General features: G+C 57.1%; 3 protein-coding genes and 1 pseudogene across 7 annotated transcripts; 2 read left to right on the top strand and 2 right to left on the bottom strand.

Annotated features, from left to right (window-relative positions):
- Positions 1 to 23,699: 23,699 nt before the first annotated feature.
- On the bottom strand, positions 23,700 to 73,978 carry Slc37a1 (solute carrier family 37 member 1). The gene is made up of 20 exons (XM_042687368.1): positions 73,920 to 73,978; positions 68,259 to 68,452; positions 62,187 to 62,268; positions 58,010 to 58,142; positions 57,375 to 57,453; positions 54,188 to 54,323; positions 52,430 to 52,506; positions 51,271 to 51,437; positions 47,073 to 47,110; positions 44,729 to 44,809; positions 41,212 to 41,343; positions 39,165 to 39,255; positions 36,713 to 36,775; positions 36,306 to 36,391; positions 34,936 to 34,984; positions 34,111 to 34,184; positions 33,467 to 33,545; positions 27,408 to 27,505; positions 25,867 to 25,931; positions 23,700 to 24,582 (listed from the first exon to the last, which is right to left on the bottom strand). Exons 2-20 carry the CDS (start codon positions 68,312 to 68,314, stop codon positions 24,567 to 24,569), a joined length of 1,602 nt encoding a protein of 533 aa, XP_042543302.1. The 5' UTR covers positions 68,315 to 68,452; positions 73,920 to 73,978; the 3' UTR covers positions 23,700 to 24,566.
- Positions 73,979 to 85,231: 11,253 nt separating this feature from the next.
- Rsph1 (radial spoke head component 1) lies at positions 85,232 to 104,910 on the top strand. Of its 2 annotated transcripts, XM_042687305.1 has the most exons (9): positions 85,232 to 85,356; positions 87,026 to 87,139; positions 87,218 to 87,323; positions 92,469 to 92,559; positions 93,527 to 93,662; positions 97,657 to 97,728; positions 100,835 to 100,994; positions 102,495 to 102,629; positions 104,819 to 104,910. In XM_042687305.1, the coding sequence occupies exons 1-9, from the start codon at positions 85,303 to 85,305 to the stop codon at positions 104,866 to 104,868; spliced, it is 918 nt and encodes a 305-aa protein (XP_042543239.1). In that variant the 5' UTR covers positions 85,232 to 85,302; the 3' UTR covers positions 104,869 to 104,910. The 2 variants fall into 2 exon arrangements, with proteins under 2 accessions (XP_042543239.1, XP_042543240.1); XM_042687306.1 differs by lacking the exon at positions 87,026 to 87,139.
- Positions 104,911 to 106,229: 1,319 nt separating this feature from the next.
- On the bottom strand, positions 106,230 to 135,695 carry Ubash3a (ubiquitin associated and SH3 domain containing A). 4 transcript variants are annotated; one of them, XM_042687380.1, is made up of 14 exons: positions 135,557 to 135,695; positions 131,806 to 131,859; positions 130,876 to 131,062; positions 129,845 to 130,043; positions 127,875 to 128,044; positions 126,802 to 127,010; positions 121,766 to 121,892; positions 120,256 to 120,355; positions 115,927 to 116,049; positions 114,690 to 114,782; positions 111,653 to 111,797; positions 110,138 to 110,244; positions 109,200 to 109,309; positions 106,230 to 106,790 (listed from the first exon to the last, which is right to left on the bottom strand). In XM_042687380.1, the coding sequence occupies exons 1-14, from the start codon at positions 135,667 to 135,669 to the stop codon at positions 106,653 to 106,655; spliced, it is 1,875 nt and encodes a 624-aa protein (XP_042543314.1). In that variant the 5' UTR covers positions 135,670 to 135,695; the 3' UTR covers positions 106,230 to 106,652. The 4 variants fall into 4 exon arrangements, with proteins under 4 accessions (XP_042543314.1, XP_042543313.1, XP_042543316.1 ...); XM_042687379.1 differs by lacking the exons at positions 131,806 to 131,859; positions 135,557 to 135,695 and having other exon boundaries at positions 130,876 to 131,362; XM_042687382.1 differs by lacking the exons at positions 109,200 to 109,309; positions 110,138 to 110,244 and having other exon boundaries at positions 106,637 to 106,790.
- On the top strand, positions 107,679 to 107,781 carry LOC122114318 (annotated as a pseudogene).
- Positions 135,696 to 138,658: the final 2,963 nt, after the last annotated feature.

Genomic DNA, 138,658 nt, shown 5'->3' with positions numbered 1-138,658 from the left:
GTGGTTTGATTTACACACAATCATGCTGTTTTTACAGCTTCAGTAACTGCAAATCATTATCAGCTGTAAACTTCCAACAGAAAGGCAAAGTCCCATCCAGGCCAGGGGATGAGCCAGCCAAGCCCGTCACTGTCTGAGGCCCTGGCTCCTGGGCCCGGTCTCCTCAGTCCTGAAGCGGGTCCCCAGGGGCTAGGCATTGAGCTTAACCCAATATGCTGCTGTTGTAAACAGAGCACGCGCCTCCCCGTGTACTCAGCTGTGGCCAGGTCTCTTGACACTGGTGGGTCTCAAACTCCACATCCTTCTGTCTCAGCCTCCTGAGTGGTGGGATTACAGGGCCGTACCACCCCTCCCCCCAGCTAAGCCAGTCACCGTTCTGGCTGGGTTATTTGGTTTTGGGTGATCCCTAAGAGTTGAACTCAGGACTTTGGGCTTACTAGGTAGATGCTCTGCCATTTGAACCACAGCCTTAGCCTGTTTTTGCTTTAGTTACCTTTGAGATAGAATCTTACATTTTTACCCGAGCTGGCCTGGACCTTGATCTTCCTATTTATAGTTCCCAGAATACTAGGCTGATAGCTTCACATCGCCATACTTGGTTGGGTTCAGGTCTCCCTAATTTTTTGCCCAGGCTGGCCTCAAGCTGAGATGCTCTCAATCTGCCTCCTGAGTAGCTGGGATTACAGTTATGGACCGCAGAGCCCAGCTTGTGTCACTGTTCTTTAGAACTGGTCTCAGAAACGAGGTTTGTAGGTGCAAATGCACCTTACACGCTTTGCTTGCTGGGTGGAAGTACAGCTAACATTTTGACTTTGCAGCGTGTCTCCCCTAAGGGGTTAAACCAATTCATTATTCCCCCATGATCATCACACACCAGACGCCTTGGACTCCACAAAATAAGATGGACTAATTCTACATATTTTTTCGACTTCAAAAAGGAAAAATCTTGTTTTGATTTTTTTAAATCTCCATCCACAAATGAGCCAATATTTGCCTCACGTTTCTTGGGGATCCACTGGGGATCCCCCAGTGGATGCTGCCTTTGCCAAGGGTTCTGTTTTAAAACCTTTTTCTTATTGATTTTTTACAACCTTTTTTTTTAATATAGAAAAGCTAGCACTTTCATATGCTTCACACGTCCTTCCTGGCTGTTGTCTTTTAATTTGTGGCTGTTTTGCTCATAAGGTGGTTTTGCACATTTAACTCTTCAAAACCACCCCCTTTCCCTGAAGCTGTGCTAGATTTCTTGTCGGCTTGGAAAGAGATGTCACTTAGAAAATTAAAATAAAAGAAAGTGACTCCCTTTTCAAAGACCAAGCTCGTCTGATGACAGGGCTCCTCCGCTGAAGGGAGAGCCCAGATCAGGACAGACGTTAATTAATCCAAGGACCTCGGCGGGGGGTGGGCAAAGGCAGGTGCCTTTTGGGACACCGCTGTTTGCCCTTTGGCGTCCGTTCTCACTCTGCGCGTTTGGGGGTGTGATCTTTGTCAGGCTGTGCACGTGGTCCACGCTGAGCCGGACAGAGGGGAGCTGAGGGGCTGGAAGTGTGAATGGCGGTTCTTGCAGAGGCAGGACTCTACATTAATCCCCCTCCCAGAAGAGGGAACAAGGTGGAGTGTGGAGTGGGAAGCAGCTTGGACAAGGCAGCACGCGCTTTCTCAGGAGTGACAGGACAGATTGGAGCTGATGCAGGGCTCAGGGCCCTTTGGTGAGGAGTCCAGCAGGCGATGGTTGCAGGGTAGAGTTAGGTGCTAATGGGGTCATCCTTAGCTGGACACGCTTCCTGTGGGCAGCACTGGGCATGGCTAGATCAGGAGCCCTCCCTCCCTCCCTCCCTCCCTCCTTCCTTCCTTCCTTCCTTCCTTCCTTCCTTCCTTCCTTCCTTCCTTCCTTCCTTCCTTCCTTCCTCACTTCAGAAGCTTCACTTCCCAGCTGTTTCTCCTCAGTGCCAACTCTGAAGACCTGCTCTGCCCTATCTCCACTTGTCACCACTAGGGTGACACAGCCAGACCCTGCCCTCCCCTCAGACGGTGCAGGACTTCCAGCTGCCTCCGTGTTGACCCCTGGCCTCTACTGCCCAGTCCTCCGTGCCTCATCTGATGTCCAGAAACATCAGCTCTCCGTGGCCATCTCCCTCACTTGGCATATCAGCACGTTCAGGAGGCCATCCTCCATCCCCTACCTCGCTCTTCACTCCCTAAGTCGTCTACGTGCCAAGCTCTCCCCTGGCTCCCGGAGGGCGTTGAGCTCCTCCCGGCATCCGCGCCCCTGGTCCCCGAGGATGCGTGCACTGTGGCTGGACACTCACACTTGCGCCAGTCCTCGGGTTTCGCGTGCTAGGCGGGGTGATGGCGGTCCTGAGTGTGGTGGTCACTGGGGAGGTAGGGGAGCCCAGGCGGGCAGCGCAAGGCCAGGATACTGGGCCAGGACTCCGGCTCTCCATCAGTGACTTAGCGGCCAGCCAGAAAGATTTCAAACTCCTGACTGGCAACGTGATCCTAACTCTCTCTGGACCATTGGACCTACGGCCACCATTGTGGACAGAAGGACAAGGAGCAGTGGAAGCCAGGGCAGAGAGGCTCCCAGTGTGCCGTGTGGGGGAGGGAGAGGGCGCGGATCTTGGGAGGAGCCATCTGGAGAAAGACCCTCAGCCCTGCCTGCCCCAGACTCAGCTTACCCAGAAGCCACTTCTGTAACGGTCTCGTCTCCTCCTTTCACCAAACGGCCTCCCATCAGAAACCCAACCTCCAGCTGTGGTCCTTCACTGTGGGCCTCTCTGGTGGGAACTGGGAATGGGAGTCTCTGTCTGAAGCTTGGCTCTCAGTGCCCCCCCCCCCCACCCCGGGCCAGCCGGCGGCGCCCGGGGGCTGCTGGGCTCTGAGTCTGTCCCTTGCCTGGAGTCCCCGGCGCTGGACAAGAGCTGAGGATGACTTCACCTCCCAAAGGAGACTTGGGCCCTAATTCTTATGCAGATACACACCACACTGCACAGTTAGATCTCCTGTCATTCAACCCAGCTGCAGGCATCTGAGCGAGGGTGGCAGTGTGGCCTTCCCGTGGTGACGTCCATGCTGCCCTGGAGTGCTTTGAAAATGTTCTGAGGGGCGGGGAAGGTGGCTCAGGGGTAGAGCGCTTGCCTCGCAGGCATGAGGCCCTGGGTTCGATTCCTCAGTACCACATAAGCAGAACAATTTGGAAGTGGTGCTGTGGCTCAAGTTGTAGAGCGCTCGTCTTGAGCTGAAGAGCTGAGGGACAGCGCCCAGGACCAGAGTTCAAGCCCCATGACTGACAAAAAAAAAAAAAATCTGATTGCAGTCCTCCAATGCTGGTAGCTCCCACCTGTAATCCTAGCTACTCAGGAGGCTGAGATCTAAGGATTGAGTTTCCAAGTCAGCCTAGCCAGAAATGTCTACAAGAGTCTATCTGCAATTAATGAGCAAAATACTAGATTGGAGGTGTGGCTTAAGTGGCAGAGCACCAGCCATGAGCAAGAAAGCTGAGCAAGAGCATGAGGCCTGAGTTCAAGCCCTGATGTGGGGGCTGGTTGCTAGGTTTAGGGCCAGGGGTTGTGTTTTTCTGAGAGCAAGAAGCTCTGACCATGCTTCTTGTCACCTGTGGTCAGTTTTTAGGTATCACCTGTCCACAGGAGTGGGGGCCCCGTGACCCCAGCCCCAGGGGTTCATGCAGGAGAAAGGTCACAGCTGCTGATCTCCTGAGCAGGGGGGGCTTGCTCCTGCTGTCCATTTCTTCTTCCCACAAAAACGGAGACACTTTAGTACCTCTCCCAGCGAGGTGGGTGAGATTGTATTTTGCACATAATAGGTTGATAGCTGGTTTCTCTTGGTTGGTACTAACTCATTGCTTCCTGCTAGGCAGGTGTGTGTTGCTTGAGCCACATTTCCCCGTGGTCAAGGAGGTGGCTTCCTGCGGAATAGGGCATGGATGGTGGCCCGGAAGGCCCGGCAGCTGGCTCTGTGCCACTGGAGAGCTGGGGAAAGAGGCAGAAAGCAGCCAGAGGCAGCGGGGAGGCCTAGCAGCATTGAGGCTCTGTGCTGGGTGTAAGGAAGCCACCCGGGGCTGTGAGCCAGGAAGGGGCTGACCAACTTGGGTAGAGGAGGCATGTGCACCCCCAGAGCGTCCGCTGGGTCTGGCCGCTGAGAGGCCAACCCAGTTCCCACGTGCTGGGTAAAGCGGAAGGAATGGCCTAACCTTCCTATGCCTCAGCTTCCTTCTCTGTAAAAGGGGGCCATCGGGCCCTGGCCAGGACTAAGGTTGGCAGAACAGTCGTCCACCCACACAGCGATGGTTTTGTGCACACGCCGACTCTTCCTCTCCCTGTTCTCTCTCGGAGCTGGGAGCTGAGTGCAGCAGCCCTGGGCCCAGTGCTGTCCCCCATGCCCAGCCCTGTCCCCCAGACCCAGCGTGTGCCCAGTGCTGTCCCCTGTGCCCAGTCCTGTCCCCCGTGCCCAGCCCTGTCCCCCGTGCCCAGCCCTGTCCCCCAGGCCCAGCCCTGTCCCCCAGGCCCAGCATGCGCCCAGTGCTGTCCCCTGTGCCCAGTCCTGTCCCCCATGCCCAGCGCTGTCCCCCAGGCCCAGCCCTGTCCCCCAGGCCCAGCCCTGTCCCCCATGCCTAGCGCTGTCCCCCGTGCCCAGTGCTGTCCCCCAGGCCCAGCGTGCGCCCAGTGCTGTCCCCCAGGCCCAGCGTGCGCCCAGCACCGTCCCCCGCGCCCAGCGCCGTCCCCCGTGCCCAGCTTGCGCCCAGCGCCATCCCCCGTGCCCAGCTTGTGCCCAGCGCCGTCCCCCACACACAGCGCCGTCCCCCACGCCCAGCCCTGGGCCCCGCTCCCAGCACCGTCCCCCGAGCCCAGCACCGTCCCCCGCGCGCAGCGCCGTCCCCCGCGCCCAGCCCTGGCCCCCATGCCCAGCCCTGTCCCCCGCGCCCAGCGCCGTCCCCCGCGCCCAACCCTGTCCCCCGTGCCCAGCGCCGTCCCCCGCGCCCAGCCCTGTCCCCCGCGCCCAACCCTGTCCCCCGTGCCCAGCGCCGTCCCCCGCGCCCAGCCCTGTCCCCCGCGCCCAGCCCTGTCCCCTGTGCCCAGCGCCGTCCCCCGCGCACAGCGCCGTCCTCCGTGCCCAGCGCCGTCCCCCGTGCCCAGCGCCGTCCCCCGCGCCCAGCCCTATCCCCCGTGCCCAGCCCTGTCCCCCGTGCCCAGCCCTGTCCCCCAGCCCAGCGCCGTCCCCCGCGCCCAGCGCCGTCCCCCGCGCCCAGCCCTGTCCCCCGCGCCCAGCGCCGTCCCCCGCGCCCAGCCCTGTCCCCCGCGCCCAGCGCCGTCCCACGCGCCCAGCCCTGTCCCCCGCGCCCAGCGCCGTCCCCCGCGCCCAGCGCCGTCCCCCGCGCCCAGCCCTGTCCCCCGCGCCCAGCGCCGTCCCCCGCGCCCAGCCCTGTCCCCCGCGCCCAGCGCCGTCCCCCGTGCCCAGCCCTGTCCCCCGCGCCCAACCCTGTCCCCCGCGCCCAGCGCCGTCCCCCGCGCCTAGCCCTGTCCCCCAGGCCCAGCGCCGTCCCCCGCGCCCAGCCCTGTCCCCCGCGCCCAGCGCCGTCCCCCACGCCCAGCCCTGTCCCCCGCGCCCAGCGCCGTCCCCCGCGCCCAGCGCCGTCCCCCGCGCCCAGCCCTGTCCCCCGCGCCCAGCGCCGTCCCCCGCGCCCAGCGCCGTCCCCCGCGCCCAGCCCTGTCCCCCGCGCCCAGCGCCGTCCCCCGCGCCCAGCCCTGACACCCGCGCCCAGCCCTGTCCCCCGCGCCCAGCGCCATCCCCCGCGCCCAGCCCTGTCCCCCGTGCCCAGCGCCGTCCCCCGCGCCCAGCCCTGTCCCCCGTGCCCAGCGCCGTCCCCCGTGCCCAGCGCCGTCCCCCGCGCCCAGCCCTGTCCCCCGCGCCCAGCGCCGTCCCCCGCGCCCAGCCCTGTCCCCCGCGCCCAGCCCTGTCCCCCGCGCCCAGCGCCGTCCCCCACGCCCAGCCCTGTCCCCCGCGCCCAGCCCTGTTCCCCGCGCCCAGCCCTGTCTCCCGCGCCCAGCGCCGTCCCCCGCGCCCAGCGCCGTCCTCCGTGCCCAGCCCTGTTCCCCGCGCCCAGCGCCGTCCCCCGTCCCCCGCGCCCAGCGCCGTCCCCCGCGCCCAGCCCTGTCCCCCGCGCCCAACCCTGTCCCCCGCGCCCAGCCCTGTCCCCCGCGCCCAGCCCTGGGCCCCGCGCCCAGCCCCGGGCCCCGTGCCCAGCCCCGTCCCCCGTGCCCAGCGCCGTCCCCCGCGCCCAGCGCCGTCCCCCGCGCCCAGCGCCGTCCCCCGCGCCCAGCGCAGTCCCCCGTGCCCAGCTCCGTCCCCCGCGCCCAGCGCCGTCCCCCGCGCCCAGCGCCGTCCCCCGCGCCCAGCCTTGTCCCCCGCGCCCAGCGCCGTCCCCCGCGCCCAGCCCTGTCCCCCGCGCCCAGCCCTGTCCCCCGCGCCCAGCGCCGTCCCCCGCGCCAGCCCTGTCCCCCGCGCCCAACCGTGTCCCCCGCGCCCAGCCCTGTCCCCCGCGCCCAGCCCTGGGCCCCGCGCCCAGCCCTGGGCCCCGTGCCCAGCGCCGTCCCCCGTGCCCGGCGCCGTCCCCCATGCCCAGCCCCGTCCCCCATGCCCAGCACCGTCCCCCGCGCCCGGTGCCGTCCCCCGTGCCCAGCGCCATCCCCCGTGCCCAGCTCTGTCCCCCGCGCCCAGCGCCGTCCCCCGCGCCCAGCCCTGTCCCCCGCGCCCAGCGCCGTCCCCTGCGCCCAGCGCCGTCCCCCGCGCCCAGCCCTGTCCCCCGCGCCCAGCCCTGTCCCCCGCGCCCAGCGCCGTCCCCCGCGCCCAGTCCTGTCCCCCGCGCCCAGCCCTGTCCCCCGTGCCCAGCCCTGTCCCCCGCGCCCAGCGCCGTCCCCCGTGCCCAGCCCTGTCCCCCGCGCCCAGCGTGTGCCCAGCGCCGTCCCCCGTGCCCAGCGCTGTCCCCGTGCCCAGCCCTGTCCCCCGTGCCCAGCTCTGTCCCCCGCGCCCAGCATGCGCCCAGCGCTGTCCCTGTACCCAGCGTGTGCCCAGCACTGTTGCCACGGCATCTGCACACGCCTGTGCTTGGGAGCGGAGGCTTCAGGGTGGCTGAGGCCGCTTCGGAGCAAGTGAACTCTAAAAGGAAGCATCTGCTCCCAGGTCGGGGGAGTGGTAGCAATCCTCTCCCTCCGAAGAGAATTCCCAGCACCGGTCTCCAGCAGCCTTGAGGAGCTGGTTATTAAAGGGATTGCTGCGTTACAGGGCCCCAGGTCCTTCCCGCACCCCCATCCTGGGAGGGGGGCAGGATCCGATAACCACAGGCTGGGCACTGCTCTGCATGGGGCCTGGGTCCAAGAGTCTTTGAAGAGCTGTCTCCCTGGTGACCAGCGCCCACGCCTTCTTGACATTTGTGCAGGAGTGGCTCCGTCACCATGCTCATAAAACACAGGGAGGGGCGTGGCTTTAAACCATAAGCCACCCACCCCCTTGAACTCAGGAGAGGAGCAGATCCAACCAAAGACCATCATAGGGCACACCGGCTCCCAGCCACATAATGAAGAGGGTGCAGCAAATCAGGACATCTGGCTGCTGCGTGCAGCAAAGTTTGGCATTTTGGAGGAAATACATTTGAGCTATTCTTCTGGGAGGCTCTCCGGGAACGTTTCAACCTGTTACTGATGATAAAAGCAATCCCCCAAATTTCTTTGGCATATTAGGCTGCCGAAGTGAGAGAATCTCAGCTCTGATATATTCAAGCAAGGCAATGTTTGACTTACTACGATAAAGTTCAAGGGTTAATCTAGTTTGAGATTCAAAAAGGCTCAGGGACTCGACTTTGTCGGTCTGTCTGTCTATCCCTCCCCATCTTCACCATGAATTTACTCCATGTGGCCAATATCTGCGTTAGTTGGCTGCCCAGACTCAGGTCCTCTGAAGAAACAAGGAACTTCCTGAGAACTTGGGGAGCAATGTTTGGGGGGAGACCGCATGTTGGCTCCCACACGGGACATGTCTGAGGGGTACGGACTGAGGATGGATCAGCTCCTAAGCCAGTACCATCTCCCTGAGTCAGGCTTCTTTGCTAATTATATATTTTAAATAAAAACTTTCTTTTAGAACTGTTTTTGCTAAGCCAAAACCCGTGACATCTCCCAGACATTTCCTGCCACTTTCCCCTACGATTCACGTCTTACAACAGTAGCATTCGTTTGTTTAATTAATGAACCCACATGGCTGTGTATGTATTATCCAGAACTCTTGGTTTTCCTCGTCCTCCTTCTGTCCCAGGATCCCAGGTGACATTTCTCATTCCATCTCCCGAGGCCTTCTCTTTGCCAGCCTTGTCTCCTTTTGGATGACGTTGGTGTTTTTCTGGGGGATGGTTAGCTGTGTGGTGGGGCATCCCTTACTTGGGATCTTCTGGCTGTTTCAGAGTTAGGGTGGGGCACCTTTGGAGGGGTGCTCACGAGATGCCCCACTGTGGGCCTGGCCTTGGCCGGAGGCTGAGGTGGAATCTGTTGGATTTCTCCAGGGCCGAGTGACTCTTTTCCTTTCTCTTTACCTTCTGTCCCCCCTGCAAGGCAGGGACCGCTCAGCCCACGGGGAGGAGGGGCGAGGGCTCTCCTCTGTGGCTTAACTTATTCCGCTGTTGATTGGTGCGAGTTCTCAGCTGGGGTCCTGTGCCTCTCTGACGCACCTCCATAGTGTGGCTCCTTTTTTCTTCCTGTCGCCTCTTTTCCCTTCCCTTCCCTTTTTCCTTTCCCTCCCCTTCCCTCTCTCCCTCCTTTCCTCTCCTTTTCTCTTTCCTCTTTCCTCCCCTCCCATCCTCTCTTTTTTTTTTTTTGCACATTTACCTTTGGTACAAGATATTCCTGATTGATCACTTACATTCTTGCACTGTCTAGACGTGTCATTTCTCCAAAGACTCAAGTTCCTTTTATTGGAGAAAGGCAAGAAAACCACTGGGGCTGGTGGGTGTGCTATTGCTTCCAGGCCCTCTTAGTTGGCAGTAAGAAAAACTATGTGCATATGCCCCCACATGCCAAGCACCTACCTGATGAACCCGGTGAAGTACCTGGGCCAGGCTCCACCCCTAGTTGGGCGCTCACACCATCCCTGCCCAGACTCCACCCCTAGTTGGGCGCTCACACCATCCCTGCCCAGGCTCCACCCCTAGCCGGGCGCTCACACCGTCCCTGCCCAGGCTCCACCCCTAGCCGGGCGCTCACACCGTCCCTGCCCAGGCTCCACCCCTAGTTGGGCGCTCACACCATCCCTGCCCAGGCTCCACCCCTAGCCGGGCGCTCACACCGTCCCTGCCCAGGCTCCACCCCTAGCCGGGCGCTCACGCCGTCCCTGCCCAGGCTCCACCCCTAGCCGGGCGCTCACGCCGTCCCTGCCCAGGCTCCACCCCTAGCCGGGCGCTCACGCCGTCCCTGCCCAGGCTCCACCCCTAGCCGGGCGCTCACGCCGTCCCTGCCCAGGCTCCACCCCTAGCCGGGCGCTCACGCCGTCCCTGCCCAGGCTCCACCCCTAGCCGGGCGCTCACACCGTCCCTGCCCAGGCTCCACCCCTAGCCGGGCGCTCACACCGTCCCTGCTCACTGTCTACCCAGGGCAGGGCTGTGCCTGAGCACTGGGGGTTCCTCCACACTGCCCACTTTGGCTGTCCCACACTACAAGCTCTAGCTGTGGCCTGGAGCTTCCCTGCCAGTGCTATGAGTATTTGTCTTAGAAGTAGCCCAGGGCCAATCATTGGCACATGTGTCAGGTCCTGCCCCTGCGTGTCCAGAGCTGGAGGAAACCCCTTGGCCATTTGTGGTCCTGTCCTCCTCTGAATGTGGCTCGAACCACGGCACTGCCTCAGGCCTGTGTCCTTTCCCCAGCCAAGAAAGGTTGCCTCCTATCAGAATTCAGGAGGAAGAGAAGAGCTTTGTGCTCTGATGGCTCTGGGAGGGAGGTGTGGGCCACTAGAGATGGCTTCCTTCGGTGTGTACGCACGTGTGTGTGTGTGTGTGTGTGTGTGTGTGTGTGCACTTAAGCTGCAAAATCCTACTCATGAGCCCTTTTAGCACCTGTGAGAACGTGTTGGAATCTCTCTTCTGGCGCTGGTCAGCAATCCTCCTACAGAGCACACAGCCTGCAAGGCTTACTTCAAGAGAATCCAGTGATGAGTGAGGGAAGCGCAGTCTTTCCGTGTTGAGAGGTGCTCATTCTCAGAGGGCATGGTGTGCTGGGCCAGTCTGCACATACGTTGTGCATTATCAGCCCAGGGTGGGTGGTTCCCCATTGTCCCGAACCTGTCTCATTTCTCTGGGTAAGACAATTTGAAGATCTCTTCTGGCTGTTCTGTTTATACCATGAGAGATGTCCTAGTCATAAGCATGGGTTTAATATCATTATATGCACAGTAAAAAATAATATCCGCCCACACTCCCAGCAAATGTAGTTACTCATCCTGCTCGCCAGCCTGGCTTGATCTCTGGCCTCCCATTTCCTTTCCAACTTTAAGAAAGAAAGATAAGGATGCAGGAAATGGCATTGCAGTGGAAAGGCAACCTCTCTGGAAAATTAGGCAAGGCTTCTTTAGGAAAACCCACTAGCAGGGTCCTGCGCGGCGGTGGGGCTGGCTTGTCCATGTGGCAGCGCCAGCGGTGGGTAGATTGTGGGCTGTGTGTCACCGGGGCTGATCTAGGAATTTGGCTGTGCTTAAAACCTCTCTACTGACCGACAGACACGCAGCTCTACAGGCAGCGCATTATCGAATCATTGCGTGAAATCTGCTTAGGAAGGAAAAGAGCTATTTGGCTCTTACATAAAGGACACGAAAATCAGGGAGCATGTTCAGAGCTCTCCACAGTCTCTGCTTTAACTGAACAGGAATAAGCAATGCAGCTACAACCACTTCCAGCCCCCCTGCCTCTCCTACCCCATGGGTGTAAAAATGTCCATGAGAGGCGCGTGCCCCTCAGCAGGGCGCGGTGTGGCTCTGCCAGCTCTCTCTGCAGGAAGAAGCCGGGGAGCGGCTAATGATAGAAGCCACTGAAAGGAAGGGCCGATGTGGATGGGAGGGTGCTGAGCGGCTACATACCTGGAGGAGGCTCGGTTTGGGGCAGGTAAGGGTCCACAGGCGGATGGACACATACTTTGTGTGCATCCATTTGAGGACTTACTTTGTGACAGGTACAGTTCTGGCTTTCAGGGGCCCAACGTTCCTGCTTGGATAAAGTGTGGTGAAGACCATCTGGCTGGGAGGGGTCAGTAAGGCCCTCCGGGAGGCACCATCCGGCCCAGGCCTGAGCGCTGAGCCAGCCCTGTGGGGCAGAGCATGCTAGTGGAGGATGGCGATCCCTCCTGGCAACTGCGCTGCTCACCACACCCAGCACAGCGGCCCACAGCGGGCCTGTTGCGGGCTCCCAGGCCTCCGCACAGCTCTCCAGTCCCCAGGCCCAGGGATTGCCTGCCAGGACACACACAAAGGCTTTTTATCCCTTGGCTGGAGCCAGAGGGTAAAGGCTCCAACCCCTGCCCTGGGGGCTGCCTCAGCTGCTGGCCAGTCTTGGCTCCAGGCAGCTTCTTCCACGGGACCGGTGGTTTTGAGGTCGTTGAAAGCGCTCAGCCCTGACGCCCGTGGCTCCGGCGGCCCCAGCTGCACTGTGAACGGCTCTAGCTTGCCACCCCATTTTGAGGGCTTCCCTCTTACACTGCCCACATCTTTTGTTTTTTGTCAGTCATGAGGCTTGAACTCTGGGCCTGGGTGCTGTTCCTCAGCTCTTCAGCTCAAGGCAAGTGCTCTACCACTTGAGCCACAGCACCACTTCTGGTTTTCTGGTGGTTCATTGGAGATTAGAGTCTCACAGGCTTTCCTGCCCGGGCTGGCTTTAAACCGTGATCCTCAGATCACCCTCAGCCTCCTGAGTAGCTAGGGTGACAGGCGGGAGCCACCGGCACTCTGCTCACTGCTCACATCTTTACAACCATCTTTTTCCAAGTGCCACCATGAGAAGTGTCCTAGTTCTAGGCTGCTGTCCCGGTGCAGCCTGCCTGGCAAAGCCATAGGTGTGTCAGGGCTGGGGAGTGTCCCCAGGCCGGCTCGGGGTGCAGTTGGTCCTCTCTGAGGAGTGCGGGCGTGAGTGACGGCTCTGCCGAGGAGCATGGAGGTGGCAAACGCAGGCCCTGTGCATCCCAGTGGCTCAGAGCCTCACCAGTGCCAGTGGGGAAGGAGGAGCCCAGGGAGAGGCAGACCAGTGTTGCCATGGTGATGGGTGATTGATAAGAGGCTGTATGCATGGGAAAAGAAAAAATTAAAACCACTGGCCATGCCTATGAGAGGCAGAGCAGCAGCTTGAAGGAGCCGCTTAGTCCCTGGGAAGATTTTACTGAGACCAAGGTTGCGACGATCAGACAGCTCAGGGTGAGCACGGTGCCGGGTCCTGGTGCTGTGGTGGTTTCCTGGCTAGAGTGATGCCAACCAGGCTGGCAGGGCTGGAGGCCACGGCTGGAGCGGGTGGGCCAAGCCAGCCCTTCTGCAAAGGGTGGGACAGGGCCAGACAGTTCCACGGTGGAGAGCGCCCCAGCTCAATGTCAGTCGGGGTGCCGAGGGGCCCCTTCCCACGCGTGGGGGTCGTGGTGCTGCTGGGAGGAGCTGCAGAGGGCATGCTCCCATGTCAGGGGCCGTGCCCGAGGGCTGTCCATCTACTTGTAGTTCACCCTTTCCTAGAGACCATGGCTTGGGAGCCGATGTCCTGCCACGTGCCATCTGCCCCGCTGTCTGTGTGTTGGGAATCACAAGCCTGTGCTTCGCATGGACCCCCGGGCTGGGTTCTACGGCGCTCTGCTTACTTTCCACCAGAGGAGCAAACTAAATCCAAATGCTCAGCACCAGAGTGGGTAAAATGAAGGAGAGAGAAGGCGCCGAGTGTCGGCATGGCACAGGACACGCAGGCATGCACGGGCCCGGGCAGGCAGGGAGATCACCACACCAAGCTTGCAGGGCTGCTTACTGGCGTGCGCCGGGCAGGCAGCCATGCTACACCTCAGTCTCTCCCCCTGTTAGACGCCCAACCAAGATATGAGCGATATATTCACTACAGCAAAACTTACTTATTTCTGGGTTGCTACTAGGACTTGAACTCAGGGTCTCATAAGCTTGCTTGCTCAGGATTGGTGCTCTACTACTTGAGCCCTGCCTCCAGTCTGGCATTTTGGTGGCTAAGTAGAGATGGACCCTTGAGGACTTTTTCTGCCCAGGCAGGCTTTTGGGACACAACACTAGTCCCTTCCTTGGTATGCTCTTGGACTGTAAAAACTCATTAAACTGCTGGGCGCTGGTGACTCACGCCTGTAATCCTAGCTGCTCAGGAGGCTGAGATCTGAGGATCGTGGTTTGAAAGCCAGTCCCCGGGCAGGAAAGTCCATGAGACTCTCATCTCCAGTAAATCACTGAGAAAGCTGGAAGTGGGGCTGTTAGCCTTGAGCGAAAGGAGTTAGGGACAGTGCTCAGGCCCAGAGTTCAAGGCCCGGGACTGGAAAAAAAAAATCATTGAACTGGATCCTTTCGACTTCTCCATTTAACTCCATGCAGATTAAAGGTAATGAAGAGTTGTAATGAGGAGCGTGGAGGTGGCGAGCGGAGGCTCCGGAGCCGCCTGCCCTCGGCCGCAGCAGGGCGTGGGAAGAGGAGGGCGCTCTCCCGGCCCTGCAGGCACTGAGCACCTCCCTCTGCAGGTGCTGACAGGCGTGCTGGTTAGGAAAGGCCGCCTCCACCAGCTCCAGCCTCCGGTGAGCTCCGGGATATTTGAATTCCTTCTGTCCTCTGACTTCTGCTCCTAGGCTCTGCTTCTAAAACTAGTAGTGTGGATTGTTTCATACAATCCGAAGCCATTCAGGGCCTCGTGAAGAACTGAGGTGTGCCTGCCAGAGAGGCAGAAGCCCACTGGGAAGGAAGGTCCCGCAGCCTGGCAGCTGTGGCCCCGCCAGAGGAGGTGACAGAGTGCTGGGAGCCGTGGGAGTGGGTCATGCATCTAACCCCGCCCCCCACCTGGCTTTCAGGACCTGCGTGAGGCCTGCATGTGCCTGCTGTGTGTGGAGCAGAGCGCAGGGGAGGGAGACAGGTCCTCAGCCTAACAAGTCAGAAGCCCATGGGACAGCTTCCTATAGTGCAGAAGAGGGGCACACAAGGAGTTTCCCAGAGTTCCTAGAGATGGGAGAGACCCCAGGCTGGCGGGGGAGGCCACGTGGATGGGTTAGAGGGGTGAGCCAGCTGTGCATTGTGGCATTCTGGGAGACGGGAGGAGAGGAGATGTCTGCTGAGCGCTCTCTGTGGACGCAGAGGCTGCAGAATCCAGTACCGGAGCTCTGGCTGGCAAGGGCTAAGGGTAGTTTGCTAGAAAACGGAGATTTTATGGCCCAGGAATATACAAGTACTCTCCTCTGGGAAGGCTGAGTGTGAATCCATGATAAACGGCTTTGTGGGGCTGGGAGAGAGGCTTGTGTGTGCACAGGACTTTGTTCAGAAAAGGAACAGCACAATTTCCTGTCAGGAGCCCCGCCGCCGCCCGCATGGCTGCTTCTTCCCTTTCTCTCTCGGTTGAGTGGCAGCGTTTGGGAAGACTCCTACAGAATTCGGAAGTTCCCCTTCGGCTGCGAAATACCATCTTTATTTCATCAGAGTTAAACATCTGAATAACCAGTTCCTTCTTATATTTAAATTCAGTTTATGTTAATAAAATGGAAAAATTATAGAAATTCTCTTTGCCAGGCTCTTGATTGATGTTACCCACCTTTAAATATTTCGAGCTGTTTATGTAAATTCAGCAGCGTTGATTTTCTTGCAAAGTATTTCAGTGATTGGGTTAACAAACCGAAGCTCCTCCAATATCTACTTATCTAATTATCTTTAAAAACACAGCGATCTTCAGTTCACAATATCTAGTTATCTAATTATCTTTATAAACACAGTGATCTTCAAGTTCACTGAAGCTTTCAATACTGAAAATGAATTTAGCACACTTCTATGTGATATCCTTCGTCTAAATCAATTACTTAATTTCAATCAATCATATGAAAAAAATGCCAAACAAATCAAGCCTTTAGGGGGTAACAAGTTAGACAAGAAATGTAATCATTACCTTACTTATGTAACTGTACCCCCTCTGTACACCACCTTGATGATAAAAATTTTAAAAATCAAGCCTTTAATGCTGAAATTATGAATATATAATATAATATGTAATAAATATATAAAAATATAACACAAAATATAATACCATACTTATACTTGGAGAGATTAGACTGTGGGTTTGATTTCCTTAAAGTTTCTGCACTTGGTTTCAAATATCTCTAAAAGACAGCTAAGGAGACAGTGACATATCCCCAAATTGGGGGTGGAGTGCAAGGGCAGAGCCTTGTGCAGCTGCAAGCGTATTAGATAGGATGCTGAAGGAATGATTTTAGACATAATGAGCTCTATTTCTAGTATGTAAAGCTCTATTTCTGGTCTCTCTATCAAAACAAAAGTCATTCATCTTACAAGCTCTGCCTTAGCTGAGTGAGGTGACTTACACCTTTAATCCTGGCTATTCAGGAGACAGAGGCCAGGAGGATCATGGTTCCAAGCCAGCCTAGACAAAAAGTCCACCGAACTCCATAAACCAGTCATCTCAACCAAGAAAAAGCTGAGTGTGGTGACAACACCTGTCATCCCAGCTTCGCAGGAAGAGTAAATAGGAGGATTGAGGTCCAGGCTAGTCCAGGCATCAATAAATTCAAGATCCTGTTTGAAAATATAAGGAATGCACAAGTCTAGGGGTGTGACTCCAGGGTGGACTGCGCTTCCCATCTCTCCTGAAGCAGGCTATTGGCTGGTGCAGCCACATGCAGGGCGGGCCTTTCCTCCTACTTGCTGTCCCACCTGTCCGTTCTCTCTGGAAACCCCCTCACGGGTACACCAGGTGCACGCTTCACTAATCCCAGGCCCCTCTCAATCCAGTCACGTTGGCAAGCTAATTAACCATCACACGGCTACCCTGGAGCTAGGAATTTGGGGAGCACCTCAGCGCCCAGAGGGTTCCATTTTGACATTTGGACAGCTTCTGTCGCTAAGCTGGATTGGTGCTTTGCCTCGTGCTTGGGGCCACGCCCATCTCCTAGTAGACACAAGAGGACCAACCCTAGAGCTGGTCTTCTTAGGGCTTCTGGGGGCTTAGATGGTGGGGGTGCAAACCAGGCTTCTCTGACCCCAGCAATGGTCATACGGGGGACCCCCTGTCTGTGGGTGAGGGTGCTGTGTGTCTTCCACAGACATGGAAAGCATCATTGGTTATAGAAAGGCACAGCTGTGATACATGGCTGCTTGGGCATCCATTTTATTCAAAATTTCACTTTATAACTTGCTGAGCATGGAGCACAGCCATTCTACTCTCTCTCTATATATCTCTTTTTGGAAAAAATAATATAATTTTCATGTGAAGAGCTATTTTAAGAACTTCAGGAAAATTCAAGATTATAATTCAAGCCAAGATGCTTTTATGGATGTACTCCAGACCTGGGTGAATGCAGAGCCCAGGACAAGAATAGTCCACAGCTCTGCCCCTTCGTTTTAGAGTAGTTTTTTTCCAGTACAGTGTGAGTTCTCACTCTGGAGGCCTCTGGGCCTCCGCCAGGGAGCTGTGAAAACGCTGATGCCTGAGCTCAGCCTTGAGCAGGAGAGCCAGCCTCTCCCAGAGCAGCGGGCGCCACCCTGTCATGGACTCTCCTGGGCCACTGAAAATGCACTGTGTGTCTTCACTGCTTTGTGGCCAAGAGTGTGTGTGGCTGGGGGTGGGAGCCGGGACTTCGGCTGAGGGGGTTCCCAGCCTCCTCAGCAGGCTCAAGGGGAGCCCCAATTGCCTTTGCTTCTTGGTCAGGGTCACCCAGGCTGCTGATGTCCACATGGGAGGGATGGGTGACCGCTGTGAATGGGGTTCTTAGGTTGAGGGACACCGACAGCCCATCTGGACAGCACTCATCAGTTCCCTTTCCCTGTTAGGCTCTTGGCCAGCAGTGCCTGCGTTAGCCGGTGCATAGCCACAGGTCCATCAGGACGGGACCTTGATGGGGCAGGTTGAGCTGCAGAAGCAGACACCGTGGCGCTGACTGGCTGGGCTGTCACCTCGGGGACAGCAATCTGGGCAACTTGGATCTGAGGACTCCAGGAGGACAGGGACTACCTTTCCGCCCCCCAGAGCTCTCCCTGGCACCCAGTGGGATGCTATTATCATTATCTTTAGCAATAAGTGAGGAATGCCAGCAGTGGCTGGACTAACGAGAGGCCCTGGATGCAGACAGACACTTCCTGCCCCACTGGTCACCAGGGAAAGGTGAATGCTGGCTGGCCTTTCCAACATGGCCGCAACTGTCCTGTTCCAGTTCAGTGCTCAGTTGGAGCAATGCCACTGACAGAGAGGAGTGGACACTGAACACGAGACCTTAGGCAGGGTCCTTGGGCAGGATGATGGCAAACCAGTGCGGGCATCATCTGTTCCCTCCCTCACCCATTCGTGGCAGTGCTGTCTTGATGTCACACTTTCTGGCACTGCGCTGAGGCCCTGGGATCCAGGCGGAGTCACCACAGCTTCCCCGGCGGAGGTTCTAGGGTGGGGTAGAAAGTTCCAGCTCCAAGTAGGAGACTGAGATAGTGCATAAAGTGCATAGTCTTGGGAGCATGGTGGAGGAGGGATGGTGGGGGAAGGGCATGGGTCCCACCCAAAAGGAGGTGGATGCTTAGGAGACAAGAGGCCAGGAAATCATGGTGCTAAGCCAGCACAGAGAGAAAGTTCTCCAAACTCCATAAACTCCATAAAAGCTGAGTATGGTCACAAGCACCTGTGGTCCCTGCTTTCCCGTGGGGGAGGGGCACGGACCCCAGCCAGGGAAGCACACAGCTCACGCTGGGTCCCATCACAGCCAGGAGGAGCCAGGCAGGGGCGGGGCCAGCTCTGCTCTCTGACGTTCTGGGAACATGGTGAAGACTTTAGAAAGACAGCATGTGGAAGTTCCAGGCTGGAAAGCATATAGAATGGAGTAGGATTGTCAAACCAGAATGCTTGCTGGGAGCTGGTGGCTCACACCTGTCACCCTGGCTACTCAGGAGGCAGAGATCTGAGGATTGTAGTTTGAAGTCAGCCCAGGCAGGAAAGGCTGTGGGACTCTTATCTCCAACTAGCTACCAAAATGCCCATGTGACCAATGTGGTCGTGAGCCAGCTTTGACTACCGTGAGAGGGCAAAGCCCCGAGTTCAAACTCCAGGCCCAGCACACACACACACACACACACACACACACAACACACACACACACACACACACAACACACGCACACACGCACACACGCTCTGTGTCTGTGATATAGAGTTAGTCCGCTGAAGGCCACTGAATCACAAGTGTTGCTCCCAGGGACAAGTGTGCTTGCCCTGCTCTGGTTGAGGAGGGGAAGCAGTATGTCACAGCTTTGCTCTCTCAGCCATCTCTTCTTCATGACAAGTCCGCAGTAGATCATGGGAACAATGGCCGGCACCCCCAGGGCCTGCATGTCCCGCTCTGACAGGTGCAGCTGTCCTTGTAAACATGTTTGTGTCTTAGTGCTAATTATGTTCTTATTGTTAGCTTTGAGTTAGTTGCCGTCATGAGAGCGTTAGTACAAAAGAAGATAGGCGCGCGTTGCGTTGTGCGCGCGGTTACTCTTCCAAATGGATGACAGCGTGGCCGGAAGCAGATGTTCACATTTAGTTCTGAAATCTGTTCTTTCTGCTGCCAGAGCCAGTTTCTTAGTATCTTTTTTGAAGCCAGAACGGATGTGAGACTTTTCATTTTCCTCATGAAAGTGCTAGAAAGAAAAGAGGTTTAGAAAAGAGAAAGAGCTGGGTGCCGTTGGCTCATGCCTGTAATCCGAGCTACTCAGGAGGCTGAGATCTGAGGATGGTGGTTCAAAGCCAACCCAAGCAGGAAAGGCTCATGAGACTCCGATCTCCACTTAACCACTTAAAACTGAAAGGTGCTGTGGCTCAAAATGGTAGAGCTCTAGCCTTGAGCAAAAGAGCTCAGGGATCAGCACCCAAGCCCTGAGTTCAAGCCCCATGATCAAAAACAACAAAAAAGATTTAGAATATGAAAGAAAGGAAGGAAGGAAAGAAAGAAAGAAAGAAAGAGAAGTTGGTCTGACTCAGAGGCTGGGCTGTGTAATCGGCTGTCTGGGGCTGCGTAGGGAACTTGTCATTTAGATCCTGGTCTCACCCATCTGTGCCTGCGGGCTCCTCTGGAGAATGATGTGGGCTGTCTGGGGTGCCCCCGGTGAATGCCTCCTTCCCAGTGGGCGTTTCTACTCAGTCTACCCTGGTGTGTGGGAGGTTAGCTCCGAGCATAGTTGCAAGACAGCAGTAGACATCAGCGCCTTGGCCTTCGGGATGACTTGAGGGTTTGGTTGTTCCTCCCAGCACTGATGAGCACGGTTTCGGAAGTGTCTGAGAGAGTAAGTCACCGGAGGGGTCCCTGACATCCATTCTCATGCAGTCATGCCGAGGTCCTGTCTGTGAGGCCACACTGATTTACAGGGAGCACTTAGAACTTCAAGGTCTGATAGCCTGAGTAGCCCAGCAGAGTGAGCGTTGCAGCCCGGGCCGGTGCCCGTGCCCGTGCCCGTGTGTGGTATTGAGTGTAAACGGCTCCCCGAGGGAGGGGCTGAAACACCTGGCATTTGTTCAAATAGACCCAGAGGCAGAAATGCACTTTAAATGGCCAGAGGCGGAAACGCACTCTAAACGGCCACTTAAGTCTTCAGTCTGCTTTGCAAATGTTTTTCGGGAGGCATCACTTTGTGGGAACAACGCAGACCTGGTAGGCAGCGGTGCTGGGTGTTAGAGCTGAGTCCTCCGGGGACAGGACAATGATTGGGTGTGGGGAGCGATCGGGGGACAGCCTGCCTCCACTGGCCCAACAGGCAATGGTGGCTGCCTCTTCCACACGAGAAAAGATCGCTCTGGGACAAATTGTGTTCTAACGGTGGCCACCACGTGGGAAGGAAGGAGAAGCAGAGCTCGGTATTCAGCATGGCTGTGCAGCTGTGACAGACCAGGTTGTCTGCTCCTGCAGAGATCCTGTGCTGGCCTACATGACGGTCAGGCACCGGTGCGGGGAAGTCGGGACATGGGTCCTGTGTTGCAGCTCTAGGAGCCTGGCCAGGTGCCTGACAGGTGCGCAGTGGGAGCTGGCCGGTCGAGGGTCTGAATGTTTGTGTTCCCCTCCCCCAATCCACAGAGGAAACCTAAGCTGCAAGGTCAGGGTCGAGGGGCGGGGCCTGCGGGAAGTAGAAGGGTCACGAGGATGGAGCACTCCTGAATGGGATTAGAGCCCTTACAGACACCCCCGAGGGACTTCCTGCCCCTTCCCTAAGCAAGACTCACTGGAGGCGTTGTCTACAAAGCGGGTTCTCACTAGACCTCAGACTGGGTCTGGATCTTGGACTTCTAGAGTTGTCAGGTAAACTGTTTACAAAGCGACAGATCTAACTGCTGTTTATAAGCCACCAGCCCATGCTGTCTTACAGTGGCCCAGGCGCCAGCAGCCATTGGTGCTTCACTGTCACCGGCTGCTGGATGCAGTTACTGCAGGACCCGATAGATCAGAGTGGAGGCCGGGCCCGCCGGGTCTGCCCGCAGCGGGCGGCCACAGCTCCTGCACAACTCGGCCTGCCGTGGATGACACCGTTAATACATCATATCCCTGAGGCAACGTCTGTGTGCAGTCAAACAGAAAACCTCCCAGCTCAGGCCGTCTGAGGACTTGGCAGCTGAGGACAGGTGTCCTTTGGTGAAAGTGAGGACCTCTGCGGTTTCTAGACCTGACAGTTTTCAGACCTAAGCAGGAAACAAACTGCACACTCCAGGAACCATTCTGAGGCCAATGTCCAGGCCCCTGGACTGTGTCCAGTGAGAGCCCTTCCCTGGGACAGACTTAGGACCATTTGCTTGGGGAGAGGCAGGGAGGCCTCCCTTCATATTTGTAGTCCCTCTGAAGCAGGGGACACGGGAGCACAGGAGCTGGGAGCACTAGAGTTTTGGCCAGGAGTGGCTTAGGAGAGGCACATTGGCCCATGACCCTAGTTCCCGGATTATAACCAGGACAGGCAACCTTGGCAGTGTGCGCGCTCTTCTGGGCCCCTGGTCTGTGGGGTATGGACCTTGGCAGGGGAAAATGACCAGTGGAAGCCCGTTGGTGAGCCAGGAAGTGGAATCCGCACTGCATCTGCAGGTGGGGCCACGTGTGTGACCCCCCAAAGCTAAAACCTAACAGCGGACCTTTTGTGAACTCTCAAAAACAGGCTTATCTCAAGGAATATTAGAAGTTCACACAGGCAGCATCTTGGGCAGAGAAGCAGCTTTGACATATAGCTCAGACCAGGCATTTCTCTCCACACGTCAGAAAGGAAAGGATCCTCTGATACAAGTAAAACAGGCCCATGTGTCTGGAAGGTTTGCCTGCCAGCTGGTGACTGCCAGGCTCCCGGCTCCTCACTGGCCGGGCCTGGGCCGAGGCCTGCCCTGGCTGCGCTACCAGAGCCTGCAGCAGCCTGAACGCGCCCGCCCATGCCTCAGCTTCGATCATCTGTGTCGTTCTAAAAGGAAAACAGCTCAGAAGGATTGGAGAAAGGTTGGCCATGGAGAATTCTGATTCTTTTCCTCCCTTCTCTTCCCCGACCTCTCCACATACCCAAGATTGCTCCTGGACACCTCTGATATCCCGTGGGCCTGTGACACACACCCCTGAGGCAGAGCGGTCAGGATGGTGCCACGGGTGCCAGGCCATTGCAGGAGCAAGTCCCCAGGCGCCCCCAGGTAGCAGCAGCATCTCGGCGGGGAGCCCACAACGCCCATCTGTGATCAGACACTGTGCCCACAGTCTACAGTCTCCACAGTCCACAGTCCTCCCTTGGGTCTGCAGAGACAGCCGTGGGCCATCCTGGAACGTGGATGGCACAAGGGGCTGTCCACCAAAAGCACAGGTCCTGGGCCCCTGGTGGGCAGAGCTGGGATCAGCACATGCCAAGTTGGAACCGTAGCTGTCTCGGGGGCTTGAACTCAGAGCCCAGGTTCTGTCCGTCAGCTGTTTCTCAAGGCTAGCCTTCTTCCGCGGGAGCCACAGTTCCACTTCCAGCTTTTACGGAGTTTAATTGGAGATCAGAGTCTCACAAACTTTCCTGCACAGGCCTGCTGCCAAGTTTGATCCTCAGATTCCAACTTCCTGAGTTGCCAGGATTACAGGTATGAGCGACGGTGCTCCACTGCTGGCAGACTTTAATAGGAACGTCTTGGGAACATACACCCATTTCCCTATGACTGGGGTATGGGCCTCAGGCGAAGTCAGCTTTGGCTGGGTGAAAGGAAGACCTATTTTTATACCAAAGTCATGCACTGTTTTTTCCTCTTAAAAAGTCATGATGAAATCTTCATTCATGAACTGCATTTGTTAACTGCTTTTAAAAATAGCTGCCTGTACACCTCATTTTCGAAAGGCATCAATGATCCATTTCCGAAGGCATTTATCAGGGCTCAGCCGGAAGACTCAGGAATTGGAAATGGCTTTCTTTGTGGGCGTTAAGATTTTTCTGCTACAACTTTGTGCAGTTGGGGAGACACAACCGTCCCCCCTACAGCTTCCTCTGCGCGGCTGGAGAGGCTGGGGGGGTGGGGGAGCCCCGGCGCGGCACCGTCCAGAGGCAGCATGAGGACGGGAGCCGTGGGGCGAGCAGGTGTTGTGTATCACGTTTCTCTGTTCATGGCTAAGTGGCTCCTTCCTTTGTTCATGCAGTTTAACATCCACGCCAAGCACCTGGAAGGACAGGCCGTGTCTGTCTCCATGCGGCCCTGGCACTGGCTGGGGAGATGCGGGTACCGGGCACAGAGACGCAGAGGCGGGGGGGGGGGGGGCACCGGCAGGACTGCGGAGGAAACAGACGGACAAGCTAGCTTGTTTATGCAAATTTCCCTTGCAGGAATGACAAGAAAGTGCAGCTGTAAACAAGGCGTTAAAAACAAGAAAAAATAAAGCTGTGCTAGGAGGGCGGCCGTCCTGCAGGAGGACTGAGACCCCCGGGAACCCCCACCCCAACTCTGCTGCTGCCTGCGGGGTTCCCCCCCCACTCCCCTCCCAAGACAGTGCCCGTCTGTGAGCATGGTGCACCATCGCGCTTGCTCCAACTCAGATCCCACGGTCTGAAAGCCCGCCCCCTGCCTGCCCTCCCCTCCCCCCAGACCCATCTCCACCCTGCAAGGATGGACCTTGGGGTGCCTGTCAATTGCCTAGTTTACCACATGGCCAGTTGCTGTGCTTGCTGGGCTTCGGCGGGCCCCTCTACGCTGCCAGGGGCCCCTCAGCTTTTCTTTCTTCTTTGAGTCAAGTCTTCATGTCCTCCTACCTCTATTTCCCAAGTGCTGGGACTACAGGCATCAGCACCATGCCCAGCAAGGGAGACTTTTTGGTGAGAAACGTCTCCATGTCCAGCTGACCTGCAGGGTCAGCTCTCCTGTTTCCAAACCTAAGAAAACCCAGACACATGAGTCTGTTCAGAAGTCGTGTTTGCTGAGAATAATGGGAGCATGCGCAGAAACAAGGTTCAGAGCATCCTGCTTGCGTTTTCTTAAAAATCTATTTATTTCAAAGGGCAAATAAAGTATGTTGCCAATAGAACCCAGAAAACAAATGGCCAGAGAACTGCAGTTTGTCTTAATAAATAACACAATGCCATTTCTACCTCTTACATATATAATTCATTGGACATTTTAAATAAATAATCTCCCGCTGCTACAGATCTAGAAATAGCCAGATGCGTGTGGGGGTCGCAGAGTTAATCCCGCGGCCAGGTGAGCATGGCTCAGGCTGGGTGCCGCCGCCAGCCTTCGTCCCAGCTCTCCTCGCTCCCTGTGGGGCCTGCAGCGTGCCCAGCCCCGGGGCCCGGGTACTCCGAGCCCCGTCCTGCCTGGGGCGTAGACAAGCCTGGACGGAGCCTCGGACGCTTCTTCCGGGGACTGCTGGGTCTTGGCTCTGTCTCTGCTTCTCATGTCACGTGAGAGCTGGCTCTGGGGACCCTGGAGGGCTCCCTGTCCTCATTCGGGGTGTCGACAAATGACAGCAGGAAGTGGCCTGAGCTCTGGCCACCGCGGGGGGGGGGGGGCAGGAGGGCTCTTACACAGTAACATTCTACACGGGGATACCTGAGAGGGAAGGGCTGCGGGCCCACGCTGCCTGTGACACGCACGCGCGCGCCCGCACACACACACACACACGCTGGCCTCTGGCTCAGTTAAGGCAGTGGGTGGCAGCCACCAGAGGTGCGGCCGTCTGAGCCCCGCAGTCTCGGTGGTACGGAGGCTTCGGGCTGGCTTCGGCCTCTTCCCCAGGAGTGCGTGCAAAAGGCAAGGGCGGGGTGTTCGTTTCCCCGGATCCTTTATTTCAGCTTCTTCTTGAAGGGCGGAGGGCGAGGCTTCCTCCTCAGACGGTGTCAGTGCTCCTTCAGCCTGAAAGAAAAGACGGCGAGGGTGGAGATGGCGGGCGCACACGGACGCTCAACTCGCAGATGGGTCAACGCCACATGGGTTAGCCTTGCGGCAGGGGAAGGGGGGGCTATGGGAGGGCGGCTGTGGAGAGGGCGGCTGTGGGGGGTCGGCTGTGGGAAGGCGGCTGTGGGGGGCGGCTGTGGGAGGGCGGTTGTGGGGGGGCAGCTGTGGGAGGGCGGCTGTGGGGGGTCGGCTGTGGGAGGGCGGCTGTGGGAGGGCATCTGTGGGAGGGCATCTGTGGGGGGGCGGCTGTGGGGGGGCAGCTGTGGGAGGGGGACTGCGGGGGTCGGCTGTGGGGGGTAGGCTGTAGGGGGGCATCTGTGGGGGGGCGGCTGTGGGAGGGCATCTGTGGGGGGGCGGTTGTGGGGGGGTGGCTGTGTGGGGGGCAGCTGTGGGAGGGCATCTGTGGGGGGGCCGGCTGTGGGAGGGCATCTGTGGGGGGGCGGCTGTGGGAGGGTATCTGTGGGGGGGCCAGCTGTGGGAGGGTATCTGTGGGGGGGCCGGCTGTGGGAGGGTATCTGTGGGGGGGCAGCTGTGGGAGGGCATCTGTGGGGGGGCCGGCTGTGGGAGGGCATCTGTGGGGGGGCCGGCTGTGGGAGGGTATCTGTGGGGGGGCAGCTGTGGGAGGGCATCTGTGGGGGGGCCGGCTGTGGGAGGGCATCTGTGGGGGGCCGGCTATGGGAGGGCATCTGTAGGGGGGCGGCTGTGGGGGGGTGGCTGTTGGGAGGGCATCTGTGGGGGGGGTGGCTGTGGGGGGGCGGCTGTGGGGGGGTGGCTGTGGGGGGGTGGCTGTGTGGGGGGCAGCTGTGGGAGGGCATCTGTGGGGGGGGTGGCTGTGAGGGGGTGGCTGTGGGGGGGTGGCTGTGGGGGGCTGGCTGTGGGGGGGTGGCTGTGTGTGGGGCAGCTGTGGGAGGGCATCTGTGGGGGGGGTGGCTGTGGGGGGGGCGGCTGTGGGGGGGTGGCTGTGGGGGGGTGGCTGTTGGAGGGGCAGCTGTGGGAGGGCATCTGTGGGGGGGCGGCTTGCACGGGCCACGGCGGCTTGCGAGGCTCGGCATGGGAGGCTGAGCTCCCACACGTTCTTCAAGGGCTTTGGGGAGCAAAACCACCATCCCCCCGTGAAGAGGCATCCGTTGGGAAGGTAGGGATGAGGGGAGTGGGGGAACACATGTGGACATGTGGCAGGTGCGTCCCCTGGGAGGCAAGGGTGGAGGCGGCCGCCTGGCCGCGGGGGCCCTGGATACTCACATGGCTTGGTCCCCTGCCGCGGGGCCCGGGCAGCTCAGCTCCCTGTGGATCAGGCGAAGCAAGCACTGTGCCCAAAACAAAGGAGACAGTGCTGTTGGAGGCGCGTGTAGACGCCGAGGGCCCAGCCCTCCCGCAGCCCACAGACACCTGTGGGGAGACGTCTCTCCTGAGAGCCCCGGGCACTCGGCGCCTGGCTCCAGGGCTCGGGCCTGCGCACAGGCCTCCCCACCCCCCCTCCCCCCATCCCCCAAGTCCTTGTTTGTGACAGACATCAGGCTGAATGACTTCTGGGTTCAAGTCGTGTTAAACTCAAGTGGTAGCTGGGAGCTGGTGGCTCATGCCTGTAATCATAGCTACTCAGGAGGGCTGAGAGTGGAGGATCACAGCCCAAAAGCATTCATGGACAGAAATGCCCAAGAGACTCGTCTCCAATTCAGCAGCAAAAAGCTAGAAGTGTGGCTCAAGTGGTAGACTCTAAGCCTTGAGTGAAAAAACCAAGTGAGAACTAGAGGCTCTGGGTTCAAGCCCTAGTGTTGAACACACACACACACACACACACACACACACACACACACACACACACACACACACACACTGCTAGAAGCAGAGGAACTATCCAGTCACAAAGTCCCAGAGCTCCCCCCTCTTGGCTCTAATCCATCCTGCTAAAATCACAGAACAAAAGATTCCCTTGCTTCTGTTGCTGATTCCTATTTTTCTAAGAGAGAGAGAGTCCTCAGCTCCCATGTACTCAGTAGTGGTGGGGCCTGCGGGAGGCCAGTTTTTGAGTCTGGCCTCCAGCCACAGGGAAGCTCCCTGGAGCTGCCTGGATTAAAACAAGATAAATACCACAAAGACACCTGCACACCCACGTTCACCGCTGCACTATTCACCATAGCCAAGTTATGGAAGCAGCCCAGATGCCCTATCATAGATGAGTGGATCCAAAACATGTGGTACCTATACAGCATGGAATTTAACACAGCCATTAGAAATCATAATATGTCATTTGCAGGGACATGGATGGAGCCAGAACAAATCTTGTTAAGTGAGGTAAGTCAAGCTCAGAGAAACAAACGACACATTTTCTCTCATGTATGGAAGCTAGATCTAAAATACACCAGGACGTGGTAAGTTATGCAGGTCTCTAAGCACTCACACAGTGAGGCCAAAGGAGGACGCTCAGGCGAGGAGCACAAAGGCCTCTGTGCCTACGGTCATATAAAACGATATTCATAGACAAGAACTCCAGGAAATGGAAACAAAAGGGTTTTTCCCCCTTTCTGTCTTGTTTGTCCATTTATCTGTCTTGTGGGCGGAGGGGAAGGGCGCAGAATTGAAGGGACAAAGGGTGAACAAATGTAGCAGTGGTCCTCACTAGACACTACGTTAAAGATGAGCTACATGACTTGTGGGTAGGAATGGGAGGGAAAAACTGGGAGAGCGCGAGGGAATAAGCGAACTCAAGCGTGACTTACGAAATGGCAACCCCTCTGTAATGGCCGCTATAGTAACGAGGAAAGCAAACCACGAGGACTCACCAGTAAGGCACAGGTGTCCGCAAACATCAGCATGTAGAACACGTTGCTCCACCCAGAAGGGGAGATGAGCCCGGCCAGCAGGGGTCCCAGCGCTGCCCCTGGAAGGACACAGGCCCCACGTGGGGGTGAGTAGGGAAGACTCCCGTGACCGTGAAGGGACCATCAGAGGGGTCTGCACCTCTCAGCGGGAGACAAGCAAGGTCCTAACGTTCTTCTGGGAATAGTTCTAAAAGCATGCCGTGACATTCGAAATGTCCACTCTGTTGGTCTGATCCAACATTGTCATCATGATTGTTGAATTTGTGTGATGAAATCTGAATCCAATGAATACTTCAGATATCCTCATGCTATGAAGAGTTGCTGGATACAAGCAATACCTCCCGGTCTGTGTGCCTGTGCACGTGTGTGCACAGGTGGGCACGTGTGTAGAAGCGTGAGCATGTGTGAATGCGGGTATGTGTGTAAATAGGAGAGATGGAGGATAATGCAAATGTACCACAATGTCTGTGAATCTTTGAACTAGGTGTGATTTTCCACATAAGGTAACATTTTAAAACATAAACGAAAGACGGCAAGCATCCCCCCAATGCCAGAGGACACAGCTCCCAGTGTCTTCCTGTCAGACTTGAGTTCTGGTATACAGGGCGGCTTGTTTTGGTAGGTGCCTGGGGGAAGTAGAAAGATGTCCCCCAAGTTTTGAGCTGAATTCATCTGGGAGAGATCATTGCTGTAGGGAGAGTTTATATAGTTGCAGCTGTTTACAAAGCTCACTGACTACTCTCTAATCTGAGAGGAGGTTAGGAGAAAGGAAAACTCCCGAGGAACACGGCTGGCCGCTCCAGGCGTTTCTCTCTACGCCTCCCAGACACCAGGGAGTGGGGGCAGATGAGGGGAGGGCCCTGCTTCTGGGGCTGAGCAGGGAGTCTGTGTCCCCTGCATTGCTGAGCTCCTGGAGGGCCGTGACCCAGGACTCCCCAACGGGCAATATCAGCCCGTCCAAGCACGCGGTGCAGGGGGAAGGGTGGCGGGAGAAAGGGGACATTGCAAGCACCCCTCGGAGCCCTCCACAGAAGGGCATCGCTACCCTTGGGAGCGCCAGGCCCCTGACAGGGCAGTCCAGGGGTGCCGACGGAGCACAGGGTACCCGGGACCACCACCCACAGCCCACTCTGAAGTGAACGCCAGTGGGGAGCCCCTCCCCCCGCACCGCCCCAGCTGGACCTGTGAGTGAAGACCAGCTCTCAACATGCTCTCCACTGGAAAGGTGCCAGAGACTCAGGAAGACAGAGCGTGGCCAAGAACCAGCCCCTGTCCCAGGACGCCCCCGAAAGCCACAAGAGAAAGCAAATGGGAGGAGGGCAGTCCAAGCAAGAGAAACAACAGGGAGAAGAAAATTCCCAGAAACAATAAAGCCCCCGACAGCTAACAGAAAAGTAAGCCCAACCCACAACCTCGCTTTTGTAGCTGAAGATCAGTTATTATAGCAATTTCACCTGAGTTGATCCAACATACCCACTGCACCTATGAGATACATTAAAAAGCAGAAAGAACTCAACAGATGCTGAAACGTAACAGGTAAGCTAAAAGGTCAAATACAGCAGTGGGGAGATAAAGTCAAGGACATCCTTGACAAGCCAGGTAAGGCTCCTGGCTGTAATCCAGCTCCTCAGGAAGAGGAGATTGGAAAGATAGAAACTGAGGCCAGTCCAGGGAGTTTTTGTGATGTATCTCAAGCAATACAAGCTGGTGCAGCAGTGGAAGCCTGTTATCCTAGCTAAGTCCAGCTGCCACAGGCATAGATGCAGGACCCTATTGTTTAAAAAAAACTAGTCTGAGCCAGGTGCCGGTGGCTCATGCCTGTCATCCTAGCTACTCAGGAGGCTGAGATCTGAAGATCACAGTTCAAAGCCAGCAGGAAAGTCTGTAAGACTCTTAACGCCAATAAACCAGCAGAAAACCGGAAGTGGTGCTGTGGCTCAAGAGGTTGAGTGCTAGCCTTGAGCTGAAGAGCTGAGGGACAGCGCCCAGGCCCAGAGTTCAAAAAAAAACCCTAGTCTGGAGTGGTCGCTCAGGAGGTAGAGTGCCTACTTAGCAAATGCAAAGCACTGAGTACAAATCCAAGTACTACCAAAAAAAGAGCATGAAGAACAAGGAGACAGGCAGGCGGGGCCCAAGCAGAGAGAAAAAATGAGGACAGAAAGGAAAAAACTGGCAAAACAAACTTAAAAATGAATACTGGGGTCGGATTCCTGGAAGCAAAGACAGGGCAGGCAGGACCAGCCGGCCTCCCGTGGGCGCAGAGGGGTTCCAGGAGGAACCGGCCGTGGGAAGGGTTGGGCGGGGCGGACCCAAGGGACCCTGGGAGAATCTAGAGTTCCTGAGGACAGGTGCGGTGAGCCTGGACCTCTGGCGCATTGCTGTGCTGGCCCCCAGTGTTCACCTCCAGAGCTCAGCGCGGGACCAGAAGCCACCTGCTACCATGGAGCAGTGGGGGGGGGGGGGGATGCCTCAAGAACGAGGCTCCACCCTGGATGGGGGAGCCGGGACCTGGAGGAAGAACAGGCCTGCAGACCCAGGACTACAGCTCTCCTGGCTGGCTGAGGACACCTGGAGCTGGTGGGGTGTGGGGTGAGCTGGTGGTGGGGTGTGGGGTGAGCTGGTGGGGTGTGGGGTGAGCTGGTGGTGGGGTGTGGGGTGGTGGTGGGGTGTGGGGTGAGCTGGTGGTGGGGTGTGGGGTGGTGGTGGGGTGTGGGGTGAGCTGGTGGGGTGTGGGGTGTGGTGGTGGTGGGGTGTGGGGTGGTGGTGGGGTGTGTGGTGGTGGTGGGGTGTGGGGTGGTGGTGGGGTGTGGGGTGGTGGTGGGGTGTGGGGTGGTGGTGGGGTGTGGGGTGAGCGGTGGTGGTGGGGTGTGGGGTGGTGGTGGGGTGTGGGGTGGTGGTGGGGTGTGGGGTGAGCTGGTGGTGGGGTGTGGGGTGAGCTGGTGGTGGGGTGTGGGGTGGTGGTGGGGTGTGGGGTGAGCTGGTGGGGTGTGGGGTGGTGGTGGGGTGTGGGGTGAGCTGGTGGTGGGGTGTGGGGTGAGCTGGTGGTGTGGGGTGGTGGTGGGGTGTGGGGTGGTGGTGGGGTGTGGGGTGAGCTGGTGGTGGGGTGTGGGGTGAGCTGGTGGGGTGTGGGGTGGTGGTGGGGTGTGGGGTGAGCTGGTGGTGGGGTGTGGGGTGAGCTGGTGGTGGGGTGTGGGGTGGTGGTGGGGTGTGGGGTGAGCTGGTGGGGTGTGGGGTGGTGGTGGGGTGTGGGGTGAGCTGGTGGTGGGGTGTGGGGTGAGCTGGTGGTGTGGGGTGGTGGTGGGGTGTGGGGTGGTGGTGGGGTGTGGGGTGAGCTGGTGGTGGGGTGTGGGGTGAGCTGGTGGGGTGTGGGGTGGTGGTGGGGTGTGGGGTGAGCTGGTGGTGGGGTGTGGGGTGAGCTGGTGGTGTGGGGTGGTGGTGGGGTGTGGGGTGGTGGTGGGGTGTGGGGTGAGCTGGTGGTGGGGTGTGGGGTGAGCTGGTGGGGTGTGGGGTGAGCTGGTGGTGGGGTGTGGGGTGAGCTGGTGGGGTGTGGGGTGAGCTGGTGGTGGGGTGTGGGGTGAGCTGGTGGGGTGTGGGGTGAGCTGGTGGTGGGGTGTGGGGTGAGCTGGTGGTGGGGTGTGGGGTGAGCTGGTGGTGGGATGTGGGGTGAGCTGGTGGGGTGTGGGGTGAGCTGGTGGTGGGGTGTGGGGTGGTGGTGGGGTGTGGGGTGGTGGTGGGGTGTGGGGTGGTGGTGGGGTGTGGGGTGGTGGTGGGGTGTGGGGTGAGCTGGTGGTGGGGTGTGGGGTGGTGGTGGGGTGTGGGGTGAGCTGGTGGTGTGGGGTGGTGGTGGGGTGTGGGGTGGTGGTGGGGTGTGGGGTGAGCTGGTGGTGGGGTGTGGGGTGGTGGTGGGGTGTGGGGTGAGCTGTGGTGGGGTGTGGGGTGAGCTGGTGGTGGGGTGTGGGGTGAGCTGTGGTGGGGTGTGGGGTGGTGGTGGGGTGTGGGGTGGTGGTGGGGTGTGGGGTGGGGTGGTGGTGGGGTGTGGGGTGAGCTGGAGGTGGGGTGTGGGGTGAGCTGGTGGTGGGGTGTGGGGTGGTGGTGGGGTGTGGGGTGGGGTGGTGGTGTGGGGTGAGCTGGTGGTGGGGTGTGGGGTGAGCTGGTGGGGTACGGGGCGAGCTGGTGGGGTACGGGGCGAGCTGGTGGTGGGGTGTGGGGCGGGGTGGTGGGGTGTGGGGTGGTGGTGGGGTACGGGGCGAGCTGGTGGGGTACGGGGCGAGCTGGTGGGGTGTGGGGTGAGCTGGTGGGGTGTGGGGCGAGCTGGTGGGGTGTGGGGCGAGCTGGTGGGGTGTGGGGCGAGCTGGTGGGGTGTGGGGCGAGCTGGTGGGGTACGGGGCGAGAGCACTGTCCAGCTCCTCCTGTGTTCTGGCTTCTCCTGTGTCACTGTTCATTGCTTTGTCTGTGTGGAGCTTGGGCAATGGCGGCTGGCCTCCCATTCCACAGGGATGCAGTTCTAAGCGCCGGCCGGAGCGCCCAAGAATCCTGTGGTGGTTGGTGAGAGGCTGACGCCCCGGGCGCTGCCTCCACCGGCACCTGTGCAATCGGGGACCTCGCGCCTCCCAGGCACCCCGGGAGTGCACTGGGGGCGGCGCTCCCCCCAACAGTGTGGCCTCCCCCAGTCCTTGACTTTGTCTCTAGGACCATGCGCTAATGAGCTTGTGTGCCGTTGCCATGGTGACCAGCTACCCAGTCCCCGGGCACTCGAGCTGGCAGAATAGCACCAAGGCCCCACCGCCCCTCCTATGCCAGTGTGGCCCCCGCAGGGCGGTGCCTGAGGGGCTCAACCGGAATCTGCCCCTTCCCTCCCCCCCCAGCCTCCCTCCTTCCAGCAAAGGTGCAGCATGGAGCCACGGGCGGCTGCTGGGCTCCCCCGGCCTCTGCTTCCCCTCACTGACAGGTGTAAACTAGTAAACTAGAATGTGCCTTTCAACCTCACTTGCAACTTCCTGGTCTTCTTTACCCCAATCTGCTGCTGCCGGCACAGTCCTTAAAAGGCTACACTGGAGGGACCCTAAGGTCACCCAACAAGTCAGCTATTTCTGGATCCAACAAAATCATGGAGGCGATGCTGAGGACCGGGCTGGGCTGCCGGGTACCCAGGGCCAAAGCCCAGTGGTGCCTAGAACAGGCGGGAAGCCCGGGGGTGGCTTCTCTGGCCCTGCCCGGTGCCCGCCCCTTCCTGAGGCCCGGGGCTTGGAGCTGGGGTGTCCCTGGAAGGCCTCATGCCTAGGACCTGGTCCCAGCCCGTGGCACTCCCGGGAGGTGAGGGAAGCAGGAGGAAGGGGTCACTGGGCTCTGGCCTTTCCAGGGACATCGGAACCCAGCTCCTTCCTCGTTTTCTCTCTGTTCCTGGCCACTATGAGGTGAACAGTTCTGTTCCATCCACATGCTCACCACCATGAGCGCCTCCCCCCTGGGTCAACTGACCACGGTGGTCTGGAACTTTCAAAACTGTGACCAGAGCTTCCCTCCATTTGCACAATGGTCTGAGGAGCCCGGACGTGGCAGTGGAGAGCTGGCCCACACAGGGACCGTGGTGCGTACTCGCCACCTTCTGTGGAGGACACGCTACTGGGCTCTCCCCAGGCACCCTCCAGGTGGGCGGGGTCAGACTGTGGGTGTCTCTGGATTGGTTAGATTTCTAGAAACTTAAACTGAATTAGGATTCTGGGCTTCCTGGGGGCTGCTGAGGAAGAATCAACGGAGGAGACAGGGCTGGAGGCCGCAGGCTGCCGGCTGCCGGCTGCCGGCTCAGACGGGAGCCTGGAGGCAGGCTCTCCCACACCGAGCAGTGCCAGGCCCCGCCAGGCGCCTGTCTATCTGCCTGGCACCTGCCAGCTGCCCACTCAGCACACCCCACCCCGATCTCCCAGCGCAGCCAATGCTGGCGCTGGCACCCGGATCCCCGCAGCTGGTAATTAGGATGAGACGCCACCCCCACCCCCAGCTCCCTGCCGTTCCCCACACACCTACGGAACCCGTGCCGTCGATGATGGCCGTGACAGTGGACAGGGCGTGGGCGTTTCCTTTCAGGCTTTTATGAGTCCCCTGAGGAGGAGGAGAAGGGAGAGGGGAGATGTGGACCTCTGGCTCCTCAAAGGCCGCACATACAGAGTGGGGAGAAGGGCACGGCCGGGGCCAGCCCGACGCAGTGTCCCGGGCCCACAACACGAGAGGACACCAGGGCTTGGGGAGCCACTGCTGCCTGTCGGGCCACGGGCCCAACGCCAACATCATCACAGCCATTTTAGTCTAATGAAAGGCCCTGCCCACATGAGCTGACTCTTGCTGTGGTCTGTTGTGGATCCTTCTAGAACTTTCCCTGGGCACACGGCTGTGAGCCCACACATGCATTCAGACCCAAGGGCAGGCTCCCTAGGGCAGCTTTGGAAGCACGCGTGATCCAGTGGGCAGAGCTGGCCCGTAGGCTCGGGTGGTGGCACAGGAAGGAGATGAGGAAGGCCCGCCCCCTTCCCCTCCCTGGGGACCCCCGGGGACGGGACCTCCTCTCTCCCGCTGAGTCTGTGTGGCTTCAGGCTCGGTCTCCCACACAGGTGGAAGGCTCGAGCCACGCGGCTCTGCCATGGTGGAGGCCGTGCCCGGGGCGACTCACCAGGTCTGCGGAGACAGCGGTGGTGATGAGCGCGTAGGGCCCGCTGACCAGCGCGCCGCTGAGGAGCAGCATGGCTGTGGGGAGTTGGGGGGGGGGGGGAGTCAGAGGTCAGAGCACAGCGGGGCCTCTGCGGGGCCTGCCAGTTCCACAGGCTAGGCGGGCACCTGGAGGCGGGCGTCTGTGAGAGCGGGTGACTGGGGGTGGAGGAGGGGGATGGGCAAGACCACCAGGGTCACCGCAGAAGGAGCTTTCCTCTCAACGTGCCCAGAAACGCATTTCCAGGTCTAGCCATGGCTACTTCCCCAAAGCCCTGGGAGAGCAACTGACAGGTGCGATGTGAGAACCCTGCTGAGCCGGCCCCGGTGGAGATGGGGTCTGCGTAACAGAGCCACGTGCTGCGGAAGGGGCTCCTCTGTCACCATAAACAGGCACGGCCGAGGGACGATCGTGCCACCCTCGGACCCCAGGGTCTGCCCCAGCTCGCTTTCCCGATCCAGCCTCGGGGGCCACAGGAAGCTCCTCCTGCCCCCCACCTCCCTCCAGCCTCCACTGTGGCTGTGAGGACACAAAGCACACTGCCTAGGGGCAGAAGTGGCCCCTTCAGGGCTGGCAGAGGCCAGGCTGGAGGAGGGGCACTGGGCTCCTCCCAGGAGCACCACCCACCAGGGGCTGTGCCAGGGCCTGGCTGCTCCTGAGGGAGCGAGGGCTTACGTCACCACACAGGGAGGCTCAGGCACACCTGCATGCTCCAGGTCACCTTCTATACCACCAGCTGCCAGGCCCAAACATGCACCCAGAGCGGCAGCAGCAAACTCAGGCACTCACCCACGGTGGCCTCCAGGCCCATTTTGCTGACGGAGGAGAAGACGTAGAGCTGTGGACGTGAGGGAGGTGGAGATGGGGGCTAAACATGACCGGACCAGCTTGGCACTGCCTGGGCCAGTCTTCTCCTCCTGGCCCCGCCCTCCTTGGGCATGGCACTGCCTGGGCCCCGCCCTCCCTGGCTGTGGTGCTGCCTGGCCCCGCCCTCCCTGGCTGTGGTGCCTCTGGCCCCGCCCTCCCTGGCTGTGGTGCGGCCCGAGCCCTGTCCTCTCTGGGCGTGGCGCTGCCTGGGGTCTTCAGCCCAGAAAGCCAGGCAGGGGTTCTCAGGCCCCAGGTGAGGAGGCCCTAGGAGTGGAGGCCCCTTGCAGGGAGTGCCCTGGGCCTGGCACTGGACAACTTCCCGAGCTGGAGGTTTGAGGCCAATGCCCGGTGAGGCAGGCACCCAAAGGCCTGGCATGGGGGTCACCCCAGTCACCACCGCCTCAAGGATGGGTGCGTGTCAACAGTGCTGGGCCAGCAGAGCCAGGCCCATTCTGGAGACAGTGGAGGCAGATGGACAGGGCCACTGCGGTGCAGGGGTGAGGAAGGCCGGACCTCTCCTGCAGTCAGATGAGGGGTCTGCACCACTCCCCATGGGAGGGAGGCACCAAGGTCACCCCAGTTCTCAGATGAGGAAACTGAGGCATAGACAGGGGAAGTAATCTGCTACAACAGGTTTGAAAAGTAGTTTGAGCCAGGTCTGATGGGGAACAATGAGCCTGGGGAAGGTCTGGGGAGCTCTTCCTAACTACCACCTACCTATTTATCATCCATCTATCTATCTATCTATCTACCTACCTACCTACCATCTATCTACCTACCTACCTACCTACCATCTATCTATCTAACTAATCTATCATGTATGTATGTATGTATGTATGTATCTATCTATCTAATCTGGTGTACTCAGGGCCTGGGACACTGATTTTTTTTTAGCTTTTCCACTCAAGGCTGGCGTTCTACCACTCGAGCCACAGCTCCACTTTTGTTTTTTTTGGTGGTTAATTGGGATGAGTCTCACGGGCTTTCCTGCCTGTGTTGGTTTCAAACTGATCCTTAGATCTCAGTCTCCTGAGTGGCTAGGATGACAGGCATGAGCCACCGGTGTCCAGCTGGGTCTGGGGATCTTAAAGATGGGCAAGAGCTGGACCTGGGCTAGGGGGGCCGGGAGTGGACCCTCAGAAGCACCCCAAGGAAAGGAGCAGCCTGTGGGAGAACACGGTGAGGGAGCAGGAGCCTGGGCAGCGGCCTGGCCCCGGGGAGCGCCGTGCATAAGGGTGCAGGATGGTGGAAGGACCATGGAGGTGCCCGCAGAGGGTGGAGGGACCACTGACCGTGGGAGCCGCGAGGAGCAGCATGAGGCCGCAGGTGGAGGCCCGTTTCTCCAGGCGGTCCGAGATCACACCTGCCAGGATCCCACCTGCCCCAGAGAGTCTCGTCAGGAGCTGAACCTGCATGCGCTCTCCGGAGGGTCGGAGTCGCCCGTGGGGCAGGCCCCCTCCCATGCCCTGTCCACCCTGGGCTGGGGGCTGGCTCCCAGCAGGCCTCAGGTGGGCTTCCATGTGAGACCCCAGGAGATGCCCATAAAACCACGGGGGTCGTTTTATGCCAGCATCGAGGCCCTTTCCCCTGCCGGGGTATGAAGGCCACTACCCTGCACCTGCCCAGACACGGCCAGGGAGCCGGGTCTGCAGTCAGTCCTTGCCTGCAGCAAATCAGCTCAGACTGGCTTTGAACTCACCGAAGATCCCGCCCACATCGAACAGGGTGGAGAGCTCGCCGGCCTTTTTGGCATCCAGGTGATCTAAAGAATGACGGGGGGCTGGTGAGGACGCAGGCTTCGGGGAGCATCGAGGGGCGCCCCGGCTGGTAAGGACCAGGCCCAGGGAGCACCGAGGGGCACCCAGCTGGTCAGGATGCAGGCTTTGGGGAGCCCTGAGGGGCGCCCACACACGGGACTCCATTCCCTAAGTGTGGTTTGCACCAAGAGAAACGATGGGCCCGATTGGAATGAGAACAGAACAGCCGTGCAGAGCGGCAGATGACACTCACCTCAGGCCCAGCCTCGAGGCCATGCTGACAAGGCCCAGCTGCCCTGCAGCTCCCAGAGCACTGCTCAGGAGGGAGGGGGGTGGGAGGGAGGGCCGGGGGCCTCCAGCTGCCTGTCCTACGGAGGGAGTGCTGTCCCGCCTGCCTGCCATCTGACCAGACAGCCTTGTGTGCCCCAGAGCGGGGCCAAGCCAGGGTCCTGAGACACCAGACTTGTTTATCCAGCCCTCGGTACAGCAGGGAAGGCGGGTTCAGGAAGAACTTGGGAAGGTGGGTCAGACCCGCCTCCCAGTCCTGAACATGCTGCTGCTTACTGGCTCTGTCTCAAGCACGCACTCCCACCGGACAGCAGGGCAGCCTTGCCTTGGAGCAGCTGGGGGTGAGGCAGGAGGACAGAGCAGGCCTCCCCCCCCCCCCCCCCCCCCCCCGGGGCCGTGCGCTGCGGGCGGGGAGGAACCTCAGGCTCCAGGAGCGCTCTGCGGCCTCCCCACCTGCCCGCCCTCCCAACGCGGCTCTGGCCTTGCTCAGGGTGTCCCAGGCCGGTCCTCACCGCCTGCTCGGCCTCCCTGGCCCTGGCACCGGCCTCCGTCCCGGGCCTCGTCCACCTCTGCACAGCTTATGGCACCGCCTGGGTTCTGCGCTGTCCTCCTGAACCGCCCCCCCCAGTGTCCCCTCATCTCCCATGCCCCCCGGGGGCTGGCTGCCGCCCCCCCAGTGTCCCCTCATCTCCCATGCCCCCCGGGGGCTGGCTGCCGCCCCCCCAGTGTCCCCTCACCTCCCATGCCCCCCGGGGGCTGGCTGCCGCCCCCCCAGTGTCCCCTCATCTCCCATGCCCCCCGGGGGCTGGCTGCCGCCCACCCCCCAATGTCCCCTCATCTCCCATGCCCCCCGGGGGCTGGCTGCCGCCCCCCCAGTGTCCCCTCATCTCCCATGCCCCCCCCCGGGGGCTGGCTGCCGCCCACCCCCCAATGTCCCCTCACCTCCCATGCCCCCCCAGTGTCCCCTCACCTCCCATGCCCCCCGGGGGCTGGCTGCCGCCCCCCCAGTGTCCCCTCATCTCCCATGCCCCCCGGGGGCTGGCTGCCGCCCCCCCAGTGTCCCCTCATCTCCCATGCCCCCCCCGGGGGCTGGCTGCCGCCCACCCCCCAATGTCCCCTCACCTCCCATGCCCCCCCAGTGTCCCCTCACCTCCCATGCCCCCCCAGTGTCCCCTCACCTCCCATGCCCCCCGGGGGCTGGCTGCCGCCCCCCCAGTGTCCCCTCATCTCCCATGCCCCCCGGGGGCTGGCTGCCGCCCACCCCCAATGTCCCCTCATCTCCCATGCCCCCCGGGGGCTGGCTGCCGCCCCCCCAGTGTCCCCTCATCTCCCATGCCCCCCGGGGGCTGGCTGCCGCCCACCCCCCAATGTCCCCTCACCTCCCATGCCCCCCGGGGGCTGGCTGCCGCCCACCCCCAGTGTCCCCTCATCTCCCATGCCCCCCGGGGGCTGGCTGCTGCCCCACCCCCAGTGTCCCCTCATCTCCCATGCCCCCCGGGGGCTGGCTGCTGCCCCACCCCCAGTGTCCCCTCATCTCCCATGCCCCCCGGGGGCTGGCTGCTTCTTTTACCACCACCACCACCACCCCCCCCCCCCCCGGCTGAGAGGCAGCAGTGAGTGTCCCTAGGAGCTGCCCACCATCCCTGACTCCCCCTCCCACCGAGCCCTGGCTGCTCTGGGTCATACCCAAAGCAGGGCCTATTTTACTGGAACATTCCGTCATAACCCACTGCTAGATTCCAGAAACCTTAGACAAACTGCCAACCGTCCTTCAGATCAGCTCACCCCCGGGAGTGTGAGATGATTAAGAGCTTATCATCGTGATCCCCGGCGGCCATACTTGTGTTCCAAGATCTAAAATGGCCCCAATTAAATGGGAACAGGAAGCAGTGATGGGGTGGCTGGGGAGACGGGGAGACGAGCCCCGGGAAGGGCCAGACCTGGGCCCCTGGCACGTTCCCGAGGGCTCTCCGGCTGCGCGAAGCCATGTGGTGCACCTCCCCGGTTCGCATGCAGTGCACCTCCCCGGTTCGCATGTGGTGCACCTCCCCGGTTCTCGGGGCCCGGCTGGACGGGAGCCCACGCCTCAGCAGCACACACACTCACCCACGCTGGTGATGTACAGCGGCAGCCAGAACAGGAAGGTGTAGCTGACCAACTTGGCGAACAGCAAGCACAGCGAGAACTCGATCACACCCTGGGGGAAAGTAGTCTGCTGCCATCCATGTCCCCCCCCCCCCCCCCCCCGGGGCCTTCGCCGTGCATCAGGTGAGGCCCACTGCCTGGGACGCGGGCCCCAGGTCTGCGGGGCGCCTGACTGTCCTGCTCAGGGCAGGGGAGACCCAGCCAGAGCCTTGCCTACCTCACTGCCTTTTAAGATGGAAATCCAGCCCAGCGCCGGTGGCTCACGCCTATCATCCTAGTGACTCAGAAGGCTGAGATCTGAGGATCAAGGTTCAAAGCCAGCCCAGGCAGGAAAGCCTGTGAGACTCTGTATCTCCAATAAACTACTCAGAAAATCCAAAGTGATGCTGTGGCTCAAGCGGTAGAGCGCTAGCCTTGAGCTGAAGAGCTGAGGGACAGCGCCCAGGCTGAGTTCAAGACCCACGACCAACAAAAAAAGAATATGTAAACCTAGTGTCTTTCCATGAGATCATAGTTGGCGAAGATCAGCACATGGTCGGGAAACCTCAGAGTCCAGACTGGGGCTCACTCTGGGCAGGGGTGGGGGTGGGAGTGGGGGGCAGCTCCACAGTTGAGCACAGCAGCAGGCTTGCCAGCAGGTATCAAAAGCAAAGTTCCAGAAACAATTTCTACCCGCACCTGGCATCTTCCACCAGCCGGTCTGCACAGGCCTTCGGGCAGCCTGGTTCCCAGGCCCGTGTCCGCCTGGGGAGATCAGCTCAGATTTCGGGGTGCAGCTTCCTCTGGGGTACCCTGGTGGGACCCTGCCCGGAACAGACACCCGGGATTTCTTTACAGTGCGGGGGCTCTGCTCCGTGTTGCCTCCACCTGTGTGGGCCTGGGGGCAGGCCCCTCTCTCCCATGGGTGAGCGTGTGTATGGGGCACAGAGGAGAGCTGCGGCTCGCCCTTGCCATGGCTAGGCAGCGGCTGCCTCCTCCGCTCAGCCTCCATCACCCTTGATGCATGGGGGACAAAGTTTTTTGTTTTTATTGTCGGTCATAGAGCTTGAACTCAGGGCCTGGGCACTGTCCCTGAGCTCTTCAGCTCAAGGCAAGGGCTCTACCACTTGAGCCACAGTGCTGCTTTCCTGCCCAGGCTGATTTTGAATCTTGATCCTCAGATCTCAGCCTCCTGAGTAGCTAGGATGACAGGTGTGAGCCACCTGCCCGGCGGAATATCGCCCTTCCCTGGCCAGTGCCCTCTTCCCTGCCCCAGCCCTTCCTCTCCAGTCTCCTTTATGTACCTATTGACACGCTGGGGGCCTGTGTGCCAGCTGACCCCGAGGGCCAGTGCCAGGCCCACGGAGGCAGAGGCCAGGTGTGGCTGGGGGGCGCTGCGGCTCCCCTCTCCCTGCAGGGTGCTGCTGTATGTCTGCCCGCTTCGCTCCAGGTCTCCCGCCGGCCAGGCCCACAGGGCGCACACAGCCTCAGACCACGGCGGGGCTGCTGACCACTGCTGACCACTCCTCGTGAAAGAGGAAATGGGAGGCTCACGGGGGCCACCAAGACGGAAGGGGCCCTCTGGGTGCAGTCAGACTTCCTGTTTTCTGAGTAGGAAGTCTGGGGCTTGAACTCAGGGCCTGAGCCCTGTCCCCGAGCCTCTCTGTTCTCAAGGCTTGCACTCTACCACTTGAGCCACAGCACCACTTCCTGCTTTTTCTGTGTGTGTGGTACTGAGGAATGGAACCCAGGGCTTCATGCATGCTGGGCGAGCACTCTACCACTAAGCCACCTTCCCAGCCAGTAAAGTAATATTTTTATATAGCAAGCCCTGTCTATACAGTTTCGGAACTTCTAGCTGTGGAAAACAACGTCACCAACTGTGAGACGGTTGCTGCACACAACCAGGCCTGAGCGCTCGGTCTCTGGCTCAGCTGGGGTCCCGTGAGGACCGAGCGCTTGGTCTGGCTCAGCTGGGGTCCCGCGAGGACCGGCCCTCCTCCTCCTCTCACACGAGCGCGGCACTCACCGGGATGCGCAGGGCCCCTGTGAAGCTGATGGCCGCCACGCCGCTCCCACCGTCTCCCGGGAAGACAACCACGTGGCTGGGGTGGACAGGGATCTTCCCATCTGACAGCAGCAAGCACTGCATCTCGGGGTCCTGATACCGGTCGTAGGAAAGAAAGAAGGCAGCGGTGTCACCAGGTCGGCCGGGGGGGGGGGGGCGGGGGGAGCTCTCCCACCGTCCCAACGTCTTCCAAGTGGCTTGGGGCTTGTTTCCCACGAGAGAAATACCACGCGGCGGCCACCGTGGTCATCTCTGCACAACACCAGCTCTCTCTGGCGCTCTGAAACACGCTGGCACACCAAGCCCCGGGCCAGATAATCCCAGAGAGCTCTTGTGAAAAATAAGTTGAAAAGTAAAAATACAAATAATTAAGCAGGAGAACGGTCGTCACGTCATTGTGGAGAAAATGGTCCAGTGACAGCTCCTCCACATCAGTGACAAGTCTTTAGCTGCTGACAAAGTCTGGAAGATGGTTAGGATCTTCCTAGCTGATTTAAAAATTAGACTATCAAAATGTCATCACCTTTCTGTCATTAAATAATATAGCATTCCAAACTGGACTTTCCGCAAAGAACATCGAATGTCTGCCCACATACACAGGCAGCTACAGGACCTTTTTCAGAAAGAAACCAAAGTCTCAGCCTGAACTGGTGGCATTATGTGTTGATTATGTCGGGCAGGCCAACAGAGGCTTGTTGTGGTGTGGGGAGGGGCGCCAGTCCCAGGGCTGGAGCTCAGGGCCTTGTATTCTTGCTTGGCCTTTTCTGCTTGGCTGTTGTTTTACCACTTGAGCCATGCCTCCACTTATTTATTTATTTATTTATTTTTCTAGTAAGCTGGAGATAAGAGTCCCTTGGATTTGTCTGCCTCATCTGACTTTGAACAAGATTCTTAGACGTCAGCCTCCTGAGTAGCTAGGGTTATAGGCATGAGCCACTAACCAACCCCTGGCTAATGAAGAATTCTTTACGTGTTCCTGTGCTTTCAGCCGAATCAACCCTGGTGATCAATGGGGTGACAAATGTCGCAGCCAGATCGCCTCACATCCAAGGTTATTCTAAACCTCGTGGGGCCTGAACTCTGGGCCTGGGCGCTGTCCCTGCGCTCTTCAGCTCAAGGCGAGCGCTCTACCGCGTGAGCCACAGCGCCACTTCCTCCTGTGCTTTCAAGTAGGTCACAGCAGAGCATTACAAGCATTAAAATGTGTCATTCAGTTCTCACTTTCAGTGTCCTCTGACCCTTTGGACACCCCTATGGGATCAAGTTTGTAGTTATAAAACAAAGGGAGTGACCGAAAATGTTCTTTATGAGTGAACTATCAAGTCCAGCATTTCAGACCTTCCAGGAAACCCAGAAGGCTTTATTATTTCCATCTCCCTGGAACCTACGCAAGCTAGATTCAAAGTACAGTAATTGTCTATCCCTCCCTTCCTCCCTCCTCTCTTCTTTCCTTCTCTTGCCTGGGCTGGCTCTGAACGGCTATCCTCAGGTCTCAGCCTCCTAGGTGACCCATTCCTCGTGGTTGTATTATTTTAAAAGATAAATAAAGGGGCTGGGAAGGTGGCTCAGTGGTAGAGCACTTGCCTTGCATGCATGAGGCCCTGGGTTCGATTCCTCAGCACCACATAAGCAAAAAGAAAAAAAAGCCGGAAGTGGCACTGTGGCTCAAGTGGTAGAGCGCTAGCCTTGAGCTGAAGAGCTGAGGGACAGCGCCCAGGCCCAGAGTTCAGGCCCCACAACTGGACCCAAAAAAAAACAGATAAATAAATATACCAATGATCTCCTCATCCCACCCTGATCTCCATGGAAACACAGTGGCTGGGGGGCGGGGAGGCAGCGTGGCGGCACAGTGCCCACAGTCTACAGGGCACCGCGGCCTGGTGGCGGCCCAGGTGGAGCCAGACTTGCACCCCGGAGGCCAGGCTGGGCGGCCAGAGCCTCAGCGCCGGGGCTGGTCTGTGGTCAGCATCTTCACGTCCAGCCACGCAGCCTGGGCACCAGCCTCAGCCAGGCTAGGCAGAAGTTCATGAAGGCCTCTCCCCTGATCTCGATGGGAGAGCCAGGCATGATGGTGTGCACCTGCGACCCAGCTATGGAGGGAGAAATAACATAGGGAGATTATAGCCCAGGCTCAAGCTCAGGCAAAAGCCAGACACTGCCTCAAAGTAACCACACAGGAAAGGGCTGAAGGTCTGGCTTAGCCTGGCGTCTGCCTCGCTAGCACTGGGCCCCGAGTTCCAGTGCCACTCAAAAATAAAAAAAACAAAAGCCATGCGGTATTAGGAACCCGAGTAGGGTCATTCTGGGCACTGGACAATCATGGTATCCTGCCAACCTCGTGGGAACCCTGGCTGCACATGCTCAGCTGAGAGCCGGGGCTGGGGCAGGGCCTGCTGAAGGCAGACACTGAGGAAGCAGGGCCAGCACCTGCCCGGCGCCGTCCCCACCGGGTCACCAGGAACAAGGCCCGCGGGGCTTCCGCGCAGGTCTCTGGCTCTTCAGCCAAAGGTCAGGAAAGGGACTTTCATGGAGGGGACAGCTGAGGGAAGAGGGGAGCGCTAGCTAGGAGGTAAGGCTAGGTTCCGGGGTCAATAGCTAGACCAGAACAAAGAGCCCCTGGTCCATGTTTGGAGGCAGAGGTCAGAGGTCAGCCTTTGAAGTTGCCAGAGCGGCGACTGCAGCTCTGGGGGCTGGAGGACATGATTCTTTAAAGTGTGTCCATTCACAAGAGAGGAGAGGGTTCTAGAGCCTGAGCGAGTCACAGCGTGCACGCTCCCCAAGGCCGAGGTCCCGCGGGCAGGACCCAAGAGAGGTCGTCGACCGCTCCTCCCCACGGAGAAAGAAAAAGAAGTTACAGCATGGTTAGCACATGCGTCCTTGAAGCAATCTGATTGCAAAGGAAAGAAAATAAGAAAGCGGCTCATCATCTAAACGATTAAAACCAAATCAGGCTCAGAGCCTCTGTGCTGAGAGGACGCCACCCCCAAGGCGGGAGCCCCCGGGTCTGGGTCTGCCCAGCCCAGGCCCCGGCTGCAGAAATCAGGGCAGGAACTGAGCACCTGAGTATTTCATCCCTCCGCCCCACCCCACCCCGCCCTACTCCAGCGCCACCTGCTGGGGGCCGCCCGCTCCCAGGGGTCAGTTGTCACCTGCCTGCCGGCCTTGGCCCGGGGCTCCCAGGTCCCCACGACTCCTAGATAGCTTTCTCCTTCGATTAAAACCATTATAGGGATGGCTTACTATCCAGAGAGAGCCAGCGGGGAGAACTCGGGTTCCAGGGGAGGAATGTTGCCTCACGCCTGTCTCGGAGGCGGAGGGAAGCCAGGCCGTGTGGCCGGAGCCGAGGGAGCCCCTGCAGGAAGCCAGGCCGTGTGGCCGGAGCCGAGGGAGCCCCTGCAGGAAGCCAGGCCGTGTGGCCGGGGCCGGCGCGGCCAAGGGAGCCCCTGTGGCTCTCAGGACCTGGTCGCGCCTCACTTACCAGAGGCCTGCTCTTTTCGCTGTGTAGGATTTGCTTCTGCAGTCTAAATCGGTTCGTGCCATTCTCGTAGCCCTTTGGATGCTGGGAGAGAGAAGCTTCATCAGAACCAGGCTGCATGCACAGGCAGAGGTCAAGCCTAACGTTGACAAATGGTTAAAACAATGGCCCTTGGGTAACAGAATGTGACAAGAACCTCTTGTGGAGCTGGCTTCTGGCACTTGTGCCAAGTGCACAGCCCCAGGGGAATCTGGCCCAGCTCTGGCCATCTCTGATGGCAGGGGACATTTTGAAAGTGCAGGCCCACAGTACAGACGGTGATCTACAGATGCAAAGCAACCCTCACCCAAATCCCATGACACTCTTTACAGGGGAGAAACCCCTCCAAATTTACACGGAAGCACAAAACACCCCAAGTAGCCAAAAACAGTCTTGAGCAAAAAGAGCAATGTGGGAGGTATCACAATTCCTGACTTCAGATGACACTGAAGAGCCATGGTAACAAAAACAGTATGGGCACAAAGGCCAATGGAACAGCATAGATCTAGCAAGAATCCCACAGCTATAGTTCACTGCTATTCAAGCACGGTGCTGCAAGCGTTCATTGGAAAAGAGACAGTCTCTTCAGCAGACGGTGCTGGGGGAGCTGGATCTCCACATGGAGAAGACAAGCTAGATCCCTGCCGCTCTTCCTGTACAAAACTCAGTTCAAAGCAGGTCAAAAACCGGAGTGTTAAAACCTGAAACTTTGGAGGAATTACAGAAAAACAAGGGAAACCCTTCAAGATCCAGGCGCTGGCACGTACTTTCTGGATGGGACTATGATAGCTGAGGAAAATAACAGCGAGAACTGACAAGAGAGATGACATCGAATTAACAAGCTTCCGCATGGCACAGGGAACAAGACAGAGAACAGGGGAGACCTGACAGCTCTTCCCCCGCGGGGAACTCAAATCCAGACAAGGAGCTGAGAAAATGAAGCACTAACAGAACAAATAGTCCAGTCAATACATGGGTGAAGGAACCAAAGAGATAAATTTCAAGTGAAATATACATAGCCATATGAAAAATATGCTCAACAGGGCTGGGAAGGTGGCTCAGTGGTAGAGCGCTTGCCTTGCATGCTCGAGGCCCTGGGTTCGATTCCTCAGCACCACATAAGCACAAAGAAAAAAGCCGGAAGTGGCGCTGTGGCTCAAGTGGTAGAGTGCTCGCCTTGAGCTGAAGAGCTGAGGGACAGCGCCCAGGCCCAGAGTTCAGGCCCCACGACCGGATCCAAAAAAAAAAAGGCCAGACCCTGAGTTCAAGCCTCAGTACCAGCACACAAAAAAATGTGACATACAAACAAGAGAAGTTTATTCGGCCAACAGGAAGAATGAAATTGTGTCGTTTACAGGGAAATAGATGGATCTGGGGGGAAAAAATCATACTGAGTATAATCCAGACCCAGAAAGACAAAGGGCACGTGCTTTCTCTCATATGAGGGCCTTAGACTCAAAATGGCTTCCACATAAGCACACACGGGCGTACATGCGTGCACATGACCACGCTGCAGCAGTGCGTACGCCGCTCAAGGTGCACACGTGAAATGGACGTGGGGCATGTGACAGGGCTGGGGGCGGGAGGGGGGCGGGAAAGCACGCTGGAAGAGCGTTGCCATCAAGATGCACTGGACCCACGCGCGGACATCTTAAATGGTTAACCCCTTGTACAATCATTTGAAAGTTCAGTTTAAAAAGTGACCGTGCTCGACCTTCTAGAATGCAGCGATTTTCTCATGTTTGTGTTTAATAAGACGTCTCACTCCCCAGGTGAGCTGCATGCAGAGGCCCTCAGGCTACTGAGGGGCGGCCGGAAGGGCTCTGGCGCCCTCTGCTGCTGGGTGCAGGCATTGCCCAGCGCAGCTCCGCAGGGCTCCCGAGGCATCCGTGTGGGACCCCTCCATTCATGTGGGCCAGGGGGTCTCAGGGGCGGAGCCAGTCAGCAGGCCTGCCTGGCCTTGGAGATGGGGAGGGCTGGGCCGCCCCTGCCATGGGCACAGGGGTGCCAGGCTGTGGCCAGGAGGAGGGGAGGGAGGGAGGGGAAGGGCACAGCCCGAGGCTGCGGGGCCAGGGCGGGTAACCGCGCTCCCAGCTGAGCCGGGGCACAGGGAGGAGCAGGGGACACTGATCTATCCAGGGGATGTGGGGGGGGGACGACAAGGTCACCTGAGGTGCAAGGTGCCTGTTTGAAGAGATGTTAGCCCCGCACATTTCCTCCCTGACTCGAGGTGGAGCACGGGCCGGCAGGGGAGACCTTGTCTCGCCTCATTGCACCCTGCAAGGGGCAGGACCAGGGGAGCCCTTACCGTGGACAGCGTGGAGGAGCACCGGATGTCCTTGGGATCTGAAAGAACACAGGAGAGCAGGGCTGGGTACACATGCACTCACACCCACCACACACCTATGCCGGGCGGTGAGGCGCAGTGCACACGCACACCGGCACACACACAGGTGGCAGGACCCATGCCTCAACTGTGCTGAGGAGTTTCAGCGGCTCTTCCCTCTCACAGGAAGGAATTTCAGCGGCTCTTTCTTCCCTCTCACAGGAACGCCGCGCGGGACATGGAGGCGAGGTGTGTGACGGTGGCCGGCTTCACTGTGGAAGGTGGTTCTACCCACGGGCTCCCACACCCCGTAGCACACCTTGAACACACACGGGAATGCTTACTTAAAAAAACAAAACAAAACCAAAACACAATGCCACCTGAGCTGCTTCTGTGCCTGTCCTGGGCTCGATCTCAGGGCCTGGTCGCCATCCTCGAGCCTTTTGCTCAAGCTGAGCACTCTACCACTCGAATTCGAGCCCCAGCTTCTCTTCCTGCTTTTCTGTGATTAACTGGATATGAGCCTCACAGAGTTTCCTGCCCAGGCTGGCTTTAAACCAGGATCCTCAGATATTGGTCTCCCGAGTAGCTAGGATGACAGATGTGAGCATAAATTAAGGAAAACATGATTTTGGAGGCTGTGTGGCTGGTGAGGTGAGGGTGGGGTGGGGAACTCCCTCCCCCAGACCGCCCCACCTCGCATGCTCAGAGGTCAGGGTGGATCACCTCCAGCGAGGGTCAGACACCACGGACAGGGGCACAGCCTGGACTACGGAACGCAGTCGAGTGGGCACAGCACCAACAGGATGCAATGCGTCACACACGCTCACACACACACTCACACGCTCACACACACACGCTCACACACACACATGCGTACGCGTGTAAAGAGCGTGTGCCACAAAATGTGTTTCAGAGCAGTGCGGTGGCAGCACTGTAGCACAACGGCTGGTGGAATTTGTCACTAATAAAAATGTGTGGAGAGGGGGCTGGGAAGGTGGCTCAGGGGTGGAGCGCTCGCCTAGCATGCATGAAGCTCTGGGTTCCATTCCTCAGCACCACATTAACAAAAAAGGCTGGAAGTGGTGCTGCGGCTCAAGTGGTAGAGTGCCAGCCTTGAGCTAAAGAAATTCAAGATGGTGCTCAGGCCCTGAATTCAAAGCCACAGGACAAAAAAGAAAAAAGAAAAAGAAAATGACTGGAGATGAGATGTTGCTGTTCCTCACCCCATCTTCTCTGTTGTTGAGACAGGCCTACGCCTCAGCTTCCCAAGTGCTGGGATTACAGGCAGGTGCCACCCTATCAGCGAATATCTCCCTTAATAGAGAATAAAGTGTCTGTAGAAATACAGAAGGGAGTTAGCATAGAAAGGAAAGTCCCAGAAGCCAGGCTCAGGGCTGTTCCTTTCAGCTTAGCGTGGAGCCTTGAGCGGCGCTGGGCTGGTGGTGAGCAGCCTCGTCGCCCTCGGCGGCTCAGGCGGCACTTCTGCCCACAGCTCTGCTCCTTTCTCCCCCACCTGGAGTCCTGCCTTCGTAGACGCTTGGATAAGCCGACTGTTTAAACACAGCGACAGGGCTAGAAGCTTCCGGGCTGCGTTCTTTCCCTGTTGTACTTTCTCTATTGCAGGGGTATGGCTCTGGTGGGGGGGGTGGTCAGGCCAGGGCCTGCGCCCTGCACACTGCAAAGCGGGCTATGCTGGCGCTGCACGGGTGCTCTGCCGGGCATGGCCCAAGGGCCCGCGCCCCAACCAGGGACGCGTGGCCAGAGTCTCAGCCCAGCTGCCATGAGTAGTTACACGAAGCAGGGACCCGGCCGGGACCTGGAAGACAGACCCTGACCCCAAACCATCGATGCGCAGGAGGTCGGGGACGGGCGGGGCAGGAAGGACGAGGAGGTGTTCTTGGCAGTGTCACAAGGAGGAGAAATAGTGAGGTTTAAATAGCTCTCGGACCATTCGCAGTGTGATTTAGTTGTGATGGCTGAAGGCTAATACTGTGTGTGAAAACACCCAGGAACCGGGGAGGGAAGGAGGGAGGGGGAGGGAGGGGAGGGAGGGGGAAGAAGGGAGAGGGAGGGGGAGGGAGGGGGAGAGGGGGAGGGAGGGCTCTCCACACACAGTACCCTGCCCTGCCCTGTTCCCTTCCTGGTTGGGGGGGGGGGGCAGGAGGCACGGAAGGCAGCCTCACTACTGGCTCCGGGAAAACCTCGCAGGGAACCTGCAGAGCGGGTCTGCTGCCTCCAGCCTGGCTCTGCAGCTGAGACCTGGCCTGCCAAGCTCGAGGCCTGGCACCTGGCCGAGCTGCTCTCCTGACCAGAGTGGCCCAGGAAGAACAGCGCCCGGAGCCCGTGCCCAGTGGCTGCTGGGAGACCGGTCCACAGCACACCTGCCGGGCCTCCCAGCTGCAGGGGCTCGTGGGAAGGAGACTGGTTTGATCACAAAAAGATCAAATGAGAGTTTTACTGTCCTGGGCCATCCTGCGCTGGCTGGGCCCGACCTGGTCCAGGGGGACAGCGCCCAACCCTCGCCCGCGCACCCAGGTGGTCTCTATACCCCACCGCAGCTCCTCCTGTCCCAGGACACGCTCCCTTCATCTCTGAGGAGGACAGGGGCAGGGCCCGGGGACATCCAGCTGGGGCAGCACTTCCCAGCAGCCCCTGGACCTGTGAAGAGGAAGCATGCTACTTCCTGGAGCCTGGTGAGGGAAGAATGCCCCAGGAGCAGAGGAGACAGAACCCGGTGCCAGTCCCAGTGCGGCCCAAATGGCCGCGCATGAAGCACGGACCCCTGCCTGACCCACAGTGCACCTGCTCCAGCCAGAATGCCACCCTGGGTACTGGAAGCTTCTTAGGCTGCTGAGAACATGGGGAAATGGGCAGGGCCGGCTCACGCAGCCAGTGTGTCTGTAAATCCCGTCTGAGACACTCCGTGTCCACCACACCCAAGGCGGCCTGCCTGAGGGCGGCCTGACAGCGTTGTACCCTCGGCCGGCTGCGTCAGAAGGTTGGCTCCAGCAATAAGAGGAAAGCTGCCAGCCGGGCCCCAGAGGCTCAGGCCTGCCATCCCAGCTACTCAGGAGGCTGAGATCCAAGGATCATGGTTCAAAGCCAGCTTGGGCAGGAAAGTCTGTGAGACCCTTATCTCCAATAAACCACATACAAAAAAAAAAGCAGGAAAGTGGAGCCACGGTTCAAGTGGTAGAATGCCAACCTTGAGCACAGAGCTGAGGGCAGCCTAGGCCCTGAGTTCAAGCCCCAGGACAGGAAGAAGAGGAAAAAGAAGAGGAGGAGTAGGAGGAGACGAGAGGAGCTGGAGGAGAAGCAACAGCATCAGCTGCTTTTTTTCTTGTCAGTTGTGGGGCCTGAACTCTGGGCCTGGGCGCTTTCTATCAGCTCTTTAGCTCAAGGCGAGCGCTCGACCACTTCAGTGAGCCACAGGGCCACTTCCGGCTTTTTCTACTTATGTGGTGCTGAAGAACGAACCCAGGGCTTCATGCGTGCGAGACACCTACCACTGAGCTGCCTTCCCAGCCCAACAGCATTCGCTTCCCAGGAGAGGTTCCCACGGCTGTGCCAGCCATGCGGGGCTCGGCCAGGCCTGGCATGGCTGGAGGCGCAGGGCTCACGGTGGTGGCCGCCTCTTGCCACACCCGCACTGGGGGACTGTATTTTGCTCCGAGCCACACCAAAAGCCTCAACACCGGGAAGGCACCAGCCCAGACTCTCTGTGGGAGGTGGCTCAAGGCCTGTGCTCCCAAGACCACTTCTTCAAACACTGTTTTCAAAGTCAATCAAATCAAGTTAGGTATTAACCCTGGAGTGCAACAAGGAACTTGATCTTCCGGTAGCCATGTTACCCCAGTTAAGATATACGGCCCTAAGCCACGACATAGTTTTATCAGAAAGCAAACAAGCTGGCAGGTCTGCCTGTGGGGGGGTGGACGAGGAGGGGGGGAGCGGGAAAGCCACGCAGGCAGGGCCAGTGCCCTGGCCCAGGGAGGCACGAAGCTCCCCACACAAACGCATCGGGAGGGCGGGCTGCCGGGAAATGCGTGCAGGCCAGAGTGACTCCGCGCGCACACAGCACTGTGTGGACGCGTCTGGTCCTGGCTCACCCCAGGGCCCACGAGGCAGCCCTGTGTGGACGCGTCTGGTCCTGGCAGCCCGGAGCCCGTGTACTCACGTTCGATGAGGAAGAGGAAGCACACGACCCCCATGGCCGCCACGATGGCCCCGGGCACGATGAAGGACAGCCCCCAGCAGGTGGACACCCAGCAGCCGGCCACCAGCGAGCCCAGGATGTTCCCCACGGAGGTGTGTGAGTTCCAGGCTCCCATGATGAGGCCCCGCCTGTAACACAAGAACCCGGGAGGAGGGACGAGGCTGACCCCGAGGAGGGGGGCCCGTGGAGCCCGGAGGCTGACACCCTGGAGGAAGGACGAGGCTGACCCCGGAGGAGGGACGCCCGCGGATTCAGGAGGCTGACACCCGGGAGGAGGGATGAGGCTGACCCCGGAGGAGGAGGGCTGTGGAGCTGGGAGGCTGACCCAGGAGGAGGGGCAGATCCCGCTCTGGAGAGGACTGGGGCTATGTTGCCTCGGGCTGTATAATTACACCTTCAAGGTCTTGCTCAGAGCTTATTTTCTGTAATTGAAAAGAGCCAAGAAGGGTTTTTCTTTTCTGAAATTCTTAGAAGGCTCGGGACTTCATGTGTCTCTGCAGCCTCAACCCAGTCATGGGAGTAATGGTCACGCAGGGGCTGCTTCTAAATGAGGCTGGGGAACCTGCTGGCTGTGTGCATGTGTGTGCGTGCATGCGTGCATGTGCATGTGTGTGTGCGCGTGTGCATGTGTGTGTGCGCAGGGCGCCCCACAGTCAGGCGCTCAGCTCTCGGCCGGCCCGGGCTGCGGCCCAGCCTCCAGGCTTTGGCCCAGCCTCCAGGCTTTGGCCCAGCCTCCAGGCCTCGCCCGGGCCCAGTGCAGGGCGCCGGGCGACTTGGGTCAGGCCATCTCACACTCTCCTGTAAGTACAGAGTCGGCCTCCAGGAGCCCTGGGTGCGAGGCTCCCGCAGCTGCCCAGCTGTCTGGTGTGCCTCCCAAGGCCACGTGCACCCAGCCCAGCCCACGCCACCCCGGGTGCAGCCCTGTGCCAGCTTTTGACCCTCCAGCCCAAGGCTTCAGCATCTTTCTTCTAGCAGGAACCTACTTAGAGTCTCTTTCTGACATTAGCTGAGAAGAAAACAAAGTAGCGTCGTCTAGTTTTTATCAGAATCTTCAAAAACCAAAACGAACCAACAACGACAACGACAAACCACGCAGGGAGACAGGAGGGCCTTTCCTTACCTTCCTTTTCCAAACCAGTTGCCCAGGCAGGCCACGACGCTGGGCCAGCCGGTGGTCTGCACCAGTCCGTTCATGACCTGCCGGGGGGAAGAGCAGAGGCTCACCAACGACCCCAGGGTGGACCCCAGACGGCTCCCCGTCCTCCTGGGCTTGGGTGCCTCTGGGCCCCACAGAAACACCACTTCACATGAGCCACGACCGACAGGATGCATTTAATGCTTCAGATGAAAACGGTAACTACCTATGTCGCTTACACACATAAAGATGCACCTCGGCCTAGTGTAATGATATACACATGAATGGGACATATGGCAGGCACCTGTAGTCCCAGCTACTCAGGAGGCTGAGGCTGGAGGATCACTGGGACAGAGGAGTTTGAGACCGTCCTGAGTAACATAATGAGATTTCATCTACACAAGATAACACAATATAACAAAACTCTGTGTGTGTGCGTGCACATGTGTGCAGTGTGTGTGTGTGTACACATTGGACTAGGTGGAGAAAAGCCAAGCTAGCCAGGACTCTGAGGCAGGGGTGTCACCATTAGCAGATCTGGCTAGACTCTTCCAGACTCTTCTTGGACACCTGCTTCCAGGCTCTTTCAAATGTGGATATTCTATAGAAAGACATTTTTCGCCTCCTTTTGTAGAATGGGTTAGAAAGTTCAGGAAAACAGGGCCGGGGAGCATGCCTTCCTGGCCTGCACACAGGAAGGTTCTGTGGTTCTCCAAAACCAGATCAGCCTCAGTCCGGTGCTGGGGCCCTCCTGGGCCCAGCCCAAGCTTCCTGACGGGCAGGGCCTGCACCCTGTGCTGCAGGGCGGGGACGGGTCCCTGTGGGCTCTGGGGAGTGGGGCTGCTCCCAGAAGCCACAGGAACCAGCCACAGCCGGTGCCTGCTGGTCCTGCTGGGCCTCAGGGTTCCCGCCTGCTGCGGGCCCTGCGGTGGGCAGGCTGGGCCTCCGTCCTGGGAAGCTGCTTCTCCTCCCTTCTAATTCTCTACGCCACCACAGCCTGAGGCTCCTGCATTCTGGCTATCCAACAACCACGACCACAACGGCAGGCAGGCCCGCCCCAGCGGTGTGCACAGAACACCGCAGACTTCCCTCCTGGCGCTCTTCTGCTCCCTAAATAAGCAGCGTGGCAAATGTATGGGGTGTCTAGAGGACGCAAGAAAGGCCCCACGCACACCCTGTGCCGTGTGTAGGGGACTCCAGGTCTTGAAACCCATCCCCCACAGACGCTGAGGAATACCTGCTTGCAAGTACAAGCCTGGCACCTGTGGCTCACACCTGCAATCCCAGCTACTCAGGAGGCTGAGATCCGAGGAGCGCAGCCCGAAGCCAGCCCAGCAGGAACGTCTGCGAGACTCTTATCTCAAATTCACCACCAAAAAGCCAGAAGCAGAGCCATGGCACAAGCGGGAAAGCTGCAGGGCAGCGCCCGGGCCCTGGGTTTAAGCCTCAGTACTGGCCAAAAAAAAGGGGGAGGAGACTTGTAGCAAACCCAGAAAAGCAGGATTAATATGCCATTTGCTTTGGTTTTACGCTAGGTTATTTGGAGAGGTTCGCAAGCATCACCCACTGGGCACCGGGCCGTGTTGTTTCTGTTACTAGCCCGTATTCACAGGACTGCTGGGCAGGTGGGAAAGAGTACAGAAGCCGTGCCAGAGAAGGGGCTGTGCACCAGCGGACGTGGGGCTCTGTGACCCAAACACCCCACTCTATTCCTCCCGGAGAGCCCTGGGCCCAGACCCTCACCTGAGCCACCACATAGAAGGCCAGGCTGTGGATGTCGTAGAAGTACCCGAGCCCAAACAGGGCGGTGCAGGCCCCGCTGGAGAGCATCCCGAAAGTCAGGTAGTACCGGATCGGCAGCCGCTCCCCGATGATGCCGCTGCGGGTGGAGGGAGGGAGAGAAAAACCGAACCCCGCTCAGCGGCCAGCCCCGGCCCCGCTGCCGCCCTGTGCTCCGAGCGTCCACAGCTCCACAGCCCTGCTCCCTTCACCCCGACGGCCACAGCGGCGTCTTGGATGCCTGCTTCCTCATAAAAGGTGCCAACAGTCAGAGGACAAGTGGACCCATTGTGATGGCTGCCCAGGCACGAGAGCAACTCTAGTGCAGCTAGTTAATCCTGCTTTTAAACAAACAGTACCCAGTCAACGCCTAGATAGTCCTTTACATTCCAACTGTCGAACTACAGACGGGCATCTCGTCAGCCGCTATGACCCTGACGTGGCCTCCATTGGTCCGGTGAACCCAGCACGCGGCGCCTGTGCCAGCCACCTCTGGCACGGGCCCCTTCAGACCCTTGCCTGGTCTGAAGAGAGAGGGGCTGGGGCGGAGCTCCGTGGCATGGCGGAGCTAGTACTGAAAAAAGAAAGATCATCTAAGCCCAGAAATAAGGTCAGGAAGTCTGAAGGGGGTCACCGGGTCCCCACAGCAGGAGCGCACGCAGGGAGGCCTGGCCTCATTGGAGACGCCGTCCTGAGCTGTGTGGAGCTCCTGTGACTGAGCCTGAGGCGTCTGCCCGAGGTAGAGAATCTATCCAATGGCCGCAGTGCTGGCAGGTGGGAGGCTCTCAGAGGGCGGCGATGAACCCATCGCACCCCCACGCCTTCCTGCCCGACAGTGGCCAGGCAGCCAGCGTGACTTCCGTGAACAAAGAAGCTGCGAGTCCCACACTGCAAGCCCTCTGCAGCCTCGGAAAGATCCGTGGGTCTCATCTTCTCCCTCGTAGTCACCGCAGAGGTCTGATAAGCGTGGCACAGGGTGCGGAGAGGCAGCGGTCGGCCCGCACTCTCGGGAACTGGCCGCCCTGTTCTTGCATTTCATCCCAAGGCTTAGAAGCAGGGAGCTTTTCCCGCAGGTAACCCACTCAGGCGGCCCCGCCTGGGACACACGAGGAACCCTTCCACCCCCGAAACAGAATCTGAGGTGACAACTAGGCAGTCAGAGGTGCACCCTGGCAGGACTTGACCACGCGGGCTTGAGAGCATTCTAGAGCTAAGAGTTCTCCACCTCAACACGCTCCAATTCTCTAGTGTTGCTACGCAGTGCTGGGACCAATCACCACTTGAAAGCTCTTGGAGAACCGTCTAGGGGAACGGAGCGCTCCGCATTGCATCGGACTTGCATGGGCTCTCCTGCCCGGCTGGTGGACGTGCCCGCCACCTGTGGTTCCCCTGGTAAACGCAGCCAAGCACCACCGCGGCGCAGCCCTCACCGCTGCCGCCAGCCCCGCGGGCTCCTGGCGGGCCAAGCCTCAGTCAGCCACACGTTGTGAGACTGTCATGGGAGACAGAATTTGACTCCCATAAACTCGTGGTGACTTGTGTGAAAAACTGTCTTTAGCAATACATACGTAAGCTTAACCTCACTTCCTGTACTAAGTTCGGTTTCCGACCTCAGCACTGTGGAAACTTCTTCAGAGTATGGGGTGCTCCTATGTGCTGTAGGGGACTCTGTTTCCGGTCTCTACCCGTTCACTGCCAGAGGCTGCCCTCCCTTACCTGTGACAGACAGTGTCTCCAGGCACCCCTAAATGCCCTCTAGGGGACCAAATGGCCCTCAGATGACAGCCAGCGTTAAACGTTGCTTTCTAGTAACAGAAAACATCTTTTGTGTGGGACCAGTAAGATCGCGGTCACGGGGGCTGGGCGGGCACGCGGCCAGCAGGCTGGCTGAGGCTCAGTCCTGAGGCGGCCTGGGCTGTGCTGCTCTTCGGCTGGGCTCCTGTTCCACTGTGCCCCCTGCTGGGGCTTCCGGGCCACTCCGGGCCCATTCACCCACTCACACCGGCGCCCAGGCCTATGCCCAGGAACGTCTCATGACGGGCTGTGTGCATCATCTGCAGGGACCGCGTCCCAGGGCCACCTACAGGGTGTGGTGGAGTCAAGAAGACCCCAGCCTTGGTCCCACAGGCTGAGGGTCTCGGGGAAGAAGGTAGCATTTATAGGAATCCCAGGGACCCTCAAAGCTCGAATGGTCTGTCTCTGAACAAAAGCCTCTTGAGATTAAAGCATTAGTCCCTGTGATGCTTAAAAAAACTAACCAAATGATGAGCTGGGGGCTGGGCGCTCACGCCTGTCATCCTAGCTACTCAGGAGGCTGAGATCTGAGGATCGTGGTTCAAAGCCAGCCACGGCAGGCATGCCTGTGAGGCTCTTATCTCCAGTGAACCACTAGAAAACCAGAAGTGGTGCTGTGGCTCAAGTGGTTGAGCGCTCACCTTGAGCTTAAGAGCTCAGGGACAGTGCCCAGGCCCAGAGTTTAAGCCCCATGACTGACAAGAAAAAAAGAAAAAAAGCTTACTGAATGAACATGAAGACCTGGGCTGGACCGGTTTTTAATCAGCCAGCATGGTCCCCTCACTCCAGAGCACTGGCCAGCCACCCAGGGCCATCCCTTTATCCAGGTACAGGCGCGGGAACAGCCGGAGAGAGTTTCCACGTGTTTAGTCAGTCAGTCCTACAGCTACGCCATGTTTGAATTGTCATTTCCCTCGTTTTTCAACGGGGACACTAAGGCCCAGAGAATCACAGCCCAGTTCCCACGGTCACCCTTGGACTAATAGCCCTTGGGACAATAGGCTGCCTCATGCCTGCTGGGAGGAGGCAGCAGGGGAAGTGAGCTCTGGGAGATGTGCACAGGAGTGGAGCTATGGAGAGGAAGCTGCAGTCCCTGCTTCCCAGTGCCACGGCCCTGGCGTGGGCAAGCCTCACAGAGCATCCTGACCACTGGGCCGTAAGGCTGAGGGTGGGTGAACATCTGTTCAGGCCCTGCCTCCCGGAGACACGACCGCCCGCTTGCTCTCACCTGGCCCAGGACGGAAGCAGCTGTAAGTAATAGCTGCCTGCTGCACACTCCTGAGGGCCTCCGTGTCCCTTGATTACTTTCTGTACTACCAGAGGACAGGGAACGATCTGGAAGCTCAAGCAGACCTACCTCAGGTACATCCCAATGGCGTAGGCACACAGGAAGGCATAGTCCAGAGCTCCGAGCAACTGCTGGTAATTGCTCTTTCCTGCATGGAGAAGACCCACAGCAGAGGCTCAGTCCGGTTTAGTTTAGTTCTGGAGCTGAGCTATAAGACACAAAACTTGTGTTCTTTCCACGTGGGGGGCCTGGAGCGAGCCCAGGTCGGCCTGACCACAGGCAGCAGAACCATCACGTTTTCAGGAGATGCTGGGATCCGACGCCATCCCAAAGCTCACAGGGCAGACTTCTTCATGTCTGAGCGTTACCCCCGCCGGGCCGCTGCGGCCTTCCTTTGCCCTCCTCTCCGGTTTGCCCCTCCTCTCCGCTTTGCGCTCTGCCAGCTCTCACTCCCCGTCTGGGACAGACACACGACACAGGTCTGTCCCCAGTCCCCCTCCCTCCGGCGGTGACCCCTGCACCGTGCACGGTACGCCTGCCAGCCAGGAGGAACAGGGTTGCCAGGAAGGAGTGCACGGAAAAGCATTTACTCCTCTGCTTGGCACCACGGCCATCAAGTATCCGGCTAACGTGGGCAAGGCAGGCATGCAGGGCTGCGGGCGGGAGGCTGGCCCGGGCGGGAGGCTGGCCCGGCCCGCACTCACCGAAGGGGGCCCAGCCGCAGTCCGTCTCGTTGTCCAGGAGCTGGCCGGCAGGCCTGTGTGCATCTCCGTGGCTTTGGCCGCTGGGTCCGGGCTCAGCCTCATCCTGGGAAGTGCACTGCTTGTGGAGCTCACCCTAAAGGAGGGGAAGATGGAGCGTGGCTCAGCCGGGGACGCCACACAAGACGCAGAAAACAAACATCTATGTTTCAAAAGCCCAGGCCACAGGCCTGGCCGGTGCGTCTCATAAAGAGAAGCGCTAAGCTAGGTATAAGTTAAAGGGTTTGCTTCTGTTCCCACGAAGTTCAAGAACAGGTGAGGAGGTCCGAGACTGCGGGCTTCCGGGAGGAGAGGGTGAGGGGTGGGCAGGGCGCGGGAAGTCTGCTGGAGTTAGGAAGGGCCCTACCTTTACCCAGGTGCTGGGGTCTGAGGTGTCCAGGTAAGGACTGGCCAAGCCTGACACCTCGGACTGGTGAGATTTATGACGTATAAACAGTACCCACTAAAAAAAAAAAAAAGCCAGGCGTAGGTGGCTCCTAGCTACTTAGGAGGCTGAGATCTGAGGATCGCCGTTCAAAGCCAGCCAAGGCAGGAAACTCTGTGAGACTCTTATCTCCAATAAACCGCTCAGAAAACCAGAAGTGGTGCTGTGACTCGAGTGGTAGAGTGCTCGCCTTGAGCTGAAGATCTGAGGGACAGCGCCCAGGCCCAGAGTTCAAGCCCTGTGACCACCCCCCCCCCAAAAAAAATAAAAGGTAAGACAATTGGAACTTCCTGAGATTGGGGACCACCAGCCACCTGGCTAGCCCAAGGACCGGCAAACAGTCGGGGTGCGAGCGCGTGAGGAGAGCAGCCCAGGGAGTGAGCAGAGGCCGTCAGGGCTCCCCAGGTCAGGGACCAGATGTCCTCAAGTGTCCTCAAGACCAGAGGAACCTGGGAAAGGCGGAGAACCTGGGGGTGGTGGGGAACGCTGGCCTGGGGACCAGGGGCGGGCACGGGGCCACCCTGGTCCTGTCACAGGTAGGTGGCAGCTGATGTCCTGTTCACCTCCTTCAGGAGGGAGCCGCCCAGGGGGCAGGTCATCCCCATGGCCAAGATCAGCCTTGGGTGGGGGAGGGCATCATTCAGGAGGGAGCCGCCGCGGGGGCAGGTCATCCCCATGGCCGGGATCAGCTGCCGCGGGGCAGGTCACCCCCATGGCCGGGATCAGCCTTGGGTGGGGGAGGGCATCAGACGGTAGGCGCTGCCCTTGGGTGTAGGTGCTGCCCGGCACCCATGGGCCTAGCTGCTCTCTGCCACACGGCTTCTTACCACCCCTGGGCTGTTCTACACAGATGCAAATGTCCCAAAAGCCAGCCACAGCTTCACTTGACAAACTCAAAGTAATTATCTCACACACAACAGCGTCCGTGTTCCTCGCAGGTGCCAGGCCCTCCCTCCCCGCTCTGCCGAGTGCCACCCTCTGCCCCCACAGCTCAGGTGCTGGCTGCTCCCGCCGGGCCACCCCCTGCACCGTGGGGTCAGGTGAGACACGGGCAGGGTGCCGCCGTCCCTTCCCTGCCAACTGGCAGCATCGACGGTGCTCCCTCAGAACCCAGCGCGTCTACTTCCCACCGGGTCAACCACAGGCTCCGGTCCCTGCTCATCCAGGAGGACCCAGGGCAGGGCGGACCAGACTCATGGACAGACATCGTCTGTCGGTCTAGACTGGTTTCCAATGTTAGCCTCACACAAATGCAAGTAAGAGAAAGGGAATTCTGCAGACCACTGCCTGAAACAACACTTACTTCTTCTGTGAATAGCCACGGGGAAGAACAGGTTAGAAATAATCACACTCCTCTTCCTCCTTCACTTCCTCCTTCTCTTCCTCTGTTGCCTTTTTTTTGTGTGTGTGTGTTGGTTCTGGGGCTTGAACTCAGGGCTTGTGTACTGTCCCTGAGCTCTTTTGCTCAAGACTAACACTCTACCATTGGAGCCCCAGCCCCAGCTTTTTGGTGGTTAACTGGAAATAAGAGGCTCATGGACTTTCCTGCAGGGACTGACTTCAAATGGAGATCCTTAGATCTCACCCTTATGAGTAGCTAGAATTACAGGGGTGAGCTATCAGTACCTGGCACACGGTGGTGTGTGTGTGTGTGTGTGTGTGTGTGTGTGTGTGTGTGTGTGTGTGTGTGTGTGTGTGTGTGTGTGTGTGTGTGTGTGTGTGTGTGTGTGTGTGTGTGTGTGTGTATGTGTGTACTGGGGACCTTGTGTTCTTGCTCAAGGCTGCACTCATCTACCTCCAACTTCTTGGTGGTTAAATGAAGGTAAGAGTCTCTTGGATTTGTCTGCTCAGACTGACTTTCAACAGCAGTCTCTTTTGCCTCCTCAGTAGTAGCAGGATTATGTGTGAGCCACTGGTGTCTGACTTTTTTACCCATTATCTTAAAAGGCAAAGAAGCCCAAGGGATTCAGCACAAGGTTAATCTATAACCAGGTATATCTACAGTGCCAAGTTGAAAATTCCAGGTGTTACAGAAAGCCCGGGTAAGATGCGAGTGTATCCCTGTTCACTAAGGCTGTCAACCTAGTGTGAGTTTACTAAGTGTGCTTAGTAATGAGCTTGCTAAGGCTACCGCCTCTTTGTCTATCCCTATCTCTTTTGAAAACAGCATTTAAAAGATGTTATTATAAAGGTGAAGTACAGAGGGGTGACAGTTACATAAGTCAGGTAAAGAGTACATTTCTTTTTGGACCCTCCCTGGCTCTCTCCCAATTTTTTCCCTCCTATCCCCACCCACAAACTGTATAGTTCATTTTCAATATAGAGCCTAAAAAGTACCATGGCTACATTCATTCACCCTTTGTCCTTTGTTTCTGTGTCTCCCCTTACCCTCCCAAAGGAAAGAACAAGATAAAAGGTAAAGAAAAGAATAGCAACAAAGAAAAAAAACCTCTTGTGTCCATGTCCGGAGCTCCTTTTGATGAATGTGATTTTGTGGGGTCGGAGGCACGCAGGCATTGTGCCTCTGTGCTCCTCTCCCGAGTGTCCTGCTCTGCCTGCGTGTCTAGTATCCTAGATCGTTTATTATGGCCCAGGGTATTTTAGATCTCACTTCCACATACGAGAGAAAACATACATCGGAAAACCAAATTCCTAAAGGACCACACACATTCCTACAGTCAGTGAGTTTAAGAGCACTGAGAGCCAAGAAGGAAATTTAGACTCTTCAGAGTAAGTAAATGTTTCCTATAGACTGGGGGTGGCTGGAGAGGGAGCAGCCCCCCCCCCCGTCCCCATCCCCCCTCCGTCCCCCACCCCCACCCCCACCCCCACCCCCGAGGCCAGCAGCCCTGGCGTTGTCTCTGCTGCCTGGAGGAGGTGGAGGGCAGCTGTGCGTGCCAAGCCTCAGGGGTCACAGGACAGTGGGCTTGGCCCTGCAGCTGCTGCCAAGGGAGGGGAGGGGCAGGACAGCTATAATGGGCTGGTGTTGGCACGGGGCAGCTTCCTTGTGCTTCCTATGATCGCCAAAGGCCATTCGAGCCTGCTGCCAGCCCCCAGGCCAGACGGATGCCAGCCCATCTTCCACACTGGAGGTAAGGAGAACGTCCCTTCTTTCTCTGAGTGGTCATGAGGCAGACTGTCCACCTTGGTCTTCCCTTCCCCTGCCTGCTCATCTCCCTGGCCCTAGGTGTCTGCCAGCCCGGAGCCCACCTCCATGGTCGCACTCTGGGCCCAGTCCTACTGAGAGTCTGAGCATGGTGGGGAGCGACTGCAGAGGACACACACGGAAAAAGAGGGGGCCGCCAACAGGTGGAAGCACCCCTGAAACTGGGGGGCCTAAGCAAAAGAGGGGGCCGCCAACAGGTGGAAGCACCCCCCCTGAAACTGGGGAAGCCTAAACAGACGAAGAGGGGGCCTCCAGCAAGTGAAAGCAGCCCCCCTGAAACTGGGGGGGGCCTAAGCAAAAGAGGGGGCCTCCAGCAAGTGGAAGCACCCCCCCTGAAACTGGGGGGGGCCTAAACCGTTTCAAAGATTTCAGTTTATGAAAAGGGAAACAACAGCAATCCAATAAAACAGTTTGTCTCTCACATTTCTCCTCTCCACCTACTCACCTTTCAGCCGCCCGAGTCAGAGATTAGCTGGTTTCTTACGCAGGGGCAGGAAGATAGAAAACGGAGTGGTTTCAGGATTCCTTACCTTAACTATGCTGATAGGCTTTCGGGATAAGTGGAAGCTTGCGTACAGCAGAAACGTCAGGGTGAAAATGAAGGCTCTGTACCTGGAACACAAGCCGGGCAGAGATGTGAGGCTGTGTGCTCAGCGCTCCTCGGTGCTGGGTTATTTATGCTGTACCGTTTCCATTACCAGCCAAACCTCCTGCATACAACACTCCGGTATTAAAAGAAACGCCGCGGGGTGTGTGTGTGTGTGTGTGTGTGTGTGTGTGTGTGTGTGTGTGTGTGTGTGTGTGTGTGTGTGTGTGTGTGTGTGTGTGTGTGTGTGTGTGTGTGTGTGTGTGTGTGTGTGTGTGTGTGTGTGTGTGTGTGTGTGTGTGTGTGTGTGTGTACACGCACGTGCGCATGTGTGCATGTGCTGGTACTGGGGTTTGAACTCAAGGCCTTGAGCTCTCACTTGGCTTTTTCCATTCAAGGCTGGCACTGTACCCTGTGAGCCACACCTCCACTTCTGGCCTTGGCTGATTAGCTGGAGATAAGGGTCTCCCGGTCCTTTCGGCCTGAACTGCCTTTGAACCACTCCTTGGATCTCAGCCCCCTGGGGAGCTAGGGTTAGAGTCACAAGCCACCAGCGCATGACCAAATTGAAACGCATAATGGTGTAAGAGACAGAAGAACCAGCTTTTATTCTGCCCTGTGCTCACTTAGCACTGCTGACGCCGAGGTGTGGGGTCACCACACTCCGCCCTACGGCTCGGGTCAGTTCTGACACGGGGATAGCCAGGACCCAGGGCTGAGGGCTCCGTCCTCAATGCCCATCACAAGGCCCAGGGTGCGGCCTGGGCTTCTGACAGCTGACCACAAACTGGACTTCCCACTCACCTCCTCCAGTTGGGTGATCTGGCTGTACACACAGCGCTCAAGGTCACCTTCCTTGCACTGGCCGCAGAGTATAAAGACTGCCAAGAACCCAGATGGGGCCCCTGGTAGGGGAAGAGACAGCACAGGGAGGGACGCAGCAAGGATGAAGGCCTTCCACACCCAACACAGCTGCCTCCATGTGTTCAGGAACCGAGAAGCTTCTGAGCCTGGCCTGGGGGCTTCCTAGAGCAGCAGCAACTGACCCATCACTGGCCACTGGGGGGGTCCACTCAGCTCCCGCCCCCTCCTCCCAGGGAGCAGAGCTGTGGTTGGAACCAAACCTCTAATCACAGGTGAGTTCCCTGGGTAACCTGCCCCATTCTGAGGGGAGCCCGGAACCCCCTTTCCCCCCCACACCCTCCGGTCATCTCAGACACATACACTGGGTGCAGGGGCTCATGCCTGTAATCCTAGCTACTCAGGAGGCTCAGATCTGAGGATCATGGTTCAAAAGCAGCCTGGGCAGGAAAGTCCCTGATCTCCAATTAACCACCAGAAAACCAGAAGTGGCGCTATGGCTCAAAAGTGGTAGAGCGCTTACCTCAAGCTGAAGAGCTGAGGGACAGCGCCAGGCTCAGAGTTCAAGCCCCAGGACTGACACACACACACACAAGACACCTACAACTTCACAGATTCCAAGGGTTTGAAGAAGAGCTATATGCAGGGACCGGAAGCAGAGACCAAACATACATCTACTATTATATCACCAGATCACAGATGTCCATTTGGAGGGGTGACTCTCAGGAGAAACCTGGGATTCCGTAAGTGTACGTTTATGTTTGCAAAGCAGACAAGAGGGGATGACTGTTTAGTTTATAACCCAAGAAAATGTCTGTGTAGACTTTCTCCTGGTCATTTGAGACTGTATTTATCTTGGTTGATAAGAGATCATATTTATTTCATTTCTGTGCAGTTTTTTCAGAAGCTTACTAGCAGGTAACTACTTCATTGACCCCACAAGGCAAAGTCAGGATGCTGGAAAGCTCTGAACTTGGCTGATGATGTAGAAACACTGTGCCTGGCCCTGCTGCCCTGGCAATTGAGAATGAGGAGGAGAGAGAAAGAAGGGACCACAGGAGAAGACAGATGCTGCTCCCTGTCTAAAAGCCAGGACCTAGCTGGGCACTGTGGCTCACACCTGTCATCCTAGCTGCTCAGGAGGCTGAGATCTGAGGATCACGGTTCAAAGCCAGCCTGGGCAGGAAAGTTTGTGAGACTCTTATCTCCAATAAACCACTCAGAAAACCAGTAGTGGTGCTGTGGCTCAAGTGTTAGAGTGCTAGCCTTGAGCTGAAGAGCTGAGGGATAGCGACCAGGCCACGTTCAAGCCTCATGACCCACAAAAAAATAAAACAAAAACAAAAACAAGCTCAGGGATAGCACCCAGGCCTTGAGTTCAAGCCCCACGAATGTCAACAAATATTTAAATACAAAATAGAAAATAAAATCCAGGAGCCCCTACAGAAGACCACGCCAGCCAGAGGGAACCGGTACTTGAGCCACCGGCCACCTTGTTTCTGGCTTGAGACAGCTGTGGATCACAGCTGTGAATCAAGTTATTCAAGGCAGAGACCAGGAAGGAGTGGCAGCTGCTTTGCCTGCCAGGCCGCCTGGCCCGAGTCATCTCCACACATCCTCATTCGCAGTGCAGCTTGCTCCCCTTCAGAAGCTCTCTGTGGTCGACACCCAGAATCCCACAATTTTAGGGCTCCCTGCCTCTCTGACCACCAGCAATAGTAGAGACCTGAAATTCCAGGACTTGACCACAGAGGAAAGACTACACTTCAGGTGAGGAGAAAGGATTGATAGGTAGCCTTGCTTGACTGCCTCTGGGGAAGCAAAAGCAAACAGAGCAGCGGGCCGGCTAGGAGAGAAGACACGTACCCTTCTCTCTGAGAAACATGAGGTCCCCGGCACTCTCTTTCCCAACAGGCCAATGGGCAGACAGGAAGACAGCAAGTTCTGAGGAGCGGGGGCCGAGCTGACCACGGCCCAGATGGCAAAGGCTGGGCCTACGCACAGGGCCTTGCCAGCTGCAGAGCCCAGGTCATTGTCATATGCTTGCACTTCTGACGTCGTCCATGGCGGGGGGGGGGGGGGGAAGGGGAAGAGTGGGGGGGGCTCTGTCTGAGGGCAGAAGGGCACACACTGCTCTGCGCCTGACAAGGCAGTACCGGGAGCTTCTGCTACCTCAGCCCCATCAGCCCTAAGACCCAAGTGTCCATCCACAGCTAAGTGGACAGACCACGCAGCCTGTGAGTGGCCCTTCTGCCCTGTGGGGTGCGGGGTCCCCTGCTCCACCAGCCACAAAAGTGTGAACGACGCCCGTGCCTCCCATCTCCGGTGGAGAGGAGGCCTCTGCGGTGCAGCGTGCAGCGGAGCCGCGGGCCTGCCCCTCATTGTTGCCTGCTAATGGAGTGTGACTCAGCGGTCTTGGGCTCCCTCTCCAGCCTCTCCTCCAGGGCCCAGAAATGGCAGGCTGCCTTGTCAGGACAGGACAAGGGCTGTGGAAGGGCCAGAGCCTGACAGGTGGCATTCCTCGAACACCAAAGCTGTCTGGGGGGACAAGAGGTGGGGGCCATGGCTGGGCCCGCCTGCCCCACAGGTCCTGAGCCTGCGGGCTGAGTGGCTCTCAGGACAGCCCCTGGCTGGCCAGCCCCATACACCCAGACTCCCTTCCACACAGGGAGGGCAGGGCTGGGCATCCCGGGTTCCTCTGTGTGGAGATGGGGCACCGGATGAGCCTGGGAGGCAGAGTGACCCGCAGGTCAACAGGGGTCAGGGGTCAGGGTCGGCACGCACACAGGCTGGACTTGCCTACAGACGGAAGAGGGAACCTTATCTTCACCTAGCTGGTCTCAGGCCCAGGCTACTTCCTCCATGCCAAATTTGTCCTTCCCCTCTCTCTTCCTCAGGATGTGGGGGAGACAAAGGGGCCGGTGCTGGGGCCTGGCATCCCCCGCTCCAGAAAGGCCGACTAACACGGCTGCTCTCAGCCCGGCCTTCGGCAAGCAGATGCCTTACTTCCACGGCTCTGTCCAGAACCCGGCGGCTGACATCCAGGTGCCCTCACCCCCCCACCCCTGCCCTCATCCTCATCCGTTAGGAAATGCGAGTCTGGGGGAGTGGCTTTCTTGCACCCAGTGCTGCGCTGGGTTGAACAGAGTCCTCCAGAAACTCATATTTACCACAATTGCAGAAGGCGATCTTATTTGGAAATAGCATCTTTAAACGTGGTGGAGGTGAGGTTTTGGTAGCTGAGGGCAGTGACACGCCGCGACACAGGAGAGGCCCTGTGACTGCAGAGCTGAGATGGAGGGAGGCAGCGGCGGGCCGAGGCCTGGGGTCGGGTACCGGGCGGGGGCACTGCGGCAGCACAGCGCTGGACAAGGCAGGAAGCCCCGTGCGGGGGCCCGCAGGCGGACCACAGACCTCACATCACTTGGGTTCTATTCTTCCGGAACTCTGAGAGACTCCACATCTGTTGCTGGAGACACACAGGCCATGGTACTTCGTTGGGCAATTTCTCGGGAACTAAACCAATCCAAATCTTTTTTATTTTTGCTTTTTTTTGGGGGGGGAGGGGGTCTGGTCGTGGGGCCTGAACTCTGGGCCTGGGCACTGTCCCTCGGCTCTTCAGCTCAAGGCTAGCACTCTACCACTTGAGCCACAGCGTCACTTCCGGCTTTTTTCTTTTTGCTTATGTGGTGCTGAGGAATCGAACCCAGGGCCTCAGGCATGCAAGGCAAGTGCTCTACCACTGAGCCACCTTCCCAGCCCCTTATTTTTGCTTGTTTTTTTGCGATATATCCTTAAGATTAAAGCAGATACAGGGAGATGTGAGTCATCCACAGTGTTCCAACCAGGAGCCGTGAAGGTGAACTATAGTAAGTCAACATAAGAACATGTTTGGGGGCTAGGGGTATGGCTCAAGTGGTAGATCACCTCCCCAACAAGCACGAGGCCAGAGTTCAAACCACAGTATGGAGTAGCTTTTGTTTTAAATGAATCCCATGTTTCTAGCAAAAATCCAAGTCCCAGTGATGTTACTACAGGACCGGGGTGCACCTCCAGGGCCTCAAAGGGCCAGAGATGGCCACTGCTCCGTCATTCCCCACAGCCACACGTGCACACGAGTCTACAGATGCTCTGGAGACCGATTCAGCAATGCACTGATACACAAAGTATCCATGGAAACCCAGGGGGGAGGTGCGCTTGCTCGGGGGACTGAGACACGGGGACACGCAGGGCCGCGGGTGAACAGGGGGCTCTCTCTGTCCCACTAATAACGGGCAAGGAAGCGGAGGGACCCTCGCTCGGAGATGATGGAGATGCCTGTCCGCAAGCTGGCCCTCCCTGTGGTTCAGAGATGCTCAGATCTACACCACAGCCAGACTCCATCTCCTGAGATCAGGAGCCTCCGGGAAGGAAGCCATCTCTCAGGAAGAGCTCAACAGATTCCTCTGCAGTCCTCTTCCAGGAAATAACGGCAAACATTAACTCTTATCACAGGAGAGACGCAGCCCCACTGCGGGAGACAGGCTTGATCATCTGCTCCTGCTGCTCTAAGGCCCATTTATCTTTCCGCTCTCTCCCAAGTGCTTTCTCTCTCCCCTTTCCCTTATTAAAGATGATAATGAGGCCCCAATTCAAAACATCCCGGAGTCCAGCTTCTAGAAGACCTTCCGTCTTAAATCTTGTCTCTTCCTCATCTGTCTTTGGTCAGTTTAACTCACAAGACCGGAGGTCCGGCCTCTGTGCCGCCATTGCTCCCTTCCACCGTGGGGGTGGAATCCTGGGCCCCGCGGGTGGAGTCTCAGAACACACAGGCCGGGAGGGAGGCTCTCGACACAAAGTGGGGCTCTGGCCTCACGGAACTGGCTCAAGCTCACGTTCTCTTTGAAACTTGGGCCTGGTAAGACCATGTATCAGTTTAGTTATTTTTATTATTTATTTATTTTACCAATAACCACTTTATAATCCTTGGCTATTTTTCTGTAGCGACAAGGATGATTTCAGCACCCCTAAGGATCACCCAGGAGTCCAAGAACCATGTTGGCATGACCGGACCAAACAGGAAGACATATGCGCCCCACTCCAATCCACTGATGGGCAGGGAGAGTTCCGCTGGCACCCCACGGCACCATGCCAGAGACAGGACCCCCAGACTCACCACTGATCTCGGGAGAAAGAGGTAAGGAAGCGGATGCCAGGGGGGAGTAGAGCCATTTACGTTGCCACCAACTTGGGAGCTCCAGTCACAGAATCAGACGCTCCGTCCACGGGGTGTTGGTTCCCCACCAACTTGCTGGGAAGGCAGGGGTGTGGCTGAGTCGCGCTCCTGTTCCCTCCGGCAGCGGCCACGCTCTAGGGGGAAAGGAGAAGCATTGGAAAGTCTGCCAAGACATCTTCCAAGTCACCAACACTGAAAGTGCCTCCACAGCCAAGAAGCAGTACCATCCAGTCCAGACCAAAGCTGAACTTCTGAGACCTGGCAGGGGGGAGGACTCTCACCCACGCACTGCCCTGGTGCCATTTGTCCAAAGCTCATTGAAATGAATTTCATAGGATACTCTGCTGATACATAAAGCAGAAGTGGCTCTCACCTTCATTTGGAAGGTTTCTAGAGATCAGATGAGCAGAGGCTGATGCTTAAATGGACCGTAATGTCCTACCAGATGCCCAGCTGTTAGAGCATGCCGGGCATAGTTCTGCCCACTGGATGAGGCCACTCTTGAGCCCAGTCACTCAGCTGTGGCTTTGCAAGTTCAATACGAAGTGGGGTGAGTGGGTCTGGCCGGCGCCATCTCGGCCCCATGGTAGATGTTAGGATCTGGTCTCTAGTTTTCAGTGGGGGAAAGGTGAAGCCCTCACCTCCCAGGTGAGGCAGGGGTGGGTACGACACTGATAGGTTACGAAACCTGTCAGTCCAGAGCCTGGGACTCAAGTCCTGATCCTCCTGATCCAGCCCCCTGGCCCTCACACTGGTTAGGCCAAGACCTGCTCAGGCACCAAGGAGTGACGTGTCTCCCTGTTCCTGCCCTGTCTCCTGTCTCACCGCAGCTCTCCACTGCAGCTCTCCAGTGCAGCTAAGCTGGTTTGTTGGTATTTTGTTCTTTCTTTCCTCTCTGGCCTTCCTGGGTCAGTTTCCTAACAGTGTTGAGTGTATTTTCTGGCTGCTGGTCTTGGAGACAAGAGTCCACCATGAAGTTGCTGGCTTTTTTTTTTTTTTGTCCGTCGTGGGGCTTGAACTCTGGGCCTGGGTCTGTCCCTCAGCTCTTCAGCTCAAGGCGAGCGCTCTACCACTTGAGCTACAGCGCCACTTCCGGTTTTCTGGTGGTTTATTGAGATAGGAGTCTCACGGTCTCTTCTGCCCGGGCTGGCTTTGAACCGCGATCCTCAGATCTCAGCCTCCTGAGTAGCTAGGATTACAGGCGTGAGCCACCAGCGCCCGGCAAGTTGCTGGCTTTTTAATAAAGGCTCCAAATCCAACCTCGCAAACTGTGGCTTCTCAGTTTTCTCGTAACTGGACTTGTGTCTGATTTATGGTACAACAGACAGCATGCTTGGGATGAGTGTCCCCTGTCTGTCTCGGTCTCTCTCATCTCCTGTGGGTGCCTCAGGTGTGAGGAAAATGGCCTCATTATAAGGTCTGAGCTGAAGGAGAGCAGTACAGGGAGGGGTGGAGCAAGGCCTGGGATTGATAAAGGACCTAAGCACCCAGACACTCAGGCTCCAATCCCAACGCCATGGCTTATATTTCTGAGTCACTGTGTCTTCTGGGCTGGACTGGGGCTATAGCTTAGTAAGTCGCTTAGCAAGCCAAAGGTTCCCAGCAACACACACACACACACATACACACACACACACAGAGCACACTTCTGGCTGTTTGTTCCTCCGTATAGTACGGAGCAGTTAAAATCCTCACTGAATGTTCATTCGCAGCCCGACCCCAGCCACAGTGAGACCACTTAAGCAAGTGAAATTGGTTCTACCCCAAAAGCCTCAGCTCTCTCCCTACCCCCCATGCTGACCCTGGGTTAGGTTAAGTCCAGGCCAATTGCACAACTGCTCCCTTACCTTCCCTGGCTAAAAAATGGAACCTGAATGAGAGAGAAAGGGGACTTTCTGGGTGGCAGACACCGCGTGGCACATCACAGTACTTCTTGTTCCCATAGTGCCTGGAGCTCCTGTTCAAATGCTCCTTCCCATAATGCCCTGGGTCCTGCTCAGCCAATGGAAAGAGCCAGGGTGGGGCATGCACAAGCCATCAAGCAATCAGAGCAAAGCTAGGGGAAAAGTGGGAGGAACCTGCGCTAGAACAGCCACCCTCCAGAGGAGCCAGGCTTCTCTGTGCCCTCCACCTGGACAGGAGGTTTGGCCTTTCTTTCATGACTTTCCTTTCACTTTCAAATAACCTTACTGTTTAAACACTTTGATAGGTGGAGAAAAATGAGTACAGTCCTCTAGATGACATCACGATGGTCTGATGACACCAACATTGTTATAGAAACAGGATCCCCGAAAAGCCCACACCAAACAAAAGCTCAGTCAGTACTAGCCGGGCTGGGCTGTCAGCCTAGAAACTGGACAGTGGGCAGGTGACTGGCCCTGCCCTTCCCAGTCCTGAGCAGACACGAAAAACTTGATTAAATAAATCATTACTAATCTCCAGAACCACTTTGGCTCAAATCTCTTCATTTAAATGACGTTTTGGCTAAAAGAATGTTCAAAATGGAACAATTCAGTGGCAATGACTTTGGTTGAAGGGTTTGGATTCAATTGCACAAAGCCTGAAAAAACCAACACCCAAATATTCAGAGTCAAATTTCTTTGTCAAACAAAGCTGCAACATGATAGCATTTCTCAGTAAAACAGAAGTACGGTGCTGTAAATTCTCAGGGAAAGTAAAGATGGACACACTGCCGGGTGCTGGTGGCTCATGCCTGTAATCCTAGCTACTCGAGAGGCTGAGATCTGAGGACTGTAGTTTTAGGAAGTCTTTTTGTTTGTTGGGAAGCAGAAAGGAAAAGGGTAGGTGAGGTGAGGTCTTTATTTCAGACCCAAGAGAAAGCCAGGAGACAGAAGAAAGATTGCTGTAAGCTATCAATATGAAAAAAAGAAAGAGAGAAAGGAAGGAAGGAAGGAAAGGAAGGAACGAATGAACTTGCCAGGCACAGGTGGCTCACACCAGTAATCCTAGCTACTTAGGAGGCTGAGAGCTGAGGATCAGTTTGATGCTGGCCTGGGCAGGAAAGCTTGTGAGACTCTTATCGCCAATAAACTAATCAGAAAAAGCCGGAAGTGGTGCTGAGGGACAAGTGGTAAATGGCTACCCTTGTGCACATAGGCTCAGAGATAGTGCCCATGCCCAGAACTCAAGCCCCAGGTCTGGGAATAAAACAAAACAAAACATGGGCACACTGGTTTCACAATGCAGTCTACAGAGCTCTGCTCTGCCAGGTCCCTTTTCCTCCAGGCCTGGTAGCACCTGACCCTGACCCTGAAGGGCTCAAGGCCCAGGTCAGGGACAGTGATGAAGAGCCCTGCCACATCCTGACTACCAGGAAGAACTGGCCCCAATCTTCAGTACACAGAAGGAGAGACCTCCAAGGAGGCCGGTGGGACTCCACCCAGGAGCAAATCCCAGGTCGTTCAGTGCCCCAGGCAGCTCCTCCAGTTCCCCACACTTCCTCCGCCCTGGGGACAAGGACCTCACAGGACAGCTCACTTGAGCTACTTGGTTTTGGTGCAAGGCTTAAACACCTAGAGGAGGTGTCTCAGTTTAGAGGCTCCCTGGAAAGGTTTCCCCTTCAGGGAAAGGGATCAGGAGGTAGTGTATCCACAGTTACCACCAGCAGCTTGGGGCCCAGCCCAGCAGATACCAGCACTAACCCCCTGGGGACCAGGGTGGCACTTCTGGCGCAAGACCAGAGCTGAGGGAAGCACACTTGGATGAGCCCCTCCCCCATCCCAGTGGGGGCTTGGTCCCCCTCCCCCCTTCCAGGACATTTCCCTCCAGGGCAGCTCCTCAGCTACTGAGGCTGGCAGAGACAGCAGCAAGAAGGCACCACTACACACAAAGCAGCCTCGGATATTTCAAACAATCTACTTCATAAGGCGATTTTTTTTTCCACTGGATTACATGGTGTGTGTGAGTCCTGAGGTTCGAATCCAGGGATCCTGCTCAAGGCTGGCACTCTACCCCAGGGCCACAGCTCTACGCTGGGCTTTCTTCGGGTGAATAACTGGAGTTAAGGGTCTCATGCCTGCCCTGCCCTGGCCTGGCCGGCTTTGAACGGATCCTCTGCAGCTAGGACAGGCTCTGAACCGCTCTGAAGGGCAGAGTCGCCTCCCCAGAGCTTCCAGCAGTTTCCTTGGACTGGAGGGAGCGACTCCTACTTCCTCCTAAGACGCCGCGCTTTCTAGCTTCCGGCTCTAGTCCACAGTGGATGAATGAACGCGGTCCCTTCTCGGGTCCAGGAGGACGTCCGAACTCGGCCGGACACCGCGGGCCCGGCGCTCGGGCGGCCGGGGTCTCCCGCCTCCGACGGAGCCGGCGGGGAAATGCGGGTCCTGCGGACCAGCGGGCGGCGGCGGCGGGGCCCTGCCGGAGGGGAGCGCCGGGCGGGGGCTTACCTCGGTCCGGGTCCCAGCGAGGCCGGGGGCCGGAGGCTGGGGGCTGCGGGCGGCGTCTGAACCTCAGTTGGCCCGGGAGGCACTGAGAGCCCCGGTTTCGGGGACGAGCCTCCCGGGCTCCGCCGCCGGCTCCGCCCCGATTCCACGAGGGGGGGGGGGGGGAGACCGGGCGTGAACCGGTCGCCGGGTCAGGGGTGAAGCGGACGCGGGGTCGGGGATGAGCGGTGGCGCGGGCTTGGGGTGAGCCGGGCTTGGGATCGGGGGTGGGCCGGGCGCGGGGTCGGGGTGAGCCGGGTGCGGACTCGGGGTGAGCGGGGCGCGGGGTCCGGGTGGGCCGGGCTTGGGATCGGGGATGAGCGGGGCGCGGGGTCGGGGATGAGCGGGGTCGGGGGTGGGCCGGGCGCGGGGTCGGGGATGAGCGGGGCGCGGGGTCGGGGGTGGGCCGGGCTCGGGGTCGGGGGTGGGCCGGGCGCGCCACGTCCCCGCCGCGCTGACCACGCGCGGGCGCCTCCGGCTGTCACCGCGGCCGGTGGGGGGGCGCCCGGAGCCGCGCGGGGGAGGCGGGAGCGGGGGGCGTAGAAAGGGGACACCCCGGCCCGCTCCACCCCGCGTTCCCCGCCCTCGCTGCCCCGCATCCCGAGCCCCCGGCGCGGTCGCCCCAGCCCCCCTGGCAGACCGAGCTCGGGGCCGCCCCGCCCGCGCAAGGAACCAGAGCGAAGAAAGAAGAAACCGGAGAGGCCGGGCGCGCGGGGCCGGGCGGGGACCCCGGGTCTCCGCGTCCCCGGCGCCGGCCGTGTCTCACCTGCGCCCCGGCGCTTCCTGCCCGCTACATACTGGAGCCGCGCGGCCCCGCCGCTCTTTCACTTTGCCGGGCCGCGGGGCGCCGGGCACCGGAGGCGGCGGGGCCGCGCAGCTCCGCCCGCGCCCGCCCGGCCCCCACCCTGGCCCCGGAACGCCGGGGCGGCGCCCCCGCACGGAGGGCCGCGCGCCTCCGGGGCTCAGTCCCGCCGGCGAAGGCCCGGCGCCCGGGATCCGCTCCCGCGCCGCTCCGCACCGGGGCGGCCTTGCGCGGCCCCGGCTCCCGCAGCTCTCGGAGGCCAGACTCACCGAGAGACGGGCCGCGCCGAGCCGAGCCGAGCAGCCACCCGGGCGCGCGGCCCCCACTCCACTGGCAACGATCGCCCGAGCCCCGTACCTTTCCCGTCCGCGTCCCCGAGGCACCTGCTCCGCCCCGCGAGCCCGCGCCGCCCGGAGAGCCCTGCCGGGGAGCTCGGAGCCCGCGCGCCGCGGCCCGAGCGCGCGGCCGGCCCAGCCCCGCGGAGGCCTGGCGGCAGAGCGAACAGGTGTGCGCGGGCGGGCCTCCGCCCAGGCCCCGCCCAGGCCGCCCAGGCCCCGCCCAGGCCGCCCTCCCCGCCCAGGCCGCCCCCCCGCCCAGGCCACCCCCCCCTCCCAGGCCGGACTCACCCCCCCCCCCCCGTCCAGGCCCCGCCCAAGCCACCCCCTCCTCCCAGGCCGGACTCACTCCCCCATGCCGGCCCCCCTCCCCAGGCCGGACCCACGCCCTCCCGGCCCAGGGCGATCCCCCCCCCCAGGCTGGCCCCCCTCCCCAGGCCAGAACCCCCCTTCCGCCCTCCAGCCCAGGCTGGACCCCTCCCCAGGCCGGACCCCCGCCCTCCCCAGGCCTGACCACCCCTCCTCATCCCTCCCTCCCCACCCCCGCCGGACCCTCGCCCTCCCTGCCCAGGGCGATCCCCCCCCCATGCCGGCCCCCCTCCCCAGGCCGGACCCCCGCCCTCCCCAGGCCTGACCACCCCTCCTCATCCCTCCCCCCCCCCCCGCCGGACCCCCGCCCTCCCTGCCCAGGGCGATTCCCCCCCCCCCCACACACACACACAGGCCGGCCCCGCCCCTCCTGAGCCGCTCCGACGCCGCCGCTGGTTGGCCGGGTGTGTGTCCGCGGGCGCGCGCGTGCACCTGTGGGAGCCCCGAGCGCGAGGTCGGCGCGGTCCCTGGCCTGCTCATTCCAGGCCGGCGCTCACCTCGGGCGCCGCCGATCCGCGCCTGGCCTTTTGTGGCCACCAGGAGATGAGTCTCCCGGGACTTCCCTGCCTGGCTGGCTTGGCTCCGAGGCCGATGCAGGGGTAGCCGCCGGCGCCCGGCTTGTCTCCCTTCTTCCCTAGGCTGGGTCCGCACCCGGTCACCGGCCCACCCCTCGGGCCCCGGGCCGCCCTCCTGGAGGGAGATCCGACCCTGGGAGGAGCGGGGCCGGGTGTGAGCGCTCGGCCCCCGCCCCGGCCGGTGCCCCCTCCGCGGGGCCTGTGTCGCCGCGCGCGCGTCGGGGCGGGTCCGTGGGTCCTCGGGGGTCGGGCCTACCTCCTGGCCCCCAGGGGGCGCCGGAGGGCCTCGGCCGGGCCGGGCCCCCCTCTTCCTGGAACTCCGAAGCACATCTTGTGCGATTCCTCTCTTCAGTGTGACGGCATCTGCGTGGCTTGCTGGAGGGAAAGCAGAGGGGACCTGGCTGCCTTCCACAATGTTTGCGGGACGGCCTGGTCTGAGCGCTCTGCACAGATTTAAAATGTGTTTTATCCAACATGCGCGTTGACACATTAACACTTTTTGTGAGGTATCAGGATTCGAATTCAGCACCTGCCCAGGCAGGATTGCTACGGTCTCAGCCCCGCTTCGGCTTTTAACACGGGTTCTTGTTAAGATGGAGTCTTCCTTTTGCCCTGCTGGCCCCGGACCATGCTATTCCTAGTTGTTTCTCAGGGTAACTGGGATGACTGGAGCAGCCAGTGTTACGGGCTTCGGTGCGCATCGCACATGGTTTTCCTCCTCTGTCTCAGTTGCAGTACTCGTAATTCACTCTGACCGTGAATAAAATGCCATTTCCCCCAAAGCATCCCCTTGCTCTGTCAGGTGGAGGCTACAAACGTCATTCACAGCCCTCCCCAGGGGGACATGCCTATTAGTTCCACCTGGCCAGGGAAAGAGAGCTCTTATTCCCCAAACAAGTCCACAGAGGAGGCTGAAAATAGCACATGAAAATTTTAGAATGTTCTTACTGCTCAGAAACATATAGAAAACTTCCAGAAAAAGGCTAAAAGAATGGTTGGGAAATAAGATGGAAGAGTGGAAAGGACCAAGCCCAGCTGGGCTGTTTCTTGGTTATATACCTTTTAACTTTAAAATTATAGTAATAGATATGTATATATTGCCAGACCTGGAGCTCGAACTCAAGGCGAGGGTGCTATCCCTGAGCCTCTGTGTGCTCAAGGCTAGTGCTCGACCACTTGAGCCACTTCTGGCTTTTTCTGAGAAGTTTATTAGAGATAAGCCCAGGCTGGCTTCAAATTTCGATCTTCAGATCTCAGTCTCCTGAATAGCTAGGATTACAGCTCCTGGCTTTTTGAGACACAGTCTCACTATGTAGCCCAAATTGGCATGGACCTTACAATGTAACTCAGGCTTGCCTTGAACTCCCAGTCCTCCTACCTCAGCTTCCAATTGTTGGGACTACAAGTGTGTGCTACCACACTAGCTCTGTGTGTGTGTGTGTGTGTGTGTGTGTGTGTGTGTGTGTGTGATACTGGGGTTGAATTCCAGAGCCTTGTACATGGTAGAGGTGAGCTTCATGCATTTTTTAATCAGGCAAGCAAAAAAGGAAACATCAGTATTAACAAAGAAAGAAGGCTGAGCCTGAGCTAGTAACTTTCCAGTGGTAGAATTTTAGACACTGATGTCTTGGTTATCTTTGGAGGGGAGTTCTGCATCCTGAAATAGCAAGGCACTCACCCAGTGACCAGGGTTGCTATAGCTACCAGTATAAAATAGGCTGGGCACCTATTCTTGTTTCTCAGGCTTGGGGGTAGTATTTTCTAGTAGAGTATCGTTCTTGCCTTCCTTCTGTGCGTGTAGGGAGGTGGGGAGTCTCCAAGCCAGCACTTGAGTGTGTGGGGAATGACGGGATCTGGTCTGGTCTGGGCTCCAGTTCTCTGCCATCGCCTTACGCTGCTTTGAGTGAAGTGATCCTCTGAGGCTGGGCTCCACCGCCGAGCTAGCTTTGTCCCTGCTCCTGTGGGCAGTACGTTCTGCTGCATTCAGAGTTTCCAGACACAGAAAACTTACTCCCCAACTACAGAGTCAGCTCTGCAGCTGAGCCTCTGCAGACCAATGGGCGAAGCTCATGGGACAATTTTTATGTTTACAAAACGCTCTGTTCTCTTCAGTCTAGTTGTGGTCAGGCAACTATGTCAAATCAAGGGTTAAACTTTCAAAGTTCCCTCCCGACCTGTCTGATGACTTGGGAAGAGAGAAAACTTTCTTTTTTTCAAGGCTAGTGCTCTACCATTTGAACCACAGCACCACTTTTGTTTTTTCCTGAGTAGTTTATTGGAGGTAAGAGTCATAAACTTTCCTGCCTGGGCTGGCTTTGAACCTTGATCCTCAGATCTCAGCCTCCTGAGTAGCTGGGATCACAGGCATGAGTGACCGGCACCGGGCTGGAACTTCCATTTTCCCCCGGTGTGTTAATTGGCTGGGAGGGTGGGACTCCACACGCCCTCTCCCGAGCTCCAGTGGTCTTACCAGGGCTTCCATCCTTTCCTGGCTGAGCTGAGTCTGGACCAGGATGAAGGTGGGCAGGTGAAGCTGTGCTCACGGAGCGATCTCCTCACGACCCATTGGGGCTGGTGGGACGCTGTGACTGCTCCAGTTCTCCCACTGCCACCACCGGCTTGCGGAGAGCTAGGTGTCACAGGACACAGACTGCTACCTGTCCTACTCAGCCAGTGTATCCTCCTCACCTACACCTGTTCTAGGTGCACAGGAAACACTCTGTAAATGCTTGTTATGAAGTGGAGACACACAGTTGCTATGGGAACCATGAGTTAGGTACAAAGGCTTGTGGCCACGCAGCAAACCAGCCAGAAGATGTCATAGCGGAGGAGGACGTCCATTGGGAGGCGGGGGAAGGTTCCTTCTGTCAGCCCCTGGTGTTGATTTGCATTTCCCCTACAAAGGTCTGGCATGTGGTTTTAGGTCCCCAGGGATGACTGTCTTGCTATCCTGCAGAGGCAAACGAGGGAACTTCTGGAAGAGCCATTCACCTTGCAGGTCCGCCCTGAGCACACTGGAATCCCAGCGTCCACATCCCCATTCCAAGTGTACCTCAGACTCACGCAGTGCCCACCCTAGCACTTTCTGCGCCGGTCACCCTGGGACATGGCTTAATCTGTGCCTCAGCTTCTATGATGTAGGATCACTAGTTTTCTGATCTGCAAGACACGGACACACAGGTGAACAGGAGATGGCTTCACTCTCCAGAACCCACAACATTATGGTGAGCCTCCAATTCCACAATTTAAAAAATGCCCCCAAATCCTTATCATGCCATAAACTGTCTAACTTCTAATTAAAAACATTTAAAACTTTTTTACATGAAAAAATATCTAGATCTAAAACTGTGATTTTATGAGTTAACAGTTTTTCACATATCAAGAAAACCAAGTAATCAAAGGAACACATAGGTAAATCACATTCTAAATTAAATAGCCTTTCTAGTTAAAAGTGTACACTTTTAACATTTCCATTCTTTTTTTTTGTCGGTCGTGGGGCTTGAACTCTGGGCCTGGGTGCTGTCCCTCAGCTCTTCAGCTCAAGGCGAGCGCTCTACCACTTGAGCCACAGCGCTACTTCCGGTTTTCTGGTGGTTTATTGGAGATAGGAGTCTCACGGTCTCTCCTGCCCGGGCTGGCTTTGAACCGCGATCCTCAGATCTCAGCCTCCTGAGTAGCTAGGATTACAGGCGTGAGCCACCAGCATCCGGCAACATTTCCATTCTTGTTCAAGGAGAAACTCTTCCAGTATGTCTGCACCAAGAATTTGACCCCAACACCTAAAGAGCACTCACCCCAATGCTATAATAGCACGCCATTGTTTGCTGCATCTCCTGGGTGTGGTTGGCGGCTCCGGCGCCACTGGCAGCAGATGCTTGGTTCTCTTTTCAGCACAGGACTACAGGGCCCCAATGGTACAACACAATCCTGGAAAACCTAACGTCACCAGACCCATGTTAACACCTCCTCGGTTTCCTCCTCAGAATGCTAGAGAGACATGATTCTGTCAGCCCTCCTGACAGCGTTTTTGGTCCACAGCTGCTTACAGGTTTGTCCTGGTAGCTGGCTGTTACAGATGGGCCTAGGGGAAGAGAAAGTACACTCAAATAAGCAGGTGAGGGGAGCTTCCGCAAGAGGAGAGCAGTGCCAACCAGAGCTGGGAACACTTTTGGTGGTCATCTAAGGTATATGAACTAATGAAGAGCTGAGAAAAGACCCTAGAAATACTGTTTCCTTAAAACACACATAGAATATAATTTCCCTAATCTTCTTCAAACTTCTATTAAACATCTCCACGAATTCTTTCATACTGAGTCAAAATAATCTTAGTATGTTTTGAATGTAAAATACTATCCCGTCTTTTAAAAGGCTGGTGATAGCTGGGCGCTGGTGGCTCATGTCTGTAATCCTAGCTACTGAGGACAATGGTTCAAAGTCAGCCTGAGAAGGAAAGGCTGTGAGACTCTTATCTCCAATAAACCACTAGAAAACCAGTAGAGCGCTCACCTTGAGCTACAGAGCACAGGGACAGCTCCAAGCCCAGAGTTCAAGCCCCACAACTGACAAAAAGCCAACCAACCAGATAAACAAACAAACAAACAAAAAACATGTGGTGATGACATATTGACACATCGGTAAACATAAATGGAATCCATTTCTCCCAATTGGTAAAAATGTACTTAGAAATCCCAGAAGGATTCATGCCAAAGTGCCAGTATGTAGTGATTAGTTTGGGGGTGAGGTTACTGGTCATTTTTATTGTCCTTTTTCCCCCTTTTAATCAGTGCTGGGACTTGAACTCAGGGGCTGGGTGCTGTCCCTGAGCTTTTTCACTCAAGACTAGCACTCCACCACTTTGAGCCACGGCTCTACTTCTGGTTTGTGAGTGACTAATTGGAGATAAGAGTCTCATGGACTTACCTGCCTGGGCTGGCTTTGAACTGTGATCCGTAGATCTCAGCCTTCTGAGTAGCTAGGATTACAGGAGTGAGCCACCAGCACCCAGCATCTTTACCATCTTCTATACTTCTGCACTCCCAGTTTCCTGAGGACATTCAGAGGTATTTAGTACACCGAATGTCTGCTGTTCGTCCGGTTCTGTGTGAAGTGTGGTGCAGAGCTGGAGGGCCGAGGGAAGCTGGCCGTGCAGGTGGCATGACAGACAGGCACATAATCCAAAGGGTGGAGAGGGGCGGGAGCAGCGCTCTGGGAGCTCACATCCTAGGAGGGCACTGCAGGGAACTCTTCTCTGATAGAGAAAATTAGCAGTTGGGCTGGGAAGGTGGCTCAGTGGTAGAGCGCTTGCCTTGCATGCCTGAGGCCCTGGGTTCGATTCCTCAGCACCACAGAAGCAAAAAGAAAAAAGCCGAAAGTGGCGCTGTGGCTCAAGTAGTAGAGCGCTAGCCTTGAACTGAGGAGCTGAGGGACAGCGCCCAGGCCCAGAGTTCAGGCCCCACGACCGGAACAAAAAAGAAAAAAGAGAAAATTAGCAGTGGCATAGCAGGCAGAGGGAACCCAAGTATTCTTGTTTAAGGTGAGCTGTTGAAAACTGACCTACATAATTCCCAGTAGGTAACTACAGATGAAGAATCGGTGTTGGGGAGAATGCTGATCACAAAAGTCAAGGAACTACATGCAAACGTCACTATGAGATGCTCGGTTACCCACCGGGGTAGCAAAGGAGAAAAGTGGCTAGAGCTAGCTCTGGGACAGGGGGCTTCACGCTTCCGTGTCAGTGGGAGTGGGGAGGGCACGCCCCTAGCACGCCCCATTTGGTAATAGTAGGCAGCCCTACAGTTCCTCCTCCTGGCCCAGTGGTCCCCCATTCTATAGGCTTGAATTCCAGAGAGCTAACCTTGAGCCGTGGACAAAGCTCACCAGGGCAGCGGCTTGACATAATTTCACTTGGCCACACAGCTGTTCGGGGAAGTGCATTCACAGCTGTTGGCTGCATCACTCCGCCACCTACCTGGTATATCGAACATGTGTTCCTTTGTCTGCAGCAAGTAAAATGAGCTTAAAACTTGAGCTAAATACACATTAAGTTTCTATAGAAGCACATTAAGTTTCCATGGAAACTCATTCTTATCCCCCCCTTATCTAGTTTGAACCTTACGATCTTCCTAAAAGTTGGGCAGGGTGGTCCTTATTCTGGGAGACTACCGACAGCTCACTCAGCTTGCCGCTCCTCCCTGCCCTTCTCAAGGAACATGGTGTATTCCTAGGCCATGGAAAGGAATGGCTCCATGTATTAAATGATTTCTCAACACCATTGCTGGCAAGAGTGAGGCTGTCTGATACCAGTACCAAAGTAGGAAAGTAGGTGTGTGTGTGTATATATGTGTGTGTGTGCGTGTGAGTACATGTATCTGGTTATTTTTTCTTGTTGGTTGCCAATTCTAGTAGAGAAACTATTCTCAAACAGTGAAATACCTTGCACTTAAAGAAGCCACACATCTAAATTCTAGAAATTTCAATCTACCGCTTTTCTGTACATTCCTGTGGATATGTTGAGTATAAAAAGTAATCTCTTCATATACCAACTTTGGGTGGTCAGAATTCTCTGGCTCCAGCATCTTGGGGAGGCTGAGCCTCTACATGGAAGAAACATGGTTGAAAACAATGAAGAGAAACTGGCATTTTCTCTTCATCAAACTTCCTAAATATCATACAACTCCCCAAGTCCTGTGATACACAAACATCCTGAGTTGCCTAGAATGGGAACAGTTAGCTGGAGGTGAGGTGCAGTGACAGAGCACTTGCCTAGAATGTGTGTTTGTGAGGACCTAGGTCCAACCCCCCCAACCCCCACTCAAATAACGTAACAACAGTGTCATTACTGGAATTTAGCGAGTACTTTACACAGTGTACAAGGTACTGCTACACTCCTTATAAGCCTCGCGTTTTAGAGCTCACAGATGTGTTAGAGAGTGGTTACACAATTGTACAGTGCTAAGCTGACTTCAGAGAGGCTCTTCTAATCTTGGGTCTGGCCTCTATACCTCCTAAATGCCAATGTGGAGATTGAGCCCAGGCTTCCGGGCATGCTGGGCAGTTGCCCACTGCTTGCAGCTCCCAAAGTGAGTTTTTTTTTTAAAGGAAATTTTCAATTTCAACTCTATGCAAGCTCCTCTCTCCATGCATACGGTTACACAGAACTAACTGGAAGGGCTTCATGTTTGCTACTCAGGCACTCTACCACTCGAGCCGCACCCCTGGCAAGGTATGTTGGTAGCTATGTAAATGGTAAAGTTTATAAGTGCACAATCGTAGGCGATTGACAGGAACCTGAATCCACCTTGCTGGAAGTCGCTGCCCTTTCTACAATCCACAGGCACACGCGTCTTTCTGACCCCATCTCAGATTTCTAACCTTTATAATACCTTTGGACATTGTTACAATAATAAGCTATGATCAATTGCAGCAAATGTGGAAACTGCCAACAATACTGAAAAAACAATCATCTGCTATTCCTAATTTCCCACTGTGCCCCAGGAAAGCTGTTAAATTTGGGTGTTTACAATCTTTTTTATCTTGTAGCTAAAATACAATTTTTAGGGTCTTACATGTGTGGAGCTGCTCGTATCTTACTAGGCAAGCAGTGTATTTGGATCTGAGGATTTGGTTAAAATAAGTCCTCCTTACAGCAAGCAGGTGAGAGAAAGGACTGGAGTGTACGTACGCTTGGAGGGTTATGCATTGTTTTCCATGGGTTTAGCACCTGTGATGCTGTCAGCAGGGTCAAAGCCTGTGTTTACTCAGACTTATACCCCAGTCCTGTAGCTTAGGACGGTAACCACAGTGGGTCGTTGTGAGGGGAACTTTCTATGCTGATAGGAGATTCCTTTTAATATGTGCTCCTTGTTAATATTGTAGCGATAACAATAACTTACAGTATGTGAAGAAAATATCATCTTTGATCCTCTCAGCAGCCCTTTGAGACTTGAAGAGTTTATTCTTCTGAGTTTAGAAAAGCAAAACTGAGGCTGGAAGGCAGGTGAGTTGCTTGACATCACCGAAGTGAAAACACACTGGGAATCCAGACTTAGAGCTTGGGCTTTCTGGCTGTCTGAAAGCAGTGTTTTCACCAAACAGTGGCTGTTTAGATCAGCTGGTTATTTTTACTTTTAGGTTAAATACATTGACATGATTGTGTTATTGTTGCAGGAGTAGGGAATGTCCAGTGCATGTGCTGTGTAAGGCCTGTAAAGTCACTTGCCTGACAGGAGACACATATGCTTCCTGAATAACTTCCAATTCACTGCCCGCAGCCATATGCCTTTACTGATAATCTTGTATGGCCTGTGAATGCTGCTATAAATATCCCAATGGGCCTTGACAGAATAAATGTTCTCTACCCTTGGAAGCAACCAAGAATGTGCCATGTCATATTTAGATTTAAGCTAAAACATAGTATATATTTGCAAAAATAGATGAGAGGCTGACTATGCAAATGGGCAATGGCCAGACCATGTGTCACAACAAAGCTGTGACACACACCTGCAGCAGTCCGGCAAGGCATCCAAGGAAACCACATCCATATCATCTAGCCTGCTCTCTGAGACAGGGTCACTGGAAACCAGCTGACTCAGAAATCCAGGAAGCACAGCCAGTCATGTTGGTGAACGTCTGTAATCCCAGCTTTCACAAGGCTAAGGCTAGCCTGGGCCACCAAAAACAAAAATTCAGGAATAATCCTTGTAACAACCAAAATGACTGCCACTTGAGTAATGCACGTTTCCTCATTTTTGGCCCCATTTTCAACTTAGGACCGACCAGAGCTAAGTATGTACTCTAGACAATCATATGAGGCCTTGCTTCTAGTTAGCTGACCTGCAGCATCTCCAGGTCAACAGCCCCCAATCTGGGCATACCTGAAGTCATTCCTTCTTTTTGTAGCAAGCTCTCTTACTCTTCTGCAAAAGACCAAAGACAACCAACCAGATGCCTACCACAGGAAGCCAGAACCTGATACCTAGGAGGAAGACGGGTTAGGGCACTATGGGGTTAACAGACAGTGATTGCATCCAATTGAAAGGATCAATGGAAGCCACATGCTGGAGGTGTCAAATATTTAGAATGAAGCACGGAAAAATAGTGGGCTTCTCATAGTATATATAAACTCACCGCGGAAAACACTGTAGATGTTCCTAAAAAATTCAAACTAGAAATGTCACACAACCTAGCAGTCCTACTTGTGGGCGTATTTCCAGAGGAATAAGAACTCTGCCAAGGAGATGTCTGCCCACCCATCTCGTTGCAGTACTGTTTACAGTGGATGAAGGGTGGGGATGAAGCCCCCCTCTTCTAGACCCTGCTCCCCGCTCCCCTCTTCCTCTTCAAGGGCCCCTCATCATGAATACAGAGCTTTTTTAAAAAATATTTTTTATTGTGAAAATACTGTACAGAGGGGTTACAATTACACGGGCAAGATAATGAGTACATTTCTTATCAAGCATTGTAGCCTCCTCCTTTGTTTACCCTTCCCATCCCTTCTCAGCCTCCCCCCCCCCCCCCCACCCGCCCCCCAAGTTTTTTTTGAAAAGCAGCAATTTATCATCCAATCTCCGAGGAATGAGTGATCTATCTTCCTTCCTTCTTTCCCTCCCTCCCTCTCTTCCTTCTTTGCATGCGTATATATTTTTGGTGGTCTTGGAGTTTGAACTCAGGCACTGGGGCCTGCTAGGTTGGTGCTGACCACCAAGCCACAGCTCCGGCCCCAGAGGGCCGCGGTGGGCAGGGTGGGGCCAGCAGCCCAGCGGTAGAGTACTAGAAGCAAATGCACCAGTAAGCTTTGGGCTTGCTGAGAGGGACGGGCCTTCAGCCAAGGACGAGGGGGAGGTGGAGACTCGATCCCGGGTCGGGAGGGCTCAAACCCTCACCCACGTAAAGCGCGCGTGGCCGGTTCCTCCAGCTGAGACAGAGTACAAACACCAGAACCGTCCACACGTCGGGACAGAGGGTTGGGCAGCATCCCCGGGAGGCAGGACAGAATGTGGGGTGCGCCTTCCGCTTGCGCCCTTCCTCTTAGGGTCCAGTTCAGGCAGCAGCCTGAGGTGGTCCAGGAGCGAAGGGCAAAATAGCCACACAGACCCCGGGCACCCAGAGGTACCAATTCCTCCAGGCTCCGCCCCTCCCTAGTCTTGGATGGTGGTTGGTCGAGGTGCGCTCTACGTTGCTGGGACCGTATCTCAGGGATGCCTCTGGTTCGTCTCCGCACCCTATGCCCCGCCTCTAAACACGCCCCCTCCCTCTTCCTGGACGGCTATTGGCCCAGGCGCCCTTCCCGTTGCTAGGGGAGTTCCCGAGGGCTGCCACGGGCGCCTCCCGGTGCCTTTCGACCCGCCCCTTCCCTCCACCTTTCCGGTCGCTGTCTCCATGGCGACCGCGGACGCGCCGGTGTAGGTGGCGGTACCCGCTGGTTAGCGACGCCGCGGCCGGGATCCGGGCCGAGGGGAGACCATGTCGGACCTGGGCTCCGAGGAGTTGGAGGAGGAGGGAGAGAATGATCTCGGGGTGAGGGCTCCAGGCCAGGACGGGGCGCGGCGGCGGCGCCCCGGAGCGGGGAGGGCGGCGCGGGCGGGCCCAGCCCGGCGGGGACCGAGCCCGGTTCCCGAGGCCCCGCCGGCCGCGTCCGGAGCGCGGATCGGAGCGGCCCGGCGCCGCGCTCGCGTTCGCTCCCGCGGAAGGCGAAGCTGGGCCGGCGGCCCCTCCTCGCCCGCGGCGGCCCCGCCGCGGCCCGCAGCCTCCCGCCGCCCCGGCCGGCCCCCGCCGCCGCCCCGCGGCCTGTGCACGCGGCCCTCCCCGCCCAAGGCTCGCTCTGGGCTCGGGCAGCGGAGAGGCCTCGGGCTGGAACCCCGCGAGCTCCGACACGCCTCCCTCACACTCCCTGGCCGACCGGCCGTGTGCGCGTGCGCGTGCGCGCAGAGCGTGAGTGTGCGCGTGCGCAAGGACAGTCCAGCTAGTCTTAGAATCCACCGAGCCCTCTAGCCCCGCCCCTGGCGCGCTGCCGACGCCTGCGCAGACCGTCCTGCCAGCCCGGGGCTCCGGTCCCGCGGCCTCTCCCGGTTTTGATCTCAAGGCCCCGGGAGCTCCCGGGGCAGGGCGAGGAGCCGGAAGTGCCCGGGAGTCCCCCCTCCCCCTCCTCCGGGGCAGTGCGATGAGCCGGAAGTGCCTGGGAGTCCCCCCCCCCTCATTCTCCCCCCCCAGCAAGCCTCCCAGCTGTCTCCTCCCTCCTGGGACTCCACTGACATTTTGATGGCCCCGTAACGTGGAAGTCAAGTTCGTATCTGAGTCACTTTGAAGGATTCTTCACTGTGGTGTGGCTCAAGGGGCAGAGCGAGCACAGGGCCTCGAGTTCAAACAACTCGACACAGGAGTTCTCCCTTCCTTGGTCACCTATCCAGGTGGCTGACTACTGGGCATGTTGGGAGCACTGTAGGGTTGGAGGAGAGGCCTCTGGTACACCTCCATTTAGAATAAACCTGGAACAAATGGGTAAGATGTGAGCAGTGTTAGAAAAGGGACGGAATTGTACAGTTGTTTGAGCTTTTTCTTCAATATAATGTGCCTTGTAATAAGTCTAAACAAACTCCAGTTTTACTTTCTTGTTGCTCAGTACTGGGGATTGCATTCAGGACCTCACTTGGCTCTTTACGAAGCTGAATTAGGAGTCAGTGCCGCCCCCAGGGCCTCCAGCCCCTACTATCCCTCCTCACTGAGCCAAAAGCCTTTACAGGCCACAGCCATCCCAGGGATCATTTGAAGGAAAAGTTACCTTTTCCCGGGGATTTGTTTGTAAGTCCTGCGTGTTGGGAGAAAGTGAGCCGGGAGGTGTTTGGGCAGGCTGGAGACCCGTTCTGCACAGGTGGAGTATTCAAGCATATTCCCGTGAAGAACGCAGTATCCCTATCACTGTCCACACTCAGGCTGATTGTGTTTATGGTGTGGAGGATTCCCATACTGAACTGCATGCTCAGATGTTGAAGGAAGCGGGGCTCCCATGGTGGACACCGGCACCACCTGCGCCACCTTGGACCAGTGTTTGATGATTACCTCACCTGTACAGTGGGACCACTGCTGTCCTGAGAACTGGGGGGACAGGGGGATACTATTTGTCAAAAGCCGTCATGGAGGCAGCGCTTCCTGAGTGGTAGCCAGAAGGACCTTCATTTCTTTGACCCAGGAATACGAAGGGGACCGGAATGAAGCTGGGGAACGGCACGGGCACGGGAGAGCTAGACTGCCCAACGGGGACACCTATGAAGGGAACTACGAATTCGGTAGAAGACATGGCCAGGTCAGAGCTGGTGGCGTACGAGGGTGGGCCTCCGGGTTTAATATTCCATTAGCGAATGTGAAATTCCATGTATTTCAGGGAACCTACATATTTAAAAATGGCGCCCGATACATTGGAGAATATGTTAAAAATAAAAAGCATGGTCAAGGCACTTTCATATATCCAGACGGATCCAGATATGAAGGTAAAAAGGGATCAAAGCAGCTTTTGGTTGTGGAAGTTCTTCTTTTCTTGTGCTTGAACTTGACTGTGGATAGTGAACTGTACAAGAAAAGGTTCAAGTTCTCCAGATCACTGTCATTCAGGAGGTAGAGATTGCGTTCCTACGTCCCTGTGGTCCCCATGGTTGATGTAGGCGCTGGTAACTGGCTGACTAACAAACTAACCAGCCTACAGTGGACATGTCACGGTCCCTGTGGGCGGCGCGTGCCCTCCTGTGGGCCTGGGGATGGGAAGCAGTGAATGGTGGCTGCCAGGGAGCCCAGGCTTCTGTGTTGCGCTGTGGCCTGGGCTCCTGTCTCCAGGGCCCTGCATCCCGGTCATCTCCCTGAAGTTCTCTTCTCTGTTTCTGTTCCCCACCGTCCCCTCTTCTCATGCACATGCGTTTCTTTAGGCCTGGCCTTCCTTCAGGGAAGGTCTGTCTGGGAGGTATTGCCTGTGAAGCTGGATTTTTCCATCTCTGCTGTGATTCCTTCCTGCCAATGAACATTGTGCTCTGTTTTTCAAGGATCTTGCTAGTTAGATATAAAATTAATTTGGAGGCTATGAAAGCGTGTTTCTTCTGACAGACTCAATTTTTTCCTTATGAGTGTTTAAAATGATCTTTAAGTAGATGTACAAAGGGGTCTCAACTCAGTCTAGAAGTCCTGTGCTTCTTGGTCAATGCCACCCTTCCTCTGTTCTCCTCATCTCTCCCAACTACTCTCCCATCACCTCAAGTTTTCCTGATGGGGCTTGAACTCTGGGCCTGGGCACTGTCCCTGAGCTCCTTTTGCTCAAGGCTGGCACTCTACCACTTGAACCACAGCACCACTTCCAGCTTTTTCTGTGATTAGTTGAAGGTAAGCGTCTCATGGACTTTCCTGCCTGGGCTGGCTTCGAACCTTGATCCTTAGACCTCAGCCTCCTGAGTAGCTACAGGTGTGAGCCACTGTATCTCCTGATGGATTCATAGTAAGATGCAGACACTGCTCAGAGATTCTTCTCTGACTAAAGTTAAAGTGTCTTGTTTTCACTAGGCAGTGATGGAAACAGTTCAGAAGCTGCAGTGTTAACACCAGCCCAGCAGGTCAGTCTTCTTCTAGCCACACAGCCCAAGGCATGGCCGAGTGATTGATCACCGTGGTTTGGGTTGGCGGCCATCATGATGGGTAGAGTGGTTTTCTGTGGAGCGGATATGTCCAGCCTCAGGACCCCCAGGCGTGAGGCCCAGGATTGGTCTTTGGGAGGATCAGACAGGTCCAACCAAGGAGCCCATGAAGGCACAGAGGCCCCCAGAACCGCAGGGGAAGAGCTGGCAGGCATTCCTGATGGGTGGGGGCCTTGAACAGGGGCAGGAAGGTGGCGGCGCTCACAGGTGGCGAGCAGTGGGGTTGGTTGCAGGGTCGGGTGCCAGATGCTGGTGAGGCCTTAGGCCACTTCAGATCTGGAAGTCTGATGCAGATGGAGGCCAGGTGAGGCTTTGGGGATGGGAAGAGTCTGGCCATGCCGCCCACCTCATGGTACTAACGCAGATAGAGAAGTTCAGCAGCACGGTGTGGAGAAGCGGGAGAGGTTGACATGAGGATCAGGAGCCGGAGGAGAGATGGGCGTGGATGTGCAGGGCGTGCCGAGAGAGCTCGGGACTCTGGAGTCGGCCGTCCAGCCCAGCCGCGTTCCAGCGGTGTGCTCCTGGACTGTGTCCCCTCCCCATCTTCAGAGCACGTGGCCCCTAGGGCACATTCCAAGCGACTGTTCTCAGCGGAGAGCCCAGCCTGGCTTCAGGGGTGCTGTTCCCTGCCCAGAACACAGTGACTAAGCAGCACCTCTCGGGGGAGGGTAATCCTGAGAGCCAGCTTCGAGCCAAAGGTCACAGTGGCAGGGGTTGGCGTCTAGGACCTCTGCTCTCCCAGAGGAAGGCCTCTCCCCAACTCCCCAATTTAGTGCAGGCTGATCCCAAGAAGAGATATGCTCACCCAACAGGCTTGAGGTCCCGGGACTGCAAAACAGTAGAAACTAATCTTCCAAGGACAAGATCCATATTCGTGAGAAAGTACACGAGTAGGTGTAGAAAGACTTTTTTAAAAAACGAAATGCAGCTTTTGGTATGATGGCTCATGCCTGCAATCCCAGCTACTTGGGAGGCAGAGATCCAGAGGATCTCCATTTGAGGTAGCTTGGAGGAGTTAATGAGACCCTGTCTCAAGCAATGAGCTGGGCATAATGGTTCACACCTGTAATTCAAGCTAGTTGGGAAGCTCAGGTAAGAGGATCACAGTCTGAGGCTGGCCGGGAGGGGTGGGGGAGGAGAGGGACCTGAAACCCTATCAAAAAAGTATGAAATAGAGGGCCCAGCATGTGGCTCAAGTGGCAGAGTGTCTGCCTGTCATGCTCAAAGCCCTGAGTTCAAACCCTAGTACTGGAAAAAAGAAAAGTGCAAAGTTAGAGCAATAGTAACACTGTTCTAAATGATCACTTCAGCTGGGTGCTGGTGGCTCATGCCCGTAATCCTAGCTACTCAAGAGTCTGAGATCTGAGGATCGCAGGTTTGAAGCCAGTCTGGGCAGGAAAGTCCGGGAGACTCTGATTGCCAATTAACCACTAAAAAGCTGAAAGTGGAGTCTGTGGCTCAAGTAGTAGAGCACTAACCTTGAGCAAAAGTGCTCAGGGACAACGCCCAGGTCTTGAGTTCAAGCCCCAGGACTGGCAAATGTGCGTGCATGCCAGTGGGTGTGCCCGCACCCGCACCCACACCCACACCCACACCATTGACTTCAGTAAAGGAGTTTTGAACTCAGTCACTGAAGAGCTGCCCAGAAGGTGACCTTTCTCTGCGTCACCTCAGGCAAGACTCGCTGTGCTGGGTGAAGTCTCTAAAGCCTTTTATTGCTTTCAATGTGTTCACCAGTCCTGGCTGGCGTGAGGTTTACGTGTGTTTTGCAATTTAATTGGCCTTCCGTTTTTTAAAAGTTTCTGCACAACGCGTAGTGATCACCTTGTCATACTGCCCGGGGACCACCGGCTCGGGTGGGCCGAGAAGGGTCTAGTACTTTTGTCACAGCCTTTTGCGGGAAGAACCCAAATGACAGGACTGTCGAGCCGAGCTCTCTGCCCCATGGCTGTGTGGGGCTGGCTCAGAACCGCTCACAAAAGCCAACTTGGAGCAAACCCCAACTCCACATGTAGCTTGGAATTTGTGGCGGCGAGACCATTTCCACCAAACTGGCGAGCGCTGCGAATGCAGGCGCCGTGCCCCAGCTTAAGGTCGGGAAAATGGCCGCAGCCTCTGTCCACACTCTGGGCCTCATGGTGGGGGTGGCCTGCCCAGGTTGGGCCCCCTGGTGTGGGGGTGGATGCCGCCTCCCCTGGCACGGTGGCTCTGTCCCTTCGTGGGCCAGCTCGCTTTCTTAGCTGTGAGCCGTGCCCCCTTCTCTTGGTGGATTTTTGGTAACCTTCCTTTCCGATCCGTTGCCCACTGCCATGTCCTGTGGTGGGCACTTCCTGCAGCCTCACCCTCTGCCGGCCGTTCACGCGGGCCTCTGTCCCCGAGCACAATGCAAGCAGAAGTCGGATGCTGCCCTCATACCAGGGCTCTTCCGGCTGGTCAAGTGCATAGGGTGTGGCAGATGCTGAGTAAATATGGAGTGGTTGAAGAAGCAGGTAGACATTCATTTTGTAGATAAACTTTGGAGTTTATTCATAGGAACACACACTGCTTGGGTAATTAACGTGTGTGTGTGTGTGTGTGTGTGTGTGTGTGTGTGTGTGTGTGTATGTCCATACCGGGGCTTGAACTCAGCCTGGGAACTGTCCCTTAGCTTTTTCCACTTAAGGATAACACTCTACCACCTGAACCACAGCTCCACTTCTGGATTTTGGATGATTAATTTCAGACTTTTCTGCCTAGACTGACTTCAAACTTTTATCCTCCTATCTCAGACTCCTGATTTGCTAGGATTACAAGTGTGGGCCGCCGGCGTTTGGTCATGAGGTTCTTTTAAGCTAAAGCCTGCCACACGTCCAGGATTGCTTCCTGCACTCTAACACTTCTCATTACGTCCCTGCAATAAAATACCTCCCCATGTTTTCTCTAGAGAGAATAGGCTATTTTTTTCCATTTTGACAAACGCGTTGATCAAAATTAGGTTTAATATTCAAGTTCTGAGAAGTGTTGTTCAGCATGCTGACTGATGGGCGATGTGGAATGGTAGAGAACTTGTCTGCGTTGGGCAGCCCGGCTGGGTTTCTGCAGCTCTTTCTAGGGCGGTGGTACGAACGGCCTTTGAGTTTTTGCTCTGCACTTGCTTGGCAAGCTTGCCGCCATCCTCACTGTTGAGGTTAGGTGAGGAGTTTGATGTCTTTGCTGGCTTCGGCACTGACCAGGACCCCAGGGATGGGGAGCACTCGGGCAAGGCTGGTGCAGATGTGGAGCATGCGCTCAGCTGGTCAGCCACGGGCCATGGCACAGAAGGGGGGTGCTGGAGCCAGGAGCCCAGGAGAGAGAGAGCCTGGGGTGCCGATGGACACCGAGGCGGGGCCCCCTGGACAGACACCATGGCTTTGCCGCTGGGTAGCCAAATCCTTGCAAGGCCAAAGAAGCAAACTAGGATCTCTGGAAATGGGTCAGACAAGCTTGTTTGGATCCTAACTACTCCCTGAGCAACCCGTGACCATGTCGGTACCTGCAGAGCGCTGAGGCCTACCTCCCCCGACCCATGCCCAGTGAAGCCCTGACTCCTTAGCCAGTGCTCCTTAGCTGGCCAACACCTATGTCAGGGGACAGGAAGGCATCAGGGGAGAGGGTCAGGGGCCTCACCCCTGCAGTGATGGCTCCCTCTTCTGCAGATTGTTTGGTGTGTCTCTGTGTCACTGGGGCTGGAACTCAGGGTCTGGTTGTTGTCCCTTAGCTTTTTCTCCAGGCTGGGGGTGCTCTTCCACTTGAGCCACTGGCCCCTTCCAGCTTTTTGGTAGTTAACTGGAGATGAGTCTTTGGGATTTGTCTACTTGGTCCCCAGATCACGGCAGGAGCCAGGAATAGCAGCTCCTCTGCTAGGGCCCTCCCCATAGGGAGCCCGGAAGGAGCTGTGCATGACCCTGCCTCTCACTGGCTTGCTTGCATTGTGCCTTCCAGGCGAGTGGGTGGATGACCAGCGGCACGGCCATGGCGTGTACTACTACATCAATAACGACACCTACACCGGGGAGTGGTTCAACCACCAAAGGTTCGGCTCCGCCTCCTCCCGCGCAGGCTTCCTGTGGAATGAGCTAGGGTGCCGCCTTCAGGTGGTCCACCCCCACTGGGAACCAATCACCATCAAAGCCCCTTTGCCCCCTCGCCTCCACTGCTGACCTGTCCCTGGGTGCAGGACAGTGCTGGGGATGGCAACTGTCTCCCCCTAGTGGAGGAACCGCGGTCTCGCGGCGCAGGACCCGGGGATCCTTCCCCCAGAAGCCCCAGGGAGTGTGGGCACAGTGGACCCAATGCGGGACAGGCCAGAGCCACCCATCCCAGTGCTGTGTGTGTGCGTGCCTGTGTGTGCGTGCATGTATGTGTGTATATGTGTATGCATACATGTGCATGCATGTGTGCAGTGTGTGTATGTGTACGTGTATGCAGTGTGTGCATGTGCATGCATGCAGGTGCATGCACACACATATGTGCGCATGCATGTATGTGTGCATGTACGTGCATGTGCGTGCACATGTGTGTGTATGCAGTGTGTGCATGTGCATGCATGCATGTGTGCACGTGTGTGCACGTGTGTACGCATGTGTGCATGTGTGCATGCATCTGCATGCGTGTATACACGTGTGTGCGTGTATGTATGCACTGTGTGTGTATGTGTGTGTACTGGAGCTTGAATTCAGGGCCTGAGCACTGTCCTTCAGCTTTTAGGATCAAAGCTGGTACTCTACCACTCGAGTCCCAGCTTCACTTGAAGCTTTCTGAGGGTTAATTGGAAATAAGGATCTCTCGGATTTGTCTGCCTGGTCCGGCTTTGTGCCGCACTCCTCAGCGCTTGGCCTCCTGAGCAGCTGGGATTACAGGCGAGAGCCACCGGCTCCTGGCTGGCAGACACAGAGAAACCCGGTGGCTTGTGAGCTGGCCCCCGCGGTCCCCACATCTGGGCTGTAACCAGAGGTTTCTGGAATGCCAGGACAGAACACAGCGTGTCCCTGTCTTCCCAGGCACGGGCAAGGCACCTACTTCTATGCGGAGACGGGCAGTAAGTATGTCGGAACCTGGGTGAACGGGCAGCAGGAGGGTGCCGCCGAGCTCATCCATCTGAACCACAGGTACCAGGGCAAGTTCCTGAACAAAAACGTAAGTCCTGTGCGACCCCCTCTCCTAGCTGGTGCACCCCTGTGCTACTGGGGAAAGAAAACACCAGAGCAGCCTCCTCTTCCCCCACCTTGGGCAGGAGACCTTCCTGAGCCTCCGATGCACACAGAGGACAGTGGGCGGGGGGCGGGGCATGGTGGGGAGACGCTGCCAGCCCCAGCGGTGCTGTGCGGCGTTGCTAAGTTACAGGACAGCTTAGCCTCTCCTGCGCTCCTGTTTGCAGGTAAAGCAGCCCCCCGTCTTCATCTCCTGCAGCTCAGTGTGTAGGTGTCTGGCTTGGTTTCCCTGGGAGGAGTGTGCGGCGCCCTCTGCAGCTGCAGGCCGGCCCGCGCTGCTGCTCTGGAGGGGTGCGGGGAGTCCAGAGTGCCTGCCCGGGTCTGGAAGCTTCCCTGGTGCTGTGCCAACCACTGGCCGTTTGTGTTTGGGGGACTCTGGTTTTCCCACCTCATATAGAGCACTCCTGGATGCTGAGAGACCCTGAATAACCCAGAGCCCACCTGAGGGCATTTGTGGGGGCTTTGAGGGATCTCGGGTGGAAAATCCCTGAAGGGAGGTTTGTTGGCCTTAGACGCTTATCGGGGAACGTGCAACTGAATGAAGTTGCCCAGCTTTCCCTACACAGAGCGCTCACTCTCTTCGTTAACATGGAAGCCAGTCTAGACGGATCTGAGACCGAAGCTGGAGGCTTCGTCCTGCTAGTTAGGAAACGATTTACAATTCTACACACAGCGCGTGAGGACATTCCGATCGTAAAGCCCAGGCACTAGCATGGGCTCCTTCTTCCCCTCCTTCCTCCCTCTTTCCTTCCCCTTCCTCTACGCCCCCCCCCCCTTCTCGAGTGTGTATCCTCCTCCTCCTTGAGTGTGCACCACATACATGCACACGCACAGAGCTTGTGCACAATGGTCAGGTGGGGATCTGAATCACACAAATTGGACACAAGGATGCATTGTCCTTTTGCATGCTTGAGGGTGCTGCAGAGGCCGAGTGGAGGCTGAGCAGAGGCCCGGCCTGCACGGAGGCCCGGCCTGCACGGCGCCCTGCATCCTTCCCCCAGGCTGGGAGAGGCCCGTGTGCTGCAGTTCCGCTTATCTGACCCTGGAGAATTCAGGAGAGAGAGCATAGCCCATCCCCAACAGGCCAGTGTGGGCCGGGTGGCGAGCGAGCTTAGAAATGACCATGTCCCCTCCCATTCTGTGTCATTCAGCCCCTCTGAGATTAGACCGGCCACCTTGGCTCGGCTCATCACAAAAATCCTTCTGTTTGGTAGAAAGAGGTGCTCCCCAGCGCCAGGTTTATCAATATAGAGCAATAAGATATTTAAACATCTTTAAATAGTTATACAAAGGTCTCATCTCAACACATCAGCTCATGTGGACAGAACGTCCTACTGAGTTCCAGCTTTCTATCACTACCCCTTTTCCCTTTTTCCTTTATTTCTTGAACTCCAGGCCTTGCTCCTTTGCTTGGCTTTTTCACTCAAGGCTGGCGCTCCACCAGTTGAACGACCCCTCCAGTTCGATTATTTTGTCTTTTTAACAAGAGCATTTCTTCAGATTAGAGAAGAGACTTGCTGATGTACAAGTGCTATGTTAAAGTCACAAGACAGGGACAGTCACCCCACATCCTCCTCCACGGGGGAGAGGGGGCAAGCGCCAGTCATGAGCACCGAGAGGTCTGACGGCGCAGAGCCTTGCCCCGGCCGGGGCGGTTCACGGGCACCAGCGAAGTCGGACAGTTCCACACTCGCTGCGCTGGTTTCTGTTTCCTTCCTAGATGACTGGTTTCTGTGTTTGCTGATGAGTCGTTCAAGAAGTGTGGAGCAGGGCAAAGAGGCAGAGAGGAGGGGGGAAGGTTAGACAGCGTGAAGACAGGTCCAAGCGGAGAAAAGAATTGAGGCTTGGGCAGGGCATGGACGCCTCACAGGTGTGAACCTGATTACTCACAGAGCTGGAATCTGAGGGTCTCAGTGTGTAGCCAGCCCAGCCGGGAAAGTCTTACCTCCAATTAACCACCAAAAAGCTGGGAGTGGAGCTGTGGCTCAAGTGGCAGAGCAACAACTTTCGGTGAAAAAGTCAAGGGAGAGCAAGAAACCTTGAATTCAAGCTCCAGAAACAGTGCGCATGCGCGCGTGCACCCCCCCCCCCCCAAATTGAACATGTGGGAGCTCTCAGTTTGGGTGAAAAGGTAGCGATGGTGGCCAGGAAGTGTGTCCTGGGGCCCTTGGGAATCGAGGGGGGAGGAATAAAACAATTTTGTCTCACATAGATGAAGGAACTTTCTAGAAGATATAACAATTTAAAGGTAACCAAGAAAATCACCTGTGGGGAAAAATAGGTGAATATTAATTAACTTTGAAATGGGGAGAGGGCAACTTCTAAACAGATAAGCAAAAGCCAATAGATTTAGCTTCATAAGAACTCTTTAGGGGCTGGGAAGGTGGCTCAGTGGTAGAGCGCTTGCCTTGCATGCATGAGGCCCTGGGTTCGATTCCTCAGCACCACATAAACAGAAAAAGCCGGAAGTGGCAGTGGGGCTCAAGTGGTAGAGTGCTAGCCTTGAGCTGAGGGACAGTGCCCAGGCCCAGAGTTCAAGCCCCACGACCAACAACAACAAAATGAACTCTTTGTAGGTTAGAAAACACTATAAAAATGTATGAGATGATTGACAGCTGGAAATGAGGATATTTGCCATATAAAGCGATATTTAATATTTAAAGCTCTTGCATTTATCATCGTGGTTTAAGTGATCCCTATGAAGAGGTGTCCATTCTTATGTTAACTAACAGTGCTTACTGTTTAGAAATGGTTACTACTGAGTTCACTATTATGCAATACATGTCTGTATGAAATTACCACACATGAGCTCAGAAAGTTGTACAATTAAAACAATTCTTTAAAAAGGTATTTAAAAATCTAAAGAAATACAGTCTCACAAGTAGCATAACAGACCCAATTGAAAATGAAGAAGTTTAAACTGGGAAGTTTAAACACAAAAGCCATGTAAAGGGAGAACAAAACATTAATACCCAAGAACAACAGGACTTTGAAGTTGTGGGAGCTCATAAACGTTGTTAAAATGAAACTGTTAAAGCCTCATTCTGGTCAGAGTAAATATTTTACGCAAGGATTGTACTTGTGTGTTTCCTTGTGTAATTAATTCCTGGTATAATTAGTTTTTCCTCATTAAGAGCCTACAGAAAGATTTAAGTGTAACCAACATGTGCTTGCTTTAGCATTCTTTGTCAAAGACAAACACTGGCATTGCAAATAACAAGAGGGAATGATGAAAGATTGCCATTCTTAGATGAAACAAAACACCGCACTGGCCTGTGGGGACACTTGTAAGTGGGCAGCCAGTTATGCCTGCTTCTAAGAAAAAGTAGAGTCTATATGTGCAATTATGACCCAGTTTTTGTTTTTCTTAAAAATCTCTATGTTCTAGAAACAGAGTTGTGAAGAATGTAATTTACCTTTTCAAATGTAGTAAAAATGTGGTTAAGGTCTTAAAAAAATAAGACAGGACATGTAGTCTGTGACTCCTGGGCCCTTACTTCACAAAGCATTTTTGGTCCCTGTTACTCTGTGTGTGTGTGTGTGTGTGTGTGTGTGTGTGTGTGTGTGTGTACTCATGTGCATGCGCATGCACATGTGTACCAATAATGGGACTTGAACTCAGGGCTCAGGCACTGGCACTCTACCACTTGAGCCATACTTCCAGCTTTTTGCTGGTTAATTAGAGATAGGAGTCTCTATGGAGTTTCCTGCCCAGGCTGGCTTTGAACCTTGATCTTCAGATATCAGCCTCCAGAGCAGTGAGGATGACAGCTAGCCGGTGTCTGGCTAATCCCTGTCACTCTTACCCAGTGGTGGGGGCGGGGACAAGCTTCTTGGTGGAGATATTGGGCAAGCAGGCTTTGTGTTCTCTTGGATCTCGAGCCCCCAGAGTGATGTGCTTCGGCTTTCTCTGCCCACAGCCCATCGGCCCTGGGAAGTACGTGTTTGACATTGGATGTGAGCAGCACGGAGAGTACCGCCTCACAGACGTGGTAAGCTGGAGCGACGCCGCTCCCTGCAGCCGCAGCCGCAGCCAGCGAGCTGCTCAGGCGCCGTGAGCCCCAGGTGAAGCTGACTGGGAACACACCCGGGTCATTGCCCCTCATTGGCGTGTGCTTGAGCGGGACCCAGTTTCAAGGACTAACCCTTCATACCTGGGCACAGCGACTGCTCATGCTGGGGGGAAACACAGCTCCCAGACGTGCCGCGAGGCCCGTCACCAGGCTCACCACAGTTTGCCATCGCCCGAGCTGTTCCCGCAGCGCCGTGAGCTCTCGCTTCAGACAGATGACCGAAAGTTGGCACCAGAGCCATGTTTTTCAAAGAGCATGTTGCAATCCATCCATGTGTCAGAACAGCAGCTTAGCGGATTATGAGCAATAGTTAAAAAATAGGATACACAATGGAATAGAACGAGAATAGAAATCCTGAGGGCATTTTGTTGGAGTGACAGATGCCTGAATTGTGTTTCTGGTGTGCACATGCTGAGTGTCACCTGCACAGTCACAGGCAGACAGGCCCAGGCTGCTTCCACAGCCCTTGCCGGGAAATGGTTATGAGCTTTGAAGTTTGGATCATTTTTATCATGGCCAGGCTACTACTTAACACATAGACACATGTGTGCGTGCACACAGCTATACCACATCCCTGTATTTGAGTGGTCCTTCTAAATGATAGTCTTTCTCCTCTTACATAAAATGATATGCCTTTCCTGTGTTCCTGGGATGTCACACTCAAGTCCAGACCCACAGCTTACCCACAGCATCTCTTGTGCATGCTGGAGTCCGGAAGTCGATGCTCCCGGGGCGGCAGGGCTCTTCCTCCTGAAGCTCAGCAAGGCAGAACTTCTCTCTTGCTTTTGCTTTTAATTTTTGTCGGTTGTGGGGCTTGAACTCTGGGCCCGGGCGCTGTCCCTCAGCTCTTCAGCTCAAGGCAAGTGTTCAACCACTTGAGCCACAGCGCCACTCCCGGTTTTCTGAGTGGTTTATTGGAGATAAGAGTCTGACAGACTTTTCCTGCCCAGGCTGGCTTTGAACCGCGATCCTCAGATCTCAGCATCCTGAGTAGCTAGGATTTCAGGGGTGAACCTCTGGCGCCCGGCTCTCCCCTTCTTTTGCAGATGGCCTTTGCCTTAGCTGTCTAGCACTGTGAAAAAACACCCACGAAAAACCATTTAAAAGGAGGAAAGGTGTATTTTAGTTATAACTTCAGAGGCTTCAGTTCATGATCACTTGGCCCTGATCCAAAACAATGAAATAGTTTCAAAGGAAGTGTGTGATAGACAGCGAGACAGAGACAGATGGAGAGGCTGGTCAGCACTCGAAGAGGAGAGGGGGAGGAGAAGCAGCGGGTCCCGGCCCAGCCCCCTCCAGTTCAGGTTCAAGCCTCACTGACCCACGTCTCCAACTAAACTCCACCTGTGTTTCCACCACCTTCCAATAGTGCCATTGGCTGGGAGCCAAGTCTTTAACACATGAACTTTTGGGGGACACTGCCTATTCAAGCTATAATGGGTTACCACTGGTCCCCAAAGATTCATGGCCGCTTCATCATGCTAAATGCATCCAGTCCATCTCCAAGAGCTCCCCAGGCCTGCCCCCTAACAGCATTGTCCGGGAGACCAAACCTGAGACTCCAGACTGCTGTTAGCTGCCAGCCCCTGTAAAACCACACACTGACATACTCCAGCACCTCCACCCAAGGTGAGCAGCCCCCGGCCCTGGAGGCCTAATCCTGCAGGGGGCGCTGTGTGGGCCGGCTCTGGGGCTCTCAGGCCAGTCCTGCAGATGAGTTTATACCTCTGCATCCTGAGCTGAAGGTTGAGCTGCACGCCCTCGATCGTTTTGCCTCTGTAGGTATCCGACTCTAGGTCTGATTCTCCTTTTCAGTAGACACTCATTATATGGATTAGGGCCGATCTTAATGACTCCGTTTTTACTGGGTAGTTTCTGGAAAGACCCTATCTCCAAATAAGGTCATATTCTAAGGTATTGGAAAGTTAATCCTTCACCATGTCTTTTTTTAACACTGAGGAAGCCGACTCTGAGACGGAGCTGGGCATGTGCGGTTTATTGTGGGGATGGGGAAGTGTTTGGGCCAATGGCTGTGAAATAGAGGGGGAAACCCTGGACAGGACCGGACAGACGCAGCGGTCGGCATGCGTGACGTCACGACCTGGGCAGCTTTGCAGAGGGTGGCCTTTCCGAGATCCGTGGGGTGAGGGACTGACTCTCTTGGGAGGCGCCCAGCTGTGAGCCGGCCCCACAGCCGAGGAAGGAGATGCTGGTGCAGTGTCACTTGGGAATCCGTCAGGAAGGCAGAGTTACCGGCCACAGTCAAGTCCTCGATGATGCGTCAGAAGTTCTGTGAGGGGATGAGCCATCGGCGTGGAAGGAGCCGTCTCAGTGATTCCAAGTCCCACAGCCGGGGTGTTACCGTGTGGGGGACAAAACCTAGAAAACATAAAGCCAACTAGAGGAGTTTCTCTCAGAGTAACTCCAAGGAGCAACAGGCAGGCTGGTGGCACTCGTGCGCAGGGATCGTGGGTGGCCCATGGGAATGGTCCGTATTTCTGTGTTTTCCGTCTGTCCACCTGTTTGGAATTTTGGGATCGTTGCAGAACTAAGAGTAGAAAACATATGTCCAGCAAGTACTGTTGGGATTGCACGTAACTATAAAACCTGCCACATGTAGGACTGACCTCCCATGTTGCTTTAGTTTTTCTTACCCGCAGTCTTTGATGTGGATGGAGTCTGCACGTGCACTCGGTGGCATTATATGGACAGCTAGGAACTTGGTGGTCCTTTGGCTGTCAGATCTAGAGACATGCCTGGGCTGCTGCAGAGCGACCCCCACGGCTGGGTGTGTGGAGCCCCAAAGCTGGGCACCATTCTGCTCTGTGGCATCTTCCTCATCCAGTTCTTGCAAGATCTGTGCTTAGCCCCTAGACGACGCTGTGGGGGACGGCCAGCGTGTTCCGATGGCTGGATAGTGCCATGAGAACCGCGAGCAGTTCAGAGCCGGTCTCGTCTTTCTTGGCTTTTACTATTCTAGACCAAGGTCAATTTAGGGTAAATTTATATTTGTTTTTGCCCTTAGGAAAGAGGAGAAGAGGAGGAGGAGGAGGAAACATCAATAAATATTGTTCCCAAGTGGAAAGCTATAAAAATCACAGAATTGGCCCTGTGGACGCCGACTCTCCCCGAGGAGAAGCCTGTCGTAGAGAAACATGTCCTGGAGGAGGCTGCAGGACCCGAGGGTACGGACGCCGGGCCCGGGGTGCGGGCCCCCGATCTGTGGGCATGGACGCTCTGGGTCTGGGGATACGGACGCCCCAGTTGAGGACACGGATGCCCACACCCTGGGCTGCGGCTGCCCGTCCCCACGCGCCACGCTCAGCCCGTCCCCACGCTCAGCCTGACCCCACGCGCCACGCTCAGCCCGACCCCACGCGCCATGCTCTGGGCTGCGGCTGCCCGACCCCACGCGCCACGCTCTGGGCTGCGGCTGCCCGACCCCACGCGCCACGCTCAGCCCGACCCCACGCGCCACGCTCTGGGCTGTGGCTGCCCGACCCCACGCGCCACGCTCAGCCCGACCCCACGCACCACGCTCTGGGCTGCGGCTGCCCGACCCCACGCGCCACGCTCTGGGCTGCGGCTGCCTGACCCCACGCGCCACGCTCTGGGCTGCGGCTGCCCGACCCCACGCGCCACGCTCTGGGCTGCGGCTGCCCGACCCCACGCGCCACGCTCAGCCCGTCCCCACGCGCCACGCTCTGAGCTGCGGCTGCCCGTCCCCATGCGCCACGCTCAGCCCGTCCCCACGCTCAGCCCGACCCCATGCGCCACGCTCTGAGCTGCGGCAGCCCGACCCCACGCGCCACGCTCAGCCCGTCCCCACGCGCCACGCTCAGCCCGTCCCCACGCTCAGCCCGTCCCCACGTGCCACGCTCTGAGCTGCGGCTGCCCGTCCCACGCGCCACACTCTGAGCTGCGGCTGCCCGACCCCACGCGTGTCCGTGGAGGCGAGGCGGGCAGGGTGTCACGAGGCAAGCTCAGGATCTGGTGCGAGGACGGGGACAGGAGGGCAGCGACACAGGACTGGACACGGGGCGCAGGTGGCTGTGATCTTGGGGAACTCCCGGGGGAAGCAGGGCACCTCTGCTCAGAGCCTGGGCGTGGTGGGGTTCTGGGGGTGGCCGACAGCCGCTGAAGTGGCAGGTCCTGCATAGAAGAAGGACCCCCGGAGCCGTTGCTTGTCCAGACAGAGTGACGCTCCTGCTGCAGCTGCGGCCAGAGGCCAGCTGGTGGCTGAGGGCGAGTAACACGGGCACTCCAGGGGCCTGCTGCTGTCCGTAACTGGGGGTTCGGAGACAGAGAGCTGGTCTCTGCTCTCTGCGGGCATTGTCTTCCCTTGGGACAGGAGTGGCCATCACCCTTGCCACATTGTCGCACAGCCAGCTCAAGAGCCCTAAGGCCAGAGGCCTCGTTCTCCACGTGCGGTGCGTGAGACGCGTTCTCCGTGCAGGGTCTCAGACCCAAGGCGTCTCTGCCGGTGCTTCACCGCAGCGTGGCAGGGCCTCTGCTGGGCAGGCCGGGGCTGGGGGGGGGGGGCGCAGGCAGAGTCAGGGGTACCCTGAAGGAAAGCAAGCACAGAAGAGTGGGGGGTGCCAGAAAAGGTGAGGGCCGGCCACCCGAGCCTCAGGGCTGCGCCCCCTCCGCCCACCATCCTCACTCCACCCTTTGCTCTGTGCCAGGGGCCGGGGAGCTCGTGGAGGAAGCCCCGGTGGCATCAGAAGGCTTCGAGGGGGAGATAGACCTGAGGTCTGGAGACGAAGACGCAGACGTCTTCCAGCAGGAGAGCCGCGAGTACAGTTACGACGCGGACCAGGGTGAGGACACGCGCCCCGCAGGGCACAGACTGGGGAACTTGGCCTCTCCTCCCTCACCGGGCCCCCCCTGGTCCAGGCCCCAAGGACTGACCGCTGTGGGGATGCTGTTACCCCCCCCCCCCCGTCCTCCCGTGTAGGGGGGCACGTGGGGACTGGCCTGCATGGGTCGTGGGGAGGAGGCTGCCCTGTGCCTAGACTCGGGATGGAGCTTTATCTTACACTGTGATTTGTTCCATGGCTGTCGTGGGAAGGGGACCCGTGGCCAGCAGCGCCAGGCACTGGCGAGTTCTTTGAGATCTGGATCTGCAGTTATCTGGCAGTGTCTGTCTCCACTAGCCCTAGGTCAGAGTCTGCCCGGGACCAGAGATGTGTCAATATTCAAAACTCTTGCTCCTGTGCTCGCTAGCACGGCCGAGAGCGTGAGAGGGCTGTCTTCTCCCAGTTCCACTTCTAGGCCCGAAGCCCTAAGGCAGGTGGCATGGTGTACGAAGGACACTGCCCGCTTCCCCTGGCTCTAGGCCACACCGTTGGATCCGGGGCATGTTCCGGTTTGGCCTCTTGTAAATTACGAGTGAATGAATAAGCTGGGAACTGGTGGCTCACACCTGTGATCCTAGCTACTTCAGAGATTGAGATGTGGAGGATCACAGTTCAATGCCAGCCTGGGCAGAAAAGCCCATGAGATGCCATCTCCAAAAATGTCAATAAAAAACAGGGCTGGAGGCATGATCCAAGTGGTAGAGCACAAGGCTCTGTGTTCAAACATCGGATCAGTATTGCAAAAACAAGTGAATTGATTTTCTATTCTTTAAAATATATCTGAAATAATTTTTTTAACTGTATTTTTTTGTCTTTTCTTTTTTGGTACTGGGGATTGAACCCAGGACGTTGCACTTGCTAGGCAAGCACTTTGCCACTGAGCTACATCCCAGCCCTATATCTGAAATGATTTAAATTGGACAAAATAGTCTCCCGTGTAAACACACACAGACTTTTCTAACAACACTTAGCTTAAATATTACAATGACACACAAAAGAGGCATTCTTTGGCTAAGTGCTATGCTGGCTGTATCCTGTCTGCTTTTCGTAGACAGTGGGTATTTTGGCCCATCCCAGGTAGACGCCCACAGGGTTCCGTGGGGACTGAGAATGGGCACCGGCACGCTCCTGTCCTTCCCTCATCCAGGCTGTCGGTCCTCGGTGTGAGGGGCTGGGTGTGTGACGCAGAGGTGTGGCTGTCACCCTCCAGAGCTGTCTAGTTCCCACTGGCTTCCAAGACCGCAGGTGTGGGGACAGCCTGAGACCACAGGCACGTGGCTTCCGTGCAGGGATCGCCCTGGGGGACACATGTGGGGCTTGCGCCCTGGGATGCGAGGCTGCGCTGTACCCACCTGGGCTGGCAGGGGGAGGACCAAGGAGGGCGGTGCCCGCCACACAGCTCAGTCTAGCCCAGGGTTACCTTTGGCCAAACACAGATCAAGAAGAGGCGTGGAGACAGCACGCACTGACCTCCAATGGTAACAATAGATCACTTTCATCAGGGCTGGGAAGGTGGCTCAGTGGTAGAGAGCTTGCCTTGCATGCCTGAGGCCCTGGGTTCGATTCCTCAGTGCCACATAAGCAGAAAAAGCTGGAAGTGGCACTGTGGCTCAATGGTAGAGCACTCGCCTTGAGCTGAAGAGATGAGGGACAGTGCCCAGGCCCAGAGTTCAAGACCCACGACCAAAAAAAAAGCAATAGATCACTTCCACCAACATAATAGAAATTCAAGATCTGTTCATCACGATTCCCATGTGACGTCTGTCTACCCACAAGTTCTTCACTAGTGAGAGTTATAGCCCCTACTTAGAAAGTTCTGAATTTCACGAAACGAAATATAAAAGCGAAACGATGACAATGTTTAGCCATCAAGTCGTTGCTTTGATGGATAGCTTATTCAGGTAGGAAGGAATCATTACTACCTCACATGTGTTCTTGGCTTAGGATTCCCCTGGAGTGAAACAAGCCTTTTGCTGATTTTTTCCCACTGGTTCCAAAAGAGGAGTCTGGATAAATTTAACTTTCCAGATTTTCCTGTTATGCCCCATCGTTACAGTAGCTCTGCCGCGAACATCTATTAGTGGATTGAGAATCTTAAAAGTCAATCAAGGTTACCATGGCTTACACCGGTGCGTCTGTTTTCTTCTCAGGAAACATGAGCTTTGAGGACGAAGGTCGATTCTCAGACCTGCAAGACTGAGAGCCCGCAGGTGGCACACGCCAGAAGCCGGCCTGATTTACCCTCCACCACTCCCCCCCCCACCGCCTCCCCCAGGGCAGGTGCCGGGCAGATGTTCAGTTGTTTGTTTATGGTTGTAAATAAATCTCCTGTTGTCCTTTGGTTCTGGTGGAGCCCCTGCCGCTCCTCAGGGCTCCCGCCGCTGGTCTGGACTTTGTGTGATGACAGGGACGTGGTGGCCACTCTGTGGTGAGGGTTATGGGATGTGGGCTTCTGGCTAAGCTATGAGATACTGCCCCCCCCACCTCCCGCCAGATGAGGAGACACCTGGAAGACAAGTGGTACCGTGTGCCCTGCTCACGGGCCAGTGCCGGGCGTGTGTGCAGGTCCTGGGGCGGGGCTCTGCCTCCCCCTCGCCATGAACTCCAGTGCCCCCCACGGGCCTCCTGCCACCCGCCAAGGGACAGGGCTGCCCACAGGCCGGCGTGGACTGTGCACCCGGCCTCAGGCTCCCTCCCCGTCCCAGCGTGTCCCTGTCACTGCTGTGTGCTCACATCCAGCCTCTGCTTCCTCTCCCCGGAGCCGTGTGCACCCCTGCTGTAGCTCCCGGAGAAGCCTTACACCCTCCCCTGCAACCCTGCAGCCCATCCACCTTCCCCTGCCCCTTGGCTCCTCTGATGCCTGGTGTGAGCCCCCGCTTCGCCTCCTCTCCCCCAGCCTGGTGTGAGCCCCCGCTTCGCTTCCCCCGGCCCGGTGTGAGCCCCTGCTTCGCCTCCCCTGGCCTGGTGTGAGCCCCCGCTTCGCCTCCTCTCCCCCAGCCTGGTGTGAGCGCCCGCTTCGCTTCCCCCGGCCCGGTGTGAGCCATCGCTTCACCTCCCCCAGACTGATGTGAACCCCTGCTTTACCTCCCCTGGCCTGGTGTGAGCCCCTGCTTCGCCTCCCCTCCTCCAGCCCGGTGTGAGCCCCCGCTTCGCCTCCCCTGGCCCGGTGTGAGCCCCCGCTTCGCCTCCCCTGGCCCGGTGTGAGCCCCCGCTTCGCTTCCCCCGGCCCGGTGTGAGCCCCCGCTTCGCTTCCCCCGGCCTGGTGTGAGCCCCCGCTTCACCTCCCCTGGCCTGGTGTGAGCCCCCGCTTCGCCTCCCCTGGCCTGGTGTGAGCCCCCGCTTTGCTTCCCCCGGCCTGGTGTGAGCCCTGCTTCACCTCCCTCGACCTGGTGTGAGGCCCCCCGCCCCGCTCCCTCCAGGCCAGCGTTGGAGTGGGTCATGCGCCGCAGCGTGGGTTGCATTCCTAGACGTGGTCCTGCAAACACCATAAGCTGTGCACCTGTGCTCCGGCCTCTTCAGGCTAAAGCACCCAGCATTACAAGCAGACATGAAAGCACCGGCCGCAGACCCCGCGTGTACCACTTTATTGACATTACAGCTCTTTCAGTGGGCGCAGACTCGCCTAGAGAGACCGAAATAGAAAAAGGAAAAGCGACCAGGCTGTACCTCACGAAGCGCTTAGAAAATCAAGCGCCTGCGCCCTGGTCTGCAGAACCTGGGAAGGAGAGTCCGGGCCTCCTTCCTGCCCGCCAGGGTGCAGGTTGCCGTGGTGAGCTGGGCGAGCTCGGCGTGGGGGCGCTGCTCTGCACTCCTGCAGCTCAGCCCCAGCACGACACGCCCTGGGCGGCGCAGTGGCAGGGATATCCAGATGGGTTCATGCTTCTCCAGGTCTCCACGTCCACTGCACACCAGCGGCGGGGCCGGGTGGCTCTGCCCAAAGTCAGCACCGCCTCCCCACGGGGGGATGAGGAGGGGCAGGTTGGCTCAGTGGGCTGAGATCCAGTTCCTCCAGTTGAAGGCCGAGTTGGCCCCATGTGTCAGCGTCTTCACCGGCGGGTTCACCAGCTCCCATCGGCCCTGCTCCTGGTTTTCTTCGCAGAAGCACATTCCCAGAGAAGGGATCTGGAATAGAGTGTGAAAGCCATCCTAGACCAAGCCAATCAACTTCGGAGTAGCTCTACACCATCTGCAGGCCCTGGAGGGCGCAATGGTCCTGGGCTGTCCCGGTGCTTTGGAATCCAGGCCTCGGCCCTGGGCGATGTCTGCCGCAGTGGGGAGGGCCCAGTGCAGGTCAGGTGGAGATAATACTCATTGTAGAATACACAGGACAGCCCTCACCACCCACGTCTGTGCCGGCGGGGGCCCTGCTACCACCCAAGAGGGGGCTCCGCAGAGGGTGCCCTCCTGAGTTCTCAGACCACAGAAAAAAGTACAGACTTTTGGACTCAATTTCTCCTCTGTGAAATGAATGGAATGGAATGGATTCCTGTGGAGACTTTTTTTTTGGGGGTGGGGGGGGAAGTGGTTGGGGTTTGAAGCCAGGGCCTCTGACCAGGCCTGGGTGTCTGCCCCCTCCAGAGCCCTAAACCCCGAGATCCACACCTGTGGGAAGCAAGCGGAAAGCAGCACAGTCCTGTGGAGATTGTTGTGAAGGAGCCGGGTCAGTGACCTACAGGCATCATCTATACGTTCTCTTCTTGTTTCTGATAGTTCTGAGAGTACTGGGGCTTGAACTCAGGACCTCCTGTTTACTAGGCAAGTACTTTACCACCCAAGCCATGCCTTCAGCCCTTAGGCCCTAGTCTTTCAAGTAAAAGGTCTCATGCTTTTGCCCAGGCTGGCCTTGAACCATTATCTTCCTATCTCTGCTGTCCTCCAAGAGGCTGAGATTCTATGTCTAGGCTAGTCTGAAGTATGATTTCAAGTGATTGCCCTGTCTCAGCCTTCTGAGTGGCTGGGGCACAGGAATGTACCACCACGGCCAGCATTTTTCCTTGTAAGAATTCATCAGTGTTGTATGAGAGGAGAGACCGCTAGCTCTCCTGTGGCAAGGGTGGAGGAGGACCCGACTGACAACAAGCTGTTGCTTAAGACATTGATACCACTTTTTTTTTTTAATGTGTGTGTTATTTTCAAAGACTCATCAGTTTACTTTTGTTATTGTTGTTGGTGTTGGTAGTCATAGGGCTTGAACTCAGGGCCTGGGTGCCGTCCCTGAGCTTTTTCACTCAAGGCTAGTGTTCTACCATTTGAGCTACAGCACCACTTTTTGCTTTCTGGGACTTTTCTGCTTGGGCTGGCTTTGAACTGCAATCCTCAGATCTCAGCCTCCTGAGTAGCTGGGATTACAGGCGTGAGCCACTGGTGCCTGACATCAGTTTACTTTTTATTTTGCATGCATACCATGTATTTTGGTCACCTGCTATTCTACTCATCTACTATTCTTTCTTACTCCCCCCTTGTTCTTTCTTAAAACCAATTTTTAGTGGGGTTGTTAGTCTACTTTCAAAGGTGAGTTGTTTGAGCGCTCATTCCCATCATCCCCTCTTCTGTAATCATCACCCCTAGACTTCTCTATCACCAGTTTCGTGGCACTGGACCACTGATAAATTTGATTTAAAAATAACAGGGATAAGAATGGAGGGCAACTCTGCCCCCAAACAGGTCTCCAGGGGCGGGGAAAGGGATAGCCTGAGCTGCCGGGCTGACTTTCTCATCCGTGTCTGCCTCACCCAGGGCTTTGCCATGCTGCTTTGTTGGGTGACTTTCCAGGTCATCCACAGTACCACTGTCCTCCTTATGATGGTTGTCTGCCGTCCATCGTTCAGAAATAACATCATTCCAGCCAACCGTCCAGCTGCGACAAACTCCATTTGTCTTGGGACTGGTAACCCCAGAGGTGTGGGTGGGAGGTCCTTCCTGTCCACCAGTGCCCCTCCCAGGCCCCAGGGTCTGAGTGGGAGGTCCTTCCTGTCCACCAGTACCCCTCCTAGGCCCCAGAGGTTTGGGTGGGAGGTCCTTCCTGTCCACCAGCGCCCCTCCCAGGCCCCAGAGGAAGCCAGAGCCAATCCAGCATTTGTCTTTTCCTTCCTGAAAAGTGCTCACTCCTTACTGGACCATTTGTGTTGCTACTACAGTTGTAAGAGATGATATGGCAAACTGACTTAAAGAAAAGACCTGCCTCTTGTTATTCACACTGATGGCAACAATCCACCCGTCGGGCAGCCCCTCCCACAGGAGCAGGCGTCCCTGCCCAGGGCTGTGTGCCCCCCAGGAGCAGATGTCCATGCCCAGGGCTGTGTCCCCCCCAGGAGCAGGCGTCCCTGCCCAGGGCTGTGTCCCCCCAGAAGCAGGTGTCCCTGCCCAGGGCTGTGTCCCCCCACCAGGAGCAGGCGTCCCTGCCCAGGGCTGTGTCCCCCCACCAGGAGCAGGCGTCCCTGCCCAGGGCTGTGTCCCGTCCTCTCAGAGGGAAGGTGAGCCAGTGCCTTCAGGTGCTTAACTACCTCCCAGAGAGACATGGAAGAGACGTACCTTTCTCACCAGCTGGGCAAAATCGCCATACTCCCGGGGCGGCAGCCCGAGGAGCGGCCTGGTGCAGGAGTCCAGTGAGGAGCCGTGACCGACCACGAGGATGATGCCCGCTGTGAAGAGACACCTGCGATCAAGGCAGGCACAGCAAGGGGGCCCTGACGTTGCGGGGAAGGAGCTACCTCTGAATACCCAAGTCCTGCAAGACCCCCGGGCAGGAGGTGGGCATGGCCGGGCGGGGCTCAGGAGCACCTTAGCCTCCACCTGTGCATGATTGCAGACGCATTACCGCTGCATGCACGGCCTGGGGCGGTGCGGGGCAGCTTCAGGGCAGGTTCCAGGGGTCTGGGCCTCTGTCCTCCCTGGCCGGGTGCCGGGACCCTGTCAGCCACCGGCTTCAGCGGGGCGATGGCCGCCTGTCAGGTGGATCTCACTGCTCCAGATGTTTCTGTCTGCCGGCTTCCACAATAGCTGAGATGTCTCCTGCTTGTGATAAGGCTGGCCAGGGAGCGGAGGCTAAAGGGACTCTCCTTTCGGGGACGCAGGTGCCCCGCCAGCTGGGAGGGCGCAGGAAGCCCGCTCCTCTGTGTGCGCTTCGTTCTGGACTACGCGAGCTGGGAGAGTTGGGGGAGTCGCGGGGACCCAGGGAAGGGGACCCGACCCCCTCTCTCCCTGGAAGTCTGTTGCTCTGCCTCTCTCTCTCTTCCTGGCCTGCGTTGTTACCTGCAGGCTGGCTTGAGGCATGTGGGTGTGAGCGGTTTGCACCGATCTAGCTGAACTGGAGTGACCACAAGGTAGAGCCAGGATGCCCTGCTGTGTGTGTGTAGGGGCTGGGAGGTGGGAACCTCAGTAGGTTAGGAGAGGGGCTAGTTTCTTTGCCAAAGGCCAGGCCCTGGCCTGCAAGGCTGCTCCCGGCCCAGGCCTTCCAGGGAGGCACTTACCCTCTGGGGAGCAGGCGGCCAAGATCCTCCCCATACTCAAGGTGCACCTGTCCACATACTCCTCGTAGCTCTCAGCCGGCAGGAGGGAGCTGCGGGGGACCGCAGGCCTGAAAGGAGGGGAGAGGGCGTGGCGGCTGCCCTGGGGTCCTCTGGGAGCCCAGCATTGCACATTGAAGTGTCTGGGAGGGGGTTGGTCTTCCAACTGGCACTGCCCATGCCCAGTCAACAGGGACAGCCAGTGGTGTGTGCCATGCTGGTGCCGGCCTGGCTGGTGCTGAGCCTCCAGCCCTCTCTCCCTGCACACCACGGCTGGGCAGCACAGCTGGCAGGGGAGAGGACAAACGCCCCTCCGACAGACCCGGGATGCATTTCCCAGACCCCCTTCCTGAGGCTGAGCTCTGAGGAATGTGGGCTGAGGCCAGCCAAGGCAAGAAAGTCTGTGAGACTCATCTCTAGTAAGCATAAAAGAGAAAAAGCTAGAAGCGGCGTTGTGGCTCAAGGGGCAGAGTGCTGGCCTTGAACAGAAGAAGCTCAGGGACAGCACCCAGGCCCAAGAAGCTCAGGGACAGCACCTTGTAGCTCAAGGGGCAGAGCGCCAGCCTTGAACAGAAGAAGCTCAGGGACAGTGCCCAGGCCCTGAGTTCAAGCCTCAGGACTGGCATACAGAAAAGAATAAACACTATTCATAATGAACACTATTTTAAGGAAATAGCTTGATTAAGAGTGCATGCTTTTCTCTTTGTAGCTTATGGTAGAAAAGCGACCTTCTAACTCTGTCCATGTTCCTTAAGAAATGCACTTCTCTTAAGGAGGGCACTTGGTAAAAGGACTCCTTTGACCACAGAAATATCCGTAAAGGAAAAAGAAACCCGATATCCAGTGCCACAACAACCTGGATTTAAAAATCTGCCCGAGGCTTACTGACTTTGGGCCAATGACAACACTGCAATACTATAACAAGAAGACGGAAACGTGCTCAACCCAAAGGAGAACACTGATCCTAAGGAGTGTTCCACAGCACGCCCTGCCCCGATTTTCAGCACCGACCCCCGGATGTTAGAAGGCGGGTGCCCTCTTCTTCCTGACTCACTGCCTTTAGTTGCTGTCTTTCTCTTTCATTTTGCCAGATCATTCTGTCAGCCTCTCATCCGACCCTGTGCCTCAGCCTGAATTTATTCTCTGTGTTAAAAAAGACAAAACCCTCTGGGGCCACGGGCTGAGGCCACTTTCTTTGGGGTTCTTGTGAGACCTACCTTCCCCTTGACAGACCGGGGTGAGACATTTACCAGACTGGCTTCGCAAGGCTTCCCTGACTGCTGAATGCCCTCCACCATGCCTGTCCCCGCTTCCCACGCCACCTCCCGGGCTGCATGTGGACTTTGGCTCCATCCTTCTCCTTACTGAATGGGTGGGCCTCTTGAGCAAAACCCCTCGACATCTTCCGCAAGTGTCACGGTCGATTTTCTTCCCCAAGAACTAGATGAACCCAGGAGCGGAGCCCTACAGGACGCATACCTGTAGTCAGCATCGACGTTGAAGTTTGCGTCTCTCAGCTCCTCCAGGGTCATGAAGGCCGGGGTGGTCTTGCTGGCTTCCCATTTGGTCCACTCAAAGATCCCGGGCTCCACTCTGATCTTCAGTGTCATCTCCAGCTTGAGTGCTAGGTTTAACAGAATGAAGTGTCGGCCACAGGTGGCATCTTCTTTGGTGTTACATATGTACGCTAGCTCTTCCCAAGTAGCTCTGACTGTGCGGGAGTCTCAATAGAAAGTTCTGGCACTGTGACTTTTCTTCTTGGCAAATGGTATTCTGGGATGAAGCTCAGCCATGCTATTTCTGAAGCCCAAGCTGCCCGGTTACAGGGATTGGGAACACGGGGTGTGTCGGGAGATGGCTTCTGCCATGGCCGCAGGCAGAGGCCTCCCTGTCGAGGGAGGCTCATCCTTGTCGACCAAAACCAGCATGGCAGCTCCACCCTTGGGCCGAGACTACGAACACACCTGGAGGGTGTGGACAACCCAGCCATCCACAAGGATGTGGATGACACTAGATACTAAAGAAAGAAGGGGAACAGGACTGTAAAGCAGGCTCTGTCATGGGGGGGGAAGGGGGGGAGGCGCGTGCAGAGAGGGGGAGGGGACAGCAGGAAGAGTGTGCTTAAGAATGAATGCAGTGAGAACAGTGGTCCTCTTGAAATCATTGAAGAAGGGGGTGAGGGTGGCTGGGACTCCAGTGTACACGTGTGGGAATGTTTCAGTGGGCCTCATGGGATGGGTGCTTTGATCAAGCTCCTTTAGAAACGAGAGCATTAGACCCGGTGACCAGCACCTGCCTTTCCCTCGGCTTGTGACAATACTAGGAAAGTTGGATTGAAGCATTCCCAGGGGTGTGGCCAGGGTCTCTTTCTGGGGTGGACACACTGAGCAAATCCATCCAGATAAACCTTTGTGTGTTAGTGTCTCATGTGTGTCTGACAAACAGGCCAACCACATCGAAAGACTCATGAGGAAGACAGAGGAATCCTTGCATTTCTGAGTCAACGCAGGATTCACACACTGTGTCCTTTGGACAAGTTTCATCATCATCATCACCACCACCACCATCTGTATATGCACTAATAGCTGGTAAGAGATGGTGTTAGAAACACTAACATTATCATTGTCCAAAACCGTGTCTGGGGAACTCTTCATTTGTGTGCCAGAGATCAAAGTAACAAAAATTGTTAAAAATTAAAAAAAAAAAACTGGACTATGTGAATAATGAATTAACAGTGACAAACAGATAAAAATTGTGAAAAAACATTTTCAAGACTCTCCACCATATTCTTTGGGAACAAAAAGTGGTTCGCAGAGTCTTCCTTATCTTTCTGTTTGCAGGGGGCCCCATGGGTCAGAGGCCAGCAGGTAAAGGAGGGTTGCGGTCCTGCTGGGAAAGGGCTGCAGGTTTGAGGAGAGAAGCCACTGGGAGGAGACCACCGGTGGCCGTTCCAGCCAGTGCAGTCTGCTCGTGGTGTTCTGGGCTGCCATGGACAGCCTGCCGGGACCGAAACCAAAGCAGTTCTGAAGGATAAAGGAAAAAACAAAGCATGCCTGGCCGAGGCGTGGCCTTTTCTCACACATTTCTGCATGTGTTTCACACTGAGTTTGCATCTTATTACTATAGCTGTTGAATGACTGATAGATACATCTATCCTACACCATCAGGAATAAAAGGACTTCTCGTTCTGATGAGTTTCTTCGTAGTCATTGATGTTGTCTTCAAACAGAAGGGCTTAGGACAAACAGCCAAGAAAGATTTGTCCTCGTATAAGGCTAGCGTTGTCTCCATCCTTCCTGAATGGCCGGGTCTGGGTCCTCTGTTGCCAACAGAAGCTGGGTGAACCTGGGTTGAGGTCAGCACTGTGCAGAAGCAAACTGTCCAGCCACTTCTCAGTCTGTCCAGTGCAGTGTGTGGCTTGGCAGTTGAATGGACTATTGGCGTGTGTGTGTGTGTGTGTGTGTGTGTGTGTGTGTGTGGTGTGTGTTTGCATGTGGGACATGCATGCATGCGTGAGTTGGTGGGGGGATGAGGATGCTCTAAGCAAGCTTTGTTCCGTCTCCAGGTTAGCGTGTGCTTGCTGTCACATGACCCCTGCCTTTGGGGGTCACTGACCCTCTCTGGTTTGGTTTAAAAAGCTGTCATGAATCTCCATCTGACTCATCTAGCAGAGAACCCCGAGAGGAAGGGGGTGTGCGATCTCCACACACCCCTCCACTTCAGGAGGTAAAGCGGTTGGCCTCTTTCTTAGTGACGCCATCCCGATGGCCCGGCTGCAGGCTGGTACCAAGCCGCTCGCTGCTCCATGCATGTCAGGTGGATTCCTGATAAAGCGGTTTTGTTCCCCACGGCTGGACTCTGGCTCATGGAACTGCATCCTGACCACACAAGAAGGGGGACCTGCCGGTCCGGTGATGTCAGCCAAGCCCTGGCCAGGCCTCTGCCCGCCCGCTGGCTCTGGAAGGCTCTTCGGCTCTTTCCCTGCGTGGGGCTAGGGGCGGAGCAGGAGCTGGGGCTGGTGCGTGTGTTGGTCTTTCTCCTCCTCATTCCAGTTGCTCCTGCTGTGAAGTTCTGCTGCTTCTATTTCTGACGTTTAGTCCGTGTGCTGGAACAGCAGAGCACGGCCCCTCCCGCCGTGGGGACAGGTGCCTGTCGGTGGCCGTCCACACTGGGGGCTTTCTTCCTGGGGTAGAAGCTGCCGAAGGGCTGGCTGATGGCTTCCAGACACACTCCAGCCTGGCAGATGCCGGCCTTCACAGGGAAGAGACTTTGAAGGGACCTCAGTTTCCAGCTCTGGGTGTGAATGCTTCTTCCCGGGTGTCTAGGCGCCAGGCAGGGAGAGGTGGCCAGCATGACAGCGTGGACAGCGTGGCACTCGGTCCCCGGTGTTCTGTCGGTGCTGGGGCTGTGGGGGCTGTGTAGACGTGGCTCCCCTGTGACTCCTCCCCTTCCTCCCCCTTCCGCTCCCCTCGGGCTGCAGCCTGGGGGTCCTCCAGCCCATGGGGTGCCCACCTACCTTCCAGGATGTGCCTGGCCGTCTGCACGCAGCGCAGGGCTGGGGAGGCGAAGGCGGCTGCCACCCTGAGGCCGCTGTCCCGGAGCGCGTCCCCTGGGAGATGTGGACCGTGAGCTGCGTTCTCACCCCTGGGCAGCCCCGCCCCACCACCCACCCTGCTGCCCACCCCCACAGGACACCCAGGCCCAGAGTTCAAGCCCCATGACCAACAAAAACAATGACATCCTGGTACACACAGTGGTTGGCATTTTTCTTCTTCTCCCTTCTTCTCTGTATCTGTCTTCCATTCCCTCCTACTTTTCCATTCGTTTTCATCATCACCACCACCACCACCACCACCACCATCATCACCACCACCACCACCACCACCATCACCACCACCACCACCACCACCACCCTCACCACCACCGCCATCACCACCACCACCACCATCACCACCACCACCACCATCACTACCACCACCATCATCACCACCACCATCAACAAGACCATCACCATCATCACCACCACCACCACCCCACCATCACCACCACCATCACCACCATCACCATCACCATCACCACCACCACCATCACCACCACCGCCACCATCACTACCACCACCATCATCACCACCACCACCACCACCACCATCACCACCACCGCCATCACCACCACCACCACCATCACCACCACCACCACCATCACTACCACCACCATCATCACCACCACCACCACCACCACCACCATCACCACCACCGCCATCACCACCACCACCACCATCACCACCACCACCACCATCACCACCATCACCATCACCATCACCACCACCACCATCACCACCACCGCCACCATCACTACCACCACCATCATCACCACCACCACCACCATCATCACCACCACCATCAACACGACCATCACCATCATCACTACCACCATCATCACCATCATCATCACCACCATCATCACCTCCACCATCAACATGACCATCACCATCATCACCACCACCATCATCACCACCACCATCATCACCATCATCATCACCACCATCATCACCACCACCATCAACACGACCATCACCATCATCACCACCACCATCATCACCACCACCATCATCACCATCATCATCACCACCATCATCACCACCACCATCATCACCATCATCATCACCACCACCATCACCACCACCACCACCACCATCATCACCACCACCACCATCATCACTACCACCGCCGTCACTCTCCCGACTGCCGACCTACCTGCCAGTCTGGCCTGGAAAATCCCGCAAGATGATAATGGTGGATCATTTTCAAAGTCTTTGAGGCTGCCGCTCCTCCGGGGCAGGCTTTGGGGGAAGTTCAGGTCTGGCCTGTGGTACCTTCCTAAAGCAGAAACAAGTGTCAGAGTGCATGCTCACCCCAGGGCATCACACACACGTCCCCCACGCCCAGGGACAAGGCCCAGGTCAGCTATGTTACCCATGTTGTTTCTCGTGCTCTGCATGTGGCTTCAACTCGAGCAGAAAACATCGCTTTCCACCAACACAGTGGGCGAGGGCGGGGGGGTCAATCCCAGGGGCCACGGCTGGGCCTGTGTCCCCGCAGAACCCGGTATAGGGTCACTCAGACAGTGAAGAGTCACTCAGACAGACAGTAAAGGGTCACGCAGACAGTAAAGGGTCACTCAGACAGTAAAGGGTCACTCAGACAGTGAAGGGTCACTCAGACAGTGAAGGGTCATGCAGACAGTGAAGGGTCACTCAGACAGACAGTGAAGGGTCACTCAGACAGACAGTGAAGGGTCACTCAGACAGTGAAGGGTCATGCAGACAGTGAAGGGTCACTCAGACAGACAGTGAAGGGTCACTCAGACAGACAGTGAAGGGTCACTCAGACAGTGAAGGGTCACTCAGACAGACAGTGAAGCGTCATTCAGACAGTGAAGGGTCACTCAGACAGACAGTGAAGGGTCACTCAGACAGACAGTGAAGGGTCACTCAGACAGGGAAGGGTCACTCAGACAGACAGTGAAGGGTCACTCAGACAGTGAAGGGTCACTCAGACAGTGAAGGGTCATGCAGACAGTGAAGGGTCACTCAGACAGACAGTGAAGGGTCACTCAGACAGACAGTGAAGGGTCACTCAGACAGTGAAGGGTCACTCAGACAGACAGTGAAGCGTCATTCAGACAGTGAAGGGTCACTCAGACAGACAGTGAAGGGTCACTCAGACAGACAGTGAAGGGTCACTCAGACAGTGAAGGGTCACTCAGACAGACAGTGAAGGGTTACTCAGACAGTGAGGGGTCACTCAGACAGTGAAGGGTCACGCAGGCAGACAGTGAAGGGTCACTCAGACAGACAGTGAAGGGTCACTCAGACAGTGAAGGGTCATGCAGACAGTGAAGGGTCACTCAGACAGACAGTGAAGGGTCACTCAGACAGACAGTGAAGGGTCACTCAGACAGTGAAGGGTCACTCAGACAGACAGTGAAGCGTCATTCAGACAGTGAAGGGTCACTCAGACAGACAGTGAAGGGTCACTCAGACAGACAGTGAAGGGTCACTCAGACAGTGAAGGGTCACTCAGACAGACAGTGAAGGGTTACTCAGACAGTGAGGGGTCACTCAGACAGTGAAGGGTCACGCAGGCAGACAGGGAAGGGTCACTCAGACAGACAGTGAAGGGTCACTCAGACAGTGAAGGGTCACTCAGACAGTGAAGGGTCATGCAGACAGTGAAGGGTCACTCAGACAGACAGTGAAGGGTCACTCAGACAGACAGTGAAGGGTCACTCAGACAGTGAAGGGTCACTCAGACAGACAGTGAAGCGTCATTCAGACAGTGAAGGGTCACTCAGACAGACAGTGAAGGGTCACTCAGACAGACAGTGAAGGGTCACTCAGACAGTGAAGGGTCACTCAGACAGACAGTGAAGGGTTACTCAGACAGTGAGGGGTCACTCAGACAGTGAAGGGTCACGCAGGCAGACAGTGAAGGGTCACTCAGACAGACAGTGAAGGGTCACTCAGACAGTGAAGGGTCATGCAGACAGTGAAGGGTCACTCAGACAGACAGTGAAGGGTCACTCAGACAGACAGTGAAGGGTCACTCAGACAGTGAAGGGTCACTCAGACAGACAGTGAAGCGTCATTCAGACAGTGAAGGGTCACTCAGACAGACAGTGAAGGGTCACTCAGACAGACAGTGAAGGGTCACTCAGACAGTGAAGGGTCACTCAGACAGACAGTGAAGGGTTACTCAGACAGTGAGGGGTCACTCAGACAGTGAAGGGTCACGCAGGCAGACAGGGAAGGGTCACTCAGACAGACAGTGAAGGGTCACTCAGACAGTGAAGGGTCACTCAGACAGTGAAGGGTCACTCAGACAGACAGTGAAGGGTCACTCAGACAGTGAAGGGTCACTCAGACAGTGAAGGGTCACTTAGACAAACAGTGAAGGGTCACTCAGACAGTGAAGGGTCACTCCGACAGTGAAGGGTCACTCAGACAGTGAAGGGTCACGCAGACAGTGAAGGGTCACTCAGACAGACAGTGAAGGGTCACTCAGACAGTGAAGGGTCACTCAGACAGTGAAGGGTCACTTAGACAAACAGTGAAGGGTCACTCAGACAGTGAAGGGTCACTCCGACAGTGAAGGGTCACTCAGACAGTGAAGGGTCACTCAGACAGACAGTGAAGGGTCACTCAGACAGTGAAGGGTCACTCAGACAGGGAAGGGTCACGCAGACAGTGAAGGTTCACTCAGACAGTGAAGGGTCACTCAGACAGACAGTGAAGGGTCACGCAGACAGTGAAGGGTCATGCAGACAGTGAAGGGTCACTCAGACAGTGAAGGGTCACTCAGACAGACAGTGAAGAGTCACTCAGACAGACAGTGAAGGGTCACTCAGACAGACAGTGAAGGGTCACGCAGACAGTGAAGGGTCACTCAGACAGACAGTGAAGGGCCACTCAGACAGTGAAGGGTCACTCAGACAGACAGTGAAGGGTCACTCAGACAGTGAAGGGTCACTCAGACAGGCAGTGAAGGGTCACTCAGACAGACAGTGAAGGGTCACTCAGACAGTGAAGGGTCACTGAGACAGTGAAGGGTCACGCAGACAGTGAAGGGTCACTCCGACAGTGAAGGGTCACTCAGACAGACAGTGAAGAGTCACGCAGACAGTGAAGGGTCACTCAGACAGTGAAGGGTCACTCAGACAGACAGTGAAGGGTCACTCAGACAGACAGTGAAGGGTCACTCAGACAGTGAAGGGTCACTCAGACAGTGAAGGGTCACGCAGACAGTGAAGGGTCACTCCGACAGTGAAGGGTCACTCAGACAGACAGTGAAGGGTCACTCAGACAGACAGTGAAGGGTCACTCAGACAGTGAAGGGTCACTCAGACAGTGAAGGGTCACTCAGACAGACAGTGAAGGGTCACGCAGATAGACAGTGAAGGGACACTCAGACAGACAGTGAATGGTCACTCAGACAGACAGTGAATGGTCACTCAGATAGTGAAGGGTCACTCAGACAGACAGTGAAGGGTCACTCAGATAGTGAAGGGTCACTCAGACAGACAGTGAAGGGTCACTCAGACAGTGAAGGGTCACTCAGACAGTGAAGGGTCACTCAGACAGACAGTGAAGGGTCACTCAGACAGTGAAGGGTCACTCAGACAGTGAAGGGTCACTCAGACAGTGAAGGCCCACTCAGACAGACAGTGAAGGGTCACGCAGACAGTGAAGGGCCACGCAGACAGTGAAGTGTCACTCAGACAGTGAGAAGCCCGTTCTCCACGGCTGATCTAGCCCAGTTCGGGAGCACTCACAGGTTGGCATCAAGTAATTAGGTGACTTCCCATGCTTTCTCTTACTTTCTTTTTGTTTTTGTTGGTCATGGGGGATGAACTCAGGGCCTGGGCACTGTCCTGGAGCTCTTCTGCTCAAGGCTAGCATTCTATCACTTTGAGCCACAGAACCACTTCCCATTTTTGAGTAGTTAATTGGAGATAAGACTCTCATGGGGACTTTTCTGCCCAGGCTGGCTTCAAACCACCATCCTCAGATCTCAGCCTCCTGAGTAGCTAGGATGACAGGCATGAGCCCAGCTCTTTCTCATAGTGTTAAGGGCTGACAAGGGTAGTATATGTCTGGCTGGAATGATTCTCATCAAGTATCATTTGGCCAATTGGTTGAATGCTGGACGAAGAGTCAGGCGTGTTTCTGAGGCCCCTTCCCCCAAGGCTGCACAGCACATGGTTCCACTCGAGTCTGACCGTGAGTTCTAAGCTCTCTCAGCCTGGCTCAAATCCTGACACTACCATCTGCTTGACGTGCAGCTAGAGGCCAGTGATTTAACCTCTCTCACCATGAGAAGGGAAACTGAGGATGTCGGGGTTCAGGTGGTGAGCTGGTGTCAGAGCCAGTGTCAGGCTCCCGCAGGGGCTGCCCTCCGGTGGCCCCCATGGGCGGCCATGCTAGGGTGGTGCTGTTGAGATGTGGTGCCACCTCCGGGCATCGAGTGGGGCCCTACTGTGTTGGCTCTGCACATGTCTGTCTGCATCCTGTGGGGTCCGCCTACCGTCCGGCGTGCAGCACTGCTGTAGCCAGGACTTCCCGAAGATCTGGTCTACTCGCTCCCCATGCCGGACCACCAGCACGCTCCTCCTCAAGATGGCGGCCTGGGAGCATGGGCGGATGCAGAACTGTTAGTCACTCTCAGCAGCTTCCCTCCGGCCACCACAGCTGGCCTACAGCGGGACTGCTCCCTACGGGCAGCAGCGGCAGCCATGATACTCAAAGCTTTACCAGGAACCAGTCTGGGGTGGTTTTTTTTTCCAACCTTGAATCTCCTGGGCACTATGCCAACGTGGAGAAGTGAAATGGAGGACTGTCTCCTCCCACAGCCTGCCAAGTGCTTCTCTCTGTTTCTTCCAAGTCCTCATCACTCCAGAAAGACAGGATGGTCTCTCTCTCTGTGTCTCTGTCTTTCTCCCTTTCTCTGTCTCTCCTTATACTATAAATTACTGTATGATCTATCTGTCCATCCATCCACACATCCATCCATGCATCCATCTACCTATGCATCCATCCAACCTTCCACCCATCCATCCATCCATCTACCTACTCATCCATCCATCCACCCATCCATCCATGCATCCATCCACCCATCTACCCATCCACCCACACATCCATCTATCCATGCATCCACCCATCCCTGCATCCATCCACCTACTCATCCATCCATCCATCTACCTATCTATCTATCTATCCATCCACACATCCATCCATCTGCCCACCATCTATTCATCCATCCATCCATCCATCCATCTACTCGTCTATCTATCTATCCATCCATGTATCCATGCATCCACCCACCCACCCATCCATCCATCCATCCATCCATCCACCCACCCACCCACCCACCCACCCACCCATCCATCCATCCATCCATCCATCCATCCATCCATCCATCCATCCATCCATCTGCCCACCATCCATTCATCCATCCATCCATCCATCCATCCACCCATCCATCTACCCATCTATCTATCTATCCATCCATGTATCCATGCATCCACCCACCCACCCACCCACCTATCCATCCATCCATCCACCCACCCACCCACCCACCCACCCACTCACCCACCCACCCACCCATCCATCCATCCCACAGTGTGGCTGTGATTTTGCTCAGTGTATTTATGTTGTTGTTGTTGTTGTTTTTTGGTCCGGTTGTGGGGCCTGAACTCTGGGCCTGGGTGCTGTCCCTCAGCTCTTCAGCTCAAGGCTAGCGCTCTACCACTTGAGCCACAGCGCCACTTCCGGCTTTTTTCTTATGTGGTGCTGAGGAATCGAACCCAGGGCCTCAAGCATGCAAGGCAAGTGCTCTACCACTGAGCCACCTTCCCAGCCCTGCTCAGTGTATTTATAGGAAGTGGCGCTGTAGCTCAAGTGGTAGAGCGCTCGCCTTGAGTTGAAGAGCTGAGGGACCACGCCCAGGCCCAGAGTTCAAGCCCCACGACCGACAAAAAAAAAAAAAAAAAACTATATAGAGCACTCAGTGTATTTATAAAGCGGGGTTCTGTTACCTGCAAAGCCTGCACACTGCTCAGGCTCCTGGACACCGATGGAGGCTGACAGTCTCTGTTTCGACTGCCACTGGCTTCCCCATCCTTCCTGGAGTTCAGGTCTGTGGCTAGGTTGAAGGTATATGTCCTGCGGAGGAGAGGAGAGGCTAGGAACAGAGAGGCTGGCCACAGATGCGCATTCCAGGAGCGTGGTGTCCTCTGCAGGCAGGGACACGGGACGTGTGGAGGGCGCTTGGGACCCAGAGAGGGTGAACGGCTCTGGCTGTGCCAGGGAATCTGGCAGAGGATGGCGCGTAGGAGAGGGAGGGGCTACTGCTGCAAAGCTGGAAATCCCCTTGGATGAGGAGGGGGAGGGGTGGGGGAGAGGGAGGAAGAGGCAGGGGAGGGGGATGGGTAGGGTGGCTGCTCTTTCAGGGAGCTGGCACGCAGCCATGCACATGGCTGCTGCACAGGGCGTGTGCACAGCTACACTGGCCCAGGTAAGAGTTATCTGAAGTTATTCAAACGGCTGCCTAAGGTGCACATGGCCATGAACCACACTTTGAATAGCCTTTTTCCTAATTGCACCCTCCTGGGGGATCTCAGGAGAGTCTCAGAAGGGATGAGGTGGTTTCTAGGGTGTCTGGAACACAGGGTTGACTTGCTTCCTGGGAAGGTTTTTCTACCAGCTTGTAGGAAGGTAGCGAGTTTGCTCATGGTGTGCTCACCTGGGTTAATAATGTCAGTAAATGACAAAAACCCCAAATCAGAAACGCTTTGGCTTTGAGGGCTAGAAGCAGCACTGCAGGTGGAGAGGCTCTTGTACTGCAGGAGCAGGCGCTTGGTCCCGCTCTGACTCATCTCCACGTTGATGGTCATTTTCCTTCCCTCCAGAGCCTTGGTGCTTTTTTCCTAACAATTCTGGAATGAAATCTTGATATGTGAAGATTATGGTAGCAGGCCATTGATGACTCACACCAGTAATCCTAGCTACTCAGGAGGCTGAGACCTGGTGGGATCACTGTTCAAAGCCAGCCCGTGCAGAAAAAGTCCATGAAACTCCGTCTCCAACTAACTGGCTAACATGGCTCCAGTGGAAGAATGCCAGCTGTGAACAAGAAAGCTAAGCAAGATTACAAGGCCCTAAGTTCAAGCTGTGTTAGAGACCAGAACATAAAAAGGCCTCTTGGTGAGTGGGGTGACGTCAGGCTCAAGTGCAGGGCCAGGGTGGGCAGACAGGCTATCCGCCGGGGGCGGCCCTGGGGGACACCAACTTATCGCCTTCTGAAAAGCCTTTTCTCGCTGTGCTCTTCGCATGGTAGCATTGGTTATGATTTAAAGCACACAGAAACCTTGCATTTCATGTGCATTTCACAGTCATGGGTGAAGACAGATTTGTGGTCCCAGCTTTGAAGCTCTTCCCTGGCCTCAGCTTTTAATGCTCTTCCCAGCCCAAAAACAACGTGAGCAGGACCTGCCTGCTCTTTCAAAACCAATTTCCTTCTATTAACTTCTTTGCCGGGAACTTATTCCGGTGAACGGCGTGTGATGCTAAGCCTCATTTATTTTGTGCCCTTTCCCTCTCTTCCTTGTGAGAGGTCTTCCAGATAAACTTTCCAACGAACACAAATGACCCCATGATATTTCCCTTGGGAGTCGAACAAAACTTGAGAACCATTCTGAGTGAGCGGCTTTTCTCGGTCACGGTGATGGTATGTTTTCACGTGTCCAGCTCATGTATACATGTTTGCTAGGGGACCTCCTTCAAGCCCCCAGGTTGAGTTCCCAGCATCCCTTGAGGCCCTGTCCGGAGGCTGACTCCAGCGTTTGCGCCTCACCCCGTGGCCAGCCTGACATGGCGGACAAGCTGGGACCGCCAGTCGTCCATGGGGTGTTTGGGTTTAGCCCATGCATTCCTCAGTTTGCCCTCAGAGTTGTGTATCTCTGTCCACTTCCTCCTGGCCTGACACGTCTTGATCTGCAGACTCATCTTGAAGGGAGGCGTCCAGGCCCGACAGCTTCACGTTTGATGAGTTCTCCGTTGCCAGGTGCGGAGGGAGGAAATGCAGACTTCGGTGGATGCTGCCGCTGACGTGGAGCCTCCGCCCTTCCTCGCACACAGCAGCGGACGTGGTGCTGACGACTCTTGATAACACAGGAAATGTCGGTCGGTTGCTTCTTGCTGAAGGCAAGGCACAGGGGCACCGTACACCACTTGTGGCTCGAGCTCAAGACAGTAGAGCCTTGTTATCTGCAAGTGCCATCTGTGAACTTCACAGCAGAGAGCCGTGGGAGCGCTTACTTAGTTATTTAGTTATTTATTTTTGGCCAGGCGTTCATTGTAGTGGGGTTGTGAGGGGCGGATGGAAGGGCTCAGCATTGTGGCGTTTCTGTTTCTGATGGAGTGGTTAACTTCCATGATAGAAACAGGTTCAAGTTCTCACTGGTTCTTCTAGGATGCAGCTGCCGTCTACGGGATTTCACAGCCGGCGTCACCGTCCTGATGTTCCCGACACACAATGACAGACCTTTGTGGTCCCACAGCTCTGGAGGCTGGGCATCCGGGGTGAGGGCCGTTGTACAGTCTCAGGGCAGCTCCTCCCAAGGCCTCTCTCCTGGGCTGGCAGACGGGGCGTCCCTCCTGTGGCTCCGTGTCACCCCTCTGGTCCTACTACTTCCAACACTGTTCAAGTCAGGGTAGGGTCCGCCCCGTGACCTGACAAAAACATCTCATAAAACATGTCCAGCTTGACCTACTGACTGCTTACAGGCCAATCTCCAAATGAGGTCAGGACTTCAGCATATGAATTCCAGAGAGACACAACTTGGGCCGTAACAGTTCTCCGCTAATTGTTTCCAATTCTCCCTGTGGTTTGGAAAGCCTTGGGCGTTGGCAATGCCCGCGTGTGGGCTGGAAGGCGAAGGTAGACAGCCCTCAGCTTGGCCCGGGGCCCTGTCCTTCCGTTCCCTGGTGTGGCTGCACCTTTCCCCTCAGGGCTCCCTGCAGGGATGTGGGCGTGGGCTCCTCCACTTCGGTCACCTCCGGATAACCTCTGACCTTCCCCTGGGAGCGACTAAAAAGTCCAAGAGATCTCAGGACCACTGGCTGAAAGGCTGGAGCCTTGGATTAGCACAGTGCCCAGTGCCCAGAAGGATGAGGAACTGCAAAGTGCAATTCCTCCCCGGGCCAGAAGGGGGTGGGGCCCTCGGGCGGGACAGCGGTTCCCAGGGCTGGGGTGGCTCAGGCCCAAGCTGAGAACTGTGGCGTGGGGAGGTGCCCGCCCCTTGCCACATCCCTGGGGCAGTCTGCCGGCTGGCTGAGGGCTCGGAGGGGTGGGGGCATCGCCTCCCGCCACCCGTGGGATCGTGATGGGTGACCTGACTCGGGCACGGCTGATCAAAAAACCTTTGAACACCAACGTGGGCTTCCAAGGGCTCAGCCAGCCGCCCCAGCCTGCCTGGCCACCGTCGCGGCCACGCTGGCCAGCGGATCTGGCCGCTCTCCTTCTGAAGCAGGCCCTGGGCTCCCTACTGCACCCCGCTGTGCTTGGTCTTTTTCCCTTCTTCTGCGCTTTGTGTTGATAATTATACATTCCTCAGCGACTGTCTTCTCTGGAGTGGACCCTGGCAGTTCGGGCACACGAGCTGGCATGGTTGTGCCGAGCCGGTGCCTGGCACTTGAACCGTGAAGTAGAAACTAGGAGAGCCACAGGCTGCAGGTCCCAGGGCCTCCGGGCCTGCGGTCCGCCTGGTTCCTCTGTGAGGAGGAGTCTCTTCTGGGTGGGCCGTGAGGGACGTGGGCCTCCTGGCGTCCAGACGCCCCTCCTCGTGTGGCGCTGGCCGCTTCACCTCTTCACGAGGCTTTGTTCCTTCACTTATTCAAAACCGGAGTCTCACTAGTTACATCGATTCTCTGACATGGGAATGCAGGCCTCGAGGGCTGCAAGTTAGCAGTTGGGTTTCCCTCGAGTGGGGAGCTTGCGGGGGGGGGGGGGGGCGGGGAGGCAGCGGGGACATTTGGAGAAACTGGATTGCCGTGCGTAGGCCTCGTCCTGGGAGGAACACATTCACATAATCACGTGTCTGGGTCTGGAACTCAGGGCCTCTTGTTCTTGCATGGCTTTCTCGCTCAAGGCTGGCACTCTACCACTTGAGCCACATCTCCACTTGAGGCTTTTTTTTCCTGATTAATGGGAGATAAGAATCTCACGGACATTTCTGTCCAGGCTGGCGATGAACTGGGATCCTCAGGTCTCAGACTCCTGAGTAGCTAGGACTACAAGCATGAGCCATAGCACCTGGCTCTCTGACACTTTTAAAGTAGTTTCCTATGTTCACGCTAATAAAACTGCATGGTTTTTGTAACTTTGTCTCACATGCAAACCTTGATAGGAAAAAGTACGGGAAAAGTCACCTGTCTGTACAGATACCAGAAACGATCATCCATAGAAAATGCCCAGGATGGGTCTGAAAATCTGTATAATATATCATCTGTGTATCATTATTTGTTCATTTTGTGGGGAGAGTTCTAAGGAAGGCTGTGCACAGTTTTAGGGAAGGATGAAGCCAGTAAACAAAGCAGTTTTGGGGAGCCCCTCCTCCTGGGGACAGATAGGCAGCCATGTTGGGCTTTCCCAGGCTTGTCCCAGACAGCACTGCTGGCCACAGGCAGCCGTGTACAGTGGGTTTCTCTGCCTTTCCCTCTCCTCATGCAGAGTTCCAGGCACTGGTCCTGTGGAAACCTTCTGCTGGGAGAAGCATAAAAACCCGAGCTCCAGACCCCGGGGAGTCTCTTACGGTGCTCAGGAGGAGGAAGTGTTTCACATTTGACCTTTGCTGTGTCCAAAAAGTAATGGGAAGCAATCTGTGTTTCCCGAGTGTTATCAGCCAGAACCAGCCATGAAGGACTCACGATGTGCCCTGGGTACCTGTGGGGGTCATTCTGTCAGCATGAGGACTGCAAGCGGTCCCAGCAGTGGCATGGTCTAGAAGCACACCACTGTGGCTGGGTGGTAACCGGTCAGAGGGGTGTGGCCTGTGGCCAGGGCAGCGCTCACCGGTGCTTGACCCAGGTGTCGGCCTCGCGGGCCCTCTCTGTGTAGTTCTCTGGCAGGAAGCCGCGGCAGCCGGTCCGCGCTGAGGTCCCGATGACCCAGCCCTCGCTGGCCTCTGCCTGCTGCGTGGGGTCCACGAAGACATGGTCACCCGGGCTGAGCGCCAGCTCGTCCTCATTCTGGGGCTGGTACTGGAACAGGGTCCTCAGCGTCTAGAAGGGATGGCAGGTTTCAGCCACAGCCCAGGCTGGGAAGCCGCAAGAGGCCAGTCTCAGTCTGCAGCCGGGTTTCTGGCAGTGCGGATGTGTTCCAAGGCCCCGCGGTGCGTTTACTGGTGGACACTTAGCATAAATATGGTCAGGGGCAGCAGGATGGAATTCTCCAGGTAGGTTTCAAAATACATTTCATGTCTGTCTGTCTTCCACCCTTCCATCTATCCTCCCACTGATACATTTGCTTCCTTCTTTCTCCTTTTTGTCAGTCGTGGGGCCTGAACTCTGGGCCTGGGCGCTGTCCCTCAGCTCTTCAGCTCAAGGCTAGCGCTCTACCACTTGAGCCACAGCACCACTTCCGGCCTTTTTTTTTCTGCTTATGTGGTGCTGAGGAATCGAACCCAGGGCCTTATGCATGCAAGGCAAGCACTCTACCATTGAGCCACCTTCCCAGCCCCCGTTTGCTTCCTTCTTATGGAAAGATCTTCACCTGTCTGCTTGCTTGACGTGAGGCTGCTCTGAACTTGCTGGTCCTGTGCCTGGGCCACGGTGGGCCCTCCTGCCCGGTCCCTGGGTCTAGAAGGATTACCACTTGCTTTCTTTTGGAGCCTGTCAGCTCACACGGGCGGGGCCCTGCCGCGAGGCCCTGCCACACTCACAAGGTGAAATGCATCCACAAGCAGCACATGGGTGTGTGTGTGGGGGGGAGAGGCGCCATTTTGTGGTGAAATTTCTATCCACGTGCAACTCATGTACAAAAGAACTCTAGTTCCAGATTGCAGGGGAAGGGTCCTGTGGTTGGGGGGAGGGTCCTGGGGCGCACGAGGCCCCCACCTCCTCCCGGGGAGGGCCGGGCCGCCTCACCTGGTAGTGCACGAAGCGCATGTCTCGCGAGTAGAGGGCCGCTGTCCACTGGCAGTCGTGGCTGGGCTGGATGGCTCTGGCCAGCTGCTCCAGGGTCCTCTGGTGGTGAGGGTAGAATCTGTGGGCCAGGGTCAGGTGCAGCTGCTTGGTGCAGGGCTTCACTGTGCAGTCTGTGGTCAGTAAGCACAGAGGAGCTGAATACGAGTGCCTGAATGTCAGCGCTAGTATCTGAATGGCAGGTGAGCATAGGGGTGTGAGGCACTTACACCTGAGTGTTGGGTGGGCACTGGGGTACCACTGTGCCCCTGGAACCGCATGAGCAGCAGGGTACTGAGTACCAGTACTTAAATCTCAGGTGGGCACTGTTAGTACTGAGCACCAGTACCCGAGTGTCAGATGAGCGCTGGGGTACTGAGTACCAGAACCTGAGTGTTAGGTGGGCATAGACGTGCTGAGCACTAGTACCAGAATGTCAGATGAGCGCTGGGGTACTGAATCCTTGTATCTGAATGCCAGGGAAGCACACGGATGCCAAGCACCTGTGCCTGCGTGTCAGATGAGCATGGGTACTCAGCACTCATACCTGAGTGTCAGATGCACAGGGAGTACTGAGCACCAGTACCAGCATGTCCGTGCCCCCGTCTGGACTTGCTGAGGCTCTCACGCCCGTCCCCATGTGCCTGGTGCCCACTCTACCGGTGGAGGCCCGGGCCCTCCTGCACCCGAGTCTCACACCACAAAGGAAGTGGTTGGACTGCGGCAGGCTCTTCAAGGTGGAGGAAGGGCACGCTGCGTGCAGAGGCTCTGGGCCACGCTCAGGTTTGCACGAGAGCCTGGCAGCTGGCGCCCTGGGCCCAGGCTGGGGCGAAGGGAGCTCTCTCCGGAGACCCCAGTTGCGCCTGGGCCCTGCTGGCCGGTGAGCGGGGCGGCCGGCCCCCGGAGCGGCCCGTCTGCTGTCGGCTAGGCCCAGAGCCATCCACGTCTGGAAGGAGCCCAGACTCTGCTCGGGGAGGGGCCCGGCTCTGGGCCGCCTCTGCCCCCCTCAGCCCGAGGCTGGTCCTCCCTCCGCTTTGGTTTTGACACCAACATGGGGCCGGCTGCTCCCGTGGCGGAGGTGGGAGGAGCGGCCACGAGCTCACGCCATGTTCCGAGGCCATCGCAGCTGCGGCCGCTCCCCTGCAATGGCTCACGAGAAACTGAAGCTATTGTTTTCTCAAGGCAGCTGGGGGGGGGGCGGTGCTGGGCCCCACCGCATACTCAGCGCTGGGCCCGGGCTGGGTGGGGGCAGCCGCCGCGGGCAGGTGTGGGAGGTGGGAAAGTCCTTCCTTACAGCTTCCGGTGGTGCGGACATGGCCCGGGAAAGACCGGCCCCGCTGGCCGCCACCCCACGGGGGCGGGGGTGGGGTGAGGGGGGAAACGGTTTCTGAATGGGTCTCTGTCTTCTCTCTGTGACCCATGCCTGGAACACATCCACTCAGGACCGGATGTCTGAGCTGGGTGACGCAGCAGTGGCCCCCGCAAACCTACCACTGGCCAAGCCCTGTGTCCCCCGGGGCCGCCCCTTGGGGCTCTGGGCTCAGGCGGAGGGCCGAGCCTCCTCGGGGCCTGGGGTGGATGTGAGCCCTGCCCGCGGCTCTCAGGAAGCGGGTGGGTGAACTCAAGGCTGGGTGGGGCTGGGCCAGGGCCAGGGCCGGCAGGGGATGTGCTCCTCGCCCCGGAGGACCCACAACCACTGGGGGGCAGAGGCTGCTGGGCGTAGAGGATTTTGGGTGCGTCACCACGCTCTGTCTCCTGCTCTGTGAGGTCCCCAGGGGCCACAGACGGTGGAGGAGGTGCCCAGCCCGACGGAGGCCGGAGGCTGCCCGAGACCCGCGGTCCCTTACCCTCGTGGACAGAGAAGCTAGCTCACCCGGGCGGGGGCTGGGGCCAGGACCAGGCGGAGTACGCCGGGGTCGTCTGCGGGGGCCTACCTGCCAAGGCGGAGGCCTCGGTAGCGAACTCCACGGCGAGTTTCTGGATGACTTCGGCAGGGCCGTCGTCGATGAAGAAGCCCAGGTAGCTGATAGAGGAATGGAGAGCCAGAGGGATGACAGCAGGGAAGGACCCCAGGACCCTGTCCCCTGCTTTCTTTAGAGCCTCATAAAGGAATTCCACCTTCTGGTCTTCACACTGAGGGAGAAGAGAGGGCGTTCTCAGCACGTGCGCGTGTCTGAGCGGAGGGGCAGGCAGGGGCCCTCCTCTCCCTTATCTGCCCCGGGTGCTGCGGGCTGTGGGCTGCATCCACGTGTCTCGCGTGGGTCTCCTCCCCTAGACCCTGTCCCGCACTCACAGCTCTGCTCACGCTGCCCTGGGCGACCCGTGGGGGTCCCCCAAGCTTCTGAGACAGCCAGGAGGTTAGGGGAGACCCTCTCAGGGCCTGCCGAGCGGCCCGAGACAGGCCAGCCCCGCTCGGCCGGACGGCTGCTGGCCAGCGGGTCCTTCCCCAGCTTCCTTAGGAGGGAGGTGAGGGGCTGGAGTGGGACTCCCCATCCCCCCTTCCATGGCTCCCGCAAGCTGCCCGAGTCAGGGTCCTGAGCAGCCCTGGCCATTTGCTCTGCAGCAGATCCCACAGGTGTCAGAAGCCCCTCTTCCGTTCCAGGCCCTGTTCTAGTCTCTGGGTGGATGAGAACCAGGGCAGCCTCTGCCTTCAGGGAGGAGGGGAGCCTGGGGGGCAAGATGCACAGGACCCCAAAGGACAGATGCAAAACTAAGGGGGGGGGCACACGGCTCCTGCTCTTTTGAATCTTCTGCTGGAGAGGTTTTTTTTTTTTTTTTTTTTTTTAAACAAAAGAAGGGGATAAATAGGTTGGGTCCCGAAGCATGAAGAGGAGCTGACTGGATCTCCAAGGAGTCAGTTAATACTACGTTTGGAGAGCATGGTGTGAACTCCATTGCCTCCTGACCACAGAAGCCCGACGTCAGCTCCAGAACGAGGGGCTCTGGCGGTCCTCAGCGGACTCACCGTGAAGAAGTCGCAGAGCGTCACGTGGGGAAAGACCTCGTGAGCTCTGTTCCTGGCACACTGGCGCCGGCTGTCTCTCCAGAACTCCTCCAGTCTCTCCAGCAGGGGCCCCGTGGGGCAGAGGAAGAGGGTGTACTCCTGGGGGATGGGGTCGTCCAGGGAGGGGTCGTGGCGATGGGCGTGCAGCCTATGACGGAGAGCAGCCACCTCTACTGAGTGCCCCGCACGGGTCTCCACCGGGGACGGCGTCCCAAAGTCACGGGTGTGCCGAGAGCAGAGTGTAGATGCTTCCGCCCCGGACAGCTGGGCTGTGTGCAGACCCAGGCCCGGCCCCGCCCCGGAGCACCTGCTGAAGACCCAGCTGCCAACTCCCATGGCATTGGAGAGAAACGAAGGGAGATGAACCAGCCGACTCAAAACCCGGTCTCCACACAGCCCCTGGGAACCCAGCAGCTCTGCAGTGTTGGAAACTGGGGCATGTGTGTGTGTGTGTCGGGGGGGGGGGTGCTCACATTTTTATTCCTTCCAACGTTCAGATTAAACAGAAAAATAAAGACCATAAAGATAGCTAGGCAAACTGTAGATGGCTGTGGCATTTCCTTTTGATTCAGAGCAACTCAAAATGTGAGTCTAACCTGGATGACAGGTGTGTGCTACCACACCGGCTTGACTTTGGAGTACGTGTATGCGTTCTGAGTTCCGAGAACCAACCCGGAATGCTAAGCACAGGCTGGACTATTCAGCACCCACCTGCCCTCAGTCAGACTGGGCAGAGAAAGCTCTGTTGGAAGCTCTCGCTCTGTGGTTAGGAAGGGCTCCGTGATCAGGCGGGCACGGAGGCCCGGCCCTGCCGAGAGGTGGAGAGAGGCCGTCCTCGGAGCCAGAGCCCCGCCAGCCCGCCCCAGAGCCCAGCTCCGGCCCCATGCTCACCACGCGGAGGCCTCGTCTACCGTCTTTCTCCCCGTGGCCGCCAGCGCTTTCAGCCTGAAGGGACGGGGGCAGGGGTCAGGCCAGCGTCCTCCACGCTTTGAGAGAGGGTCCGAGGAGCAGACCAGCAGGACGCTGGGCCTCCAGCGGGGACCCGGCCGCGGGCAGGCTGCCCGTGTGAACGCCCTCCGTGTCTCCATCCCCCGCGTGTCCACACAAAACCAAACCCGCGGGTGGATGCTGGAGGTGGCCGGGCCGGGCCCTGGCTCCGATGGGGCTCTCCAGACACACACAGCCCCGCAGGGGGAGCGTCCTCCTGGCATGCCTGTCCACGGGAAGCCGCCTGCCCCAGCAGGTCTGCCCACGGCGGGAGGGCCACCCGCGCCTGTCCCCAGCTCTCAGGCCCAGCGGGGCCCTGGCCACAGCTCCCTGGCACCACACGCCTTCCCCAGTGGACCCCAGGGTGTGCCAACATTGAACTAAGTCTAGCTGAGCTGGACAGGGGCGTGGCATGGCCTGGGCCTGCAGCCATGCCAGAGCACAGGCTTGTGCAGCGGCACCCTGACAACGCAGGCCCGAGCTGCCGGACCTGCTGCTGTCCTGAGCTGCCCAGACCTGCTGCTGTCCTGAGCTGCCTAGACCTGCTGCTGTCCTGAGCTGCCAGACCTGCTGCTTCCCTGAGCTGCCCAGACCTTCTGCTGCCCTGAGCTGCTGGACCTTCTGCTGCCCTGAGCTGCCGGACCTGCTGCTGCCCTGAGCTGCCCAGACCTGCTGTTGTCCTGAGCTGCCCAGACCTTCTGCTGTCCTGAGCTGCCAGACCTGCTGCTGTCCTGAGCTGCCAGACCTGCTGCTGTCCTGAGCTGCCGGACCTTCTGCTGCCCTGAGCTGCCGGACCTTCTGCTGCCCTGAGCTGCCCAGACCTTCTGCTGCCCTGAGCTGCTGGACCTGCTGCTGCCCTGAGCTGCGCAGACCTGCTGCTGCCCTGAGCTGCCCAGACCTGTTGCTGTCCCAGTGAAGAGTGACTGGGACATGGCCACCGGAAGGCACTTGACAGGGACCTGATCCAGCCCTAGGCAGAAGGCTTCGGCCGGCATGTGAGACATCCAAGATCATGTGTTGACAGTTTAAAAGAGAAGTAACATGGTGTGTCGAGTCTAACTGACGGCTCTAGCAGTGGGTGAGGAGAGGCCTTTAGAGGACAGAGCCTGGCCTCCACGTCCTCATCCACAGCCCAACAGTGAGACTGTGTGCACACCCCTTCCCCCCAGCTTGGTTCCATTCACACTCAGCTGACCCGGGATCGGCTGAGGGCCATGGTGATGACAAAGGGCTCTCTGATGGTGCAGAGCCTGTCTGATGTTATAGAGACCTGTCTGATGGTGCAGAGGCCTGTCTGATGGTATAGAGGCCTGTCTGATGGTATAGACGCTGTCTGCTGGTGTAGAGGTCTGTCTGCTGGTGTAGAGGCCTGTCTGATGGTGCAGAGCCTGTCTGATGGTGCAGAGCCTGTCTGACAGTATAGACGCTGTCTGATAGTGTAGAGGCCTGTCTGATGGTATAGAGGCCTGTCTGATGGTATAGAGGCCTGTCTGATGGTATAGAGGCCTGTCTGACGGTATAGACGCTGTCTGATGGTGCAGAGGCCTGTCTGATGGTGTAGAGGCCTGTCTGATGGTGCAGAGGCCTGTCTGACAGTATAGACGCTGTCTGATAGTGTAGAGGCCTGTCTGATGGTGCAGAGGCCTGTCTGATGGTGCAGAGCCTGTCTGATGGTGTAGAGACCTGTCTGATGGTGTAGAGGCCTGTCTGATGGTGCAAAGCCTGTCTGATGGTATAGACGCTGTCTGATGGTGCAGAGCCTGTCTGATGGTGTAGAGGCCCGTCTGACGGTATAAACGCTGTCTGATGGTGTAGAGGCCTGTGTGATGGTGCAGAGGCCTGTCTGATGGTGTAGAGGCCTGTCTGATGGTGCAGAGCCTGTCTGATGGTGCAGAGCCTGTCTGATGATGCAGAGGCCTGTCTGATGGTATAGAGCCTGTCTGATGGTGCAGAGGCCTGTCTGGTGGTGCAGAGGCCTATCTGATGGTATAGAGGCCTGTCTGATGGTGTAGAGCCTGTCTGATGGTGCAGAGCCTGTCTGATGGTATAGAGGCCTGTCTGATGGTGTAGAGGCCTGTCTGATGGTATAGAGGCCTGTCTGATGGTGTAGAGGCCTGTCTGATGGTGCAGAGGCCTGTCTGATGATGCAGAGGCCTGTCTGATGGTGCAGAGCCTGTCTGATGGTGTAGAGGCCTGTCTGATGGTGTAGAGGCCTGTCTGATGGTGCAGAGGCCCGTCTGATGATGCAGAGGCCTGTCTGATGGTGCAGAGCCTGTCTGATGGTGTAGAGGCCTGTCTGATGGTGTAGAGGCCTGTCTGCTGGTGCAGAGGCCTGTTTGATGGTACAGAGGCCTGTCTGATGGTGCAGAGCCTGTCTGATGGTGTAGAGGCCTGTCTGCTGGTGCAGAGGCCTGTCTGATGATGCAGAGGCCTGTCTGCTGGTGCAGAGGCCTGTCTGATGGTGCAGAGGCCTGTCTGATGGTGCAGAGCCTGTCTGATGGTGTAGAGGCCTGTCTGCTGGTGCAGAGGCTGACCTGACAGGGAAAGAGAAAAGGCACTTCAGCTTAGAGGCCCTTCCTCCAGAACGGGCCGGGTTTTGTTACAGCACTGAAGGTGAACTCCCTCCCCGAAGCCTGAGGTCACCTAACATGTATTTATAATGTATAGTTACTTCTTAGCTCCAAGGGACCAGCGATGAGAAGCAGATTTGCTGTGTCAGCATTGTTTCTCCCTGTCGGATGGGAGACTCCCAGTGCTCAACGTTCTCGTGGGGTGTTTCTCTTCAGATGAACAGAGTGGCCCAGTACCCTTCTGGCCTTGCCTTGGATTCCCTCCCACCTCCCTCCCTCCCTCCCTCCCTCCCTCCCTCCCTCCCTCCCTCCTTCCTTCCCTCCTTCCCTTCGCTCTCTCTTTCCCTCTCCTCTCCTCTCCTTTCCTTTCTTATTTCTTTTTCTTTTTTAGGTCTGAGACAGAGACTCGAACTTGGTACCGGCCACTCTCACCCATTGGCTAGAGCTCTAACGACTGAGCCATGCCTCCGACCCCCCCCCCCCTTTCTTTTTATTAGCTATTTGAAACCTAGCTATTATTTATCAGGACAGCTCTCCCCGGTTGCCCAGGCTGACTTTGAGCCTTAGTCCTCCAGCCTCAGTATGTGTGCTGAGGCTTAATGGTGGGCCGCCACACCAGGCCCTTTCTACAATTCCTTCCCAATCCGTTTCCATCCTGGACTGTCCCAGTACAAACGGCTTTTCCTGTGCTGATTAGAAACTGGGTCTGATGTGTCTCCAACGGCCCTAGCATTAGAGACCATATTAGAGTTTGAGATGACTTTAATGTCACCTGCAGAGTCACTGGGCTGCAAAAAGAGGTTCAAGCTCCTCCAACCCCCTAGGACAGGGCTGGGACAGCGGGACAACCCAGCTTGTGTTGGGGTCCCCGTCCACCCTGCGGTGGAGTTGGTCTTTAGAGGTAAGATCATCTCATGCACCCAAAGCAGAAAGGGCCTGCTGGAGACGCTAGCCTGCCCTGTAAGGCAACCTTCCCCGGCGCCAGCACCCTGGGCCCGTCCCGTAGTTCTGTCCAAGGAGCCAGGTGGGCTCTGACTCTGCCTGGCCGGCCGGGCTGCAGGAGCTCAGCCGGCCGCGGTACTCACGCGGTGTGCGCGGGGAAGCCCATGGCCAGGAGGGGATCCAGGAGCGAGGGGGGGCTGCGGCCCTTGAGCTTGTTGGAGACCTTGGCGTAGAGCTGCGTCTCCCCAGCTGCCATCTCTTCCTGCCCGCAGCCTGCTAGCTGCGACGAGAAAGCCGAGGCCGCCAAGGAAAACCTCAAGCCTTTCAGGGCTGACGCGAGCTCTTATCCTGTTTGCATAATGATGGGTCTTCTGAACTCCCTCCGTGGGGGCTGCCCACGGCTTCTGCCAGCCTCCAGTTACCGCAGTGGGCTCGGGGGCCCGCACTCCACGGAGTGGAGAGACACCCACACCTGTGTGGAGATGCGTCCATGCCGCATCTGCAAAGATCTGCTGCTTCTCCCAATTGTCCATTGACATGTGCTTCCCTTAGAAACTGAAGACATTAACGTGCACGTGCGCAGCCTGAGGTCTTTTTAGAGAGCGAGTGTGCACCCCAAAAATCTGCCAGTACCCACACACAGCAATCTGTAGCCCAAGGAGCCCCCTTCCCAGTGGACGCACTCCCCCTTCTCTGGGGAGACACGTGTCGGGGGACCACTGTGGTGGGGGGGTGTGGGCAGGTGCCCCTAGGCACAGCACTCAACCTATACAACAGAGTGACAGGGTCTCTAGCCCCCGTTTCCTGCCTGGGGAGTGGGAAATGCTACGCTCTCTCTCTGTCTCTCTCTGTCTCTGTCTCTCTGTCTCTCTGTCTGTCTCTCTCTCTCCACCTTATCCTGGTGGATTAATTAAAATAAATCCTTGATAAAACTTAGAAAGGAACGGTGGCCTGGAGGGCAGGGGTGGGGTTGGGAGGGATGCGGGGAGAAGGACGAAAGGGACAATTGTTATGTTTGTCGAGTGGCAACGCCTGTGTACAGCCACTCCAAGATAAAAAGGAAATAAAAAAAAAGAAAGGCAAAGCAATCGTGCAAGGTTGAAAGGCCTCACTCTAGAACTTTCTTTCTTTCTTTTTTTTTCTTTGTTGGTCATGGGGCTTTAACTCTATGCCTGGGCGCTGTCCCTCAGCTCTTCAGCTCAAGGTGAGCGCTCTACCGCTTGAGCCACAGCGCCACTTCTGGTTTTCTGGTTATTGGAGATAGGAGTCTCATGGAGTTTCCTGCCCAGGCTGGCTTGGAACCTCGATCCTCAGATCTCAGCCTCCTGAGTAGTTAGGATGACAGGTGTGAGCCACCGGTGCCCAGCTTACTCTAGAACTTTCTAAGCATCTCTGTTCCCTGGGAAGGAAATCACCACGCTACTTTCTCGCTGAGCAGATGACTAGAACACGTGCTCTTTCATCTTTTTATTTTTCAGTGCAGGGATCAAGCCCTCGGGCTCGTTTACACTAGGCACATGCTCTACCATGAGTTCCTCCCCTCCAGTCCCTCACATCTAGTTTCTTTACCTGCAAATGCATTTGCAAATTCATGCACGGCCGCATATAGGTTGCTGTCATCTCTGTGTAGCGTTACATGAAACAACAGTAGTGTAACTCATTTGTCTGCTTCCTTGTTGATACATATTTGGGCAAATGTGGTAATTTGTCTCCTCAGTAGCAGAGGAGGAAGCTTCCGGTGGCTGTACCTCCTGGTGGGCATGAAGTGATGTGTCACTGTGGCTTAATTTCCATTTCTCTGAATTGCAAGGATATTTCACAACATTTCCAAAGCCTATTGGCCATTTAGTACGCTCCAGGGGAAGTGCTGCTCAGATCTTTGCTCATTTCTTTTCCCCGTTAGGTTGTTTGGTTTCTGTATCTCTTTGTGGGCACGCTAGTTAGTGTTTCCCATATCCTGGTCAGGAAACTGTCATTTATCTGCACTGGTGAAGAGTGTCTCTCACGCTCCGTGGACCAGGTCACTGCGGTGACCTCGCAGCTATGACCGCGAGGAGGCCCCCGCTGTGCTCCTGAGCGAGAGGCAGGGGTCACCTCTCCCTTACCTCCCCACTGACAGGATCTTTCCATGCCCCGCCCCCCCCGCAAGTTTCATAGGTGATGATGGCATGCTGCACATTGTGTGTGTAGTCGTCTGTTCTGGCTCTGTTATGGTCTATGATGTGTCTGTTTCTGTGCCTTTAGTTACAATTATGTTTTGCCTTCTTCAAGAGCAGCGGGGTTTTTCTGGGCTCTTCGTATTGTCCTGCCTGGGCTGACTTTGAGCCTCAGTTCTCAGATCTCAGCATCCCGAGTCGCTAGGAGGACAGGGGTGAGCAATCAGTTCCCAGTTAGCATTTTTTTTTTTAAAGGAAGTTCTCTTTAAATCATGGCACAAAGGTTACCATGCAGCCTTCCAGTGTACGACTCCGACGCACCTTGAGCACTCACCCCTCCCAGCGGTCTCCACATTTCCCACCCCGAGGAACCTCCTTCTCCTCTCGCAGGGCTAACATCATCCTGTCACCGGGACACTCCTTCCTGGAGTCGGTCCCACCACCTGTCCTGATGTGTCCCTCCTCTTCTTCCTGCGGTCCCTTTCCCCCGCTACTTCCTGCCATCTGAGACCCCTGGGGAGAGCATGGCCAGCCCTGCTGTCTGCTCGGGTCTCCGTGCCTGTCTCCTGGCAGATACTCAAGTCTGTGGCAGGTCAGCTCAGTACCGTGTGACTCTGTGCCTAGCCCAGGCCTTCCAAAGACACTCAGCCCTTCCCAGCAGCAGGTGTCTGTCCTGTCCCATGGAGAAACGCCTCCTCTCAGGACACAGAGGCTGCTGCAGAACGCAGTGTGAGTGTGTGCAGGACGGCTGCGGCTGCGGGACTGAGCCTGGGGCTGGCTCAAAGACCCCGGCGAGGCGCCCACTGCCCGTGCGGCTGCCCGCTCAGCCCTGGGCGGGGCTCGAAGACAGCGCCTCTCTTCTGCAAGCCCTGCCAGGCTGGCGATACTCTCCCCACCCCTGCCGCTGCATCCATACGGCCAGGGCTACTTGATAGCTACGTCCAGGTTGGGTTACACGGAGCCACCACAATGCCATCGGCAGGGCCGCGAGGACGAGACGGCGGCGGGGCTGAGTGACTTGGGAACTCTTTCCCCACCGGACTCAGCGTTGGGCAGCGGCTCCCAGCACGCTGGGGTTTAGAATGAGAG

Source organism: Dipodomys spectabilis, unplaced genomic scaffold (assembly GCF_019054845.1).
Source record: "Dipodomys spectabilis isolate Male_0828 unplaced genomic scaffold, ASM1905484v1 ptg000107l, whole genome shotgun sequence".
Classification (NCBI taxonomy): Eukaryota; Metazoa; Chordata; class Mammalia; order Rodentia; family Heteromyidae; genus Dipodomys; species Dipodomys spectabilis.
This window is presented reverse-complemented; position numbering and strand designations above follow the sequence as displayed.

Excerpts from the sequence above, each read along its gene's own strand:
- Ubash3a (XM_042687379.1), bottom strand. The coding sequence starts at position 131,250 with ATGGGAGTTGGCAGCTGGGTCTTCAGCAGGTGCTCCGGGGCGGGGCCG. Across the intron at positions 127,011-127,874 it reads TGCGCTTCGTGCACTACCAG|ACGCTGAGGACCCTGTTCCA; the intron begins GTGAGGCGGCCC and ends CATCCCTTCTAG. Across the intron at positions 121,893-126,801 it reads GACACCTGGGTCAAGCACCG|GACATATACCTTCAACCTAG; the intron begins GTGAGCGCTGCC and ends TCTCCTCCGCAG.
- Slc37a1 (XM_042687368.1), bottom strand. The coding sequence starts at position 68,314 with ATGGCTCTACTCCCCCCTGGCATCCGCTTCCTTACCTCTTTCTCCCGA. Across the intron at positions 39,256-41,211 it reads CAGGGGCCCTGCGCATCCCG|GGTGTGATCGAGTTCTCGCT; the intron begins GTGAGTGCCGCG and ends ACTTTCCCCCAG. Across the intron at positions 34,185-34,935 it reads GGGCCTGGAGGCCACCGTGG|CCATGCTGCTCCTCAGCGGC; the intron begins GTGAGTGCCTGA and ends AACTCCCCACAG.
- Rsph1 (XM_042687305.1), top strand. The coding sequence starts at position 85,303 with ATGTCGGACCTGGGCTCCGAGGAGTTGGAGGAGGAGGGAGAGAATGAT. Across the intron at positions 97,729-100,834 it reads AGTACCGCCTCACAGACGTG|GAAAGAGGAGAAGAGGAGGA; the intron begins GTAAGCTGGAGC and ends TTTTGCCCTTAG. Across the intron at positions 102,630-104,818 it reads CAGTTACGACGCGGACCAGG|GAAACATGAGCTTTGAGGAC; the intron begins GTGAGGACACGC and ends TTTTCTTCTCAG.